The following is a 144,179-nucleotide window of genomic DNA, read 5'->3' as shown; positions in this document are numbered from 1 at the left end:
TTCTTAAGTCTCACTACAAGTTCTGTTTTCCAGGCTGTGGCCTATTTAACTTGTTTCTGAACTCTTTTCAGTATCCAGTCCTTTTATACCAGTACAAGTTATCTCAGTAATGCGGGATACGCACAGACTAGTGCTAAAAGGAGTAATTTTCTGAAGATATTTCTGTATATAGCTGTAACATAGCACTGTACTTTGTAGCGAAAGAGGCTGAAGTACTTAACCTGACAGGCCTCAAATAGCTAGATCACAACTACAATAATCATAAGGCAGTAATCCATTTTCATTGTTCAGATCCGCAAGATCTCATATTTTCACAGTACTGAAAACTCACACTTCTAAATTGTTCAGTTTAACATGCTCCCAAGTACAAGAGAGATGAGCATACTCGAGGCAAGTCCAGCAATAGGCCACAAAGATGAATGGACTGGAATACCCGACTAAGGGACTGGGTGAGCTTATAAACAGCTACTTTTTCTTCCTATAAAAGGTTCCTTAAGAAATAGACTGTGAAACTTCTCACATGCTACAACTGATCAGTATTTCAGCCTCATTCCAGAGAAAGAGGTGCTTGTGATCTTGATATATCCCCTCGGGTACTGCTAGCAAGAAAATTCTTGTGGAGTTACCATCTTTATAGGCTGAAAAGTGACTTTTGTCACTTGGTTTTACTTCTGTTCAAGTAGAAAGCATTCATAGTGGAGAATTCTACTAAATCTTGAAGCGTAATTATTTTAAAAAAATAAAACCCACTTAGTATTTTTACTGCCTTGAAACAAACTAAATTATTTAACATGTTGGAATGACTTCAGCATGGAAGCTGAAGTGTTTTCTGGTGTTGCAGAAAATATGATGCACACAAGGGAGATTTGAGTATTGTCTATGTATCAGAGGGATTTGTGAAGAGACAGATACAGTATTAAGTATTTGAGTCCCTGTAATGCATAACAGTCCATTATTCTGTTTATTCCAAAAATATTTTGGAAGTCTCAAGCTATTAGGAAAGGTGTTACAATTCCAAAGCCTACAAATTCATATTAGTAGTATCTGAAAAAAATCCATCAAGTGCATCATCCGTACTTGCATTTTTGAATTACTTTCTACATAAGCTTATGCTACCCTTTGAAGTAGCTCCCAAATCAAACTATTTGTTCTCCAAATGTGGTAAACTGCCCTCCGTATAAAAACAAATTTAGACACACTTATGAACTTACAAGGAAGTTAGTTTCCTGAGATTGTATCTTTGAATCATCAGTAGAAAACCATTTTTGAAGTTCAGCCTCAAATGAACTGTTGAGCTATTCACCCTGCATACAACACACTTTACACAGCTGTCTGCCACAAACATTTAATTACTGACTATCATGTGGGCACCACTTTTTATCTTTTGAGGAAGATGTTTAGTTATTTGGTTAGAATGAAAAAATCTACTTACCAGTATTTTGGAAGTGTAAGCACAATTAACAGAAATCCCTGTGACAAGGTAACCCATAATCTTCTCTGGAATAGCTTCTGGTTCTGGAATTTTTTTGTAATGTTTTTCATTGATGTAGGCTTGGACCACTGTCATCCTGTTCATGGTCAATGTTCCCGTTTTATCTGAGCAAATAGCTGTTGCATTACCCATTGTTTCACATGCATCCAGGTGTCTCACCAAGTTATTATCCTTCATCATTTTCTACAAAAATAAAAGCAGTTCAGTTATCCTTAACCACCAGTTCATGTTTCAGAAATTTTCATTTAGGGTGTCCAGACTCAGAGAGCAGTTGCAGAACATACTCAGCTTTATCTGGATGGCTGCTGTAAGGATTCCCCCCATTTTGAACAAGGTTCCTAAACATAGGAACTTATTCTTCCACATCTGCATGGCAGACTGATACTAGTCACAGACTTATGAGGAAGTATTTTATGTTGATATTTAGAGATATAATAGAGGTACAGACTGAGCATTACCAATACAATATTAAAATATATTTTCCAAGGTAGGCTCTGTTCATTGGCTTGAGCCTGTTGTTTTTTGCTTATTAGAAGGAACAAGTAAATTATGCCACAGACTTTTAATGCCATATGACATATTTTCAAGGATGCTAGTGTCAAGCTTCACATCACATACAAACTAAGAGCCTAATTTTTCAGCTAAGAGAGTGAGGACTACACAAGTTTCACAGGTCTAGCATTGCTTAAAAATCTTTACTTAACAGGTTTGGGGAGTGTTTTAACCTTTAAGATGCAGAGTAATTTCAAGTAACACAATCACAAAGACACTAGTAGTTAGTACTTTATGTTACTCAGTTTTAGAACACATCCTACACAGTTATTGTCTCTACAATGAGATTTTCTGATCAATAACCAGGCCCAGCTTGCTGAAGCAGTAAGATATGTTAAGGAACAAAGACCATGAGTTAAAAAAACATAGCTAGCTGCTTATTATACAGCTTATTTTCTACAATATTCATCCCTCAAGGAGACTCAATCTGGAAGCTTTTGCAGTAGTTGCTTAACGTGCTGGTGAGGTAAAAGTACGCATTGACAGAAGAATTTGTAAATAACAAACTAACTTATCCAATTCTAGCATGCTAATGCTAGAATGTTAACAGCTAAAAGCATTTATCATTAGTTGGCAACAACAGGCCGTCACTGCTCAGCATTCATGTTAGTACTCATTTGGAGATTAAGAAAAATACTGCGAAAGACTTCTTACGCAGTTCAGTGAAGCAAGAAAAGCAAGTTTCTCCTCAGCCTGTTGGGTGTATCTGATGCAGCATATCTAAAGTGAGATTTCACAGCTGATGACTACACCCACCTATCTCTCAAATCTGCTCCCTATCCACTTACCTTAACAGAATAAGCCAGCGATATAGTGACTGCAAGTGGAAGACCTTCTGGTACTGCTACCACCAAGACTGTAACTCCAATAATGAAGAACTTCACAAAGTACTGAATATAAATTGGTGTACATTCAGCAAGCCAAGGTCGCTTCTGAACCCAGAAGGTATCAATTACAAAATACAACACAAGGATAATGACCGTGATTGCAGACATCAACAAGCCTTTTTAAAAAGAGAACAAACAATTTTTAGAAATTATTTTTAAATATTTGACCGTACAGATTCTGGCTAAGTGCAAATACTCCTGCCTTTGCAGAAGTTACAGTTCAGAGGTAGTTCTCAGAGACATACCAACTTTCAGCGCAAGTATTTCCTCATGAATTTCACTTAAAAGCCTCTAAAATCTTGTTTTTCTTTTCACTTAATTGAAAAGTGTAGATCTAATTATGAATGGGAGAGAGCGGTATGTAAAGTAAATTGACTAAACAGCATAATAATTGAAAGAGTTCAATAGGCCTTCCACAACTATACTGATGACTTAGCAGAGAGAGAGGGTAACTGGGTGACTATTCACACCGTACTTTCTACTGAAGCTGGAATTAAATATGGCAGGTAAACAATGTTCAATGAAATAGAAATAACTGGGAAGACAAATTAGAACTACTGCTAACAAGCTCTGTGGCACATTTAAGATACCACAGCAAAATGGAGAAAAAATGGACCTGGCTGAAATAAAGCAACAGAAATCACAGAAGTGTCAGCTTTTTGTAGACAAATACGTCAGTGTTTGCACCACCCAGAGAAGCAGGACAGAAAAACGCATGCATGAAGTTGATGAGCATTAAGGGTATGTGGGGAGTTAGAATAGGTTAAGAGGTACAAAAAAGGGAAAGAGCTATTTCAAAAACAAAAAAATGTCAAGAATTTATTTGAGAAGAATAATGTATTACACTAACCATTATTGAAGCTTTATTCGGCTTTCAATGAAAAATTATCATTGCTATACAAACTATGAAATGCTAAAGCTAAAAATTTTTAATTGCTCTTTGCTCCATAGCTATCTTATGACATAGATGCTTTAATTTGCTCTTTTTGAGCTGGGGGTTGGACTACAAGACTTCCAGAAGTTCCTTTTAACTTAACTCTTTCAACAACTCAACACAGAATCATAGAATGGCTTGGGTTGGAAGAGACCTTAAAGACCACCCAGTTCCAACCCCCCTGCCATAGGCAGGGATGCCACCCACCAGACCAGGTTGGCCAGGGCCCCATCCACCCTGGCCTTGAACACCTCCAGGGATGGGGCATCCACAGCTTCTCTGGGCAGCTTGTGCTAGTGTCTCACCACCCTTTGAGTGAAAAATTTCCTCCTAACCTCTAATCTAAATCTCCCCTCTTTTAGTTTAAAACCATTCCCCCTTGTTCTGTCATTATCTGACTGAGCAAAAAGTTGCTCTCAACCTTTTCTATAAGCTTCCTTTATGTACTGAAAAGCTGCAATAAAGTCTCTCTGGAGCCTTCTCTTCTCCAGGCTGAACAGCCCCAGCTGTCTCACCCTTTCTTCACAGGAGAGGTGCTCCAGCCCTTTGATCATCTTTGTGGCCATCCTCTGGACCCACTCTAACAAATCAGCATCTTTCTTGCGTTGGGGGCCCCAGACCTGGACGCAGTAATCCCAGAGAGGCCTCACGAGGGCAGAGCAGAGGGGGACAATCACCTCCCTTGACCTGCTGGCCACTCCTCTGGCGATGCAGCCCAGGATGCAGTTGGCCTTCTAGACTGCAAGCACGCACTGCTGGCTCATGTCAAGCTTTTCATCCACCAGAACCCCCAAGTCCTTCTCTGCAGGGCTGCTCTCAATGAGTTCTTCTCCCAGTCTGTACTCACATCCGGGATTGCCCCAACCCAGGTGCAGCACCTTGCTCTTAGACATGTTGAACCTCATTAGGTTCACATGCACCAAAATAAATCCTGAAATAAAGTAACCAAACTTCTACATACTAGATAACAAAGCCTAAAATTCACACTGAGCTTCGTTGTTATTTTAGCTTATCTTTTATAAGCAACAGCTTGTCAAATGTTTGATGAAACAGCTGAAAGAAAAGTAACAAACTAAAGCATAGCAGCAAGTCAATAAAATTTTTTATTACTTAGCAGTGAAGCATGTATTAAGTGGAAATTCCTAAGCCTTTTGAAATACCAGCGATAGTCTAGTCAGCTCTACCACATTTTCCACAGACTTATGTCAACTTATTTTTCTCTAGGTGCATCACTAAAAGCTATGTTTACCTAAAAACATCTTTTATAACAGTTGTCCAATGTTATCAAGTTGGAATGTCTGTCCTAGGAGCTGATACTTTAAAGCCTGAATATATTTAAATAAAGACAAAATTAAAAAGCTCACCAACATTATGCACTCTCAGAAGCCATCTGCACGCTTATGCATGATGGCACACTTATATGCATTGGAATTTTACACTTTACTTCAGCAGCTAGCCTTGACTAGCTTATCTCCTCATGAACTATGCATGTTACTACTTTATTCAGAAGTGTGACATCAGGAAAAAGAGGACAGTGGTAAGGCATACCTGCTTTGCCAATCTGAACAGCTAGCTTTGTAAGTTTGCCTTGGAGAACAGATTTTTCTTTCTTTGGCAAATTTGCTCTCTTCTTGTCTTTCTCATCTCCATCCGCACCATCCTCACTCTTCAGTGGTTGCATTTCCATGGCTGCACCATCCTGGGCTTTAGCTTGAAGTTATAAGCAAATAAAATTTAGCCATTCTGGAGTCCCTGAAATCAATAGTACTTACAAAGCTTGATTACGTATCAGGCCCAGCTGAACATAAGTATTGTGTAGTACCTCTTATCCAGAGATGCCATACTATCCTTGAATATTTAAACAAGATATCTAGATACTAGAGGAGACTTCAGCAATGTTTACTTAAGACTGCCAAGTTCATTTAAGCATTTGTTTTCAGAAGATTCACTTATGCTATGTTTAGCATAATTACTTTGAATATCAGGATGCAATAAGCATTTTCATAGTAAAGTATTTTCTGAGTGTATACAATGAATACATAAGGACTTATGAGAAAGGATCATAGAAACTGCATTTACCTTTGTTACGGTTCTCAACAGCTCCATCTTGTTTTTTACCTGTCAAAGAGGGAAAGTTGTTTTAAATTGGCTGTGCAGAGTCCAACTCGGTGTTAAGGTTTATATAATAGATACATGAATATCTGTTGAGACAAGTGATTGCATTTCAGAAAGTGTAAAACAACCTGGGAGACAGAAGGCTGACATAACTTACCTTTAAAGTCTTAGTTAACTCACAAAAGCAACTCACATCACTGTTTTGGACTTCCCCCATACAAGACTGCTGTAGTATTATCCTACCATAGTCAAATTTGCACAAATTACTGATATAGACATTTATAAACAATAAATAGAAACACAGCAGAAGGCCTTGCCTGGCCAGACAGCTGTCCTATGGAAGCGTACTTAGTTGAAGCAGGTAGTGAGGAAAGATTCTTAAACCTTTTCCGAGAAAGAGATTTGTAACACTAAAGGGATTCTGGTGGCCTCAGTCTTGCTCTGTTCTTTCAGCACTGTCAACTGTACCTGACTACTGTAACGAACTGTAAGATCAGATTCCACTTCCAGAATCAGTGCTTTTGCACAACATTGCAGAAGTTACTCAAATATAAAATATTTGTAAATCCACACCAAAGCTTAATGGAGGCACAGCGCTGGATTACTGGATCTATGCTAACCCTATTTACGCAAGCATGAACATAATCTGTTGGCAACATACCAATATTAAAGCACGAGGAGAATATTTCACGTTCCTGACAAAATATCATTCCTACCTCTGTTCAGAAATGGAGATCAGCAAGAGATCAAGAAGAAGGACATTAGAATAATGAAATAAATTCATGAATGAAATTTATGAATTAAACATTAAATGCAACTAAAACTATGTATCACATGTAGCTTATTATAAGGTCACTACCTTTTCTTTTTTTTGATTGGGTTTTCAGGTAAGAAGGTTTAGATATTATCTTGGCAAAAGACAAACTGACAGCTTTTCTCCTACCTAACGAAAGCTAAAGCTAAGCTATAATTACTACTAGCAATAGCTTGAAAGAACAAAATGGAAGAACATAGAACAAAACACAGATTTTTTCAGTCTCACTGCTATTTCATTTTATCTTCTGCCTTAAGAGTATGTAGACTGAAGTGTATGGGAGCTAGAAAAAATCAGAATAGAACTCAGCTAGAAGAAGATCAAGTTGTCAAGCAGCCTGTCTTTGCATGACATTTAGTACCTCCAATGCACTATTACTGTAGACAGTCTGATTTGATACATATAAAATTTTCCCCCCAAGCATCCTCAGAACAGCTGAGGAGAAAAAAAAAAGTACGTTAATCTTCTCCAGAAGATGTCACTTCAGACTTCTTAAGAAGTCATCGTTATCTGCTAATTTCGTATTTGTTCTTTCCTTGTTCTTGTAGGAGAAAAGAGAACTAAGTTCCACACTTGAGTTACTTCTAACTCCCTGCACATACGTATGCTTTCACTCTGAACCAAGCCATACACAGCCAACTAAAAATAGCCACTTTAATCTCCTTAACGTTCAGAGAAGCTAATTTAGTTTAACCTGAATTTTACCAAGGAGAATCTTATCAGGCACATAACTTAAGGGAAAAAGGAAGTTACTTATCTCAGGAGGCAAGGGAAAAAACAGGTTTTCAGGCCCAAGGATACACCAAAACACTACTTGTCAAAGAGATTTCTGCTTACATACTAGCAGAATATTAAAAAAAGCTATGATCTTCACTGTGTCTCCTGTAGTAGCTAGCACTTTTGCTTGCTTCTTTCTCCTTCCTCTGTCAGAGGAGAGTAAAGGATGGAAACTGCTCTATACCAATCTCCTTCAGTGCTGCAAGTCAGCTTCTACTCTTAAGCTATCCCACTTGAGCTTGAATCTAATGCTGAACTCAAAGCAAGTTTCAAGAAGGGATAGAAATGCCTGCAGGTTAGGCCAACAAGCCAAAAAGCACAATTCAATGTCAACCCCTGCACAGACCACACACATTCCAACAACTGCCACTTGAAGGCCACTGAGATTCCTAAACACATTTCTGCATGGCTTCCCATTACTCTTTTCCTGTTCCATTGGGGAAATAGTACATTTCCCCACCAGGAACCTTCACAGACTCTGTCCCATCCAGTTAATCTCACAAGAATTTCAACAGAAATTCAGTGGTGATCAAGTTCAGTCCTGAACGCGCATGTGAGAGCTAGCATCAAAACATCACAAGCTAACATTTCTAAGCTTTGATTCTTAAGCAGGATAAAGGTTATGGCTTAGATAAGTGACTATAATTCTAGCTGCTCAAACGCTTCAAAATACAAAAGATATCCTGTTTCACACTTCACTGAAAGGCTCTAAAATGCTCTGGGTTACAATGTCCTCACCCTTCCAAATAGGAAGTTTACAGGAAAGCACCATTAGGTTTTTGTCTTGAGTACAGCTTTCAGATATTCAGCTCTGGAAGAAAAGGGCTTGCACAAAAAACTGCCTGCTCACCTTTAGTGGTCATATACGTTTAAGATACCCACAAGCTCAGTGCTATCAATGATACAAACTTTTCCGCTTCGGGTAAGACTTTTTCCATTCAAGAACTCACCAGACAAAACACTGTCAAAATCAGAACTAGATGGTCATTAGGTTGGTTTATTGTTGATACCGTCTTTGCTGTAAAGAAGTATTTGTTATGAGACGCGAGTGTACTTTGAAGTTACCATGTACAAATTATTAAACTGCCTTCTCATGTAAGGGTGGCTAAGAGTTATAAACTTTCCAACCTCCAATTTATCAATGAGATCTGAAATTTAATTAAAAATCCACATGGCAAGAGTTTTTAGTAGTGGTATACATTTCAGGTTACTGGACCTTTCTTCTGCGAAACCTACTGAAAGAATGAGTTTTAAGATTTCTGGCTCCAGATGACTAGAACACTTTTGCATCCAATAATATTTAGAATTTCACCCCTCCTTTTCCAACGAATTAAGATTATTATGCCTACTTTTCTTGTCCTTCTTCTCTTTTTCTTTCTCCTTCTCTTCTTCATCTCCTCCAGCCCCGAGTAAGGTAAAGATGATTCCAGTCTGAGAGTTCACACCTACAGCAGTAACAACCATTCTCCCAGAGCCTTCCATCACATGTGTACCTGGAAGAGGGCATCAGGTTTTCCACTGAAACTTAAACAGTTGTATGCAGACCACAAAGGAAATCCATTCTCAAACTTCACACTTACAGAATCATAAGATTATGCATATAGAGCTCTTAAAACATAATAATATACATGCCAAAACTATCTGGAAAATAAAGCCATAAGCAAACACACAAATTGTTGTTCAGCTTTAGGCAACTGTTACTTCACTTCGACCAAGTTTTGATGAAGTTGTGCTGTTTCTGGATACTTCTAGGAAGCAGCCTAGATATGGTCCAGTTCACTAGATTTTGATCTCGTAATTTAAAACGGCCAGTCCCCATAGAAAACTAACCACTTTCTTCAAGAATTGTCAAATGCTACACACCTGAAAGCAGCATAGGATCCCTGTCCAGAGACTTCTTAACATGATCAGATTCTCCAGTCAGCGAGCTTTCATCAATTTTGAGGTCATTTCCTTGAATGAGTATACCATCAGCTGGCAAAAGATCACCTACAAAAGATGATTAGGCGTGTTGACTTTGGATCCTTCTTTATAAATAAAATAAAACTTCAACTTTAAAAGTATGTTTACCGTATTTCACTTGTGCAATATCTCCAACAATTATGTCAGCTACTGGTATCTGGATGACTTGGCCACCTCTGATGACCGTGAATTTCTGTTCTTGTTCAATACGGCTCTGCAATCCCCGAAATTGTTTCTCTTTACTCCAATCATTGAAAGCTGTTACTAATACCACACAAACTACAGACAGGAGGATTGCTGCTCCTTCAATCCAGCCTGCTTCAGATTCTTCCTCCTCTTCACCAACATTTACTGATCCACATACTGTAGAAAACAAGTTTTAGAGATTTAAGTTTACATAGTTATTTCATTTAAAAATGTTTTCCCAAACAGAAGAAACTACTAGAGACTGCTAAACATTTTCTTTGCTAGCCTTTGTCACAATTTTACATTCATTTTCAGTAATGGTAATACACAAAGAAGCTATACAACCTGAAAGATAAAGCAGCTCAATGAAGTTAAAGCACGTAGAATTTACATCCCTGCTCCCTTGAGCATAAGAGATATTGATACAAAGTTACCTGGTCCATATTATCTTGTTAAATGATTGATGATAAGATGGCCAGATTGGACAACTGGTTATCTACCTTCTGCTTTGTCAACATTTCCTATTTTATCTTTCTCTTAACAAACCACATACAACTGCAAACGTTTGGTTTAACAAAGGCCAGATCCCTTCACTTTCTGTTTCAAACTATAAACATAGCTTTGTTTCTTAAAGTGGAAAGTTACCAGTGTCATATTGTAAATCAAGGAAAAGGTAAGACATGCTGACTCCCCAGAGAAAGCACTGACAACTCAAATTGCTTAAATATTTGAGGCAAAGATACAAGTATAGTTGCACAGAAGCTTGACTAGTCTAAAACAAGACATAGGTCCTGCTGCTTGCACTTCGCCTTTGCCATTGCTTTGGTTAGAATCAGCCCAGATCACAAGCAAGGAAGTCTTGCCTTTTTAAGTCAAGGTAGAATTCTAGCATTGTTGTCTTAATAAGAAACAATCAGCTGTGTTTCCAGACTTATCTCCCATCATATTTACAGTGTAAGCATGCTGGACCATAGGAATCAGTAGTGTAACATAGGTAGATAACTACTTTTTCAAATATTTACTTACATGCTTCATTTCCTCCTGGAGGCTGGTAAAAAGAAAGGCCCAAGGATACTATGGCTGCAATTTCTAATATAATTAGTGTAACATCCTGTAGTGCTTCCCATACTAACTGAAGAAAAGTTTTTGGCTTTTTAGGAGGTATAAAGTTCTTCCCAAAAACTGCTTCTCTCCTTTCTATATCTGCTGGATTTCCACTTAAACCTATTTAATAAGAAGACAAAGTTAGTGACACTCATTTGCATTTCACCTTCATGCTAGAAATGATTGATATTCCCCATTCACGGGGTCAAGTGCCACTCCGTATTTTTGGAAACAATACCAAAGAGACATCTATCAAGTATACTTACATAAGAATCATCCTTAAACCAGACTTGCCATATTTCATAATTCACAGTTTGCCAATATAAATTAAAATTAAGGAATACTGACTTGCACATAACATGGCATGGCAGCAGAGTAACAGTAACAGACATTCTTGTACAAAGCAAACAGGTTTACAAGATGAGATTGTTAGCAGTCACTGCTGTAGAGGCCAAGCAGCACCACGCAGATTTGGGATGGCCGCTGGCTGGGATGCCAGCTCTGGTTCCCCTGGTAGGGGCTGGGTATTCAGAGACAGCATCCTAGGCTCCCACAGTTCTAATTCTAACACAATGCGTCTAATTAATAAAATATTGTGTGATAAATACAGCATCCGTAGTATTTATATTATGTACTATTTAATTATGATATAAAATGCTGTGAAAGTCTGGCAAAGCTCTCTGGGCATGACGAGGAGAGAGGAGCCACCTCACAGTGCTGCCTCCACCCGGGCAGCAGCCTATGGCTGTTCTGAAGCTTCAGTCTCTTGACACCCCTTCTCACACAGAGTTTGTCTTGGGCAATGCGCAAGTGGTCCTTATGGTTTTTCACCTCAGCTTTCTTTCTGCTTTTCTTTCACCTGCCTTCTTTCTAAGGTGGTGTATTTCTTTCTGAATCCTCTTCACTGCCTTAACTCTTGCACCGCCCTTAAGGGACACCAGCGGTTAAGAGTGAGGGGCATTTACTAGAAAACACTTCATGTGTTTCAACAGTTAGAACAGTTAGCTGAGTCCTTAAAAATAAAGGAATACCAAGTCCAAGTATATTCAGTGCAAGGTCATGGACTCAAGGTCTTTCATAAGTACAGCTTTACCTCAACAATTTCCAGCTGCCTAACCCTTCACAACAAGTTTCAATATACACCACTAGCTTCCTTTTGAAGGCAATATGGCCAAATTTCTGCATGTATTCAGAGCAGAACTCTGGATACTTCAACCCTATCATCCCAAGTTTTATTATCATCAGTACCTACATGAAGACAACTACTGAAAAACTGCTTTTAGGAAAACCGTCAACCCAGCTGCTTGGGAATAACAAGGGATTAAAACATGCTAGGTAATCAATGAAACTGGTTTTCATATTAAGTGAAGTATTTAACGTTTCTAACAGAACCATTACATGGTATTTCAAGACACTTTGCAAAGACTACTGAACTGCAAAGCTCAGTTTTAAATGCAAAAACTACTACGTAATCACCTAACTGAAAAGCAGAAATATTACCTGTGGATCATTTCAAAATCAAACAGATTTAAACATGCCCTTGGTTTATACAATAAGTTAGGTTTATTCCAGCACTATTACATTCACCTTGAACTCACAGCTTTGGAGGTTTAACACAGGAACAATTTTACTGGTCATCTGTAACACTATGCTTCTTTAAGTTCAAGCTTTGAGGTGCTTACCTTTTCTCTCAAATTAAGAGCACAGCAAGACCATTTTCAAGATTAAGCTATATGAGGGTATCTGGAGAAACTCTGGACAGTTTGGCCATTCCAAAAGGCTGCACCATATTTCTGTTTTACCAGAGATACTATTTGTCTCTTCTTTTTAGTACGGCAGTGTTTGGAAGATCATTTACATGATGTCAGTGATACCATTTCCCTCCTCCCTTCACAGGAGGCAGAATATCAGAAGTATACAGTAAAAGTCTCTGAGGAATGAAAAGCATTTTCTAACAAAGCTATATAAAGTTAAGTTACTATCAGCATCACTAAACAAAGACTAGTAAATACACCTAGCAAAGATAAATAGCATTTGGATTTTTAGTATTCACCATAAGCAACTGTGAGCAGCTACTGAACCTGCTGTATTTACCACAAGGTTAGTAATTTCATAGTTCACAATCTACAGGCCCAAGGTCTGAACTACTGCACTACATTATTCATTATGTATTTTAACTAGGGTAATTTCTTTTATTTGGGTTTAAATTTGAAAAACATTGGGGAAGGGCCTAGCTGAAGCTTTATATAAAAATTTATTAGAAATCTAGAAGCAGAAACCACGAGAAAATCAAAATGATGTAGACCTATGGAAAAACCGATGGTGGTCCACCTCCCCAGAACACATGGGATTTTGCTATTACAGATGTGTCAAACATTCATTTATTTGCATTTATATGAACTTGTACACATACAAAGGACATAAGTGTTAAATACTAAGCAGTAAAAAAGTGTCTTTTCTAATAATACTGGCAAAGGACAGTTCCTATTTCTCATTTTATGTCAGGTAGGTCTGAAAAGAGATACTGTCTTACATTGTCAAGAACTCCAAAGCAAGAAATTACACAAACTGAACTTGTTCACTGTGTAATATTTCAAAACTACATGTACTTTAGCTGTGAAGCTACTGGCAGTTATGCAAGTCAGCATTTCCTATCATACAGGGACCTTCTGAATGGGAAGAAATGCCATAGGGCCTTGCAGATGTACACTCAAGACTTCAGAGAATTATAACAAGTACAATAAATAGCACAGAACAAAATCAGAATATCCTGAGTTGGAAGGGACCAACAAAGATCATTGAGTCCATCTCCTAAGCAGCCTTCATAGTCCTGCATAGATTTTCTCCATTAGAAATTTCTGTTTCTATATTTACAACTGGAATTTGACAAAAGAAGAGACCTAGTTCTCCTACATTAATTCTACACCAACACCTCCATGAGAAATTCGTTTGCCTTATTAAAAATCTTGTTCTCTAAAAATTCATGTAGTGATTTAGAACAAAAACAGCATCTTTGCAGAAGACACTATTCTATAACTCAATCTTTTCTGAGCTAATTATCAAGTTTGACTATTGAAGCCTTGCTGCGTTTATGAGCTGCTGTCACACATCAAAAAAGGCTTTTATCTTTTATCAAGTTAGCAATTGTACTGTACTGTAATCGGTTAAATACATACAAATGTCAAGATCTTAAAAAGGAAAGGCCTTGGTCACACAGTCCTCAGGTACAGCAAATTCAAATCTGTGGGAAAGGGCATCTAACTATTCTGTTTTTAGTATATTCTCACTCATGATTCCCATGCATTAATCTGACAGTTACTTTATGGGACACGAACAAAGTAAACCCTGCAGTACACTAGGCATGTGGTGCTTAGTTCATCCTGGTCGTCTACAATCACATGCTCCTCTAGCTCACAGTAATAATGGGCCTTAAACCTCACAGACCACTGCAGAACTGGATTCCACCCTCAGTTCAGGTACTCTTTGTGGAGTACTATGGATTTTTTCCACTGAGAAGAGAAATTGCCTTTCAATGCTATTCAGCAGGTCAATGGGGTGCTAGGAGACTGCTGCTCTTCCCCAAGCGATGTTATGCTGCTTGCACACAGCAGCGCTTTGTGCGTGTGCACTAGCTTTAAAACAGCTGAAGCCAAGAAACGAAGTTTGCAATCCTCAGGTTTTAGAGGTTTCTTCTTTAGCCTAGAACTGGTCTACCGGCAGGTCAGGCGTATGAGCTGACTACCTGCTGTTTGGTAAGAGGAAGCCAGCTGACCTTCTGAAATCATTTCGGGAGTCTGAATGTAAGGCGTCTGGCTTCAAAAGCAGATCAAGCCAAAACATGCTACATGCTGATGTACCAAGAGGTACCTTACAGCATTAGTAGGCTGTGCTTGAGCCAAGGAGACAACCATTTCCATAGCATTTCTGAAGAACACAAAGAACAGCTCTCAAGGTACTTCACCGCCACCAACATGAAGCTGGTTAAGAGCTAGGGAAGCACTTAAATGCTGAGACACCAGAATTTGCCAGTATCTTGACTTTGGTACTTGGTATCAACCACAAGCAACAGCAGGACTTCGAACTATCTCAAGCAAATTTAACTTGAACCTATTCTTTCACAAATTAAAGCTCACAGCTTTCGTTTCAACTGGAAGAGATGACTAGATCTTAAGGAAAACTTCTGGAAGGCTCTCAGGAAGGAGACCTGTTACATTTATAGTCACATTCACAGAACGCCACTGAGCCTGAAATGGCAAAAACTTCTCTGAAGATGCTTATTTCTAGAGATTGCATGATCACTTTGCATACCTTCTCCCAATGGTCACTGTATGTCTTAGTGCCTAAAGCTGTATCGACAGTTGTGCATTGCTGCAATTCTCACTTGATCTAAGGTAGACTTGTAAGTTAGATATGGCTATTATGAGTTCACTGCAGCACAGTAACAAAACAGATGACACCAGTTTGAAAACTGCTGCATTAAGGAACGCAAGAAGTGGGTAGCAACACACAATTAACAACATATTAATAAGCCCTTCATTAGATTATTAAAACCTTGTGTTCTACAACAGCATAATCTAAATTGTGAACTACAGGCCACATGAACAATTCACAAAACATTCACACCAAGTTTAAAAAAAACATTGCTATGTTGTATTGCTATTTCATTTCATATCTGGATTCCTACATCAAAGTTCCCTCCTAAGTGCAATTTTGCCACTAGTTCAAAATGGTGCATGCAGTTAGGCAAGCTGAAAACCCTTGCTTATTTATTATCAAGGAAGTATCATCCTGTCTTACAGGAGTAAGAGACAGTATTTCAGTTATTATAATAATAAAATATCTTTATAAACTTTATTTTTTTTTAGAAATAGCTTACTTGACTCAAGTTTTTCATAAGTGGAATTTCCTCAATAGTAGTGTGAAAATTGACTTACCTTCATTTGGTGAAGTTTTCAATTTTGTACAGATGCCCTGTACATCTCCATAGCATTCCTGTATTTTATGCAGTGCATCTGTAGCTCGAAGTTCCATAAGAGAACGGAGCTCTGCAAGAGTAACTCCAAAATCTCCATGATTAGCTTCTTTGACAGCATTTTTTACACCAGTATATGCAACCGAGTTGTTTGCCATATCACCCATGATGCTTGCAGTCTTTAGTGTACACAGTTTCCAGTAAGGAACAAGATTTCAATTTAAAATATTTCCAAAAGGAAAATAAATCCTTTGGGTATGAAGACAGTCAGGACAGCAGACACATCACCCAAGTAAGAGACCCCTTCTGGAGAGATATCGTTGAGGCCGTCCCATGGCGAGCTGTGCTCTCCAAGCCAAATGACAGGTACAATCTGGGGAAAGAATAAACACACATTCAGTTACATAGCACATTGTAAGACAATCCTTCTTTTTGTATTGAGATTACAGAACATTTTTCTGCCCAACAACAAGTTCTTTGTATTTCCTATCATATTTTTAGTCCGTATTCAGCTGGCAAAGTGACAAGGCATAAAATGGATGTTTCCAGTCCCAAAATAACCTTGCATTATTATACTTTAGAACTTCTAAGTAGAGTTGTAGCCTTTAAGTCTTAAATTCTACGTGGTACATCCCTGTGGTTCATCATCAACAGGAAACCTTTATAAACACCTGGAAGTAAGTCAGTTACCAGGAAAATGGAGTTTGGAAAATCCACCATGGGCGCCATACATGGTAAGAATATACTCAAATTACAAATTATTTCCAACATACCAGGAAGCCTCGGAGTTCAAGATGAGCAAGCTTTTTGTGCATTCGCATGAACTCATTTCTGCAGTCCTCAAGGAAAACAGTTTCAACACAAAGCTAATCAGCGCAGGAACTACATTTGTAGTGTAACTAAGTATATTATATCAGACAGACCTAGGTCTTAATACATTTTCATGTCCAAACAGTTTTAGCATCCCACTCCAGCCCATTTCATCAGCCAAAGCCTCCCACAGCATCTGCATTTTATTATTTGCATAGAGCAAAGAATTGCACAATACCATCCTTCTACAGAAGGGGTATAGGAGACTAAGGTCAGCTCTTCCATCTGATTAAGAGAGCACTGTAGCTGAGAAATTAACCCCAACCCACAGGACTCTCAACCTGCACAGGCACTGTTTTTTTGCCCACTCGGCTGATGCTTCTTTCACGTACACATGTATCCACTTAACAGAACGGTGAATGCACAAACTCTTCATGCCTATATAAAGATCTGCTGTGTGCGGAAAAGACAGGAGTCTGATCACATAGGTCAGCTTAATCAACATGGCAGGTTGAGCACAAGTAACCATATATTCACCTGTGAAACATTAAGGCTGCCAGCCTCAAATGAAAAAAATAACCTGGGCACTTCCAGGTCAACAAGACCCCAAGGTGCCATATGTCCCTTTGCCACCCCCATCAGGCCATAAGAAGCATTCAAATCTAGTGGAACTCATCTAGAAACTCTGGTATTGTTGTACTGAATGCTTATCACCTCATGTAGTCATTGCCTAGTAAAGGCAAGCAGTTACCAGACTACGTTGCTTTGCAAAGGCAGAGTCATGCAGGAAAGAAAATAATTCTGACTATTGCCCTGCCAGGTCAGACAACTGTTTGGCTCAACTACTATGTCCATGTCTAGGTGTAAGCACCTGATTACCAGAAATTTAAGGTCAGTGTTGCAGCAAAGTCTCGGTTCTCTGCTCTGGAAACAATAGGCTACATCCGTAGCTGATCTACCACTTTGAGCACCCAGGCACAGCACTGTATTTGCACTGAAGACAGCCATTGATGCTGAAAGATGCAGGAGTGACAGTGTCACTACTACACCTGTTCTTCTAGTCCTATCACTGGAAAATCCTGAGAAAAGACCAGATATGGCTGCTTTCTGGAGAGAGATAAAAAGCATAAAGCAATCAATGTTCATATGCATAAAACTTCCACATCCCATAATACCAACAGGTTAAATAAATTAAAAATTTCAGTTCACACCTTGATAGCTTTCTCCATGTTGCATGCAAAAAAAACCAAAACAAACTACTACAGTAGTTTAAGAGCCCATTTCAATGGTGTTAACCTGCATTCTAGGATGCACTGATTTGATTAACAAGTATTCTACAAATGACTCTAACAAGTTCTACTACAGTACCCTGTAAGTGAAGAAACTCATGTAAGCTCATGTATGAAAGAGTGCTTTTTAAAGCCACACCACGTCTTTAACTAAAGGCCAAAAGATAGATGCTGTTGGCCAACTGGGAGCCTAGGATTTATCAGTTGGCATCTGATCACAAGCTGTGACAGCGTAATAAGAAGCAGATCAGGCAAATGAGTTTGTATAGCTATGGAGTAGATGCAGCAGCTGCTAATTGTGCAAGAATAGACCAAGCAGAATGCCCCACAACTAATTACAATCAAAATTAATTCAAATTTAATTAAAGCTGGCCAGCCTTAAGAAAAGCTCAGCTCAAGCCTCTCACAGTAGTTCTGCACTGTAGGCCCAAATACTCCCAAATCCAAGTACAGATATGAGGTTAGGAAAAGCTACAGCTGTAGTCATTGCTAACTTCCTACTGAAAAACTTTGCAATGGAGTACTGATGAGCCATGCCAAGACTTGTTTTCATGCGTAGTCACCAGAAGAGCAATAATATCGCTTAATCAGTAGCTCATACTATGCTTCATACTCCACTCTATCATTTTTGTTACATCTAGATCCATTTTCACTAAGACATAATAATGTAGTGATTACATACTGCTAACAGGTTACACCTGAGAAGCCCTTTCGGTATTCTGAAGTACCTCAGTGATGTTCTAACATACCAACAGATCTGATCCTTAGGACTCCCACACAGCTTCAAGAACTTACATTAATACTACAAGAACAGCGCAGCTCTGCAAATCAGTTTTAGTAACATTACAGACAACTCTGTATGTCCCTGCTCAGAAGTAGCTCTGGAAAATTCAGAGGAACAGACTCTTCAACTCCAAATCATAAAACCTTTGTAAACATCAGTAACTGTTACACCAAATCTGCACCAGTAGCCCATTTTTACCAGGTATTTCAACAGACAATATAAAAGCACATGAGTACTGAATGGATGTGTATCTTAACCTAGTTTCTTTGCTGATTTCTACTGAAAAAATCTCTCTACAAATGTCTTTAAGAAATATCCTTTATGAGGCTCGATGCCAAGCCTTGCAACATTCAATCGCTTCCTGTTACAGCAAGTTCCAACAGTCCACTGTAACAAGAAAGTGGCAATGCATAATGAAACTGTAAACACTGAAACTCCAGTACCAAAAGAAAGTGTATTTCTTAAGCCACACAGGTCATCTAATAATATTTATCTTTCCCAGTATCAGATTATTTTGTTTTGATCAGTGTTCCAGTTCCAAATTCAATTCTTTCAACAGCCATTTGAGACCTTATTTGAGCAAGAGCTCCAAAGCACTATAGAGTTATAGCTCTGAAGCAATTCACCCTAAACTTTCAGTCTGCTAATATCCCAAATTTTAAAATCAGGTAACAGTTATCAGAACTACCAGTCACTTGCAAGCCATTACTGAAGTTGCAGCTTATTTAAAGTTTAATTCAGCTGAAGGTATGTCACTGTCCAGCTGAAAGCTGTGCACCAGGTGGTAATGAGGGAGAAGTCAGTCTTCCATTCGGCACATCAACCTTGTTTCTTATCACTTGGACTACCAGTAACTGCAGAGGTATTGTCTGTCACACTCAGGTGACTAAAATTCCTGCACTGAAGAGGCACCTGATGGAAAAAGTCGATACCGTTGTAGGCAGGATTCAGATACTCGTGCAAGTATCTCTGAAAAGACTCCAGGGTTCTCCGACTGTAGCAGCTTCGCTGATACGTAATGTCATTGTGGGTGCCTACCAGGAGTACAGCATCCTGAACTCCATACCCAAATCAATCTGATGTTGAATAACATCGGTGTGCTTTGTTACAAGATGAAGACAATAATTCAAAAATCATTGAACCAAAGGTTTGATATTTCCACCAGTGCTGCAGGTTGCATCACCTCGTGAGCCTCTGCAGTCGGATCAGAAAAGGCAAACTCAAAAGCCTGTGTGGGGAGATGTTTACCAAAGCATGATGAGCCCATAGCCTATAACTCTATCCGGTGCCACCAGAACACAATGCGTTGACCAAGCTAGAAGAAGCTGTAATGTTCCGCGCAGTGTTCTAACACCCTAAATAGAAAACATGAAAATAGGAAAAAAAACAAAACAAAACACAACTGCTATCGAGACAGCCCTGAAAGTTGAGCATGTTTCAGAAAGGGTCTCTACAAGTAGTCCTTGACAGGCAGAAGCAATACTAAACCCTGTATTTGGAAGCAAACAATAATCCTTCTTCTACATTTGTTAAAATTAAAACCACCTTGCAGTAATAGTTTGAAGTGGCAACACACAATGAAAATGTGAACAGCAGAAGTCTGATGTAGCAAAATCACCATTGCCAGGACACACAGGACCTAAGACACCAATAAAGACCTACCCAAACCTTTCCAGTTATTTAATTCACATTTAATAATGGCTTCAAGGAGTAACCAATCTGCAGGAAACATTTTAATATGCATTAAGAAAATTAAATCTTAAAAACTCCAGCAAAATCTCAAGAGTCAAAACTTCGACAATTACATATCCTGTGCTACTCTATTTATTTATTCATCTGCTTGAACACTATGCATTCAGACTTTAAGCATTAGCTGGTACTAGCATTTGACCTTCAACAACAGAGTAAAGCTGGTTGCTGTAATATAGGAAAAGGCTTGCAAAGTGATTATCTCAGGAAAGCCTTTGTTTAATCTAATTAGTTCAATGAAGACCAGACAGATCTACATACCAAGAGGCTGCAGTGATAAGAACTGTCCCCATATGTTTCAGTTGTCATACCATTTTAATCTGTTTTTAACGTTTTATAAGAGTGCTTTCAAAACACTGAAAAATATAATATGCCTTCACATACGTTAGGTTGAAATCCAGAGTACTGGGTACGTTCCATAGCCTCAAGCTATTGCATGATTAGGAGGGGAGGAAAAAGTTGTCCATAGTATTATTATACTGGAAAGTAATTGTAATAAATTGACCTGGAGAGCATGCTGAAAGTCTGAGGTCTTCTGCTCTGGAGGGTCAGTTTTCTGTTTTAAAGAGACAGACCCTTCCACCAGCTTGGAATACTACAGGAAATTCATCACCTGCTTCACAGTAAATGCAAGCAACTGCAAATTAAATGAGAGTCTCATAAAGAACAGCAGGCAGTTACAGGTCACAATCCTGCAGGTTAAAACATGCGTAAGCGAACGTGTAGAGGAGTCAAGTCGCTTCGTGGCACGCTGCTGCCGTTCTGGCGTAGGCGTCTCAGAGCCTGGCTTCTGAAGGGGCAGCTGAAGGAAGATGGAAGAGCTAAGCATGAGTGCACAGCCACAGGAGATGCTCAACAACACGGAGTTTTTAAACACATCACCTTCCAGCCCTACGTGTGCCTAGCAGCATTGTTCTGACAAGTTTTGTTTATTACAGCTCCTGTCTTCTAAGCAGTAAATTAATCAAGGGTTCTGAATTTTGCTGAGTTTTCTAAGAGAAATTTTATTTTGTTCTGAAGCTTAATCTCCTGGGAGGCAGATGTACTTAGCTGAAATAAAACTGGCTGCCATTCCAGACTCTGCAGTGGATGTAAACACTGGTATTTACCACTTACCTAAAGGACTGCTGGTGACTACTGTGACCATGATCTCTGTAGCAGCCATTTCATCTAACATAGTTTGATTCGCTTTAAGACCCCAAACTAGTTCTTATTGAAATGACACCTAACAAATTAGGTCTTCAGTAGCCTGACGTAAATTCAGCAGGATAAATTAGCAATTTTCAGGCAAAGGACTCCCACATCATTCCCTCCCTATTTCCAGGGCAGTAAGAGAAAGCTGTAACAGTCATAAAGGTGAGTTATTAGGCAACTAGTAATGGTGGATTTCAATCCCTTTACCATAAACATCGAGCTGCTGAGTTTTCCTTTGTATTAATGGTCATGCACAGCACAAAGAACATGACCTTCTCCTACAAAGCAGCTCACTCTGCAGCCTCTGCAAGGAGCCCAGCAAGCGAGCAGACGTGGTTTTATACCACCAGGCCAAACTGCACTGCCATGCCTCTTCCAAGCCCTGGCACTTCCACAGTCATGAAGCAAGTTGTCCCCAACTACAATGACAGCTGGATTAAGAAACGAGACTGGAAAGTCCTGTGTAGAGTAGTCTTAGCAGATGAGCTGTTTTATCAAAAGCCTAAACTAATCACTAGCTTTCTGAAGGTATTTTGACTTTAACAAGAAAACTAAATAGAAGTAAGAAGAAACTGGTCAAACAAGCAGGCCTTTAGAAAAACATACAGACATTTCCAAGGAACAACAGACTGAGACATACTGGGAAGCCCTAGAGAATAATGTCAATGCCGTCATCAGCCTGTCAAATTACAGAAAGCATCCAGTGTTCCACGTATTTAAAACACTAGGTGTTCCTATTTTCCTACTTCATGTTACGATGCTGAGTCATCCACAAGATGCCAAATACTTCTTTCCACACTGGTAACACTTCATGCCCCTAACACATTCAGAAGAGTTGAGTTTTTAACTACTCAACTGCTTTTTCTGGAAACAAAAATTATTCCAAACACGTCAAGGGGCCTCCTGCAGTCCACCACCCTGACCAACACTCAAAGGGCTTTTTCCCTGTTTGACCCACAGGGCCTGAAGCATCCTTGTCAGTACTGTCTTCTAATGATCTCAGCTCCTTTTTGCTCTGCAGTGACATCAAACAAAAACAAAAATGCTACATTTGACAGGAGTGCTTATAATGCCACGTAATTCCAAGTTAAGACTATAATCCCACGTGAAATAAGTTTTAACCTCTAGATATGACTTTGTCCCATTAGGCATTATTTCTAGTGTGTTCAAGTACCTAAGATGCATTTACTGTGTGCGTCAGCTTCCTCAGATAACTTGAGATGAGCAGAGCTGCCAAAATTTGGACTAAGGCAGCTGATGGCTGAAGGCAGACGTGGGATATCACAGGATTCCCATCTACTGGAGTTTAAAAATGAAATTTAAAAAAAAAATGTTTGCTTGCCTAATGCCCAATCTCATACTTTAGGTCAGATCCATCAGGCCCTGAATAGATGACTGAGGATTTAAAGTCTCTTAATCCTGCATAGTCCAGGCTAAAAATGTTTATTCAGGATAATTGTGCTGTCATCTAAGTTCTATTAACAGGTCTGTCACGTTAATAACTTAATATATAGCCCTAAAAGTCGGGGGGGAGGGATAGTGGGGGGCCAGTAAAGTCATTCACTGACATATATACACATTAATAGCCTCAAGAACAACTTACTATACTTTTCTGGGTTTACCCAAACAGCACTGGCAAAAATTACAGCACAAGAAGCAGAACTTTTTCTATAAAAGAGAAGGTAACATATGACATCGTGCTAATTAAAATTATGCGTCATTAGATTACAACAGAGCTTGCTCGCATTCCCAAACTACAAGACGCATTCCAGTCACAAAACCTGTCAGGCATGTGTTAAATGAGGCATATCCTGAGCCCATGACACTGCTATACGCAGCCAAGTTTCAAGTAAAAGGAAAGTGAGACGGAAACTGTGCCAAACTTCATCCAACAGAGCTGGAACTGCAGTCCTGGATTTTAGTGACTTGTTGTATTTAAAGGTTAGCGCATGTCTGTAGGAAACGCATCCAGCTGGTCCATTCTGACAATAATCATGACTCAGAGCAAAACAGGCCGTGAATTCCTCGTAAGTTATTCCCGCAGGTATATTACTTTTCTTGAGCGATTTTTATTTATTTTAACCCCCCACTCCGAGTCTCTGTTTTTTGCTGCCTAAACCTACTTCCAATACATTCTCAGCTAAACACACAATTCTGACGTTACCTCTATTTTTACTTCCATCTTCTATTTCCCACAACACTATACATGCATAACACTATGATAGCTTTACTCCGTTTGAGCAATGATTTTCTTCCCTTCTCATAAGACAGTAAGCAGCAAAGGTGAAAATTTCTCTGCTCTGAAGCTGAAGTCATCTTGGAGGAGTTCCTAACACCAGAAATTATCATTCCTCATTTCAGAGCACGATGCCCCCATTTATATTAAAACACGGGCAAGTTAAATTGTATGTAGCATTTCAGCCAGAACAAGACGTTTCTCCTTTCACCTTGATATGCACACCCCTTTTCTTCTTCTAGAAGAATATTAAATACACTTAAGCAGAGCTATGGTTTTTTGATTGTAACCATGATTCCTGGTAACAAAGAGGGGCCAAAAGCCCTGAGCTACCCACCTGATTCCTTCTATGTTCAGGAAACCTAGAGTGAAATTTTAGATTAGTCCTAGGAGTACTGGGAAATATTTATGCCTAATGAGATTAAACCTAATTACTCCCATAAAGTCACTCTGTGTATGACTGACTCCTTTCAATTAGGGCAGTACAATTAATTTGGAAAAGTCTGAAGACTTTTTTGCTACCTTGGACTAGCTTACTGCTATGCAAAAACAGTAGAAATAAATATTCTTCTATATGATAATTGAACTGTAAGAACAATATAGAAATGGCCAGATTTATGCAGCAAATGGCCATTCATAATCCTCAAAACCATCATTCTCCCACACCCCTCTTAAGTGATGGTTTGGAACTAAAAATATAAAAGTACAACCAAAACAAAAAGCCCAGCTCTGGTGACCTATCTCAATGAGCAGACACTAATGCCAAGTGGAATATTTGTTTTGTTCTCTTGCAGCCCACATTTAAGAAGATTTCCTGTTGTCCTGTAACATGCCAGTTCAAGAGCTTTCATCTCGAGATTTTTCAAAAGCCTTTTGGAAATACAAGAACAGTTCATCCTTACCCTTACTCTTAAAGCTTGCTTCTTGAAAAACGCTAGCTTCCCCTGTATGCCATATTAATCCCTGCCTGCCAGAAATACACCAGACAAACTGGCTGAAGAGTTGTGAGAAAACCCCTTTCAAAAGCTATTACATTTGCCATCTCCTATTGCCAAGGAGACAAAGTTTGTTAATTCAAGGGTAGACCAGTTATGATTTTTATGTAGCTCTTCCTGAATTACTGCACAAGTTTGCTGCTCCTGATGGAGGTGGGTCCTCCCCCTCCCCCTTTTTTTTCCTCCAACATTTGAATGTGAGAATCCACTTTATGGCTTTGCAGAAGCAACATTGTGGAATCTTTTGCAAACTTCATTATGGTTATACTGAGCATCCCTTTAGCTATTTGGATAAATTTTGAGAGCTTAGCTCATTAAACCATTCTAGCAGGCTTTCCCCTTCTGGTACAGTTTAAGAAGTAGCTTCAATAAGTTAAGTCTCATTGCATTACCTGGTATGTTTTACCATTTAGTGACATTGCATACTGCTTTATCCTTAGGGCACTTCTCCAGTTTCAGAACCGCTCTTTTCTCACGACTGTACTTTTTGGTCTTTCTAGAGCCTGACAGCTATTTAAAGGCTAAATTCTCATGCTGCCTGCACTATCCTGCTCTTTCAGCTACTTTTAAACAACTCTCTCATTTATGCAGGGTTGGCTTCACCACCACTACCCCAGCCCCTCCATGCAATGAAGTGTTACTGCAATATAGCTATTGGTATGTGTCCACAGAACGATGATGAATGAAATGCTTTGTGGTCTCTAAGAGTTATGTGACAATTACTGGTCCATCGTTAAATATAACGACAGAAATTATTTCGGCAGAGTTTATTTCTTCAACGTGGGCAGGGGGTATGTAAGCACTGTTGGTGAATAAGATGCACAAAGCTGCAATTCACGAGGTCTAACAAGCCAAGTAGCAAGCTTGTCACCATCCTCAGATGACCAAAGGTACAGCTGTGCTACAACACCGAGGGTAAGGCTTACACCCACAGAGACAGCTCTCCTTCTTTGGCACTAAAAGCTCTACCAACTTTCACCTTCTGCCATTATTATTTCTGCTATCCTTATCCTTTCGCACAGGGAAAACCTACATTAACTGGCAACACTATTAATGAGTAATAAACTACGCAAAATCCTGCTGCCACATTAACACAAGGCTTAGCACAGTAACTTCTTGTGTGCCTTTTTTTCCTCTTTCACTGTGCCTCAGCCTTGTTTTGGTCCTGCACTAAATCCATCTGCCAGGGGACACCCAGCGCTTCAAGCAGTTTTGACACCTCTTCCTTTACCACTCTTGACTTCTCTCCACTCTAGTGCCACCGCTTCCATGATCTTTAAGATTTACTTATTTTTTATTTTTATTTTTTCCAGCAACAGGATCATCTCCTCTGGATCCAAAGAGGGAAAAAAAAGAGATCCAAAAAAAGCACCATGCATGTTCCCAAGCCTCCATCATCACACTAACTTACTGTAGGCATATATTACAGTCCTTTTCAGTCTAAATTTGGGATACTTGCAGCCTGCAGAAAGCAGCTATCCAAAAAGCATTTTTTCCACAGCAACAAAACAAAGCCAAAAATATTTAAAGTTTCTACTACTAGCCAAACAAGTTACCGCAACAGATTCCTCAGAAGTTTTTCCGGCAGACGATTTATTTGTAGAAGTCATAAAGGCCACGTAGATATGCTAACCTTAAGGGATGGACATACGAATCAGCTACTACTGGGAGCAGCTCCTTCATAGAATTATTATGTTGCTGCCACCTTTAAGATAACATTTATCTCCATTAAAGAAAGGTTGGTTTTCCCTCTGCTATTTGAGACAAAGTGACATGCCACTAAACAAATCATGTCATACATCACTTTGCTACCAAGGCCAGACACTGCGTGAAGTTCATATCTACTGTCAAACAGCAGCTCATATAGATTAGTAAATAAGAGCAGGCGTTCAGATGAGGAAGTGAACTGGTGCCTGCTTAGCTCCAGTACAATGCTTACAATGCTTCAAGCAGGGAAAGGCCATACCTTGAAACTCTTCTGGACAACCAGCGGGGCCTCTTCAGTGCTGAGGACTGGACATTTGCTTCCCTCACTCCCATCTCAACTGAAGCTTAAAGCCATTGCAAAGAGGGCGGAGAGGCAGCACTCTCAGTGCCTACAGCATAGCTGCCATCGATGCCCACACCGAAGCACCAGTCTCACGCTAAGACAGCTCTGAACCTGCAGCAGTAATTCCTAGGTGGTAGTTCAATACGGGTAGTTATAGCTCTCACCAAACGAGGACATCTGAATCGGGAGCCTAGCATGATTAGCTCAGCTGCAGCTTACCCTAAGGGCCAAGAGCCTACTCATCTATAAAGGCTACAGATCATCACTGACTCAGCTGCGTCAGACCTGTTCTGTTCCTTCTACATACAGCTACTTCCCACGAGAGTTTAGTTTGCAGTGGTGCACAGTAATGTTCTTCAACGTTTGCAGTCAGATTATTTCCAGCAATAGCATAAGAGTATATCTGAAGAAAGGGAATTGGGAAGGACAGTATCAGTCCTCCAAGTGATTTACTTCTAGCAACCTGCAAAAGTTTACATGTTAGACTAACTCCAGCTGGCCACTGCTGAAGGCACAAATGCTTCCAAGAACCACATCCGTATGCCCAGCTCACAGATTCCAGTGAACTTCCTTGGAAAGCCACCGCAATTCGCAGCCTGACTGCAGCACACCTCAGCTCACCATGAGTTTCCTACCCCCATACAATAAGCTGCGGCACACAGACCAGCTCTGAAAAGCCAGAAGCTAAATTACATTTTTATCTAACCCTTGCAGCTCATAAGCTTCCCTTACTTCAGCACACAGGTGTGGAGAAGCTGAGCACCTCCTCCAGCCTGCAGTGAGACCCAGGGAAATGACTTTCCCCACAGAGGGAAATGATTGAGGAGGGCATCAAAGTATCACAAAACAAGAATGATACAGCACCACAACACAGCAGTTGTAACATGAGTTGCCATAAACTCCTGCCCTTAGGGACTTGGTACTTCCAGAGTTAATTTTGGAAGATACATGTTAAGTGTCCCCACTGCCACCGGTGCTCCACTACGTTTCCCAACCAGCCTCCTGTGTTCCTGCCTTCCTCCCAGGACACCACTGGCTTCTCAGCACCTTCAAGAGCCTCTAACTTGAAGGACAGAGGGCAGTGTCTCCATTTGCAATGGAGAAAATAGGTTGCTAGGAAGCAGTCATGCTAAGACCGTTTTTCAAAAAAAATAAATTACTTCAGTCCATTAAGAGCAACTTTTATTTATTTTTATTTTTTTTTTGGAAATAGAGTTAAAGAAAGCACAAGAATTGGCCATGTCTGAAAACCTAATTAGGAATCATTCTAGAAGTGTTTCCAAAAAACAACCTGAGGTAGACAAGATTTTGAAAAAGAACTGTGCAAGTATGAAGTCTGCTAGACTTAACAGGACATGTCAAATTGAAGTTCACTGTAGGCAGGCGAGCAAACACTGCTCAGAAAGAACTGAAACTTCTTACTGAGGAGCCCCACATGTTACCAACCATGTGCCTCATTTTGAAGTTATACTATGACTTAGCTCATTTAAGTTATGTGCACATTCAGGTCTACACTGTGTCGAGCAGGTTTGAAACCTAACTTCTACCATGGTATTTATATGTTTAGTTTAATTCCTAGCTTCACTCTACTTCCAATATTTTAAAATACTGCTGTTTCCTTCTTTTCTGAAGCAAAGGAGTACTTAAAAACAGGCCTCTGTTTATACCAACAGGATCATGAATATCCTTCGTGTTTAGCATTCACAGCTTTAGCAGCACAACCTATAAACAATGCTTCCAGCTCACCTTCGGAACGAACCTGTTTACACTGAATGCTTAAGTGCACTTCTGTACCTTGCACCTGTAGACTCATACCAGCAGCAAACATGCAGGTCTTTCTCTAGCCTATCTAATAGCAAACCATTCTCAGTGTGCTACAGAGCTACTCCTGCTACAGGAGGCAGTTTTGCATGTGTATCCATTCCTACTGGAATCCTTCCCTCTCAGCAAAGCAGCATGAAATTATTTGGTGGTTTGGGGTTTTTTAATGGTGTTTTTTTGTTTGTTTGGTTTTTTTGTTTGTTTGTTTTTTTTGAGGGGGGGAGCAAGGGTGGAAAAATATCTTATTTTACTGCTGTTTGTACATGGTTCAGAGCAGTTATCCAAGTAAAGGAATTGGGCAATGTTCTCAAACACTATACAGCCAGAGAACAGACTCAAACTAAATGCAAAGGAACAATTTTAGACAGATACACAGCTGTCTGTCAAGACCAGAACCTAGTTTGATGCATGGTGCCTCATACATGCGATTAACACAGCCTAGCTTTTGAGACAGCTTTCTTCCTTAGAACTCAAAGAAGCAGGTGCTTACTAAAACACTACCTTTTTGTTGAGCAACTATAATTAAAATAAGACATTAGCTGTCAAAAAAAAAAACATTTTTCACTGAGCAACTATTTTCAATTATTTCATTTCCTCACAGTAAAATTGCTGAAAAAAATCATAAAGCCAGCTATTTTAAGATAATTTATTATTTTAAGCCATTTTGAGAAGTCTCAGATTCCTCCAAGTCAAAACCATGCTAGGCTTTCCTAGAAAAATGAAGCATTTCCTTGTGCATTGAGACTTCTCAGCTGCTCTTGCTTGACAAGACTTGGGTTCAAGGCAAGGCATTCAGTTAAACTTTATGGCCTGTATTATGCAGGTCAGCAAGTTGTGGTTTACTTGCTAACATGAGCGTTATTAAAACGCATCTTTGTATAATAAACCAAAGGTGACTCAGCATGACCATGAAACTCTAAATTCTGATCATAAGTGGTAGATATCCAAGTCACAGGGCAAAACTCTAGGACCTAAACCCACAATAGCATGCCCAAAGGGAAAAACTGGAAGAGCAGGATATTATATGGTAGGGTGAACAGTCACTACAAGAAGACTTGCTCTAACTGTGTGAAAGCCAAAGCAATTGCCTGCTGTCACAGAGCCAAGCAGTCCCTTTCAAGTATAACAGTGCCTAAAGGTAACTGCAGACAGCCCCAGGTATACCAAAAGAGATGTCTAACTGGAAGAGCCAGAAAGTTTGACTGCAATGAATTCTTAAATCAGGTTTGCACAGTAGTCTCACAGCTCTGAAGCATTTGACAGTCATGAATTACACTACCAAACGCCTGGACAAAAGACTCTGTACTTTCCAGGAAATGTACCTTGCGGGCATGAAAATCCAGAATACATCCTCAGACTCAGCAACAAGAAGCCAGACTCTCCACATTATAAGGCTCAGGGGTTCTTGTTCAGAGATATCCTGAACAAATGCTAAAATCTTGCTTCTTATGCCATTTGTCCAGCTTCAGAACAGTTACTGATTAGTATAGTAGGGAAGTTTATTCCCTCAGTCCTCCAAAACTGTCACACCATCCCCAAATTCCAGAAAGTAAAAACAACCAGAACAATCATGTGATAGTCATAACATCAGAAAAACAAGAAAACAGAATAGATTGGACTGGCACATGAAGATGTCCATGACTTTCAAGAGCAACTGCTTTCACTGTGTTCATGATATATACACTGAGACCTTGTTCAAGGTCTTGAACTCCTTTCTTTCACCCTGGCTGAGTATCTGGTATCTCATGGGAACAAATAAATAGTCTGAGGATAAACAAACAAACATACAGAGCACTGTACTTCATGGAAGGATATAAGTTGCTCCCTCCCCCATGTGAGGCTTCCAGATATTTATGTACACATAGTGTACAACAATTGTGAAAAATAAAAATAGGGATCAAATATATGTCTAGGTGTATAAGTATTTAGTATCTTGGTTTGGATAGCCCCATCCAATCAATGACACACAAAAACAGACCATACTACAATTACAAAGGTATATACAACACCAGTGTTTACCATTATAGCAGGAGATAGCATCTGAGACACCTGATTAGCTTTCAGTAACTATTTGTTGACCCATTTTTCAGGAAAACCCCTCTTCCATTCAGTAAGCTGTTCATAAGTCAGCATTTCGCATACGGTTATTTGAGAGGTACTACTCAGCTATTTGGTCTGAGTAAAGTTATTTTTGCAGAGCCAGCAGAGGGAGTACAGACATCATTTTACTAATCAGCTGTAGAAGAGATACCTTGTGAGTAAGCACTAAGAGAACTGAGCCAGCAAACATAATGCAGTTAGTTTAAAGCAAGACAAGAACTTCCTCTGGCTTTCACAGACCCACATGTCAATGGCCAGCAGAGCTGGTGTTTTGTTTTCAATCCCCAACTAACACTGATGTCTCAAAGACTCGCATCTGACAGTGTCAGGAGCAACTCTAACAGTAATGACCAGTACCCTAAGTCTGATACCTTAATGTCAAAATACGTACCTACAGTTTCAGTTGGTCAACAGTATAGATTCTGCCGTTTCTCATTTATGGAAGGGGTAAACCCTGCTGGTTTCATATCTTAAAGAGCAGCACACTTGGATCTCAGAGAGCAGAGAAACTCAGACTTCAAGATGACTCGCTAGCAGAGCGGCCAGAAGGCAGGGCACCACTAGGGCTGGAACGCAACAAGAGGCTCAGCCTTCCTGCTGGAGTTCCCAAAGGCACGCACCTAGCTGCAGATCTGGTTTTCCACATCCTCTGAAGAAAGAGCTCTGCTGCTCTATTTAGCATTTCCATTGATCAGCCTGCTGTGGAGTTGGCAATTATGACTGAATGGTGTTGACACAGCAGCTGCTGTGGAAATGGCTTGAAAGAGGAACAGACTTTAAGAAGACATTGATAGCTTTTTGCCATCTCAGGAGCTCTAGGCCAATCTTAAGCATTCATCGTATTTCACTGGGTGGTTATTTCTAACCTTCACTATTTATAAGTTAGTAATATGAAAAGCTCACATGAATGTGATGAATTGTTTAGTCTCAAAAGTTTATTATAAAAAAAAAGCAGCAAAACACTCTCCGCCCCCAAAGAAAGTAAATTTCAGTCTTTTTAAACTTAACATCAAGTTTAAGAAGCTTTGACAGCTTCAATCATTAGACTTTAATCACTACCTTACCCAAGAAGAAGAATGCCCCTAGAGAAATGGAATTGAGCGTTCACTTGTTTCAGGTTTTAAAAATAGAAAAAACATCCTTTAGTAAATTAGATGGCTGCTTCTGTTCCCCATTTCCTACAGATAAGAAGTGTCCACTTCTCAGCTTCATTTTTCCTTTATAGGTTTGTTAAATGAGTAAGTCAGAGTGGGCCAAATGGGTTCTTCTCTTAAGGTTAAGAACTTAAGGTTAAATATCGTACAGCTGACTCCAGTTCCTCTCCTGCATGGGTGAGGACCACATCATAGTTTTGCTTTCAAAATTCAGGGCTCAAGCACCACTTCCTTTTTGCTCTCTCTATCCCACTCCCAGGATTGTGGTCAGGATGCACAGCACACTTTATGTAGCAGCACAAAAATCGCTGCCTCTTCTGTCACAAGCAAGGTGATGTCCAAGGACCAAGACGTGTCCCAACCACCCTGATTATCCTCTCATTCCCCAAATCACTGCCTTCTCTTGTGAAAGTGGAGAGTTTTGGCAGATGCAGAACAAGTTTGATTAGGAAGCTGATCAATACAGGAGAAATGTAGGTTTCAGGCAGACTGGATCTATAACCAGGCTCACTACACTGATAAGTTCATACTAGTGCCAGTTAAAAACAGGAGAGAGCTATGCAGAACCTGTTTAAGTCAAGCAAACGTGAAACTATACTCTCAGAAAAGCTGTTTTTCGAAAGACATTACTGAATTTATATGACTATGAAGTCAGACAGCTGGTATAAGCAACGTTAATGCCACAAATTCACATTCACATAGCAATTTATTTGTTTAACATAATACCACAACTGTAGTTCAACTTGCAACTGGTGTCTCATTAAGCTCCGAAGTAATATCATCTTTAATAATATTTAGTATCTTAAAAAAGAGACACAAATTAGAAAAGGGAAGACTTGAAGGGACTGAAGACTGACAGCTGAGTGTACTTCACCTCAAGCTTCTGTATTACTCCTAAAATCCTACTAGTAGCACATCTTGGTGTTTATAATACCCTTTACATTTGCATGACTCAGACTGGCCTTCTAATCAGTAACATACAACGTGATCCATTTATGAAATATATGGGGTGCAAAAAAAACTCTGAAAAAAGCTTAAAACATTGGTATGTATGGAGTACTTTTCTTCTTGGATAAGTATCTACAGCAAATTCCAGAGAATTGTACATTTTAAAATCACAGCAGCTATATTTAAGTATCTGTAGAGGTTTACTGTTATCTCAGTTTTTAACTTGAAATGCTTAACACCTTACATTTAGTATACTGCTGAACAATTACTGATTCCAGTATTAATCACTCTCTTAAATTTGGTACTTAATTAGTAATAGACAGCATGTAGCAGATGAAAATTTTAGTTTTTAGAAGACAACTCTTAAGTTTTGCCCTTTGCCATCCTACTTTCCTTTCACCAAAGGGAGAGATGCACTGAAGTCTGTTATTTGAATTACACGTGTTAAAAGTTTATGTTCTTACCACCATGTGTGAGATCCACCTGAACAAACGGTAACAATTCTATCTGAAGTATGAACCCCAGGCTGCTTTTTTTTTTTTCCTTTTAAATAGGAAATGGATAAATTAGAGCTGAATTTAATCTTTCAGCAGAAGCTATCTAGGACACAATCTAAAATAGTCACATGAATCTCATCTTGGAAGTGCTTATGTCTGCTCAGCAGCAAAAGAGGCCTGGAGTGACTGGTTTCAGTTGTTGAGGTGGTTATGTAAGGGGCAAGGATTGTGCTACCAATGTTAATGGCAGCCAGCTCGCTGAATTAGCATATCGAGCAGATACATTACCATGTAAAAGCAAGCACATGTGAGAGTAAGGATGTGGTTTCACAGTTAGTTTAGGAATATCTGAATGCAGGCTGCTGCCAGAAGGTATAGCCCTGTGCCCTGGCGTGTGCTGGCTCTAATGCTCACCTGACCACAAGGTCAGGGAACAGACCTAGATGAGAATTAGTGACAAGAAGACAGAAGCAATGCATGCGGCTCCTTCTGAAGGTCAACATGCTGGTGGGGGCTGCCCCCTCCTAGAAGGGCAGCACAAACCTCAACAGCACAAGACAACCATGGAAGCTCTTCTCTTCACCCACATGCTCACCCTGGCCAAAAAAAAAAAATAAAAAATAAGAGACTGCACTTTCTCTATAACACCCCACTGAAGATCAGTGGTAATCCAGGGTCCCCCCCCAATCCTTCTCTTTTCCAGAAGGAGCAGAGCCACCTTTCTCAGCCTCTCCTCACATACCACCACACAGACCCCTAAGTGGATTGCTGACCCTCTCCTGGCCTCTTGTTTGTCAGAGTCGTGCAAAACATGACACCATTTTGGATGCTGCCTGCAAGCACACTGAGGGCAATCACCTCTTTTCTGCGCCCACAGACCACGCTCTGGCTAACACAGCCCAAGGCAGGTTAGCCCTCACCAGCACACAAGCACTCTGCCAACTCAAACCCACTTGTCTGGCAAGATCAAAGAATGCTTTGGACTGGGACCTTAAAGGCCATTTAATTACGACCCCCCTGCCATGGGCAGGGACACCTCCCACCAGACCAGGCTGCCCAAAGCCCCATCCAGCCTAGCCTTGAACACCTCCAGGGATGGGGCATCCACTACTTCTCTGGGCAACCTGTTCCAGTGCCTCACCACCCTATGAGTGAAGAATTTCCTCCTTATAACTAATCTCAATTTCCCTTCTTTTAGTTTAAAACCATTACCCTTTGTCCTATCACTACGCTCACTGTGAACAGGCCCTCCCCAGCTTTCTTGTAGGCCCCCTTTAGGTATGGGATAGGATCGTGCCCAAGATGCCCGACACCTTTCCCACAGACCTCCTCCCTAACCAGAGGGCCCTTGACCTGAACTGCCACATGGAGCAGCTGCACCCAAGGTGCAGGGCATCATGCGTGTCTTTACTGAGCTTCTCAAGGCAGAGACGTGTTACACCACCAGGACAGTCTACTCCTTCGGATCTGCACCGCTCCACTGAAGCAAGGCAGGCACTTGACATGGGCATGGCCCAGGACAGCTCCAACTTTGTCTACTTTCACCCAGGGGGATCTGGATTACCCAACAGCCCTGCTGCTACTTCAGCCCAGTACTGGACACACATCACCATTTCCAGCTATGCTGAACCACTGCAGGGAAGAAAAAAGTCTTACAGTAGTGTTTTTATTTTGTCAGCTCAATCGCGTTCAGGAGGCACCTTCGGCAATACCTATCAGAAGCTCAAAACAGGCCTATTTTATGACCAAATTACACTGTATTTACTTTGGGCAGTTCAAAGCATTTTGACCGAGATTAATAATATAGCTTTATTCTCCATATTCATTTCTTTAGTTTTATATTCAGCAATCGGATGAGAATATAAAACTTCAGGTCCATACAAATTCAGCAATTCAGTTTTTGGATTGATCAGTCCACCTATTAAAATGCTACTGCACTATCTCTACAGAAAACATAAACTAATACCCTCCACCTATTGTATTGTTCCATCTGGTGAACTGATTTCCTGAGCTTTGAAGTAGCTAAAGTTCACACTGTAGCTTTAGGATGTCAAACTTCACATAGTCAGGACAATCCAGACAACCTTTTCTGAGCAATTTTTGGAAGGTGGTTCTCGAAGCTGCTGTCCAGAATCGGTAGTGCCATTACTGGATAATGGAAAGAAATCCACACAAACTGCTCACTCACAAGCAGATGACATCCATGCCACAGCTTTATACACTGTTATTTCATACTCAGATAGCTTTATGCGCTATTCAAATGGCTATGCACTATTTCAAAAGGCTCCTGTACACTGGTGTGTGCTTTGAGAAGCCATCTCCATTTTATGGGCAGCTCCACTACAAATGCTTCCACTAACAGAAACCAGACATAAAGAAAAAAAAAAGCAATAGATCATGCTTCTCTCAAATTTTAGATAATTGAGAGTTTTACTATGAACTTCACTTTAGATGTATAGATTCAGTTCAGAAACGAGCCCCTATATCTGCAGTCACCATAGCGAGATGCACCTGCTATCAAAACACACTGCTGAAACAGGACTTCATGAAGACGTTGAGGCATTTCACTATGCAAAGCAAGCTCATTGCAGGATGTGAAGAAGCTGTCACAACTACATGGATTTCAGAGCTGAAGTAGCTGAACACAAGCTGAAGTGATCTGAGTTGTTAATAAAGCAGAAGAAAGACAACTGGAATTAGTGTGTTACCAGTGGTGGAAAGCCTTCCCTACCCTCTCCAGCTGTCAGTCTCCAGCTTCCCAAATACACATATATGTATATATTTGAAAGCTGTTTGGCACAGACACTGCTAGTCAGATTAAATTATTTTATGTTTCACACAAACTCACCAGGGTGAGGTTGCTAGATACTACACTGATTTAAGTATTGATTTGCATTATCATCCATAGACTTCAAAGTTTTGTACCAGCTTCACTGCCATGTGAAGGACAAAATTGGCAGACCCAAGCAATGTGAAACAATTTAAGCACAAAGTGACTCAACAGTAATACCAATAGCACCTATAAGGAAGTGAAAAAACTCCTGCTCAACGTGCATATTAAGCTTCTGCTTTAGACTCTACTGTATCTAAATAGCCAGGAGAGATTCGAAAATACCACCCTTTCTCAGATAACTTAAGGGCTAACCATACCTGCCATGTTTTCTACCCATTTCTTGCTTCTATCCCCTCCATCTTATCTAAGCAAAGCTTCAGAAAGCAAGCCTGGGTGCACAGTATGACAAGCAGTTCCTCATTTCCTCTACAGCATCAGAAACCACCGAGGCATATAGCAAATGGGTTGCAATATTCTTTAATATTTTACCTAGGGCAATGATCTTTATGGATAGATCCAAAGAATCTTTTTCTGGAAAGCCATTAGTTCATGGCTGGCACTCCAACTACTTTCCAACCTGCTATTGGAACAGTAACTTCAGGCTCTTTTATGTGAAAAGGTTACACTACTTTCTAGCAAGCAGTTTCACCTGACAGCTACACAAGGAAGAACATTCGCACAGCAGCTATCCAAATACTCACACTGCTTCCCTCCTGTGAGCCGTGCCTCTCACCTCATGCCATGGGGAGCCTGTTTTGTGCACTAGGATTGTCCAGCACACGAACTACTGGTGCAGTGAGCCAAAGGGTCAGTGTAGCACAAACAGCACAAATGAGAAGTATAGAGCAGCTCAGAACGGGATAGAAACGAAGGCAGCCACACGACCACCTCAGCCACCCCACCAAACTTTCTACTCGTGGTGACAGGCTAAAGAGGAGAGAACAGAAATGGTTGTCTCACTGTCCTCACAGTCTCTGATTATGATGATCAACACAGCAGCTGGAAAAGGCCATGATACAAGGATGCTGTAGCTCCAGAATAATAAAAGATAAAATAAAAGTAACCAATCATCTTAACAGAAATGATTAGCAAGTATTTTGTTTAGGACTTGACAGACTCATTTCTTGGAAAACTTACCACGTAAGTGTTCTCTAAACTTCTGAAGAGTCACAGTGGCCATCCTCCTAACATTTTATTATATTCTACAGGGTTTCCTGAAAAGGTTTGCAGTAGCCACAAGACTTCTTAACTGCTAGTTGCTAAGCTCTTTACACCAATTAAGAGCAGAGCACTCTGGCTATTCCTTTCAATGGTAGAAAAATTCCATTGTGCACAGCTGATGTCTCTGATCTTCTACCTTTCACCAGAAGGAGGTATCAGTTGTTTTCAATTTGTTTCAAAGCCAGATACATATTGTGATTGGCTTTGCAGATGAAATTTATTTTATCATGCACGGTTGCTTTTCTTTTTGGTGGTGGTGAGTTTTGGTTGTGGGTGTTTTTTGTGGGTGTGTTTTTTGGTTTTACATGTTGTTGTTTTTTTTTTTTAATTTTTTTATTTTTTTGAGAAATCTTATCGTGCAATACCCAAGAAGTCTTGATTTCATTAGAAATGCAGTTGCTCAGGAAGCCATAGTAGAAACCACAAGCAACACATTCTCATGTTTGCATACACACAACAGCAATCTTGAAAAAGCCATGCAGACAAGATAGTCAGTTATCAAATAATATGTTAAAAAGGCTGTGTGACCTTTTTATAAGGCACATCTATAACTCCAGGGTAAAGGGCATTCAGTCTTTTTTAACTGGTACATGTACTTTTTTAAAGATGATCAAGATCACCTCGGACTCCGAACCTTAAAATAAATACCAAAATTTCAGTTTAAAGACATGAGAGTCAGGAAGAGAACACGCTACTGTGAATCCTATGTTAAATCCCAGGAAGTTGGATGGCTGCTTAAAGTAACCGTAGCCTGCGTGTATTTATTTTTATGTACAGTGCCTATCACCATATTGATAAACACTCTGATGGCAGGGGTAAGAATAGGAGTTGGCATGTTAGTACCTCAGTACCTCTGTTACAACCAATAAAAGAGTGGCTCAATCACCCTGTCTGCCTCAAGAAGGGGGTTGCCACTACCAACTAATTCAGAGCATGGTGCATCTCAGGCCTCTTCTTCATAGTCCAGACACTGTACACCAAGTGGTCAGAACCTAATAGTGTTGTATTCCCTACTGCCACCTTATCTTTCTGTGAATATAAGGGCACAAGTAAGGGTAGCAGATTACAAGCGATAGGCTCTGCAGAAGTGCGTTTTGAGAACATGATGTTTCCTGTGCTCATTGGGAACGAAGGCAGCATCCAGCTTGTAAGCAATATTGAAAGACTGAGACATGCAGACCACTGAAGTTAACTGTAAGTGAAAGGTTATGCAAGAACTTACTTGGGTTTCTTTTCCACACCAGAACCAAAAAAAAAAAAAAAAGAAAAGAAAATGCCATCAATAAACCAACATTACCCCCTTGTGCTGAGAAGACACCAATCATGCTTTTAATGGCGAAACGACCCAGACTTTGTGACCGGCAGCAAAGCTCATCAACCCTGTCATCCTCAAAATTTATCTACATGCTCCTTAACTGCACACTGCAGTTGGCAACAGCACTAACAGAAGGGTGTATCTTCTTCCCTCAATCCATTCTCCCCCATGCATCCCCAAGACAGGGCAGATGTTATTTGTCTTGTAACATGTGCTTGCATCTTATCTATAATTGGAGAAAGAGAATTTGGATTTATTTTTAGAGCCATTTCTGGCTTTTTTTTTTTTCCTAAAAACACCTCCTACATTTTCTTTACATTTCTTCTCCCACCAGACCTTCGAAATACCAACCAAGAAAGCCTCATGCCTACTTTGCAATTCACCAAAATTAAACTAATAACACCTCCCGCTGTCATCTGTCATTTAGAATAAGATTTATAAGTGACAGCAGAAATCACTTTCATAATGTTTACTGGAATATGAATAGCTTGAACAGGCAGATCCCTCAAATTTACTGTTCATGTCAAACGAAACCTATCATGAAAACTAGAAACTCATTTCTATAATCTGCATTTGAAAGCTTGATAGTTTAGAAATAAAATAGGAACTGGACGTTTCCATGTACTTGTGTTGAATCTACATTCAGTCTGGAAAGGTACAACAGTGGGTCTGTCTAATTTTCTGCCTGTTGATTTCATTGTACATGGTAGCTCCCAGAAATTCCTCCCATCTAGCATCCTTCTACACTAATTATTGTTATTGCTTCTATCTTCTGGATGCACGTGCCCCCTTTCAGAGACGCTGGGCACATTTCTGCTCTTTACAGCTAGATACGAACATTTGGTGGGGGTTTCATCAACTCAGATCCTTATTTTTTATCGCTCTGCCGTGTGATCAATGAACACGATCTTATCCACTATTTGAAGCCAAAGTTAGGGAAAAAGCAACATTAGTAACAAAATTAGTAATTTAATAGTACAGAAATCCAAACCTGAAGACCAGCTGTTTTCAGTTAGATTAGTAACTAATCATTAGCGCATGTGAGAAATACTCTTTCTGTACATAAATCATCATAGGTTCACTTCTTTTTTTTTAAACAGGCAACAGTATTACTTTTGTCTGCTGTGCTCCTTGTTCTTCAATCTGTTAACTTCTTAATGAGAAACAAAAATGGTACCTTCAAGAAAAACAGGTTGAATACAAAAAATAAACCTACTTGAGACTGCTGCCAGCACTACAGCAAGCTAGGAAGAAGAGCTAATCTTAGCTTTTTAGACAATACTGCAATACCTAGATTTTATCTAATTTTTAATTAAGATACTCCACAAAAAGAAAAAAAAAAAAAAAAAGATCACTATCTCCTGAACAGCAGCTTTTAACAAGTTTGGGTTTCTTCCTTATTATTCATTTTAGAAAAAGTTAGGAATGCTTAAGAGCATAAATTTAAGAACATGATTACAATTTTATCGATCCTTTTGGAGGAAAGTAAGCATGTGTTTCTGTACCAAAATAATCTGCTATAGATTGAAGTAGTCTTCCTTATTTCTCAAAAATAGAATTTACATTGGTGTGCCCTGGGCTAATCACGGCTGCTCATTAATCTGCATTAGATAAAATTTTGCTAACTGAGAGTTGACTTTGAGCACAGTATGCATCCTTGCTGCACTGGCATTATTTTCCCTTAAAAAATGGAAGAGAATGTATATTAAAATAAACAGTTCAAACACTGAAAGACATCACTGAGGTCACATTTCAGTGGTAAAGAATGCTCGGTGCCATTAATATTTAGTCTACCTTAATGGAAGAAATTTGAGTTAGAAGATACTTTAGGTTATCTTGTCCACCCTTATGTCAAAGGAGACTTGCTTGCTACAGCATGTTATTGATTGCTCTGCCAAGTCCATTTTGGACTCGTCAGTTAATATTGAGTTCCCAGCTCTAAAATCTTAAACATTGGCAAAGTCAAGTCTTCCAAAGCATCATTTTTTGATATTGCTTCAGCAGATACATTTCTTTTCCTCCTTACTATCTTTATTTTATGACTGTTTCCATTTTATCATATTCTTCTCTGAACAATCTCAAGCGGTTTAAAAAAAAAAAGAAGTAATTACTAGATCTTTATGACTGTGAGCTGCAAGACATTTACAAGCCTGTCCGCGCTTCCTGTTAAGCTTCCACAACACAGTTTAAAGGGTCACAACTCCAACAGCTGACAGAGGTTCTGTACTGCGGTCCATGAAAGAGTCACTTTCTAAATGAGATTCCAGCATTAGGCAGCAGAGCATTTTAATTGGTAGAATCAGTCACAGATTATTAGTTGACTTCATACATTGAAAGTGGGGATTCTTTGCTTATACCATTATCTGTATGCAATGCAAGTCTGTAAGGAACCAAGACCTGTAGTTGAACCCATGCTGAAGTGACAGTCGTCTGGTCTGCGCCTGAAATTCCCAAACACAACGCCTGCTTAATATGCAGTACTGAGTCACTGCGTGTATGCAGAGCACGGCCACACTGACAGAAAAATTACTTTTGCCTTGTATCGTTTTAATTTCCCACATCACAAGCAGCATTCTCTTTTGAAGAACCTGAACAAGTAACGTTGCAATTCAGCACCAAGATAGCAATACTGACCGAAAAAACCTGCAAGCGCCTGTGTGTAACACAGGACCCTTGTTTTCTCCAAATAACCCAACCTGGGTGGGTTACCATAACGAACAGAAAGAACTGCAATACACGGAACAACCCAACAACGCTCTTCCATAACAGAAATTTTACATTTAAGTGTATGAGCTTTTTTTTTTCTCCCTGACTGAATTCAGTGACCACTTTTTCCACTGACACGAAGAGAGTTTCCATTCATTATGCCATAAGTATTAAAGCTCTAGTACGTTGGAAGCTATTCCTGCCAACAGAGTCAATAGTTTAAAGATACACAAGTTTACTTCTGCTGGAATTCACTATTTGTGGTGTTTGGAACAAATCCTCGAAAAGCTCAAACAAACAGGGAAAAATAAAAATCCCATCCGCTATGGCCAGCACTACCACCTTCTCATACATTCTATGATGAGCCAAAGGTTGGCGAGTTACCTAGGCGAGCCCTTTTTAACCACCTAAAAATGCCATTCCGACCCGAGCTCATTGGGATCCAGGAGCATTTAGGGGATGCGGCAGCTTTGGGCTCGCTGCGCCGCACTGCTCCCGCAGCAGGTAAGTGCGGACCGCAGATTGCTGGCGATACCCGACACGTCTCCCGGCTCCCCCCGGCTCGGGACCCCGAAGGGGGACGGGCTGGGGGCCGTGCCCTGGATGCCCACCCGGCCCCTCGCCCCCGACCGGGCGCCGCCGCTGCCAACGCACCCCCACGGCCGCGGCGCGGGGGGGGTCGCCGCCGGCTACACCCCGAGGAGGGGAGCCGGCCGCCCGCACGGACAGACCACTGCCGGTGGGGTCCCCGTGCCGGGGGTGCCGAAACAACACCGAAATACTCTCGGTGTCGAGCATCCTCCTCTTCCCCGCGGAGAAAAATTCACGAAGTGAAGCGGAGCGGGCGCGTTTAGACTCCCGATCCACAGCGCCCCGGCGGCTCCGCCAGCCGCATCCCGGCCCTGGTCGCCGGATGCCGGGCCCGCGGTGCCCAGCAGCGCGGGGGGGGGGGGGGGGGGGGAGGGTGATGCCGGTGCGGCTGCATCGGGGCCGCGCAGCACACGGTGACCGGGGGGCGGCCCCGGGGGGCAGCGCTGCCGCCGCGCCGCAGCCCCGCATCCGCTGCCCTCAAGGTCACGGCGCGCCCCGGCTGGAGGTGCGCGCTCCGGTTACCGGCTGCGGCGGGAGGTTCGCAGGGACGGCGGCTCGCAGGCAAGGAGGCTCGGAGGCGGCCCGCAGCCCCCCGCGGCGGAGCGGCCCCGCCGAGCGCCTGCACCTGCCGCCGCCGCCGCCGCGCCTGTGCGGAGCGGAGCGGGGCGGGTGGGAAGGAGCGGAGCGGGGCGGAGGCGCGGCGCCCCCCGCCGCCACCGCGCTTACCTCGGCGCCGCGGGGCCGCCCCCGCCGGCCGGGACGAGGCGAGGCGCCCGTGAACCTGCTGCTGCTGCTGCCGGCGGTGCCGCCGCTGCTGCCGGTGCCACCGCCGCCGCCCGCCGAGCGCACAAGGTCCCCGCGCTCCCCGCCCTGCCCGCGGCCGCCCCCGCCCTGCGGCCGCGGGGGGAGGGGAAGGGGGCGGGGGGAGCCCGGAGCGGGGACCGAGCCGCGGCGGGGAGAGGGCGCTGGGGGAGGCGGGGGCGGAGGAAGGGGAAGGGGAAGGAAGGGGAGGGGGGGCGCGCACCGCCCGCCCCGCCCCCGTCGCCTCCTCACCGGCAGGAGCCGCGGGTCGCCTCTCGCCGGCCGCTCTCCTCTCTCTCTCTCTCTCTCTCTCTCTCTCTCTCTCTCCCTCTCCCCGGCCGCCCGCCTCCTGCCGCACGCCCCGGGCAGCGCCTCGGAGAGCCTCAGCCCCGCGCCGCGACCGTTACGGGAGCCGGGCGCCGCCGGGCGGGGCGGGGCGATGCGGTGCGGTGCTGTGCTGTGCTGTGCGGTGCGACCGCCCCCCTCCCTCCCCCCCCTCCCCGCGCTCACCCGGCGCTGCCACCGCCCCCGCCCCGCCCCGCCCCGCGGCCGCCGGTGCCCGCCGCCGGTCACGTGACGCACGGGGGGGGGGCCGCGGCGCGACGCCTTCAACGGGGGGGGGGAAGGAGGAGGAGGAGGAGGAGGAGGCGGGGCGAAGTGCGGTGGCCACGCCCCCGCCGCGCCGCTACTGGCTGGCGGCGGGGTGACGCGCTTGTTTCCATGACGTCGCGGGGCGGGGCCGCGGCGTTCGATGGAGGCCGGCGGGCTCCGCGGGACGGTGACTTTGCCACCGGCGGCTCCCGCGGGGCGGGGAGGGGCGGGGCGGGGCCGGGCCGGGGGGCCGCGCGCGCCTGCGTGTGCGCGCCTGGCCGCGTGTGCGCGCCTGCCGGCCGCGCGCGGCGGGCCTGGGGGCGGCCCCGGCCTGGGAGGGCCGTTGGGGGGGGCGGTGATCGCGCGAGGCGCCGTAGCGGCCCCCTGCTCGCCGCCGTGCCTGGCCGGGGGGGCACGGGGCAGGACTGGGGGGGAAACGGGAGAAAAAAACCAAGCGTGATTGCTTCAGTGGAGCACCCGCACCTCACGACCACCTCCACATGTCAGGCAGCTGTAGTCCCGTCCCCTCTGACACAGCATCGCCGCTGGGCGCCTCACCGGGCTGAGTGCTGCCAGGCCCCGCGGCCGGCCGTGAATACCCCCGGCTCCCCACACGTCGTGCTGCCGGGGCAGCGAGTCAGAGGGACCCGCCTCACCCAGCGTTCCTTTCTGCAGCCCCCGGGTGCCGCAGAGCCGAGGGAGTTAAGGCGGCAGGTGAAGTCAGTGCTGAGCAGCCCGCAGCACCGGCAGATAAATCAATAGCCCTAACGGCGTTGTTACCGTGCCTCGTTCTCCCCCTCTTCCCTACCTGAGTCCCTGCCACATCTCCCTCCTTGCTCAAGTGAGGCAGTCAGAGAGACCGTGAGCAGTAATTGGCTCCTGCCCATTTGGGATGTTGCTAAAAATACCACCTTACCTCCACATATCTAGAGGTCGATTGAAAAAATCAAAATACCGAGGTGAGCAACACTGCAGGCTGCTCTGCTGAGACTCGTTCTTGTGCTTCTTCCCAGGAGGAGACCAGGGCTCTGTGAGCACACGCGAGCCAGATCCTCGTGCATTCTGCCCGTAGTTCAGCACCCTCCTCGGCACGGATCGCTGGCGCTCGGCAAGGCTTCCCCCGGTGCTTGGGGCTGCATTTCTCCATACAGCTTGACAAGAGGTGTTGTGCACAGATCTATCATATCTGCCAGCTCTCGGGCAGACAAAATTAGCTTTGGTACAGCTAAGAAGGAGATGATGTGCTTAACGCATTGCAGTTTGGGTACATGTCTGTACCTGCTTCGTTTTCTCTTCAGGGAAGCTAAGTAGCCTATGCTTCAGTTCTTCACCTACCAGATGGGAATAACTCCCCGTGGTTGTCTTTGAGGGAAGGAAGCAATGGTCAGAGGGATATATATCAACATTCATTTTTTTGTGATACTGTTGTAGTAGAATGCTCCGAGTGGACATATTTTTCATGGCACAAAGTAATTATTTAATGTTCCTCGTGTTCTGATGTACAAGGACAATATAAAAACATAAACACATTGGTTGAAAGTAAGAAGAAATTTCTTCTGGCTCTGCAGAATCTTCTCCCTCGGAATTTCAAAATGTTTTTAAATTTGATCCTCAAGCTACAGTATTCTTCATGATTTTTTGTAAGTAAGTAGGCACTCATCTTATTTCTAAAGGTTAAGGCATGTAATTGAGAAACAGAAAACATTTCAGGTAATTTAGGTCACCAATCATATAAAGCAAGCAAAACCAAGATGCACAAAGGAATATTTCTGGAAATATTTCATTTAACTTTTGAGGAAATATTTCCATTTCAGGAAAATTCAGCGTGGTTTACTGGGAATTTGGAAAGGCCAGACTTGACAAATCAATGACAATAGCTCAACTCATTCTGTGACCAACCCTCCAACGATATCATACATTTTTACAGAGGCAGAAAATGTGTCATGGAGAATTTAAATGGGTTGCCTGAATCTGATCTACTTATTATTAGAGTTTTAACACAAAGAACATGAACTGGTGTATTTGGATCGTTGCAATACTTGGTCAAATATGAGTATGGCAGACAAGGTCTGAGTGACCATCTTGCTGTTTTTTACGAACTAGGGGCCTTTGGGCAAAATCGCATAATGGGCTTGACCCAGAACGAGAAGATAGAGAACATATGGACTTTGTGCATGGATCTAAACTCAATTTGGTTTTGAAACCACTTTCCTGACCACCCTGCTAGAGCTGATCCTGTTCAAGCTGCGTCAATGCAGGAATGAGTGGAAGTCATTCACTTGGGTCTGCAGGTCTGGCTGCTCTCTGTGCCAGCTGGTGGCTGGCAGACGTCTGTCTGTCTGTCAGTCTGTCTGTGCACTGTCTTGCTGCACGGCTGCTCCTCACAAACTGCCCCTGAGGCTGTGCTGCATCCTCCCAGCATCCCGCCTCAGAGCAGCCCCAGCAGCCTTTTGCCCAAAAGATGAGGCAACGATCACGTTAGCAAACAATTGCCCTTTCTTTCATCTTTTTGGTGGCACCATAGCCAAATTGCTCTACCATCAGCCCGTACAGCCTAGCAATGACCTTGTGAAACAAAAGCAAAGCACACAATTCATCCTGAAATCACCATTACCCCTCACTTAGGAAAGAGGCCTATCTGCTGACATTTGCGTGCTTATCAGCTCACAGTTCTTTCTCTTGACTATTCAGGAACTATGCATCATGGGTTTCCTGCTGCAAAAACATATAACTCAAAATACTGGAAGCTTTGTGCTCTGTTCCATTTCCCTCACAACATTTCAGATATTTTTCTTTTAGTTTTAAGTGGGTGATCAGGAGGGCGAAATATAAAGCAAGTAAACAAAGGAATGTGAGAAGGAAGAGCTATTGCGCAAATCTCTTCTTCATGTATCTGATATCTGAAATATATCAGAAAGTATAAACTGAACTTTATACATCAACTGTTTCTTCTTTACGTGTTCTTTCCAGGTGCTGCCACAACACAGCAGCATTATGGCCCCAGACCAGAGAGTGAAGAAAGACATCTTGAGAACAAAGGTGCAACATCTACATGCAAAGAATCAAAATAACAAAGTATAAAATCCTGAGATCTGGCCCATTAAAGGACTTGGATCAGGCATTAGAGAGAAGAAAAAAGAGAGCAGAGCAGGATAACCGTGCTTTACACTACTATAAAGAGCAGAAAAGAACAAGTTTGGGACAATTTTCATGATAAAACATTAAAAAAAAAAAAAGAGGCATGGATATGATGAGACAGTGTGACCATGGCTGCCTCTTAGAAAGTGATAAATATCTGCTGAATGAATGTGTTCTGCAAATTATCTGCTAGCAGAGCGCAAAAATACATACAGTGACCACCCAGCCACCTCTACTCCCAGGACGTTTCCTATATAGCGCTTCCCCAATTTGGAGTGTTCCTCCTTGCTTTCTCCCCAGTGGCAAAACACTTCTCACTTCGTGCTTGAATTCCTAAAGAATGGCAAAAGTCCTGAGTAAGGTGTATCTTGGAAGCATTTTGGTCCAATTGACTAGGAAGATTGGTTAAAAATTACACTGCTGTAACCCATCTCCCTGGAGCTATTAGCCATCACCTACTTCTGTGCCTGTCCTTGGTATGGTGATGGATTTGTCAGGCAGCTCTCCTGTCATCCCATGACACAAAATGTGGGAATATCCATTGCTATTAACAAGGTACTAAAGTGCTCTTGGGGCGTTCATGGTATGTACAATGCCACACTGAAACAAAAAGCATTAGTTCCTTTGATTTTTCCTATTGTGGATGCTTTAAGATGTGTTGCTTTATAAGCCATGGTCTTATCTTTAAGAGCTTATGGTCAGCTGATGTTAGTTTGTGAGGCTCCATTGAGTTCACTGATGTTGTGGGCCCATTCCAATTCACGCTGACTGGGTATCTGTTTCATAAATTGTAATGTTGTGATATGCTGCTCTGTGATCAAATGACAAGTATTTTGTTTATTTTTCCCTTCCCTCTCCCCCCAAAGATAAGAAGCAACACTGGTAACCAAACTCTCTCTGAGGCTAACATCAACATCACTGACCAGTCTGAGTCACGCTCCTGACTCATAGAAATTAGTTTTAGGAAGAGTAAATATAGCCCCTCCTCTCTCTCATCAGTGCTGGGTAATTGTCTTGAGTAGAACAATAAATTGTCTCTTAGTAATGCTTCTTCAAAGTCCTTTGGATAAGAAAATAGGTAATTCAGTTAAGCCTTGGGTTCCTTCAGCAAACATTAGCATTTCTGCCCCTTGGCGATTGTTCAAGATGGTTTTGAAACATTTAAGAGTCATTAGAGCTAATAGCTCCCATTCTGAATTTCCTTCAAGGTAGAGTATCAGAAAAAATGCACCACCTTATTCCCACTACCTTAATCAAGATTTAATCATTCAAGTGATAAACAATGACCGGAACATATTTGAATAAATTATTTATTTTCTTTGTTGACCAGATACAGCTCTAAATCATCTTGGCTGTTTTTAAGATGCCAACAAAAACATACCACCAGCCTAAAATGACATTTAAAAAAAATATTAATAATGACCTATCTTACGCATATAGTTTAAAACTTTGGAAACAAGCCTTGTGAGCCTTATTCGGAAATAATTGTTTCCAGACTATGAATTGCAGATCTAAAGATTATCTGTATCAAGATCTAAATTTGGATATTTGTGCAGAAGTGTTGATATGAGATATATAGTATTAAACCCTTAATATTAATCATGCTACGTAGTAGTGTAAATTATAGTAAAATCATTACATAAGATGCTTATATTACTGCATAAAACCAGTACGCTTAGAGAATTAGATGATGGGCAATAACAATAGGAAAGTCTTGACTGGGGCATTGTCTCTATTGTCAGGTAGTTCTACAGCTATGAAGGCAAAGGTGAGAAGAAACAAACTTTTGCAAATAATTTAGTGTTCCTTATTAGCTCATGAAACAGAGGAAAATTAAATGAGTTCTTGTGATATCAGCTATATTTCTGTTATGTCTTAGTAGAACAAAAATCGATAGCATTTTCCTCTGTCTAACTTCCCTTTTGTCAATTAGATAACATGGAAGCCTTGTGTTGAACCACCAGAGTTTAAATACATCATCTTACAGACACATCTAGTAATAGGACCGCTGTAGGTTATTTTCAGTCTGTGACATGTTATGCAGCAGTAAAGGCAATTTGGTTTAGGACAGAAGTGGATTAAAAGATACAAAAATGTTTTGTACATGGTAGCAGTCCAAACACTGACAGATTTATTATCTTCATTTCTGACTGGATTCAGTAAAAGTTGCACACACTTACTAATTGCTAAAGCTGATGCACCTAGGTTACTAAAAATACCTTGGATAACTGAAAGGGATTTAAAAATTAATCCCATAAAAGTCTTATTTATCTTTTGTGTTTATTTCAGCTTGATGTTAAACACAACCAAGTCCCTTTCACTGTGTGGTCAGCTGTCAGTGCTTTTCACATTCAAGGCCTCAAGTCCTAGCAGAGGTTTTGGATTGCGAGGCAACTGAGAGCAGTTCACTGGGGTACCTGTGGCTGATCGGTGGGACTACATTTAGTAGTAAATGTATGACATGTCCTTGACAGCATATGTAACGGTCTTTCCTATTCTAGCCCATTTGTGCATGTTTTGGCTCTATACATTGAATTTGATGTTATTTACTTACTCTTATGAATCAGTCTCTGCAGGAATGCTTGCTCTACAGGTAGCTGCAGAAACACTTGTAATGGAACTGGGGCATGGGAGATTTAAATCAAGCTCAGCTAAAGTCACCTCTCTCCATCATCTGCTCTGGATACAGAGTAGTAGAGGGGAAGCTTTTGTTTTATAATGGAGGTGATCCATGTATTTATACTTGTCTGCTGAATGTGGGGCAAAATGCAAAGGTGAACCAATCATGGACTCAATCACATACGGCAGTTTCAGAAACAGATGAGGTAGGTATTTGGGATTTTCTAGAGATCTTTCTGTAGGACATTCCCGGCCCTGTTCCATGAACCACACTCTTCCACCTCCTTCGATCCCTTACATAACTTCCTCTTCTTTTTTTTTTTCCTCTTCCTCTTCCTTTGCCTCTTTTCCTGTCATGTACTCCATCCTTCCCTTTTTTTTTCCGTTTAAAGTATTTTTTTTTCCAAGTTACACCTTTCTCACAGTTCCTGCCAAACAAAACAAAACAAAACAAAACAAAAAAGAACAAAACCCAAGAAATCACAGAGACCTTATACATCAGATGATTAATTTGCGACATTTAGGCCAGTGTTATGTGGTATTTCTTCCCTTGTCAGTTGGGTGGGAATCGCATGTCCTCACATAGACATCTAAAAGGGACACATCTAGATTTGTACTAGTAACCGCAGATTCCTTTATAGTCAACAGTGAGAAGCTGCAACCTCCAGAAAGCACTATGTGCCAGTCTAAGTTTAACATTTATTTTTCTTTTAATTCTTTTAATTTTCTTTTAATTCTTTTATTTTTCTATTGATTTATTTTAATTAATTAATTAATATTTAATTAAAACAGAAGTGAATAGTTGAAATTTTAGTATCTAACTCACAGAAGGTTAACAATGGTTAAGTGAGCTGAACCTCTCTTTCAGGCTGCATGGTTTTATGGATCCTCCTAATCTACCAGCCATTACTTTTAAGTGGTCCATGAACTGGACAACATATGCAGAAAAGACAAAAGCAGAAAACAAACAAACAAACAAATAAAAAAAACAGCATTAGGAGGGCCAACTTTATAAAATAATCGATTGCCAGTGATTTTTAATTAATGCAGCTTTTGCTAGCAACTTTTAATAAAGCACTGAAACTTGAATAGAGGTGAATAGTCCTTATGAGGTAAATGACATGATCTTGAGTAATGACATGAAGTATGTCTTGACATGAGCGTAGTATGTTTGATTCTTGTGGAGCTATTTGTGAGGAAAAGGATGTTCACACGTGGAAGGCTTGCAGGACACAGCTGCTGGCTTCAGTTCCATTGAGCTGGGAGGCGGTGGTTCTGACTGATTTGGTTTAGACTGAACTCCCATGAGATTGTATACTTTGTAGTTGGACCAGCCAGACATGGGAAGAAAATGAATGTGGGTCCCATATTGGACATAGTGTACAGAGTTTGTTAAGGATAAGATTTGTGGTGTGATGTGGAAATGCCAGCACTACCACAGCCTGTTTTAAAAATGGCTCTGGGACTTCAGTGACAGTGAGACATCATCTCTGATCCTTCTAATCACTGTATGTTTGTCTGCCTCCCAACTCTATGTGGTTTTATTGAAGTCTGTGGTGCTCTGCCAAAGCGCAGTGAAATATTAGCACACAGAAAAGTGTCAAGAATCCCCTTCAAAAATAGATTATTTTTTTTAAGAAATAAATGCAAAAATAAACACTTAAAGAGAACTTGCTTTAAAAGGAAATTATGATCTAAAAATATATCCAGCTAATGCTCCAAACCACTATTACATTTAGGAAAAATAATAAAACTTTAAAAATGATAAACCAACAGTGAAGTGTCTGTAAATTTTGTTGGCATTAGAAAATCCATCTTGTTACCTAACACTTACGTGTTACTTTCCTCATTAATGCTCCTGGCCCCATACATATCACCATCCAATTTAATTGTTGCTAAGAAGACAAGTAAAAATGCATTTCATAAAAAATTTAGCAGGGGTCTATATGATGACATTATATGAGAACCATGTAAAACTTTGTTCTTTAAAAAACAAACAAACAAAAAAAACAACTCAAGTGGAAAATAATGGACATAAAACATAAAAACATGAGAAATAAAAACATAAAAAGTTAATTAAGGCCTCTAAAAAAAAAGAAAAAAAAACTAAAAAACAGGTATTGTTATACAGAGAAGGTGTTTTGTTTTATTTTTTGACCCGGTCTTTTCCTCTTCTCTAAATTAGATAAAAAGCTACATGAAACATTAAGTTGGCAGACAAGTAAAGCTAAGATAAAGTACCTCTCTTAAGCCCATAATGCCAGAAAATTCAGAAAGGGAGCTGCAACATTACTCTTATCCCATACTGCAGCACTTTTGGTGTGTGGGGGTTTTCTTTGTTGACATAATACTGAGATAGGAAAGAACACAGATCATTTTTAGCTTTTTCTCAAAATTTTTTTGCTTTGTGGTTGAGGGGTAGGTGTTTTTAATAGCGTACTACAACAGTCCTATTTCCTCCTTCAGTGTGTTCCACCAATTCTTATATTTGTTTTTATGCTTGAGACTATACAAAAGTAAGTAAAATAATGTGAGAGGGAACAGTGAATATAATATAAATATCCTACCTATAATAGATGAGGATTTTTAATTTATTTTGCAAGTTCCAAATAGAAACGTGTATGTAGATTATGTTAAACTTGTGCATGCCTTTGCAGGTTTAGGACACAAATTGCCTAAAGGAACTCGTGAAAAGGAAATATATTGCTTGCATTGTATGAGGGAGTTTCTGTATCTCAGTATAGTCATTGTTTTCCATTTGCAATATTAAAAAGCATTTGCCAGAACTCCAGCCTGTTCCCTTGAAAATTTAAACATGTGCACTTATTTTCCATTGTTATAAGACTAAGGAATGTTTTTTTCTCAATATATTTCAACTTTATTGCACTCCTGAAATACATCAAAGAAATATCTGATCTGAAGCTTCATAATGTGTGTCATTTTCAGCAGGGTTACAAGAATCAGCAAGTATTTTTACAATAGAAATCACTGCGCAGGTCCAAATTATTTTGTTGTTCAGCCTTCCCAGATTTTACCTGTGGCAACCATGAGGAAAGGACAAAGTACTGTGCTTATTGTTTACCTCTTTCAAGAGGTGATAGGAGGGAGGAAGAAAGAAAGGAAAAAAGTCAGAAAGGTCCTGGTTCCCCACATCCCTCCCACAGAGTATATGTTGGTTTATTATAGTAGACATTTTTTAATTGCTCAGAGTAAGGAGAAATCAGAGAAGGAATTGATCTCAAACATGAGCCTCTGTAGGTATTTTTTCATGGGCTGGTGCAACTTACCCTTCTCCTGTTTTTCGGGGATGTCTTTAGGTGTACTGTACTGGTCTACAGGAATCAAGAACTATTTGGGCACAAAACCACAAATAATTAATCATATAAGATGCTGTCACCTGTATTCCCACTACCTGTGTTTTGAACCATCAGTGAAATAAGAGGTGCAACAAACCTAATTTTATCTAAATTATGATTTTTTAAATTATTTTTTAAGTGTTTAGGCCAGATCTTGCATTTTTATACCATAATCTACATAAACATCAGTGACATGGTCTGTTTCCGCTTGGCTTTAGCCAAGGAGGTTTTGTTTTTTTTTTTGAAACGTGACTCAGGAGGTTTCTCTGTTTCTTACTGTTTCTTATACAATACTTCTTCCTTCCTGATAATGTCTATTTATTCTCTATTTTTGGATTGCTTTTCCACTGTTATCTCTAGATTATGAGCAAATGTTCATAATCCTGCAGCTGATGGCTGCAGGATCTGTTTAATTAATACAGCCATTTTAGAACAGTTAAGATATTAAGATCCTATATACTATTTTTATTTATTTATTTATTTATTTAAATACAGGATACATAATTTATAGCAGTTGGTATTTCCATTATATTCTTCTCCTATGGTATGATACATGCAATGCATTAATTGTTATTTATCTGATTGAAAAGACAAATTAAGTTTGGAATATAATCAGGTTTGCCTGAGAAAGGACAAGTTTCATGTTTTTAAAATCAAGTGCAAGGAGTTAAAGGTGGTATTTGTGTAAATCGTGGAAGACATATTGAAGGTTCATGAGAATACAGATGAGTTAAAATAACATTCACCGACACTGATAAGACAATATGTTAACTTTTTATTGTGGCTAAAAAGGGGACGGTCTTCTAACGGGCTGTCAATGCAACAACTTTTAGAAAATGTAATTCACTGAGTGCTGGGTAGTACTGGCTTAGTAGGTGTATAATAAAGCACTATTCATCCAGAATAAAGATTAAGAGTCAAGCTTCTAATAGTCTACAGAAAACAGCTGAGGTAAATATAACTGCATTTTATTCTTGTCTTATCTGATATTTGCTTTCCTTCATAGTTAATATTTATCCCAACAATGTGTTTAATATTGCTTTGAGAAATAGATGAAATAGTGAAAGAAAATGTATATCAACAATGTATAAGATCAATTTGTTGTCTAAAATTTATAATTCTGATTTCCTTAATAAAGTTTACAATCATTGTTTTTAAAGATAAATCTAGTCTACAAAGAAATATTTATTATACTTTAGTACACTCCAAGTTTCATACATTGTTCATTCATTAAATCTTATTTTACGAGATAATAACAGGGATATATATTTTATGAATATAGTTTAATATAATTGCTACTTCCTATTTAATGATACTAATACCTTGCAATTAAACAATATGTTTTACCCATACAAAATGTTTCTATGATATCTTATATCCTTTTATTTTTGTCCACTAAATTGCTGCCAATTCTTAGGTGAAACTATTTGCTTTTTCATCGCAATCTTTTGTCCTCTTATTCAATGCACATATATGTGTTCTCTTGAACTCTGGATGTTTGATGTCAGGCTTGTAGCTTTCAAAGCATTTGATTTCTTGGGTGATTCTGTTGGAAAGGACGAACACATAAGAAGAAATTGTGTTGCCTCTGAAGACTTGAATGGGAAATTGTCTTTCATAGCCATTAGAAACCTGTGAGATTATGCCTCTGCAGGATAACTATAAAAGAGATCTGCCAGATTGTTTGTGCTATTAGGAAATTGGTGATAGGGAAAAATAAGAATTAAGAAAGCATAAAGCCCAAAATCTTTGAAATGTGAATCCAGTATCTATTTGAGGCATATAATAGGAACAAACCATAGCCTTATCTACACTGAAAACTTCCTCTGCTGAAGGTCAGAAGGAAAGCTGCCTGTATGTCTATTTCACCATACCAACTGTTTTTTTTATAAATTTTGTCATTCTTTCACTTGTCCCTATTCACATTCATTGTTTTTAGCAGCTGACAAGCAGTAACCAACACATGTGACAGCACAGTTTACCTGCTCCAGCTTGGAATCCTGGCTAATGACTAAGCCAGGTTCTAAACTAAGTTTTTCTGCCTTTTGTTCATTTTTTTACATCAAATACTGAATATTACATCCAGATTTTGGTAATGCAAGGCAGTACTTCAGCCAAATGGCCCCTATGAGTAAGGCAGAAACATTTTTTATTTTCTAGGGCAATTAATTAGACAACCACACTGTCACTCCCACACTTAAATTAATCTCCATATGTTCAGTTATCATAGGAAAAAATAAATTAAAGAAGAAGCTGAAGGAAAAGCTCATAACCACATCTTTGCAATATTTTTTCAGACACCTAAATTTCTGTCAGCATATTGGGAATTCATAGCCTCATTATTACATGCTTAACTAATCAGCACACATTATAATTTCCTCGCAAATAATGTCCTTGTTGCTTTTCATCATATATTTAAAATAGAGAAAAGAAAAGAAAAAAAAAAGTCTTGTTCAAAAGACTTCAGTATTTATATTGAATGTAGTTTATGGCACTTACTATTTACTGGTGAAATACTACTACCAGTTTAAACAGCCCTTCTCAAATAATTTGTTTTATGATACACTGTCTTGGATTAATTTCATTTCCTTGCTAATTAAAAAAAAAAAAATACCTTCTCAGTCATTTTTCTGAACTGCCTAAGTTCTTGTATGACTTATTGGGAACCCTTTTAGATTACTTTTCTTAAGTTAAGTGTCTTGTCTGATGAGTGGTCCCAGGTTGAAAAAATAGCAACTTGCAGACAGAGAAATGTGGAAATATATCTTTTCATAGCTGATGTATCTCTGGCCTGATACAGTTGTTTTCTGTTTAACATTCCAGTGCTTTAAGGCATTACAAATGTTCCCAGCCACCAGCTTCAGCCTTTGCCCCAGCATCTCAGTTGCAGGAGGTGCAGGCTGACGATGGACCTGGACATGCGAAGACTCCAATGCCCCAGCAGCAGTCCCCTCTTTTAGCCTGGTGAATGCCGGTTTTTTGGATGCTTACCACACAGTTCAGGCTGTGATAAGGATTATTATTTTTTTTTTTTCTCCTGACTTTTGGAAGGAGTATGACAAACGAATCCTTAACTTCTGTTTGCTGTGACTCTGTGCTGAGGCTGTTGAATCACACTAGTACCATTCTCTGCTCTACAGCACTTCAAGGCATAGCAGGTACGTGAAACCCATAGACTTAGGACGTTGTTAACCTGCGTGATTTTACAAGCTCAGTAAACAAAAACAGATAAAGGAGGAAAGGGTGCAAGCCTTTATGTAAAGGACTGCTTGATATACCCTATCTGTCTGTGCCCTCCCTGTCTTTAAGGCTTCACTTTTAATTTCTGCATTTTATTGAATCTCAGGATCTCATTGCTTACTTTGTTCAGAGCTTTCTTTCAGCCACTGCCCATGTGCCCTGCTCACTTTTTTTTTTTTTTTTTTTCCTGAGGTGGAAAGATGGAGTTTAATCAGATGTGTACAGAAGTAGAAAGCCTTTTTCCCTCCCTTTCTTCTCCTTCTCTACCTGCTTTTCTCCCTTCTGCCCATCCTCCTACACTTCCTACTTTCTTTTGCTTCTTCTGTCCTTCTCTGTCCATGGAACCACTGGGGAACTCAGTGAGATTCCTGAATTCATTGTAACTACATAACTAGAAATTATAAGAAATGTCCTTCAGTGTAAGGGCAAATAAAACAGGAGTTTAGTGAGAAAATTTCCATGGAAACAATAGTTTAGTGACAATGAAAAATATTTCTCACCACATTGTGCTAAAAATAACTTCACACATAATTTTACAAAATTGAACATTTTTTTATTGATAGCATGGGAGGCAAAACCATTGTATTTTTCATCTGGAGGATTATATGGTTCATTCTGAGTTTTGCATCCCTAATTCTTGAATAGGATACCTCTGTATTTGCAAACATGCTTTTTTAAACTATTCTGAAATTATATACTCTTATTGATATAGATACAGGGATTACAAAGCGAAGTAAGATATCTTGTGTGCTTGGTTTTTAGCCACTTCCCAAATTTTTCTATGTTGTTGCTATTTCACAGCCATACTAGCATCAATTCTCTGGGAAAAGAGCAAGCAGCTCTTGGATGTGCACATTCTTTACTTTTGCAGGAAAAGGGTGTCTTCTCCTACCTTTCCTACAACTTTGCAAGAAAGGTTGATTGGCAGTTTTCCTACAAGGTACAATAGAACAGCTAAATTGGATAAGCAGTGCTCCTTTGTGAGGACTGTCACTGCACCATATATGCTGCTTCCTCTATCCGCAGGCTTATGAAATTCCCTTTGGGATCCCCGTTTTATGTTAGTGTCTCCAATAGTCATATATGTCCTTGGGTTTTTGTTTGCTTGTTTTTGTGTGCATATCTGTGTGCATTGTTTTTGTTTGTTTGTTCATTTTTTTTCCCTGCCTTTGTTTTTCAAGTGCAAATATGTGAGCTCATATTTGTGATGATTTTGATATTTAGGTTTATGTAGTTGATTGATATTGTTGCTGTTAGAAGGTATATAATAAATACAAATCAGCTGCAGACTACAACTTCATTTTTGTGTGTAATGGTTGTATAGTCATAAATTGTTTTCCCATGGTGTTCTACTGTTTTTGTGAACTAAAATTTCAGTGGAATTATCTGGATAGGTTTGTTTGTTTAGCTGACTGCAATATCATAGTCAATATCATAGTCATAGAAGTAGGAGTTAGCTGATATGAAATGAAGTAGAACTGTACAGATTACTTGGTCAACAGATTTGTCCAGCAAGGTTTTGTGGTCATCTGATGGAGATTGTCTGACAGACGGACTGAAAGGTTTGGAACAGAAGGAGCTAAAGTAAATATGTACAATTTTTCATTTTTGACAGCTTAGTTAAGGGGAAATTGTCTACATGAGCTGCTTGAAGGAAGAGGAAATATTCCTATCTTCTTGCTGACTGCTGGACCCTCAGGGCTTTCAAGATGAATAGGCTTAGGAGTCCTGTATTTAGATCTGCTGCTTATAAAGCAACCTCTGGCTATCTCTGTTTCCTCCTTTGAGTAAATGAAACTGTATGCTTGAAAAGGTCATGCAGAAGTGCAGTTGCTCATACTTATTGTGTATTTCTTTCTGAGAAAGGGTATGTCTAAATTATGGTGGCGGATGGAACTGGTTCCTACATACACACAGCTGGACCGTAGGTTTGACTCTTAGGACAAATGTTAGATAGTTGGTCTATATTCTATCAGTAATTTGAGTAACGCTCGAACTGAAAAGTAGCACTTGGGTTCTGTCCAGATGATGGAGGTCTCAATGTGGAAGTTGGCAATGGCATCTCCTCATGATTACCTGACAGTGTGCAAGGCTGAGCGCTTTATTATTGGTTATGATGGTGAAAAATAATGGTTATGTTCTTGGTCTGTCTTCTCTGGCAAGGACATGTTCCTGTAAGTCTGCTTGTGAATCATTCCCAAGAAGAAATATATCAGCAGGTTAAGTGCCTTAAGAAATGTCTTACAAAACTTTAAGAAAATTGTCAGAATTCAAACATGCAAACACTTAAACATGAAAAATACCCATAGAGGTTTGGGGCCAATATGCCCATACTGCATAGCCTCCTCCAGTCACAGGAGGGTAAAGCAAATCTAATGCTCCTTTGAACATGAAATTCAGTAAAAAATCAATTGATATGTAAAATGGGACATACAATAACAAAATAACAACAGCTTTGTCACATTGTAAAAAAAAATCTAATGATAACTGTATGTTTCTTCAATGTTATATCCATCTGTGTAATACAACTTACTTTCAGATCAATGCTGGTTCAAGTTAAATATCTGTAACATACATACTTAATAGTGGGAAAGAAAAAGCCTAAAGCCTGGATCCAGAAGAAGAAAGTTGAGGAAGAACTCCCAAATGAAGGTTTGCCTGAGAGAACATATTGGAGGGGGAGGACATGCTCCTTATTTACAACTTTGAGGCAGAATGAACACAATAGCTGAGATCATTGAATAGGACAAGTATAGAAGTGCAAAGAAAATGAAACTTGACTTAAATGGATTTTCTAGGTTAGGTAAGGACAGCGTGAAGCTTTGTTTGCTGTTCTTCACAGGGTTTGGTGGCTGACAATATATGGGGCCAGGACCCATCCACCTCAACTGTGGAAAATGCCTCTGTTACAGGCCTATTCTTGCAGAGCATATTGGACTTAAAACTAGTCCTAATATTCAGGTCTTGTTATATGAACATGTTTTAATTAGGCATCTATGTCTTGATTATGTGACTGCATCACTCAAATTTTTTTTTGCTTAGGAGTTTTGTGACATTTTTCTTTCTCCAGCTGTGGCCAGCTGGAGAAAACCCACCCCAAACTCTGTGTTGCTGGAATAACCCCCTTTAACTATCAACCTGATGGTGAAATCTCTCACCTGGAAGATGGAACACATGAATCTGTTTTCCTTCTGTAGGGGTTTTCAACCAGCAACTTCCTGGTAAAAGTCTGGGGATAATCAATAGGATATTCTGGGTTGAATGAACTCTTGCAGTCTCTTCTGATGAAAAAAAGAAAAAAAAAAAAAAAAAAAGGTCATTTTGTGGAAGCATAGTGTTCACCTAGGTGAGAAAACATCCAAGATGCCATCAGCTTCAGTGAATACTTGAACATTCATTGTGACTCTTCTCTCAGGAGGTCGTCTTCTGCTTGGTCTATGTCAATTCTTTAACTCATCAGTTCTTCTCACAAAGAACATGAGATTTTCCTTGTTCCTTATTTCCCAGAAGTGGAACTGGCTTTCTTCTGTTCTTGTAAATAAGAGAGGATTTTTTTATTATTTATTTATTTATTTATAAGTATTCTACTATGTACTATTTGGGATGGGTTGGTTGTTTCAGTGCTGTTTATAAAAATAGGTTCTCAGTTGCTTAATTCAAAAGCAAAATGAAACTGAGAGACGATGCACTCTGATATAAAGGAAAGATCTGTTAACTCTTCTCCAGTTTGGTAGCAGATGTTTCTCGTGTGAGACAGGTCAAACATTTCTAGAGATCTAAGTCTCATCTGCACAGGATAATGCTGCAAACCTGTCCCACTACTGCTAACAGTTGGTTTGCTGGTCAGGTGCCATTCATTTAGAACCTTGAGGTAAACAAAGCAAGCAGCATCTTAAACATTGTTGTCTATGCAGGCCTAATCAACGCTGCTTAAAACATTAGAGGCCTTCTGTGCTGTGTTTATGCTATGGCTCCAAACTTTACTGATAGTAGGGGAGATGAGTCAGTCAAGATTTTAGGTATTGCCAGTGGTATACAGCCTTATATATATTTAAGACCGCTGCCAGAGTGCAGTGTGTCCACTCTGCTTCTCCTAGACTGGAGAAAAAAAAACTTCAAGGTGTATTTCATTGTACCTTACATGACATAAAAATGTATTTGAACATAGAATGATAAGGACAGAAAGCTTGATGAAGGCCGTTGGCTATTTTGGTGACACATTGACTGTCTATTTTGCTATGTTTGCTTTGTTTTTGTCTTGCCTTTACTGAATATTTCATATTTTTAAATACCTATGTATCTGTTGATGTTATTTTAAGTTTTAGTTTCCTGTAAATTATTTCCATGCATTTCTAACTATATTCTGCCATAGAATTATCAGAGTGTAGACATGACTAGACTTCATTTTTGCTTGTTGAGTGATATTCTTGGGGAAACTCCCAGTTCATTTCAACTGGCATTTCTCTTCAAGTTTCAGTATAACATTCCTAAAAATGGAGATTCAGTCTACAGAGAAATTATTTGTCACTGACCTTTTCTATTGCTATTCTGCCAAGTTCAAAGTACAGTAGACTTGTCTTTTTTCTTCCTTGTTTTTTTTTTTTTTTTTTTTAAATAATTTTCTTCAAGTTGTATTTGTTGCTAACTTCCCACCACCATATATGGTGTCATCGTTTCACTTATTCTATGTATTTTTGTCTTCTGACTAGATTTCGTGGAGTGATTGAAAACAGAAAAGTTCTAAGCATGCTTTGTGGGATCCTAAAGTAGTATTTAATTTCTGGCAACATATTGTAGGTATTTTCTCAGCTGTGTTGTAAAAATACTTAATATGGATAGGAGGAAGGAAGAAGAGAAAGAGGCAAATCTTGCTCTCCCTTACATGGTTGTAGAAGACAGACAAGGGTGTGGAGAGAACAAAAACCATCCCTTTTCCAGCTTGTGTGAAGGCTTTGGTAAGACCACAGGGTAGCTGTCAGTTTGCCCATCCTGGAACAGACTTACTGGAAAACAATGGAAAAGAAGTGGGGAAAAAAAGGTTGCTAGTAGGTCTGGATGAATGAATGGTGCACCTGTCAAAATTTGCACTGATTCACTTCCCTTCTTACCTTATTGCCATGATGGTGTAACCCAGGAAGTTACTGTGAGGAGTGCAGAATTCTTCCACAACAAACCCTCACAGCACCACAGAAGGCTGAAGCTAGAATAACTGTTTTGCTCTTCCGTGCTTTGCAAAATAAATAAATAGATAAATAAAATGAAACCCTGTTCAGCTATGGACAACATAAAACATGAAAAGAGTTCATGAAACGGAAAGCATGAACAAAAACTGAGTAACTTAGTAAAGGTGCAGTGAGGTAGTGGGTTTTAAATAAGAGCTTGAAAGCAAAGAAAGATGCTTGGCTGACAATGAGTGGGAAGATTCCAGACATAGGAAATGACATTAAAGAATGCAAAAGTTGAAAGAGGCAGAAAGAGTCAGAAAAAGGCAGAAAAAAAGAAAGAAGGAAGGAAGGAAGGAAGGAAGGAAGGAAGGAAGGAAGGAAGGAAGGAAGGAAGGAAGGAAGGAAAAGAAAACTCAGAGTGTAGAGACACAAAGGGTCACTTCAATTTTCTAGTTCTATTTGACCTTTTTTTGTCTCCATCTCTTCAGTTATCTAACTTATTAGAGGATTTCTCTTCTCTTTTGGAACTATGTAGCAAACATTAATTTTTTCATATATGTGTTTAAATTCAGTAGTCAGTGCCAATTTTATTCCTTTTTTTTCCCCTATTATGATAGTGGAAGAGAACTTAAAAACACTTTTTTTCCATGTGTTCATGAAGCCAAAATGAACAAGATTGAGATCTGAGACTTGCTACTCAGCACCTGAATAGCAACTCCCTTTTAGCTGGAAAAAAATACATTGATCTGAGACTTGGCTTGGCAGGTTTTACATTTTCATTAAATATTGATACTTAAACATCATCTTTGTTTACACTGCATGCTGCTTCCTCTAGGTTTTAAACAAGGTGGGATTTTTGCACATAGTGTTGAAGTCAGGAGTTCATAACAGCTTTAATACTTATTGATGTGTGATAAGAGTATATCTGTGTGTATGTGAACAATACACATATATTCAGATATTGTGAATGATGCTTAAAAGCCGTGGGTTTTGTGATATCAGATTTCTGACTCCAGTGATCTCAGTGAATGTTTTCAATTAAATCAGTTATAGTCTGATAAATAATCTGTGTAAGTATCATGTTAGGTCTGGTCAATGGACTAAGGTGTTAATAGTAAACATTAAGGATATCAACATTTGAAGCTCATTTAATCTGCCTTCTCATTCTGAATGTTTGCATTGAATTTGTTCTCTGGTGAAACATACTCTGGTGATTTAAATGAGAAAAATACTTGTGTGTGTAGTTCTTTAGGTCGATTTTCCTGTTTTCAGTAAATCAGTACCTTTTAATTTGTCTCAGGGTTTAGGAAGAGGCAGAAGGAACAACTTAAAGCTGCCTAGAGCTGAAATTTTGAAATACTGTGAACCTGAGCAAGACCTGCTTGCACGTTCACGTTCCCAAATCAGGGTCAGATCCTTCCTTGTGGTCATTACAACAGAGTGAGCGACACAAGGCTGCTGCTGGCTACTGCTGCCGCTTGGCTGGAAGCTCAGGGCTTGCACAATGGCACAACTGCCGGTCGGCTGGGTGGCTTGGAGCACTCCGGCAAGCAGGTCTTGCTGGAGGACAGCGGAAAGGGGAGGGGCTGCCTCCCTCTTACTTCCCCATCTCTTCTAATGAAATCACAAGAGAGAGAATTAAATCAGCACTTTTTCACTTCTCAGTGATATCGGTACCCTGCGAGTTCATGGGAATGGAAACTTCATGACACCCGCCAAGTCAGCGATTCAGCGGGCGGTGGACGCAGCGCAGACATAAAGCCTACGCTTTGCTCATCAGCCGAGGTTGAAGTGGTCCCAGCTGCCACGCGGAGGAGGGAGGGTGGGGGGTGGCACCAGACACATCTACTATGAAGGCAATGCCAGATGATACCAAAAAAGTATGATAGACACCATAGGGTGGCTCTGTCTTGCACCTTCCAGTAGCCACCTGCTCAGAACTCTTCTTGCTTCCACTCCTTGCCTAGCGTGATTTTGGCTCACTAAGCACCACCTGTAGCACTGGAGGGAGACACCTATTCTACATTATGGCCATATCGCATATAACCACCTCTTATCTATGAACGGTCCTGGCAGATATCATCTGCTTGCTAAAAGGAAGCTGTTTGAATCTGATTCAGTCTCATGTTACTGAGAATTATATAACCATAGCCTCTCTGCCATCCTCCTTTTCAGATGGCACTCAGATTGCTGAGGTGCTGGTCTGGCATCTGTGTGCTTCTGGGCTGGATTTGCAGCAGCACCCTTGCGCTGTTATTGGTGACCCTCAAAACAGATGTAAAATAAACTAGGAAAAAGGGGTTAGAAACAAAAGTGTGTCCAGGATAGAGAGATCTGAGCTAGAAATAGGCATTAAGCAAGCCCGATGAACTATTAGAATATTTTACCAAAGGAGATTGATTTTCTCTTTCATAGAGATACTAGAGTTCAGACAGAAGTTAGAGGCTTCAGGCAGAAACTAGCTGGATTGAAAACAATGGCCTAGATTATCACTGGAAATATATTTGTTTTGCAGGCAGAATCCATGCAATAATCTCCTTATAACTAGCTGCAAAGAATAGATAGGCATCAGAATAATTTAAAGAAAATAAACCTAAGTACAGATGCAAACTGGAAAAACAGCCCTGAAGTCAGTGGAGCTATTCTGATGTAAGTTGGCATCGGTTAGCAGTGAATCAGAAGCAAATCGTATATACTGTTTCCAAAGAAAAGAAGGCATATGGAATATTAGTGTATCAAACAAAGAGTAAAGGTGAGTTACTATCTCCAGCTCATTTTGTTTATCATGGTAATGACTGGCTATGGAGTGAGGCAATTATTTCATAATTTTCCATGAACGAGTTTTTCCATTGTGCCTTTTATGCCCATACATAAAAATCGAGGGTGTAACAAGGAGCTGTAAAACAGACTCTGCAGTGGCCCAGGGTTGCCAGGTTCAGCTGCCAGGTGGATGGGCGAGCCTCCCACTGTGCAAGGCTGAGCCTCGCCTGCACTGCCCTCACTCCTGGAGGCATACGGGGATGCCAAGCTGCCAGCGGGTTCCTCCAGCCTCTGAATCAAAGCACGTACTTTGGGATCCATCACCAGGGCCCCAGTCAGTTAATCAGTGCTAGGAGAAGCCCAGCGTTTGAAAGCCAATAGTGTCAGTAAACAGACCTGAGAAAATGAAGGGAAAGGAAGAGGTCAGGCTGAGTGAAGCCTTGGTTTTTTGTGCCAGGAAAAACGGGCAATAAATGAATTAACCTTCACAAGAGACACAGAAAACCGGGCATCCAGACAAAGAGGGAATTGATTGTTGGGTCAGTCTTTCCACTGGACTAAATAACTGATGCAGTTAATGCCCTGCAGAACACTACCATTATTTCCACTTGGTGTGTGTGTTTGAGGGGGAAAATGGAAAGACAGGATGAGACCTGAACTATCATACACTGAGCCAGCTATCTATTTTGTCCAACATCCTTTTGTGCCTACTTTGCTTGTTTGTTAGTCTTTCAGCACTTGGTTCATTAATTATGTCTTTTTGTTTATTTGTTTAACACTTCTGGGAGATATCTTGTGCCTGTTTCTTAAAATGAGCAGTTTCATGGTGAGCTAACCCTCTCTGACTGTCTGTAACATGCAGACTCAGCAGCTCAGCTTTTCTTCCTTTCATGCTTTCCTGAAATGTCTGACAGCAGCACTCGTACCTCTGCAATGACAGGGTAAGAATACTCCTGAAAATAGTGTTTCAGTATTGAAGAAGTTCTAGTTTCTCTTCAGCTGATTGGGGGAAAAAAAAAAAAAAAGAAAGACTCCCCCCCCACACACACACACACACCTTCCCCCCAGTATTAATGGTGAGTTAAAACATTTTTCTGTGTGTGCAGGTGAATTGTACCACCCTGACTGCAGTAAGGTATGGAAATTAATGTAGCAGCCCAACTGCTACTTTTCAGCAATAGGAAACTGGCTGATTAAACTGGATTTACACTGTCTCATATTGCCAAATTAAATAATGATAGGTTTGGTGAAAACAAATAAATCAGAGAATCTTTCAAATGCTGTAGCCAGCACACATTATTCCATGTTAGTCCTGGGGATCTAATATCTTATTAATTGCTTTTACACCGTAATTACACTGTAAGCCATGTATTGTGATGGCAAGGGGAATTCTGATTACTGTGTGCATTTCTGAAGAGATCATATCATTTTGTTGAGACATCAGAGGAAAGAGTGGTCAGAAAGAAGTGCTGGAGTCAAAAGAATGTGAAAACTATATTTATAGCAGTTACATTTCAATGGCATAAACTCTTTCTAATTGATCTGTACTGGGGGGAGCATTACTCTCTTCTCTGGCATGATTTACTTGTCATCTTAAAAGCTATGAAGAAAGCAATGAGACTAGATCTAATATAGATTAGTGAGTTTGAGTGGCCTCTTAAAGTCCAATATGCCTTTGTCTACAACAGTATACAATAAGTCATATTTAACCTAGGACAGTTTCTTGATTTTAATGAGATCTGTGATGTCTAACATCAGCCACAAATTCCACGAGTTATGGCCTTCACCAGGGCAGAATGGAGGAGGGGAGAGGAAACTGAGTTTCTATGTGGGAGGAACACTGTGAAAACAAGGCTGCATTGCATCCTGATAAGAAAAAAAAAATCAAGATACAGAGAACGCAGGAGTTTTAACAGCTTCTTTACTCTTGAGCTCTGGTGCTGGAGAAAATAGAGAAAACACACACTGACGGAGAATTCATTTTGCAGATGTGTGAACTCTTTTCTATAAAATGCTGTTTGATCAGTTTTGGCCACACCTTTCCTGTCTTCTAAAAAAAGCTAAAAATATAAATGAAGACTTGTGGTTAGAAACTGACAGCACTTACTTTGTTGTGTTGGTTACAGGCTGCAAGTATATAATATCTGTTAGGGCATATGGATTTATGTTATTATCAACTCAAATGTTTTGTGAGGTTGTTTCTATGTACAGCACCAGAAACTGTTGTATAGATCAACAGAGACATAAACAACCAATGTTTTAATGAATAACTGCTGATTTTGGTCAAAAAGGAGATTAAACTACTGGAATAATAACAAGTAGAGTTCTACATGCTGAAAGTGAGAATAACATTTACATCTTACTGTACTTTTATTGGAGAATTAATAGGATTTGGCCCTGCATTTTTAAGCTTTACAATTGCTTTACAATTGCAATCACAGAATGTAAACTGTATAGAATTGTCCCTGAATACTGTTAGTATCTGGGAGCTTATTTACCAGGAAGAGTCACTACATCTTTAGAGCATACTTGTACTTTTAGGCAGTAAGTATAATACAGCTGCTTACAAGCATTTCTCTACCTGAAAATAAAGACAACACCTTTAAATAACGGGGACAAGGAGCAATATAAGAAATAGAAATGTATCTTGAAATTTCTCTCTTAAAATGTAGTGTAGACTTAGATCTCTATACTAAGGCATGCATTCTTTAAAGCAGAATGAAATAAAATAAGTAATATAAGAGTATACCTGGATGACGTGGATGAGGTCCTCAAACTATGAGCAACCTAAGTTTTCTGGCACAAGTGCCTCACCATCTGTTTAGTGGTTAAGGCTGTATCTTGTAAGGAGGAATTTCAGCTCCCTCCATGGTGTATTACAGGAGTAAAAAGTAATGTAAAATTCAGAAAGTTTCCTGGAAACAGATGATATAACAATTCTTCAAACAATGTGCTGGTGATTTAGAAACAAATGGGGCAGGAGCTGGAATGGAAATGAGGAAACAGGACAAAATGTCACAGGCTGTTGTGGAAATCCTAATAGTATTCACAGATTGTTCTTATGCTCATTGAAGTCACTAACAACTTTGTTGGTTGTTCCCAGAAGGCTGAATAGCAGTGGTTTGGGTGTGTATGTACTGGGCTCGTCTCACAGAACTGTATTTCTACACTGGCTTTGATTTATGGGGGTTTGGCCTGGACAAAACCTCACTAGATCCTCAATATTTGCTTGCTAGCAGAGAAAACCCGATTGTCACGGCATCTTCAAGTGTACAGCTACTAGAGCAGGGATGAAGGCATCTAGTCAACCTGTCCGTGGGGAGAGTAATAATATGGCACTCTGCTAGAACTATCCTCTCATTCTTAATGGGGACCAGCACAGTAAACAGAGGATAGGACCTCTCTCTGACAGCCTAAAAAGCATATTTAAAAGCATATTTTTGCAACAGGGCCTTAACCGTGCAACTTTGCATAACACTCATTGACTGAAATAGAAATAGGTTGAATATAGAGGAGTTGTCATTTGAAAAAAAAAAAAAAAAAAGGCTTCTCGCAGAAATCTGCACTGCTTCTAGAGCTCTTGGAAAATAGTACAAGCAGCCCAATGAAAAAAATAACATCTTAAAATTATGTTAATTTTACAAAGTATCAATATGCTGTTAAAATGAGCTGTAAAAGATGGGCTAATGACAAAAAAGATATATTAGATGGCAGAATTAAAGCCAGGTGCTTGCTACATTAAGAACAATTGATATTTCATCATCATCTATACATTTATCAACATTTTGACTGAGATGGCATATAATTTGCTCCTGAAAGTATTCTGCAGTCCTTGAGTCTTCTGAAGCCATTAAAACCAATTAGCAACAAAAGTCTAGAGATCAAAGATAGGCTGCCAAATAGCTGGGCATAGACTTTCAAATCCATAGGTATAGTAATACCAGATAAAAATCTTAATGTGTCCCTGCAGTTGTATTCCATGGCAAGCATCAGGTCTGGCAATGATTACATTGTAATTGCAGGGCTTTTTTTGTTTGTTTGTTTGGCTTATTTGCTTGTTTGTTTGTTTTTCCGAATAAAATCTATGCCTTTAATACACATTACACATTACAGTTCAGTAAAAGTATATTTTTTATTAAAAAAAAAAAAAGTGGAAAGAGTTTTTTGTTTTTGTTTTAAGACAATTCAGATATTCCTGATACTCCTCACATAAAATGGACATGGTTAAGAGAAGTCTGTCTACTGAATCTCACTCTGGTACATGGCATGGTTAAAAGTCTGTCTACTGAATCTCACTCTGGTATATATAAGCACGCAGGCTTCATGTCTATAGAATGTACAGTACTAAAGACAAGAAACACATTTTGTAGACAGGATTTATCTGAAAGAGAGGTTGCAGACTGCATAATGCTAGTAAAGTAAGCTTGCACTGTTTATGTCCACACCATATGGCCTATGTATAAACAGTAGTTCAATACTTGTCTTGTTCTTAGCCAGCATTCTCTTCTCTGATTCTCATGCTGATTTCCTCGTTTATTTTTTTCTGTTAACATCATTAATATTGTCGGTGCTAGACAGGTGTGAGCACTAGAGTTTCATATAAAGCTATAATTCCCATTTCTGATTTTCTTCTTTCTTTTTCTAGTGATCGGCATTTTGAGCTATTAAGAAATGTCGACTACTCTTAAATACGCAAACAAAAATTCCTCAGCCCACTTAATAGCTGATTTCATTGGAACTGTGCCAAAAGGGAATCTGACCACTCCTGCTTAAAGTACAAGTCCAGAGGAACAAAGAAATGTTGTGATAGGTTATCACTTGGCTGGGTTAACAGCGAGTGATGGGATGTTAAGTGGTCAACAGGAAAGGTCAACAAAACCATTCTCTGATTGACACTGCAACTACAGGGGGTAGATGGACACTGGTTTCACCAAATCATGTTTGCTTTCATCGCTTCCAGCTTGGTTGATAATATCTGTTGCTAGCCAATGGAATAATAAAATCCTATTACTGATGAAATTACCTTCTTCCTTACCCATGCCTAAGAACAGTTGATTTTATTTACTAACTCCATCCTGTTTCATATCAGCTAGTTAAGAGATGCAGCCAGAAACGCTTTCCTATTACATGTGTGTCCCTAGCTTTACATGAACCTGGACTGTCTCTGCTCATGCTGGTAAGAGCAGGAATATTGCAAGTACCAGAAAGGTGGAAAACTGTGCCTTAAACCTTATGCATGCATACTTATTTTCATAGTTACATATATATTTTGGCATATATAAGAAGACATATCAGGCTGACAGATTAAAATGTATGCAGCAACTTCAATCCGTTGAGGGCTGAACATGAGGTAACAGTGTGCCCTGGCTGCAAGGAGGACCAGCAGCATCCCGGGTTGTGCTAACAGAAGCATGGGCAGTAGATCAATAGACTGATTATCCCCCTTCACTTGAGACTCATGAGACCACGTCTAGATATTGCATCCAGTTTGGGGCCTCCCAGTACAAGAAAAACATCAGTGAATTAAGCAAGAACAGCAGAGCAATGCCAAGTTATTTGGGGCTGGTACACTTGTCTTGTGAGAGGAGACTGAGAGACTGAGTCTGCTTCAGCCTGGGAAAAAGAAGGTTTCAGGGGGACCTAATAGCTGCCCTCCACCCTCATGCTGCCCAGTACCTATAAGGGATGAAGAAGGGTAGACAAGAAACCGTGGGGACAAACTGAAACAAGAGGGGCTCCTACCTGATAAATACTTTCTCCATATACCGTACCATAAGGACAGTCAAGCAGTGGCTGGCCAGAGAAGTTGTAGTTTCCATGCTTAGAGCTTTCCAAGACCCAGGTGGATAAGGCTCTGAGCAATCTGGTCTGATCTTAAAGCTGTCTCTGGTTTAAGAGAGAAATTGGACTAAAGACTTCCTGAGGTCCTTTCCAACTTGAATTGTTCTGTGATTTTGTGATTCTATGACTCTCTGTGGATGAACACACTTACTGTCTTGAGCTTTAAATTCAGGCCTATTTAAGCAAAAGAAAAATGGGAGACTCTTCTGCTATTATTTGTGCTATAGCTGTGATTATGAAGCTAAAAAAAAAGTGCATTTCAATTAAAGTTAATTTTGGAAAATCTCATCCTTACAAACCAGATCCCATTTTCTTAAGGATTTCTTGAGAGTTCAGCAGATGTGATATTGAGCAAATGCACATTTACTGCATGTGCATAAAAGACTTTGTATCAGAACAGACTAATTGCATAAGTATGCACAGAGAACTTTCATGAATATTATATGTGATGTGTTAAATTTCCTGGTATTTACTAGTAGTTGGGAAACGTAAAATTAGAGAGGCAAAGACTGGTGTGGTTGTTTTACCTTGCTAGGCAGCTGAACTCCACCACAACCACTCTCTCACTCCCCTTCCTCAGAAGAGGAGGGGAAGAAGAAAGAAAAAAACAATTCACAGGTTAGATAAGGATAATTTAATTAAAGGATAAATAATTATTGAGGTAAAATTATTATTAAGGGAAAATTAAATAATTTAACTAAAGTGAAAAGAAAAAGAGGAGGGGGGTACCAAGCAAAAGCTGTGTGGAAGCACAGACAGAGAGGAAAGAAATTACTCCCTTCTTCCCACCAAGAAGTGATGCTTGACCACATCTCTGATCTCACAGGTCTGAAGCAGGACCTCAATACACATAGCTGTTGTTTGGGAGGACAGAGGTTTTCATACTAAGAACCCAGCCCTCCCTGCTCCTTCGCTTTTAATACCTTTTATTGTTGAGTGTGACACCACATGGTATGGGATATCCCTTTGGCTGGTTTAGGTATGTGTCCCCTCTCAACCTCTTGCCCACCCCCAGGCTGCTGACTTTTGGCAGGGTTGGAGGGAGTCCTGATGCTGTGCCATCACTGCTCAGCAGTAGACAAAACACTTGTATGATACTTATGCTGTTCTAGCTACAAGTGCAGAGCGCAGCACTGTATGGATTGCAGCAGGGAAAGTTAACTCCGTCTCAGCCAGACCCAGTACAACTGGTAATGTCTAGGTCAGCTTTGCCTTGTCTATTTTTCTCCCTGAGGAATGAAAATGTGGTCACAAGCTGTATTTTGCCTCACTCCAGGCAAAATGATGTTCAAGACTTGTATCTTCATTATTTCATAAGCACCTCATGTTTCTTATATTTTAAAATAGAACTGTGTCAATAATCAATATCATAATATAAATAAAAATAACTTAACAGAAGGAAAACAGCAAAGTTACTGTTCTCTTTACCAAACATTAACTTTTTATTTATTTATTTATTTATTTGCATTTCACTGGAGCTGGTCTGGAACTCCCTGTTCATAGCAGAAGAATTATACCAATCTGGACGTGTAATTTTGGAATAAAATAAGGTGTCTTGAAGAGTGATATTCTGGAATCAATGAATGCACAGAAGATATTCAACTTTGCTTAATTTTCATTTGCTCATGACCTTCTTCATGGCTCCCAGACTCCAAAACTTTCTAAGAGTCCTTCTGATTTACTTGTGTTACCACTTCGATCACAGATCGCTCTGTCAACTGAGAAATGTAAGGCATATAAGCATGTGGAATGCCCTAATTTTCTTAGGAAAAAAACAACAACCAAACCAAAAACTAATCTTACTCATTTGTACCTTTTTTATTTTTTCTCTTGGAGGAAATTTCTCTCTGATCAAGCATCTATATTTATGTGGTAGTTGCACTACTGAGAAAAGTAAGAGTAACATTAAGAGTAATGTAAAGAGTAAGCACTCAAGGTTGCACAATGAACTCATGGCAGAGTGAGATAGTTCAGACCTCTTGGCCCCAAAGTCTGTTTTCAGTTTAGCTGTGAAGACTCTGGACTCACAGGCTGTGAATTCTCTGTTACTATACTATAAAAAAAAATCTTTAACTAAATCTGTTGTTTTCATAGAAAAGGTTTCAATTCCATTATTTTATAAAGTCAAAATGCATAGATTGAATCTGCAATAGAAATTTCCTTGCTGATCAAACCATATTCGTTTTTAGAACTTGTGCTAATCATTCGTAGGTTTTCATTTGTTATAGCCCTATCACCAAAACATTGCTTTTAAATTACTCTAGTTCTGGATGAGAATCATATCTATTTATGCTTAGTATTACAATATTATGTGCACTTGAAGGAGAAATGGTGCCTCATTCTATATAGAAACACATAGAAATGATTGTTTTGCCTATAAAGAGTTTTCATGATTAACTAGATGTCTATTTATCATAGACACACATGATATCTAGAGTTGAATTTAGGGTTTTTAATCCATTCCTTAGATGTGGATTTATATTAGAGTACTTTGGGTTCATACATGCTAACTTCTGGTTTCAAAAGTCATTGAAAAAAAACCTTTTCACCTCTCACCCTCTTAAAGCTATATCTAAAAGAATTTACCCATTGTGGCATGGAGTCGTTTAATTCCTCTTTCAGCTGTCCACATGTTAGGGGTTGATAACCTGACAAGTTTTCTGCATTTCTGTCCATCATACTTTCATCAAGGAAACAGAAGATAGTATGCATGTTGACCATTTCTTTTCCACCTGTAATATGGAGATCCTCTTCCTCCCAAACGGTTGGCCTGCTGAGATTAAGTAAACCCTAGTTTGTAGTTGAGTTTCTACTTCTCATTACTGCTGATCTATAACACCTCCGATTTTGTTGTCCTGTGAATTGCCACATTGTCATGGAATGGGTTTTCTTCTATTTGCCTCATGAAGTATCTGCTCCTATTCTTTTAAAACCAATCATTAAAGCACAGCTCAGAATAATCTAATTATCTTGTCAAGAGTCACTTGTTGAGCTCTGTGCTACTCTACTGATGTGACTACTGGCATCTAAGCAAGGTAGTAGGTAAATGCTTACTTAATATGTTTTTACAGTGCAGTAGAGTTTCTCTACTGATATATGTCATGTCATTCAATATTCAAAACACCAAATGTGATCTTTTCTTTCCCAGCTTGAAGAATGACTGCTACCCAAACCAAATAGAAATGTAACAAAATTGCATTTGTTACAACATTTTGTGGCTTCTTCCTTAAAAATGAATAAAGTCATTATGGAGAACTATGCAGAAGATTTTCACCATGTCCTTTTAAATGTGCATTCAGTGCAACCTAAGTTCATGGTTACAATTGCATGTACAAACTGATTGATTAGATTAACCACTTATGCAGATGAGTGTTTGGACAAAATAACACTTACAATTTAGAAGCTTTTTTTATGTATATGCACTTTTTCACCACAGGATACCTTTTGTTGTCATGATTTTGTTGCTTTTGATTCTTTTGTTCAAAGTAAAGATAATTTCTAGTAGAAACATATTGTGTTTAAGAACACTGAAAGTAGCAGAAATGATTAGAATGACTGGAGATGACTTTGATCTCCTTGGGGAGCCTTTGCTTGAGTGGAAAAGTATACATCGAAGATGAACTCCCAATGTGACAGAGTAGATAAAAGCACTGATACAGGTCTTAACTGTAGAAATAAAGCTTATGAGCATGAAGGCTCTATCATCTCTGTGTTTGTGAAGGCAACCTCTACTGGAATAATGTGTCTATTTCATGTGTTAAGAGTTCAATAAAAGTACTGAAAACTGAGAATGGGTGAAAGGATTAGAAGAAAGAGAAATATGGTAATAAAACAGTCTTCAGTCTAGCAGATGCATTGTCTACATTTAAAGTAGAACAAATTCAATCTTGAATTTTTTATTTTATTTTATTTTATTTTATTTATTTTTTTTTTTTTTTCAGTAAAGGTAATTAGATATGAGAATCATTTATCAAGGTGGATTCTTCATCAGAAATGTTTAAATATTCTATAGATTTTTAAAATATTTTTCATTTTTGAAACAACATACTGTAATTCAAGTAGGAATCATTTGGGGAAAGTCCAGTAGCCTACTGGTGATCAGAGATATCAGTCATTACAGTTAGCTGACTGATGTGTCATTTCTATTCTGCATACCTTCTAACTATACAAAGGAGATATGTGGGGACAGAGAGGGATTTTAATCCTATTCCTAGCTCTATCTCAGCTCACAGGAGTAATGAAATGGAAGACTAAGTGAGAAGAGACATCAGAAGCTAATTAGTGTTACTGTAAAAGCAAAGACAATTGTAAATATTTCATCATGGGTCTGAGTGACATTGGATGTGTTTTCTTAGAAGTGTCATTCTTGAAAATGAATGACTGGGATATTCAACTTTTCTTAGAACAACAAGAACAATAAATCTTCCTAGCCTTCTTCTTTCAAAAAGAAATTTGAAAACAAGCCATGGTTTCACCCTGAAGGCTCAGAAAGAGAGGGAAAGAAGAATGCAAATATATAATTAAAAAATAATACAGCATGATTTTTGGAGAGAGAACTGATTCATAAATTTCGTGTGTGAGGCTGTCAACAACACCCTTAAGAAATACATTGACCCAGGTACTCCAGGCATTACTATCTGTGCTTCACTTTTGGAGAATATGGAAAACAGCAGAGGTGACACAGCTCAGATCGCATGAGGAGGACATTTCTGTGGCTCAACACATAGTGTTTAGTCCTGAAATCACTTAAGATTTCTGATTTCTTTTTAGTGCCTGGGGAAGGGCATTAAATTGCCAATAATAATAATAATAACAACAATAATAATAATAAACCATTTTGAGGCTACAAGTAGCTGATAATAGCGGGAGGAAAATGATGAATGCTAATAGAAGAATGAGATTCCTTCAGTTTATGCACTCCTTATTTCCTTCCACTACATCCTGTCCTTAATACTGATGATTTTAACTAGGACTTGCAACGTTCATTAAGTTTGACTAGGTCCACAATTGTTCATTGTCTGTTTGCTTCTTGTGCTTCAACTTAGGCTCATAAATTAAAGCAAGAGCTTGCATAAAGGGCTCATAAATTAAAGCAAGGGCTTCATAACAATATTTAGTAATTTTACAACAAGTCAGTTGTTAGGAAAGTGGGCTTTTCATAAAGTCCAATGAAGTCCTTTCATCTCCTCAGATGAGTGGGATTTCTAGAGACCTAAATGGTCTATGCACACTTAATTAACAATCAGAGGAATTAATGATGAGATCCAAACTACAAGTACTTTATTTGGTCCTTTGCTATTGCTGCTAGAGAAAATACTCATCATAAACCATTGAGGTGGCAATACACTGAATTTTGATGCTGCATGATTCTTAATAATAATCTCGGTTGATATTATTTTTTTTTCTTTTTCTTTATTACCTTTGAATATTAAAATTTAAATTTGAAGTTAAAAAAATAAAATTTATTTATTTATTGTAGGAAGAAATGCAAATTTAATTTGATTCTACTTTGTTAAGCTGTTAATTTTGTAAGCTGTTAATTTCTGAATATATTTCTGAATGTTTTGGAGTTGTTTATGTGTGCTTTTTGGAGTATTTTTTTTTTTTTCAGGATTGTCTTTTTGTTGTGGATAAACTCTACTTTGGTATATTCAGTTAGTTGCTCAAAGCTAAGAAAGTCTGAGTAATTAAAAAAATTATTTTGTACAACTATTTATATAATTCTATTATAAAATAATCATTATTTATTAACTGCAAACCAGTTTATACTCCAACAGGAAATGTGTGATCTCTAAAAAGAAGACTGGTTGGCAGATAGATGATAGCCTGGGACCTGTAAATATGTAATATAAATATGAGTTAGCCTACGTGATTCAATGAAATTCTTTGAAAGACAGAGTACAATATCCTTAAAATATATTATATCACAAAGTACCTCCTTAGTCAGTCAAGCTTGTGAAACAGCTGGCAGAAGAGAAGCAGTGGACCTACACAGAGCGGTGATTATATGACATTCCAGTTTGCTCCAAGGTCAGGTCCCTGGCCTCATGTCCAATCACACCAAACTCTGCAAGCAGTGCAAGGCAACTAGGAATCTGCTCTTAGTACAATCAAATCTCTGTTATTAGAGATTTATAATTCATTCCCTTTACATCCAAGCAATGTTAAATTAGGAATAGACAGCTTCTACAGCACTTGTTCCCATGATTCTGCCTAAGGAAACTATTTTAATTGGAGAGTTGGATTATGAAGAAACCTGATACACAGCCTTATGGACTCTTCTGATTCTAGACAGGCAGAGGTGTCTTTCTGGGTCTGTTGCCTCTGAGAGCCTATGGAGCCTTGGGCAAACACTTATTTCGGATATGTTAATCCCCAAATGGTCTGAGACTGAGGGAGACCAAAAAGGATATTTAGAGGTCATTCCTGTGTAAGCCAAAAATCTGAGTTGTGGCCCTTGGGAATGTCCAAACATGGACATTTCTTCTCAGTGAAGCAGTGAAGGCAAGGTGCCAGGGGAGAGCTCTGGAGAAGTCAGTGTGCCTTTTGTAATACAAGGAGTGTTAAAAAGTGTCTATTCTGCTGGTGTCTGGCTTTCCCTGGAAAAGATGCCATTAATACTTCTACTTCTTATTGCTGGTTCTCCTACTCTTTCAAGTTTGCAGCCACAGTTGATGATCATGCTCTGACTCTTCCTTGTTAGTAGCAGCTGCAGACCTGACTTTCTACAACTTGAATAACAATTTTACTGTGCCTGACTCTATTATAATGGACAACTTATTCTTTCACCTGTATCTAAAATTTATGTTGGTTGTTGTGCCATTGAAGATCCAGACTGGGGTGTTCTAAGCATTTCTAGGCCATTTAAGAAACCAGTCAACAACCTCCCCCCGCCCCCCCCCCCCAGTATGCTTTACTTCTTGCTATTGCTTTTCCAGCCTTTTACTGGTGAAGTTCATAATTTTTTGAAGTTCATAAAAAGCAGAAATTGAATGCTGTTGATACTAACTGACCTTAACCCTCTAATGTTGCTTCACACCTCCATTTCTATGCCTGTCTCCACATAATTTAAATTAAAGGTCTGTGCTGATTATTGGTGTCCAACAAAGATCACCTCTTCCTCTATTCACATTGTAAAGGTTAGACTAATAACTTCATAGCAGAGAGAGAATTTAGGTAGCTGTGTGGGAAGAACTGGTTCAGAGTTACTTTGTCTGGAGAGAAAAACGTTTCCTCATATCCTATTCTGCATAAAATACATGTTTTAAGATGTTCCCTGAGGCAGGACCTCACTTCATCATACATATTGTTCCTAGGAATAAATGATTGACCCATTAATTGTGATTATGCTGACTGCATGAAACATATAAAAGGACTATGAGAGATGCCCTTGTTTAATGTTGTATGTAAATATAAATGTATGTTGTATGTAAGTAACATATATAAATGTACTTTGTATGTAAATATAAAAATGGCATAAGGGCAGCTTTTTAATCTAGAATACACTTGAATTTCTATCCAGAAAATTCAGAGTTTGGTTTTGAAATGTGTATTTCTATCCTGTACAGGTTAGAAAAGATTGGTGAGTTTTGAGAGAGAAAGAGAGAGGGAGGGAGGGAAAGAGGGATGGAGAGAAGGAGAGAGAGAAGATCTTCACTTCACTTTATGAAAAACTAACATCTGTAAAATATCTCAGTGTGGATATCAAGCTATTCCAAAGCATCAATTTCTGCTCAATTAGAATAAGTGTCCAGAAAATTATTGCAAATAAGACTGTGTAACAATCTTGTTCATGTTGTGCATGTATCATTTCTTGATAAAGTAACACTAAACATTTGTAAAGTATGTTATTTACATTCTGATTTTTAGTTTATTTATTTTTGTTAAAAATATTAATTCTCATCTGCAAACTGAATTATAATTGCTTTTTTTCCTTGTATCTTTTTTAGAAAGTAAGTCAGCATTCACAAAGAAGTAAAGCCATATCTCAACTGAAATATTTGTAAAACCCTTGAGTGGATTAATTATCCCACCACATTCAACCCAGTTGACTGAGGTGAAGTAAATGGAAAATTACGCTTTTACATCTGGAATGTTTAAAGAAGCAGAAATTTAAACTCTTGGGTTTATTTGTGTTTGACCCATGCTTAGAACTTGCCACTGTAATTGAACATGTAATAGCCATGGAGTGTGCTAACTGACTTCTGTGCATTGGTGTTATAATAAGCACTGCTCTGCTCTGTGGCCAAATTCTCTTTGTCAATAGAATATTTAAAAGCTTTGACTGAAAAACTGTAATAACTTTAATGTTGGAAAAAATTTAGTAAGATGCTGGTAATAGACAGCTTCATATTTCCTGGCAAGTAAGTAAAGCAGGTTGAAATATTTTTACATGAACAATTTTCCTCTTGGAAAATGTGGTTTTGCTGAAATAAGAACCGCCTGTGAGAAAATGTCAATTTTAATGTGTACTTTTTACTTTTCAGTTGGGGTAATCAAAACAAAGCCCCCTTCATTTCAAGGTGACAGTTTGAAATAAAGATACTTTTCAGTTCCAAATAATTATTTGAATTAAAAAAGAAAGCAAGCAAGGAAAAAAAAAAAAAAGGCAAGCAAGAAAGAACTCAAATTACCCAGGAACTCTTGTTCCAATCACAGGTGTGGTGATTTTTCACTGTGACAATTTTATTTTGACACTTCCCATTGTTATTTGTCCTACTTTTTTTGATACTCCAATTTTTCATCCTGCTTTGAAGTAGAAATTAATTTTGCATGGAACAAAATTTTGCTTCCCAACTAGATCTACAAGAAACCAATCAGTGAATAGTTTCAATAGGAATAAGGGAGTAATATTTTATAAATCTATGTATATCTAAAACAGATTCACGTCTAATATCTCAAGCTGTTTTCAAACAGCTCATAAGAAAATGATACCATTATCAGACGTAGAGCTCCTCAGAGTACCTTTATAAACAACATAAGACGTGAATCTGTTTTAGATTTTCCTTTGGGTTGCATAAACAAGAATTTCAGCAACCATCTTTTCTGAATCACTTTAGAAACCTTCCTCAGGTTTGTCACTAAAGTTCATGAAAACAGGGGACATTTTTTTCCGAGCGAAAAGGATGTAAAGACCTTACCAACACTTTACTTTTCCCAAAGGACATCATCCTGTATGACCAATGCCTTTTGGCCCAATTGCTTTTTCTTATTCCATGAAATTATATGCATGTTACCATGTGTAGTCAAGGATCTAACAATCTGAAAAATCGTACCTGAAGTATCATCTCCCCATTGATTTCCACTCATCTGAGTAAGTGCCTTCTTTGGTTCACTACCCAACCACTCTCTTTGCTGTCTTCTATTAACAACGATATATTCAACAAATATGATATAAACCATGCTTGAAGAACACCACAGATGATCAGTGAAATTATTATTATAACTACAGATTATCAAGAGTTCTGTAAGAAATAAAGTGTTCTCTGAACATAGCTTTATTTAGTCTGTATTTAGTCTGTTTGCTCCTATCTAGGCTTCAATACCCACCTTACAAAAATACGAGATTATTCTTTACTTGAGCTTTTATGTTCTGAGACTCCAGATCTGCTGAAGAACACATGTCTAAAAATTATTATTTTTCTCACATAGGTTGGAAAGATTAGCTAGAAAAATGTGGGAATTACATTAATTATGTTATTGATTATGATTTTGACTGCAACAGATTGGCACCATTCCAAGGAAATAACATCTATCAAATATCTTTTCCAACACAGAAGTCATGCTAGGAACAGTATCAGTTAGCCTGGAATATACCCAGTGATGTGGAGTATTGGATGTTACTGAAGAAGACAATAAATTTGTCTTTGTTTCTGGAGGCCATACAGTTAAAAAGAAGTATAGCACTATAAAGAGCTTGTTCCAGAACAAGAATTTTCATTGCAGAAGATATGTATTTTTCTCACTCTATCCTGATTCATTCTGAGGGGAGACTTTACAGTATCATCTAAAAAGATTGCTATTAGGCATAAATAACAAGGAACTGCTTCCTTAATCATATCATAAAAGTCAACAGTTTGATTAGCCAACATGTGTTTAACAGAATGAATCAGAGAGTAAGGCAGTTACTTGCAGATAGAAATGCTCTTAAGAAAGGACTGAGAACAGCTTGTGGGACTTAAATTAAATGTCTTACACACACATACATGCTTATGCTTCTTAGATATATCTCAAGATTCAGGATGTAATCAATGGAAAACAGTCAGTTTTTCCTAAGTGTTATTCGATGGAAGTAGATAAACCCAGCTGGGCGAGGAAAGGAAAGTAAACATGTGGATATCAGTGCATAACTGGAAAACAATTAGTATTGCTGTCTCTCAATAATAGCATTTGTATCTCCACAGAGGTATAATGCTCTGCTGAGTTTGCGGATGTTTGTTTCAGTCCCATCACAATTAATGGCGGTCTTGTGTTTAAATTTGCTGTCTCAGACTGGGACAGCCAGAAGACTGCTTGAGAACAGATCTCTGAGGAGCACAGGAAATGAGACATACAACACACTTCTTTCTGAGACCTTACTAATGAACCATATATCTGCTATGACTTTGTGAGGATTTTATGATACTGCTGGCCAACAGAAAGTGTTCTGCCTCTTATACCATTGGAATTCTTCGATGTGCCCTAATACACCATCACCAGTGCTTGAAGAGGGAAGGAAACAGAAATTAGGCTTTTACTTGACTTGGGTGCTCTCTTCCATGGTTTCCAAGAAGAGTCAAAGTTCAAGGGGGAGAAGTTTTCTAATTTTCGTTTTCTATAAATCTTAAAGAAACAATCCATGTGAAGTAAACCTCATCTATCAAACAGGAGCTCTAAATCCAGTAGTACAAAGCTGACATTTGTTTTGCTGTCGCATGGATGGCAATAGTCAACAAGCAGTTAAACCCATTTGAGAAGAAAAAACATAGTTCTCTGCCATAATGCAGTAGGCTATTATCCAATTAAAAATGGTCTGATAAAAACACTTTTTAACATTTGTTACATTTTTTGCCTGTTTGTGATGCAGCCAAAGAATTTCTATCATTTTTTTTCTGAATGCAACTAAGATGTAACTAACTGTTGCCATACCAATAACTAGGAAGAAAAAGAACCACCTCCACATGGACTACCCACACAGATCTGATGGACACAGTTTGTGAAATGCCTTGGGAATAAAATGGTGTGGTGACTGATGGTATGCACACGGCTGCTGCAGTAGGATTTGGCCTTAGGCTTACATGGTGTGTGTGTGTGTAATGTGCATATGGTGTAAACTGTTAATCACTGAGACACTGTATCTGTTCATGTTCCAAATTGCATCTCCCATTTAAGTTGCTGGCTATTTTTTTTTCTCAGTATGTCAAACCGTACCTGTGTCAGAGAAGCTGTGGGCCTGAGTCTGGCTATAGCTCTCTAATATAACAGCACAACTCATATAATCCTCACACCAGATAAGTAAATGAGATTTTTCTTATTTCCTTTGCACTAACTTGAAGACACATTTGCCTATATATCATCTTTCATTCTTTGATGTCTGTGTGTCAGTGATGCTTGTTTACTGATTCTAGATGTTGAGACACATATACATGGTGAAGTAGGCTATGCAATATTGCTGTAACTTAAACATATTTTCATTTTTATATGATCACTAAATTTCCCTTTAAAGCCACACTTCTTTCTACGTCCCTTTCATTCTTATCTTCTTGGCAGTTACACTGTGAGCATCTTGGAATAGTATTCAACTAGTTCTGGATGACTGCAGTGGGCTTAACACATCATGAAAACTAATACATATATATATTTTAAAAAAGGATAAGAGTCTGAAGAAGTTTCTGAGCTACTCATTTCCAATTTATGTTATACAACAGTAAATAAAACAAATAAATATCTACATTTCATGAAAAACATTTAGTAGGAAAGAGAGAACAAAATATATAGTTTCCTAAATCTTTAGACTCTCAAAGATATTGAATTTGCTATTCAATTATTGTTGTCTTGTAATGCCAATTTTGTGATAAGACTTACTGTCATGAATAATTATAGACATTGAACCCCCATAACTGAAAAATAAAAATAGGCCAGTTCAAATCAAAACAAATTTTGCCTGAGAAGAGTGAAATTTTGCGTGAGGAGAGAAATTCTGATTTCTGCAGAATTAAAAAAAATAAAAAATAAAAAATCTTATGCTGCTTCATTTTCATATCAGTCCAAGAAAAAAAATTGCTTAATCTGAAATAAAATGACATTTAGTTGTGGGCTATTTAAGGCTTTTAACATTTCTTTCCTTATTTTAATCTAATGTGATTTTTCTTTTTATTTTGAAAGTCTAGAGATTAAAGATTTTAGACTTACCAGAATGAAAATTTTAAAAATGTTTAGACATTCAAAAAATTCCGTTTATTTTTTCAGCCAACATTTTTCATCAGATCTTACCCATATTTGTAGACAGCTTTTGCCATGTCTTTTTTCCTCACTTAAAAAAAAAAAAAAAGTAAATTCATCAAAAACATGTATCCCCAATGAAGCCATGCTTTTATATACACTTCGGTGTCTGCAACATTTCATAAACCATGTTCCAAAATAAGCAACCATTTTAAATTCATATATAATGCGCTCTTTATTGAATTCAAATCTCTATCACCCACAAATTTATCTTCCTCCTTAAGAGTATAGGGATTTTTTGCAGTTCATAACAGGAATATTTTCACTTATGTTTGCTAATGAAATTGTCTTCTAAGATAGTTGATAAGAAAATCTTGAATGTTTAGGATGGATCTGTCTGTTTACATTCTTATCTTTCATCTCCTCATTTCCTACTTGCTCTGTTTCCTTCTGTGAGAATGCAAACAAATTTGCTGCTCAAATAGCTTTAGGCTGGGACAGGTTCTTGTCCATCTTTGCAAGTTGCACACCATCTCTTATATTTTTCCAGTGTCTTCTTTATCATTTCATGAAAAGGGATAGAACTGGTATCTGATTAAAGATTTACATGTGTATGTGTAAAAAATGTAGGATATGGCATATGGCAGTACAAGAAATTCCTAGATTCCAAGTCCAGAAGGGATGTTCTAGTATGACTAATATCACAGACATCATAGGATTTACCCACTTAGATCCACAGTGGCTCCAGCAACTTGTGGTGAAGAAAACTGCACAGGGCATCTTATGTCTGATTTGATAAAACTTCCTCTAAAACATCCATTCAAATGAGTCAGATGTTTCCATGGCAAATCTATCAGACTAGGGCATTTTTTTCTGAGGTCATGAACTTTGAAGGATTTTTTCCTTGTGGCTGCCCTTCTGGGAAATAAAAGCAGTATTTAGCTAAGAATACAGCTCTACTCTAGGACAGACATACCACTTTGACTGATTTCAGTGGAGCTTCCAAAGAGGTACCTGAGGATTAAATGAGTCCTCCAATAATTTCTTGTGAGGAATTTTAGATTAACTTTAACCTTAACTTTAACCTGTGCTGCTGTATTTTTTTAATTTTTTTTTCCAGAAAGTAACCTCAACTGTAATCCTAAGTTGCAGTTGAAAGTCCCAGAGCAGAACCCTTGATAGTAGCAGATAAAGCAGCAGAAAGGCATCAGTTTCTTTTGTTACTTGATATAGTGGTCACAGATACATGCATAGCAACTCTCTGCTGAGGTTAAGGGGAAAATAATTTTAAATGTAGCTTCTCTGTCTCCTAACTGTTATGCTTGCATAAAGGGTGGCTATGGTTTTCCTTAGATGATGAAATTTCAGCTCAGCTGGAGCTAGCATTTTGCATCTCTGCAAGGCCTTCTAAGTTATGCAGACATGGACACTAGGGACCTGGAGCTAAGGAAACCTCATCCCACGTTATACTGGAATGAATCAGGATCACTGAATGCACTACCTCTTCTATTTTCTGCAACACAGATGGCTACATAATATGTGTGTCTGTTCTCCTAATGGTGTGCACAATTGTGTTGGTTGGTCTACAGTCTAATCTTAAACAAACTTTGCACAGTTAATAAAAAATATCTTTTCAGTTATGATAACAGGACATTATTGCCAACACATAAGTATTTCCCTTCAAAAAAGTGAACTTCATAATGGGTTCAGGGTTTTGCAAATGATCCCTCAAGTTCCAGTCTTGGTGTTGTTTAATGTACTTTAATACTCCTTCATACTGACTTTCTGTTTACTTAATAGAAAGCTATTTAGCTTTTAGAACTTTACAGGTTTTGGCACACTGAAAGAAACCAACCAGCTTTATTAAATTCATGACTGAAGGAAATCACTGTAAGCCTAATAAGATTTATGTGTTTCCATTCAATGTCATCAGGGAGTCAGATTAAATCAGGGCTGAAGGTCTCAGCTGCATTCAAACTCTTGATCAAGCTACTAATGCTCCAGTTTGAAAAGTATGACAAGATGATTAGATGATTTAAATAGCCCTGTGTTTTTGAGATGGCTGATATCACTAAAGCAATTATTTTTGCAGTTGAATTTTAGATTTCTTATAGTCATATTAATAAAATGTGGTTTGTCAAGTTTTTCAGTAAGGTGGTTTAATAAAAAGAATAATTTATTTTGTTTCTTTTGCTTAACACAGTTACCTGTTATACAAGTTGTCTATTAACTAAAAGCATAATACCTGGTACTTATATAAAGCTATCCTCAAAGCATATGACTCTGTCCCACATGATACCCTTGTTTCTAAATTGGAGAGACATGGATTTGGTGGATGGACTGCTCAGTGGGTAAGGAATTGGCTGGATGATAGCACTCAAAGTGTTGAAGTCAACGGCTCAATGTCCAGGTGGAGATCAATAATGTGTGGTGGTCCTCAGGGATCAGTGCTGTTTAACATCTTTGTTGGTTACATGGACAGTGAGATTGAGTGCAGCCTCAGCAAGTTTGCCGATGACACCAAGCTGTGTGGTGTGGTCGACACGCTGGAGGGAAGGGATGTCATCCAGACAGGCCTAGACAGGCTTGAGAGGTGGGCCTGTGCGAACCTCATGAGGCTCAACAAGGCCAAGTGCAAGGTCTTACATCAGGGTCAGGACAGTCCCAAGCACAAATACAGGCTGGGGGGTGAATGGATTGAGAGCAGCCCTGAGGAGAAGGACCTGGGGGTCTTGGTTGACAAGAAGCTCAACATGAGCCAGCAATGTGCACTGGCAGACCAGAAAGCCAGCTGTGTCCTGGGCTGCATCAAAAGAAACATGGTCAACAGGTTGAGGGAGGTGATTCTCCCCATCTACTCTGCTCTCATGAAACTCCACCTGGAGTATTGTGTTCAGCCCTGGGGCCCCGATCCCAAGAAGTACACGGACCTGTTAGAACGAGTCCAGAGGAGGGCCACAAAGATGATCAGGGGCATGGAGCACCTCTCCTATAAAGAGAAACTAAGGGAGCTGGTGTTGTTCAGCCTGGAGAAGAGAAGGCTTAGGGGAGACCTTACAGCGGTATTCCAGTACCTAAAGGGGGCCTATGGGAAAACTGGGGAGGGAGTCTTTGTCAGGGAGTGTAGTGATAGGACAAGGAGGAATGATTTGAAACTAAAAGGGGGTAGATTTAGATTAGAAAATAAGAAATTCTTTACTAAGAGGGTGGTGAAGCATTGGAGCAGGTTGCCCAGAGAAGCTTTGGATGCCCTGTCCTTGGAAGTGTTCAAGGCCAGGCTGGATGGGGTTTTGGGCAACCTGATCTAGTGGGAGGTTGGATGACATCCCAGGATTTCCACATCTGTCCTGATCTAGAGCAGCCTGGTATTCATTAGCTTTATGTCTTGTCCTGTAAGTGAATCTAAAATAGATCTAAAAAGCAGGAGTCATTTGTCATAGAATGATTAAGGTTGGAAAAGACCTCCAAGACCTTCTGGCCCAACCATACCCCTACCACCAATATTACCCACTAAACCATGTCTCTGAGTACCACTTCCAACCTTTCATTAAACATCCCCAGGGATGGTGACTCCACCTGGGCAACCCATTCCAATGCCTAACCACTCTTTCTGAGAAGAAATTTCTCCCAATTTCCGACCTGAACGTCTCCTGGTGCAACTTGAGGCCATTCTTTCTTGTCCTATCACTAGTTATCTGTAAGAAGAGGCCAACTCTCAGCTCCCCACACCTTCCTTTGAGGTAGTTGTAGAGAGCAATGAGGCCTACCCTGAGCCTCCTTTTCTCCAGACTAAACAACCCCAGCTCCCTCAGCCGATCCTCTTAGGACTTGTATTCCAAGCCCTTCACCAGCTTTGTAGCCCTTCTCTGGACACACTCCAGGGCCTTGATGTCTTTCTTGTACTGAGGGGACCAAACCTGAACACAGTACTTGAGGTGCGGCCTCACCAGAGCAGAAAACAGGAGAACGATCGCCTCCCTGGTCCTGCTGGCTACACTATTGTGTGCCATCAATCAGCACCCCCAGATCCTTTTCCTCTTCACAGCTTTTCAGCCACTCTGCCCCAAGCCTGTAGTGTTGCATGGGGTTGTTGTGGACAAAGTGCAGGACCTGGCACTTAGCCATGTTGAACCTCATCCCATTGGCCTCTGCCCATCGATCCAAACTGTCCAGGTTCCTCTGCAGGGCCTTCCTACCTTCTGGCAGAGCGACACTTCCCCCCAGCTTGGTGTCATCTGCAAACTTACTGAGGGTGCACTCAATTCACTCATCCAAATCATCAATAAAGATATTAAAGAGGATGGGCCCCAACACCAACCTTTGGGGAACACCACTGGTGACCGGTCGCCAGCTGGATTTCACTCCATTCACCACCACTCTCTGGGTGCAGCCGTCCAGACAGTTTTTAACCCAGCAAAGGGTGTACCTGTCCAAGCCATGGGCTGCCAGTTTCTCCAGGAGAATACTATGGGAAACCTTGTCAAAGACTTTGCTGAAGTCTAGGTAGACTACGTCAACAGCCTTTCCCTCATTCATCAGTCTGGGGTCACCTGGTCATAGAAGGAGATGAAGTTGGTCAGGCAGGACTTGCCTTTCATGAACCCATGCTGGCTGGGCCTTGTTGTCTTGCGCATGCTGTGTGGTTGCACTCAAGGTGATCTGTTCCGTAACCTTCCCTGGCATCGAGGTCAGGCTGACAGGTCTGTAGTTCCCCAGGTCTTTCTTACAACCCTTCTTATAGATGGGTGTCACATTAGCAAGTCTCCAGTCATCCGGGATCTCTCTGGATGACCACGACTGATGATAGATGATGGAAAGCAGCCCAGCAATCACATCCACCAGCTCCCTCAGCACCCTCGGGTGGATCCCATCTGGCCTCATGGACTTGTGACAGTCCAGGTGGAGCAGCAGGTCTCTAACTGTTTCCACCTGAACTGTGGGGGTTTCTTCTGCTCCCCATCCCAGACTTCCAGTTCAGGAGGTTTAGTGCCCTGAGGATAACTGGTCTGACTATTAAAAACAAACATAAAGAATGCATTGAGAATCTGAGCCTTTTCCTTATCCTCAGTAGTCATTTTCCCCACCACATCCAGTAATAGATGGAAAGGATTTTAAAGGATTTAACTTGCACTTAGTGTTTGGAATAATTATTTTATACTATTTGAAGATAAAGTTGGTAAACTTTCATGAAGGAAGTTCCAAAGGCTGCCCATGAAGCTCTATGAACTGACTCCTCCATGTCTCATTCCAATGGGAAGCTACTTCCCAACTTATCCTTCCACTCTGCCAGGCTATACGGATGTGGCTGGTAGGGAATATCACAGATTGACTTTTCACTGGGGTAGATAAAGTACATGGGAGAGACTTAAAACTACTAGATTAGGAGACATCATTGTTGATAATGCCATGGAATTGTCTGAACTGTAATCACACCGCACCCTGATAGCCTGGAAGATAAGTATTTTCCCTTTGCTCTTAGCAAAGTGATAGTTGAGAACTCTGTTTATAATATTTCAGGTCACTGAAAGCTCTTTTCCCCGTAATGAACACTTAAAAAAATAATGATGTGCAGATGGACAAACTAATTCTTCAACATCTGTCACTCGGGGCTGGGTAGTCAAGGATCCTCTAATGAAGCAAAATGTTGTGGTCTGTTATAAACCATCAGTCTCATTCTCTGCTCGTACTTGCTAATTAGGTGTGGCTGTATAATGCTATCCATTTATTGTACTTTGAGAACGTTACTATATAGTGATAAAAGATTTCCATTGTTTACCCCAATTAGATAAAAGCAATGGCAGTCCTTAATAAAAGTGTCCTGTCCAGTTTCAAACTCTGTGGGAGCACAGGTTGATTTGATTAATGTGGGCTGTAAAAATTCCAAATAATGCAATGATTTAAGCAAGAAAAGACAAACACTTTGCATGCTGGATGCAGTTGAGTGAGTACTGACTGATGAATTGCAGCATCCTAGCAATAATTTCTATATGATTCAGGAGTTTTAATTGCAAAAGTGTCCTAAAATATGCAAAAATGCCCTTTAGGAATGCAAGCTTACAGGAATGATTTATTCTAAATGTAGGGAGCAAATTTATATAATATATATAAAAATATATATATAATATATATATATATGTATGTATATAAACATGCACACATATATACAAATAGCAAATACTCATCATAGTTGAAAAAGTGGCAATGATAATGGTACTTGTGTTCAAAGAAAACTCTTTCCTTTTTGTGATTAAATCAATAGGGGAATATTTTGCAAAGCTGTTGAATGAACTGATAGAGCTTTCCAACATTGCTGTAGGAAATGACCACAAAACATAATGCTTACGCACCTATTTTGTTACAGGCTGTGAAATGTCATGTTTTCTAGTTAATGACGAAAGCTTCGTATGGGAACAATACTTCTCCATACATGAATTTTCTATTAACACAAATGCCTTCGCTCAAGCAGCACTCTTGGCTAAGGCCCTGCAGTGACTGGCCAAGCTCACAGAAGTGAGATAAGACAACTTCTGAGTGGCAGATGTCAGCAGCGTAGGCAGCTGTGTGATGTGTGACTGACATGGAAGGAGCAGGCTGGCTGCCAAGACCTCTAAGCAGTGATCTGCTTGAGGTATGTGTGAAACACTGAATGTTTTCAGTTACAGGTCTGCTCTGACCTGCTTTGTGCACACATATGGAATGTGTCTGCAAGTACCAGAGATAAAGCTGGAGCAATATGAGACTGAGAAGCACATGTGCATCCGTAGCACTGAGCCCCCTTGGATAACTTGAATGGACTCCAAAGTGAGAGGAACTCATGTCTGCTGTGATAAAAGTGCCAAATGATTAAGGACTAGACTGATAATTGACAGCACAAAGGTATAAGGTGGGTTCTGACTTACTCATAGTTAGACCTCTCTTCTCCATAAGCATGACAACTCAATGATTGTCATGAATAAAGAGGAATTAGAGGCTGTCAGTGGCAGTCCTCAGTTTATTTCTCTTCAGATTCACACACACAGAGTCTCAGTGGTCAAGAGTTTTCCAAATGCTAACTGTTAACGTACAGAGAGAGAGGAAACTGCTGTGGCTTAATAAACACAGTGACACAGATTTTAATGCTGCCAGGCCTGAGCTCATCTCTGGGACTTGCAAAAAGTAGTGAGTGGTATACATACTTCCAAGGTGTGAAGAAGAAGAGATGCTGTGTGATCCCCTGTCATAGAATCACAGGGACCTTAAAATAGGATCCCCCTTGAAAGGGACCTTAAAGACCATCTAACTCCATCCCCCCTGCCATAGGCAAGGACACTATGCACTAGATCAGGTTGCTCAGGGCCTCATCTAACCCGGTCTTGAACACCTCCAGAGATGGGGTTCTCAGGGATCACTATTCTGCCTTCTGACTCCTTGAGTGTTTGAGTTTTTAAACTTTAATGTCTCTACATGTTGCTTTTGAGTGTGTAGTACCAACAGTAATGGGTGAAGTGTCTTTTTTAATAAGTTACCGTGTTTGTCTATGCAATATAATATCTGTATGAGACCACTCTGCATGTTTTTTTTTTTCTGCTGTGGAAGAACAAAGATCATTATTTGCTGGAACATGTTGGGCTACTGTTAGTGTAATACATATATTAATAGTCTTATCTCCACATCCAGACAACTTTATTCTTCCTTGTTTTTACCGTAACGTAGAGATAAGACACCTTTATACCTGCACCATAAAAAATAAAATAATAATAATAATAAAAAAAGAACAGAATCTTTGCCTAACATTGTTCACCTCCTTCCAGAGGCATTGTTGCATGGTCCATGTTGAGCAACCTCTGCAGATTAGCATGGAGATGCTTTTAAAAGCTGCACTCATACTGTAATAAAAGTGGCTCGCTGCTTTTGGGGGTTCACCATCTAATGTTTCTGAAAACATTTCATTTTTTCTGACAACGACAATTTTTCTGTGCAATCTGCAAGTTATTATACCTCACCTTTTGGAATAAGCATGCGGGTGGGGAGATGCTGCAACTCTTTTCTGTGCTAAAAGAAGGGTGAGAGGTAAGTGGAAGAAGAGAATTGCTATTGTTTCTATAATGTGTGGAAAAAAAAAAAAAGAGACATATGCTCTGAAAAAAGTTGAAATCTCATTAATTTGAACTAGCATGACAATGAGGACATTGTAACCCCATCACCTACATTTTTCATACAGAGTCAATAGAACATCAAAGATAGAAAAAATCCTGTATCTCTTTGCTTAATCATGCCCTCCTGCAGCTCTGAATGCAAACCAGAACTGTTAACATCCAAAGCAATTCTTTCCTGTCAAATGCCGTCGGAATGAGTTCTTGCAGAGAAGCTTCCTTATTCTACAGAAAGGGGAGTGTTACTGGCTACTTGGAGACAAAGCTGCAGCTGCTTAGTGACTGTAAATCAGTCCCATCTTGTTAATGTCAGTATTAATGTCAGTAAAGATATGCTAATTTATGCTTGCTGAAGTACTCAAACCTGCAAACGGGCACCTGGTTAAATACCTACGTTTAACCTGCTGAAATTGCTCAGAAGCAATTAAATCAGCAACTGCTCCATTAGGTGGGAAAGGAGCAGTGTTACCCACTTGCACTCCTTGCAGGACCTCAGGCACTGGGGTTTTGGGGGGTGCCTTCACAACCTCCCCTCCCACTAAAGCCTCTGATGGAAATATGAAGGCAGGGGACCATAGATACGACAACATGCTCTAGGAGTAGCTGAAGAAGGAAATTAAATGCTTGCTGAGACCTCATCCTGCTGATTGGTGACATGATCTATACTTCCCTTCTATTGTCTTCCCAGTCCTTACCTCACTTTTACCTTCTTGACATGCTATATCCCCTTTGTTTCTTTCCTTCAGCATTTCCATTTATTTTCTTTTATTATTACTCCGGATGGAAGGAAGCAAGGAAGGAAGGAAGGCAGGCAGGCAGGAAGGCAGGAAAGAAAAACATGATGTTTGCTGACTGTGCTTGCATAATATACGCTTTTCCTCTCTTTTGTATTTTCTGCTTGGACTGTAAACTCTGAGCACTCCATTTAGCTAGACACTATACAAATAACGGGGACCCAATCTTATTTTGTCCTCAGGCATTATCACAATAAGAAAAACATTTAAATTTAGTGCACTGTCATAAAGATGTGCCTTTTCGTAATGAGAGATAGTCTTTGGTAGTTCCTACTGATAAGAACAAAGCAAAGGAACACCAGAATACTTACTATAAATAATATTTCAGCAAAATCCTGCTATTTCATTGCCTCCTGCAAGCTGCCAACCAATTCTCTTCCTTATAAAGTGTACTTGTTTAACAAAAGCTTAAATATTATAATGAAATGGAGTGAAAAGAATTATTCCAATGCCGTAAGTTATGACCTTAATGGACTGATGATCCAAGTGATAAACTAATATTGAATAATCAGGTTAAAGTTTAAAAAGACGTATGACATTAAGAAACATTTAAAACAAAACAAAACAATTCTGAAAATTTAGAAAGTAACTTTTCTTTAAATGGGCGGAGAAATGTCAGAGAATATTTTGATTGTTTGATGGCCAAGTTTCCTGTCTATGTCAGCAGTTACAGTCTTGTTCTCTCCATTGTGAATTGTCTGTGGAAAGTTTTAGACTGGACAGGACCAAGAAAACATTTGGAAATGCTATTGTAGTCATTCAGATGGAAAGAGAATATGAGCATCAATGATTTTTACAACATGCAACAACCGAAATCAATGTGACTGCAATCTTCCTTTCTTAAATGGAGATATGAGACGTCTCACCTAACTGTAAACAACCACATCGTAGACAACTCTGAACAAATCATGTTACTCATTTTATAGTCAAGGGAAGGAAGTGTCCTATTTTACTTATTTCCTCTCAGATGAGATAAATTGCACTCTGCAAGTGCCTGTTTCTCCCTCTTGACTCTAAAGATCATCTAGACTGAAAGCTCAGTTTAGGATGTTTACAGTATAGATATCTACATTTTGGCAACCGAGTCCTTTTCTTGGTGTTGGTTCTGTAAACGTGTTAAGAAAATGCACCTTCAGAAAGGCTTCACTGAGCACATGCCCATCCATGGCTCCTACCGCACATCCCAGGCTTGGTCATGGCTTCTGAGTTTGAGGCAAATTTGAAAAATGCTGTGAATAGGAAGGACAATCAGACTGGGGTGTTCAGCAGAGGAAGGAGCAAGGCAAGGATGGAAAATCTAGAGAATTGGGCTTATTGCTTTTGCCACCTCACTCCTCTTGGCTATCCTTGCCACACCACAGGCTCTGACACCTCTTTTGGCTGCCACAGGCAGTATGACTTTCAGGCCTCTGGCACAGTGAAGTGACGCGTGGAGCCTGTGGCCTTTCTGCTTCCTTTGCTGATCACTTCTTCTGGTCACTCTTATGTGAGCTGGCTTTGGCTCAAAGACTTCAGGTGTTCTCAGGGATAAGTCCTCTTTCCTTGGTCATCTGTCCAGCTGCAAGTTTTAGTTGCCAGTTATTTGAAAAGCTGTCATAAGTATTCACCAGTACAAGATAGTGCAGGCAAGTGTCTTCCTCTTTCAGTAATGAAGGGGACAAAATACTGTGAAGGAATTTGCTTCCCTTTGGAAACTAAAATCTATTTACAGGTCTTCCTGCTGTTTAAATAATTAATATCAGAGTGGTGGGTCATGGCTCAGGGGGTTATAGGAACAGCGAATTCTGGCTACTACTTGCTCCTTGAGAAAAGTAAATCTTTCATGTTTTTTCTCTTTTTTATTAAAAAAAAAAAGTGTCTGAATCTTGTATAATGATGACCATTTGGAATTTTATCCTTTTTTTGAAGTAGCAGTAGACCACTCAAACACAACACGGGAGAGGAAGTACTACTAATTTGTGTGTGTGTGTAACAGAAAACATCTATGTTAATTTCTGTGAGAGTAAAATTGGTCAAATTCACTGAATCATCTCAGCAAAAGATTAGATGAAAAGGGCCAAAATATTTTTTTTTCAATATGTAAAGACATCTAATTTTTAGTCTGCAGGTTTTGTGTGTGTGTGTTTATTTTTTTAAGATTCGCAAAACATAAAATGAAAAAAAAAAGTTTGGTTTCTGAACCAATCTTTTTCAACAAACCTAAATGGCTATTATTCATAAAATTGTACTTAGAAAAAATAGAGACAGATGAAACTCTTTTTTTTTTTTTTTTTTTTTTTTTTTTTTCCCTGAGCTCCTTGGAGACCAGTGAAGCCACTATTAGCTTACTTTGATACTGAGCTGAAGTAAGGCTCTGCCTACCCACATACTATAGCTGTATTTAACTAAACATATTTCTATTACTCTACGTTGGATACAATCAATTAGTTTGCACCTATGGTTTTCTGTGGCATACCATTATATCACGTCAGCCTTTTGTTTGACATCAAACCGATGTAATGTGATACATGAGGAGTTTTATCAGAGCTGTTTTAATTAAGCAAGATATTTTATTCACTTTGTGAATATTTGCTTTGGATTGCCTGTAGAAGACCACGAAGTACAAGCACCTAAATGCTTCCAGTGAAACATCAAATGGGGTATCCTGCACTCTGCTGATTAATTACATAATATTTAGATCATTTAGCTAATCTGTTGAATGCATATTACATAGTTAATGAAAGATTTCAATGCTCCAGGCAGACTTTAAGAAATGAATCATCATGTGCAGTACACAGTCTTTATTACTCACTGCAGTAATGCAGCATCCAAAGGTACCAAGCTTGAGCTGGGAGAGGTGCAAAAGGCATTGTTACCCTGCAAAAAATTGGCTTGCTGTCTATTTTCTTCCTACTTGAGGAGTCACACAAGGCAGATACTCTGGCTTCTTTGTGGGGCAGAGACTGGTCTCAGAGGTACTGTTGAGAAAAGTGTCTTTTCATCTCATCCATTTTTCTCTGGAGAGCGCTGCAGACTTTAGGAACCAAGGTGTCCCCCTTGCACTGCTGTTCCTGGTAAAACTTTAAGGAGGCAAAAAGAATTATAATTCTTGCCCAAGCAGAAAAAAACTTCTGGAATGTGCTAGATTTTTTTTTCCCTTCTTCCCATATGCAGCACTGTACAATGATTAGTTAACAAAGGTTGAAAAGTCATCGTTATCATCACCACCTTATTGTCATGGGTTGGGTAGTACATTCCATTTTTTTTTTCCCAGCCAATTAGCAGCAATTAAAGGTATCAGTTAACTTCTAAAATGACTGAGGATTTTTCCATAATTCTGAGGGCCAAAGGTTTATTGAGTTTCTCTGGGATCATTGGAGAGAAAGAATTGCTCTTTTATTTACTTGTTTGTTTCTAAGGAAAAGATATGGAAACGTGAAGTGGAAGCTTCACTGGACTCCAGCTCCATGTTGTTCCATGATCCCGCTCACTAAGTCTGAGCTGGAAGTCAGGTTTGTAGTAAAACTTGTTGTGAGGGCTCAACAGACAAAAAGGTTAAAAACAAATTAGAAATGGTAGGGTAGAAAGGCATATGGGCTGACAAGTCAAAAATGAGATCTATTTAGTTACAGACTGATTTAGTTGATCGGGCAACTCCTTGCTCACTGATTGGCCACACAAAGGAATGACACAAATGGCATGATGCAGATCGCAAATAAATGCAAATGATAGAATCTTTCTCCTGGGATGCAGCCAGGAGACTCCAGAGACACATGCCTCTCAGCATCTCTTTCACTGCTCTGCACTGTTATCAAAGCCGAGGAGCACTGGTGGTCATCCTGCCCTTGGCTCCCTTGGTGGGAGGAACTGCGAGTGCTCTCCCGATCTGACTCAGCCAAAGTCAGCTGGGATAGCTAAGATCCATCTACTCCTGTTTTTTTTTTTTTTTTTTTTTTTTTTTTAACTCACTCTGGCTGAAGTAGATTAAGGACCATTTGCACTATCCCTCTGTCTGCAAACCCTCCAGCAGAGGTGGGAACAAACAGCTGAAGTAGAAGTGATAATGTCTTATCTGCTCCAACCTCTTCCAAAGTGAATATCTGTTCAAAGCCTATGGGGTATGTAGCAAAAAAGCAGCATACATCTCCTCCTCTTCCTGTATGTGGTCAGGACCCGAGTTTCGTATCTCATCTGAAAGATAACACATCCAGGAGCATCCTGGGAGAGCAATTTAGTACTGAGTCAGAGGGAAGAGAATGAGTCACTGCAGCTCTTAGATTTTTCTTGGAAGTTTCTCACTAAAGCATTGACCCAGCCTGACACTATTTAGTAGATGACATCAGAGAGACTAGAGTTTATGTTAAATTCAACATGGATAAAGGCTAGGATCCCAGGAAACCGGTTTCAAAAGAGTGGTTAATTCTTTGTGGGGCTGTTAAAAAGTACTTAATTGAGGTATTTTCATCATGCATTTATGGTAAAAGAAAAGCAACCCTCTCCCCCCAAAAAATCAGAAGACTCTCTAACCAGAAATCTTGAGCTGTTAAGTAGTAGATACAGCATGTGTTACATTACAGACTGTTCCTTCCCTTATCGATGGTACACAAAGTGAACTCATTATAATTGGATTGTATTTGGCTAGAAAAAGCTCCAGTCCTTTTTCTTTCTTTCTCTCTTAATTTGTTTTTTCTTTCTCTCTCCCTCTTCCACTCTTTCACTCTTGCTCTTTCTTTTGCTCTTTCTATTTCTTTCTCTCTTTCATCATTGAAGGAAAGCTACCTGATTTTTGCAGTGAAGTTGCCTGCAATCCTGTGAAGGATCCCCTCATCAACAGAAAGGCATCAATGGCAGTGCCAGGTTGTCCTCCTGGAGTAGTGCTCTGATGATTATCAGTGAATTGGCAATGATTAGTGACTCACTGTTGCTCAGTCTTAATCCAGCCCTGCTTGTACTGCCTTGTGGGAAGCAAATCGGAGCACATGCACAGGAAGAAGCCTCAGAGTTATTTTGCTGGCAGCCTTCCAGAAACCTCCTTTGCACTGTAACTGCCTGTCTGCTACCCACTAAGTTTGCCATCCGGCTGAAGATTTTCTTCTTTTCTGCTGCTGCAGACTTGAAGCCACATGACACAGACAACCGTACATGTGCAAAAGCTGTGTTTGCTGTGTCTTGCCCTCAGTGTGCTACTCCATGATTGTTCAAAATGCAGACCTGGCTAGAATGTAGTATGGTTCCAATCTGGCCCATGTGCCTTGGATCACGCAAGTTCAATACAGCAGGACCAGAATACCTGTGGACCAGAATTTCCCCCACCAGCTATCACTCTCACATGGGACTGAGAACAGGCGACTGTAGAAGGACAGGCCAGGAAGTTGAGGGGAGTTAGCTGCAGAAGCAGGACTTTTAAGAACCTGAGCTGGTGAAGCTGGAAATAAACTAGCCAGTGGAGGTGTCAGAAAGTCAATGTGGCTGTCTCAGCTCTCTCAAAATGCTATAGATTCTGTTCCTTTGTTACTAACCCTTCTGCCTCTGTTGCGCCAATATATTTCCTGCACAGAACTGGCTAGAGACCATACAGTTGACTTGTCTGTTTCGTATAATCCCAGGAATACATAAGCAGCAGTGGAAAAATTCATTTTTTTTTCTTTAAAAAACAACAACAACAAAACATGACTGTTTCATGGCCAGTTCCAGACCTCAGTAAAAGCTAAGCTTCCCATACAATCATGTGCACACAATGTTTAAGCACAAGGATTAAGCACATGAAATTCAAGATAAAATGAATCCCAATATATTTTCAATGAACTGTTCTTTAGGAGCTGTAAGGAAACACTAGGTACCTATACAAATGACAGTCTTTTTAGTTTAGCCAACATATTTAGAGCAATAATTCTCAGAATCTAAACTAAAGGCAAAGACATGCTTAGCAGCTATATGCTCAACAGCACTATTCCTGGAAAGGAAGAAGGTTTCTGATACCTGGAAGAATTTATAAAATAAGGCAATTATGTTCTACAATCACTTAGTAAGAGGAGTAGGTCTGTTAGGGTCTCTAGTCTTTGACTTTGTTTTTCATGCTAAACATATTTTGTCACATTTGTTCTCATTGCTTTGAGCTGTTTCTGGCATACTGTATAAGTTCTGCTTACTGCAGCTATACATCTTGAAAAAACATGAAGTTGTTTATATGCAATGTTTTGATGGATGGAATGAAAGCTGGCATTTCAAGGCACATTTTGAATGTTTGCATCCAGAGTTCTTGGCACACTGGTGCATCCTGAAAAAAAAAAAAAAAAAGGAAAAAAGAAAAAAAGTTCTGCTTCAATAACATGAAAACCTCAGTTGTATTTAATGGGTGGCTCCAGATGAGGTGGCATCCACACAGCCACCTGCCTGCCAGGCACTCTGTCCAAGTGTCCAGGTGTGTACTAGATAGGGTAGAGTGTCCTCTTTGAATTGCAAGACACCTTTCTATGCCTGAGAAACAAATTTGTTATTCTAAGGATGAAGGAATACCTCTCAGAAGACTTTTGGACACATCTCTACTGTCTTTAGGTTTTGACTGTCTTGGTTTCCCAGAGTTAAAAGGGCTCCCCTGGCCCTCTGTCCTTTCTCTTACTGAAATCCTTGTCCACATATCCTTTAGGCAAAAGACAACTGGGATATGCTTTTTTATGCATACTAATTTTTCAAGCTTTTGTACTTCTGTTTCAGGAGAGAAAAGGACCATGAATTTTCTGTCATATGAGGGAGATAACATAGGAATGGGTTGTGTGATTTGCAGTACACATGGTCTTTTTGGTCTATGTGACATTGCATGTGACTCCAAGGACTATTCCTTGTGCACGGGCACGTTTCTGGTTAACATATTTTATACTTCTGCTCTGTGAAACCAGCAGCTGGTCAGCAAGCCACAGACCAAGCTGATCAGCAGTGGCACAGTGTGTCAGAGTGGAATGGAGACCTTGGCTTTGTGCTGCATAACTGGGACACAGCAGATTTCATCATCAGGCAGGAGTCGGCTGCCAGTGTGGCACGTTGTGTGAGGTGTGATGGGTCTGCAGAAGGCTAACACTGCTTACCATTGGTATCTGCTCAATGGTTCTTCATTAGCAGCTGCAGTGACTGAGAAACCTCCGGTTTCTGCTTTTGACATCACTTGCAGGTCACTGTTTCCTAGCACCAGTCTGCGCCAACAAACAAAGTCCCAAGGACGTGCTGTGTCTGTGCTCCTCACGTTTGTTAGGGCAGGCTGTCCTACTGCAATTGAAATCAAGGGCCAAAACGCCCATTGAAGTTAATGAGAACATGGGTGAGCCCACTTCCCATATGGTGCCTGTTAAACACGTGCTTAAGAAACATCTGATATATTTTTATTGTCATCATGTGTTTGGTATAAAGATTAAGACTTGCTAAAGCTTGTGAGTTCTGAGACTGTAGGCAGCAAGAAATTCCCAAGTTTTGTATAAATATCCAGCTTTATTCTTTTGTGAGAGAACCACATGCCAGCATGAGGACTCATATGATTCTGGGTGCAAGTTAGAAAAGCCATCTGCTTTAAGGTACACTTAATGCGCTCTGTGGCAAACTCTGTGGCTCCTGTCAGTGAAACATTTGTTTACATAAACCTACAACATCGGGTCACTTTAAGTTTCTGATGCATAATTGAGATATTTAGGATAATTAAGACTGACCTTTACCATTTTTGCATTTCTGTGTTTTTTTGTGCAACTTTTTGATATCTGGTCTCTTAGTCAATGTGAAGCTGAACTATAATGCTATCACCTTTGTAGTAAAAGCATTATAATAATAATGCTGCTATAACAACAACAACAAAATCATTCGAATGATATTTGATCCTGATAGATATTCTCCACAGATTAATGTCTCGTTAGGTGGTTCATTTCAATTTAAATAGGTCCCTGAACTTTAGGTAGATGACCAAAATTTTAATATGACATTACAGTGGACAAGATTTATCTGTTATGAAACAAGCTTACTGTTTTATGTCACCTTGACTTTGAGCAAATGTATCATATTATAACTGAAATTGTTCAGAGTACAATGGAGCATAAAAGAAAAATGATTCTGAACAAGGTACAGGCACAAGTTGACTTTCATGCTTCCTAAGGACAGAGACTAAAGGAAAGTGTGAACCATTGCTGTTGTAGGTTTGCTTTTACTCCACAGAGTTGTTTGGGGAGCCCTCCAAGACTTAGTGGAGTGGACTGGACATAAATTGCAGATGGCATAGCAAAGATGCAAAAAAAAACAACCCAAAAGATACCATCCCACAACTTCTTTCTATTGTGGTTAATTCTTGACAGTGTCATCATAAGACAGGCCATTTTTTATCTTCTTTTGTTAGCAGTAACAGGACTTTTTTTTCTTTTTCTTTTTTTCATAATTGCTATACTTCCTATATCAATGATATTTTGCATATCAGTTTGTGAGTAATAAAAAGCTGATAGGGAACAGGAATAGAACTACACAGCAGCTATGTTGTTTATAGGAAACCAAAGTGAATTTAATATAATTTATTCTACTCAGGGTAAAAATCAATATCTATTTTGAATAGATAAGAAGGTCTCTTGAGCGGACAAAAATCTTCATTTACTTCTACTGCACCCACAGTGATTTCCCACTCTGCTGCCTGAAGCTTATTCTTCGCAGTTAATAATAAACATCATTGACTAAATGATGACTGCAGTTCCTCTGCTGGAATCACAAACGTTCACTTATGTTTTAGCCAGCGCTGTTCTCCCCTCAGTGCATTCATTCACAGCACACTCTGCATTACTAGAGGCTCTGTTTGTTCAAGGGCTTCAGCCACAGTCAAACTCACTTAAAGTAGAACTGTTAACATTTTCCAAATAGTTGTGAAACACCTAATAAACCTGTATGTTCTCCCTGCGCTTCAGTTAGTCACTGCCTATTTACCATAGGGAAAAAAAAGAAGGACTTCGACCTCTAGAATAGAATTTCAGGGGCGATCTCATCCAGAACGTCTGAAAAATGTGTCACCTCAAGCCACTAACCAATTTAACCTTTACTGTGTTTCATACTTAACAGAGAAAACAATTTCCTCTAACTGTATCCTAAGGGTACTGAGGAGATACTGATATCACTTACACTGTATTCTGGCAGATAAGGTTTCAATTTCATCTTTGGCATTCAAAGAGTCGAGTCTAATGATACTATATAAAAGTGGTGATCTCTTCTGCATTGTTTTCCAAAATGCTAATTTGGTAATGCAAAAGGTGAGTGGTGATAAGCTTCTAAAAATGGTTAATTTATCTGCTGTAAGTTTAAAAAACTTTGGCTTGGCTTCCTAATAAATAGGTGACTGAGTTAACTCCTGGAGAGTTAACCAAAATAGTTGTTTGTAATCTGAGAAAGTCTGAAGGTTGTTTGAAAGACTTGTACATTATATTTTTTGAAATGGATTCGAACAAGCTCATAATGTGCTGTAAGTTTGTCCTCCAAATAATATAAAATACCTGTAAATCCTGAAATACCATTTGAAGTGTTTCTCCAGGATATGATTACAAAGCATCCTTCATCCATTTTAAAAGTTAATGTTAATCAAGGCTTAGCTATGAGTGAGAGAAAAACGCATCTGAATAATTAAGCTAGATAGCTTGTGTCCTGCTTCCATACGACCAAAAATATGCCTCCTCCTGGATTATTTTCTACTTTCTTGTAATCTAAGAAATGGTTTACTACACAGGCAATACAGTTTCCATGGTAAATACAATACCAAAAAAAAAATCCTTTCAGTTACAAATTTATTTATCTTCCTGGCATTGCTAGTCACATACCAGCCATGTAACATAATATAATGACATTCTTAGCTGTAGACCTGGAGTTGCTGGAGGAGGCCATGCAATGGTTGTGTAATGCCTTGCATGCAGTCCTATGAGGCTGTGCCTACTTGTATTGAGTCTGCGCACCCGAAATACTGTACATTATGTTTCTGCTTCAAGTAACTAATTAATGAAGGCTGAAATAATTAATGATGAATGTAACAGAAGTACAGTGTGGGTACCGAGGTTAACAAGTTTATCTCATTCCTTACCATCCATTATCTGTGCATCTCTGATATTAATTGAGTAAACTGTGAAAACATGAATTGAATAAGTATAACTTAACACCTATGAGTCCCGCAATATTCCAATTACACTTTTGCCAATGTGAAAGGTGTGCAGTAAATCATCAATCAGACTACTGAAGTGAGAGTGTAGCAGGTAACACTGGAAGATTCATTCCCCAGGGACAATGGTATTGTTACAACTCCCTATTATTAAGCAGCAATACTATTGGAAGGACAGTAAAATAATTATGTTGTTTTATTTCAGCCTGGCTGCTGATGTCATTCCTGTCAAAACAAATGTGAAAAAAATCCACTTGGGATGCAGACTTCAGCATGACTTCAGCTCATGCTTAAGTCACGACGAAAGGTGCCCAGGATATCTTCAAAAATACTTAACAACTCAGTGAACAAGGTTCAGAACCTGCAGGAATCATTCTCATCTCCTCTTCTAACAAAAATTAAAGAAAAACAAATCTTTCTTGTTATTAAAAACAAATATCCTAAGAGCATCTGGACTTTCCAAATGTTTAGCATGTGGATGACTCACTAACTTTATGCTAAGATACCATGTTGTTATTTCAAAACCAAAATATCAGCTTTGACATTTTTATATGTCGCACAGAGATCCGTAGTCTTTCTCATTATTATATAGCATTTCAGTTTTTAAAAGTCTAAAAAGCATTAAGCACGATGCTGATTTTGAATTAAGGAAGGTCTTGTACAAAAAAGATATTTTCTCTGACAAACTCTGTCTGTTTGTCAAAAAGAATTGTACTTAAAAATACATTTGTCTTTACTTTTCTTGTTTGGACAGGCTCTCATATTAGCTGAATTGTACTTGTAGAATTTGGAATAGGAGGAAAAAAGTTATCCTTTTTTTTTTTTTTCTCCAGCTAGCTCAGGACTTAGAACTGACCAATTAAGATGGTCTTTCCAGGAATTCTCTGTTTACTGGATCTTACTAGAAGACTATTGAAAGTGTAGCTTTTCTACCACTTCTTGTGAAGAGGCTTTGACTGCTCAGGAACATCGTTTTTAATGGGTGTGGGAGGGAAGAGATGTATGTACTTTTATCTTTTATGTAATTGCAGATTTCCTTGCTAATATTTTTTTTTACCAATGTAAGTGATTTAAAGGAGCAGATTGTTTTTTATTATTTATTTATGTATTTATTTATTTAATAATTTTGTGGGGAGGGTGGTGGTGCTTGTATAGAACTTGAAGTATAAAAAAACATTCTTAAAGAATTTGCAACTGTAAAACTTCATTTTGGCTTTTTTCATGCACGATGAATATACACTTAAATCCTCGTTGTGGTCATGCAAGTTGTTAGAATAAAATAGACCATGATTCTTAGCTTGAGTGGCCAATACTAAGAAAGAGAAAGTAATCTAAGCCAAGGAAGGAAAAGTGTGTTCCCATGTCACATCTATTATGTTGATAAACAAATCAAGAATAAACTTGCTATTTTTGTTCCAGTGATACATGGAGTTTCAGATTGTACTGGGTCTGGCTGAGACGGAGTTAACTTTCCCTGCTGTAACCCATAGAGTGCTGTGCTCTGCACTTGTAGCTAGAACAGCATTGGTATCACACCAGTGTTTTGTCTACTGCTTAGCAGTGATGGCACAGCATCAGGACTCCCTCCAACCCTGCCAAAAGTCAGCAGGCTGGGGGTGGGCAAGAGGTTGAGAGGGGACACAAACCTAAACCAGCCAAAGGGATATCCCATACCATGTGGTGTCACACTCAACAATAAAAGGTGGAAAAAGGGATGGAGAGGGGAGGGGTCCCAAACAACGGCTACGCATATTGAGGTCCTTCTTCAGGGATGTGGTCAAGCATCACTCCTTGGTGGGAAGAAGGGAGTAATTTCTTTCCTTTCTCTCTGTGCTTCCACAAGGCCTTTTTTTTTCTTTTTTTTTTTTTTCTTTTCTTCTTCTTTTTCTTTTCTTTCTTCTTCTGTTATTTTATTTTATTTAAATTAAATTATTTAATTTTCCCTTAAAAATAATTTTAACAATAATTACTTTTCCATTAATTAAATTACTTATCTCAACCCATTATTTTTTTTTTTCCTTTCTTCTTCCCCTCCACTTCTGAGGAGGGGGATTAAGAGAGCAGTTGTGGTGGAGTTTAACTGCCTAGCAAGGTAAAACCACCACACAGATGATGATGATGATGATGATGACGATGATGATGATGATGATGATGATTATTAATAGCAATAATAATAGTCCCTAAAGATTTCCAGACCTTCCAGCACAGGGTGGTCTTTTGGTTGGTGTGATAGAAAGAGCAGGACTGAAGTATCTTCTGTAACAGCATCTGAGAATCATTCAGTTAACTCACCATAGACTGATATCTAGACGATCTCAGAATCAAGAAAAAAACAGGTATATAAAACTTCCTTCTCTCCAAATTTTAGTGCTAAAGTTGTGTTAGAAAATATGTATGTACATACCAAGTCCAGAGAGAATGACTTTCAGTGTATAGAGACCTATATCATGAATACAGGAATTAAGGCCTCAGTGTATATGCTATGTGAAATCAGACCCTCCGGACTTGTGATATACTGCTTTTCATGATAAATTGGAGTCTTTTTTTAACCATGTATGTTTATTAATTTCCCTTGGTTCTCCCAACAGAAGGAAGACTACTTTTTACTGTAGCTGTATTTATATCTAGCACAGGTATAAAATGGTTTCTGTTTTATTAAAAGACATGATTAGAGCAGTATGACCCAAGAGTACAGAATCTGTCAAGCAGCTGCTAAATTAAATTTCTCGTCCCATTCCCTAAAGTCCTTGCTCTTACACACCTGAACATACTTGTCCACTGGCCTGAAAAAATCAGACATAGATAGGAGGAGAGACCAGCATCCTCTCAAAAGGCTGCACCAGTCTCTGATTGTGTCCTTTCAAAGCAAGCTAGAACTTTTAGCTACACTTTAATGCAATGCATGGGCTGGATATGTCAATATAATCATAGTGACTTCATAATCCCCCTATATGCATCCATTGCTATTTTCTTTGGATCTGTATATAAGATAATTGAATAGTCTCTCTCCTGGGGAACAATCTTCATTTCCCGAGGCCTAAAAATCCCTTTGCCTTCCTTACTCTTATTCCTGTTACCCATTGCAGTCTATTAGGTATACAGTTCCTTCTCAGTAGCTAATGAGACTTAAATAAACATACTGAGAGACGAACACGGCCTCTACAGTTTAATAAATGATGCTGATTCTGGTCTCAATTACACTGGTGTAAATCTGGAACAACACCACTGCTTACAGTTGAATTGCTCTAGATTTATATCAGAGCTGTATTTAGACCATAGATTTTAGTTTTTTAACCTGCTGGGACTTTATTACTGTGATTAAAGCCATTTTAAAAACCAACATATAAAGATAACAGATGAAGTTGTGTTCCTATTTTTTGCCATATCTCTGCATACTGCAACTCTAGCTCTATTTATCCATTTTAAAACCGTACTTTTCCAATAGTTAAGGAACTGATAACATTCTACTGATAACTGATAAGATAACATTGCATATTATAATTAGAAGACCAATATTTCTTTTCTTACAGAAAGCCCTTTAACTCTGCCCTTGAATTTTTGTACTTTTGTCTGCAAATAACGTGCAGTCCAAGTTTTTAAACATACTTTGCTGTCTTGTTCTTAATTAAAATGAAGTGATTTGAAAGATGGAAGAAACACAATGCATCTTAAACTAGTCAGAGGAATAAAGCACCATTTTGTTCTATAAAGCAAGTAGTGCCAGAGATAGCATGATCACATTGCCAATGTTATAATGAACAGGTTGTTCAGAATCTGCCAAAAATCAAAGGTGAGTCAATGGAAAAAAAGACATTAAGAGGAGAGACACAGACAGTCAGCTCTCAGACAACACAAACCTTTGAGTCAAGCAGCTTTCTGCCATGTTTTTCCTTTTAGGTCAAAATAATAGTAAACAACAATATTCTTTTTACAGAAACTGAGTAGCCTTCCTATTTCCTAGTTCAGATAGACAATGAGTAAAAATAAATATACACAGTTTAGAGAAGAATATCTATGTGCTTTAATTCTGATGTGGAGGTGTTAAATACGCATTAAGCGTCATGATATTAACCTTGGTTGAAGCTGATTCAGCTCAGTAATTTTTCTAGAAAGTGCTAGAATTTGTTGAAAAAGTGAAATCTGAAGGACATCGAGGTGCTCGAGTGAGTCCAGAGAAGGGCAACAAGGCTGGTGAGGGGTCTGGAGAACAAGTCTTACGAGGAGCTGCTGAGGGAGCTGGGGTTGTTCAGCCTCGAGAAGGGGAGGCTCACGGGCGACCTTATCACACTCTACAGGTACCTTAAAGGAGCCTGTAGTGAGGTGGGGATTGGTCTATTCTCCCACGTGCCTGGTGACAGGACAAGGGGGAATGGGCTAAAGTTGTGCCAGGGGAGGTTTAGGTTGGATATTAGGAAGAACTTCTTTACCGAAAGGGTTGTTAGGCATTGGAATGGGCTGCCCAGGGAAGTGGTTGAGTCACCATCCCTGGAGGTCTTTAAGAGACGTTTAGATGTAGAGCTTAGTGATATGGTTTAGTGGAGGACTTGTTAGTGTTAGGTAAGAGGTTGGACTAGATGATCTTGGAGGTCTCTTCCAACCTAGACGATTCTGTGATTCTATGTTGAAATGTTATGAGGAAGCATAACTCTCTGGTATGAGTCTTGAGAACATAAAAATGAAGTTATTCTAAGTTGATGTTGGATAAAAGTAATTGCCATTCTTGATGAAGGGATGATCTTCAGTAGTGCTGAGGACAGGAATCCATACATATTGTAATAGTTACCCGCATCTTCCTGTTATAATAAGAAGAAATGTGTGTGGGAAGGGGGAGGGGGAAGAAGATTAAAAAACCTGTGCAACAGAAGCCATTTAAAAGACAAGATTTGCCAACTATCGTTACCATAGTTACCTTGCATTATAATTATAGAAGAAAGATCTGTGATAGTTTAATTTAACCATGTGTGGGACGTATCAGTGATTGGATGATGACCCGTGTTCTATGAAATAAAGAAAAGATGTGGCCTCTCTTAGCACATCAGACTCATGGAAATGAATTAACAGGCTCATTAAAAAAGTCAACCTATCAGTGTAATAATGATGAATTATGTTTATTTCAAGACATCTGGTCACATTTCCTAGAAAACTATGGCTGATTTATTTTTTTTTAATTTAAATTTTTATTTTTTAAGAAGAGAAAAAAATAACTGAATGTTTTAGTGTTAATTTTCAAACCCATTGTCATGTCATGTATTATAAAATTGTTGATGCAAACTCCTGCCAAAGAATTAAAGCACACTGAAAAATCTAGACTAACTTTAAGGATTGAATACTCATCTGTTTGTTAAAGTTATATATGCAGGCCTCCATGGATCTTCGTTCTTCCTGTTTGTGAACTGATCTTTCCCAAGACATGCATGATCATCTTCCTACAGCTCATCACTTTGGATACTTCTTCAACACATTCATCTTGGGAAAAAAAAAGCGGGGTGGGGTGGGTTGAAGAGATTTCAGAATAATCTTCACAGACTAAGAAAGCACACATTCTCCATCTGATTTTCCTTGCAATTCATACTGGCTCACACCTGGTGTGGGACTTGAACGACACACAAGTTCCAGGATATTGCAACTAAATCCTTCATTGGATTCTCATGCTGATACAAACCATGGACTACTTGTAGATCATTTGCTTTGCCATTGTTCTACTGTTTCTCCTGGGGACACCTATACAGAGGACTATACAAGGTGAAGATACATGCTAACTCATCTGCTTAGTAAGTGCTCATAGAAATCTAGAAATCCAATGATGTGAATGTCTTGAACTTCCCCTTGTGTGCCTAGAGAAGAATTTGTAGTATCAAGTCTATAATCCTTGCTAACCAGTTAGTTTCCTAGTTCACCTTTTTGTCCTTTTGGAAACTTCCTCCTACCTTTCATTATGAAGAGCCTACAGTCGAGTAAATTTTACAAGTGTACTTATATGAGAGGGGGACTGTTTTGTGGTCTGATTGCTATTGAGTCACAGCTGCACAGACGCTATAAGATACTGTGCACATATTTACATTGTGGTCAAACAACAGATCTTACTATAAGATGGCTAATTTGGGACCTGCTAGCATCGTAGTCATGGGAGTTTGAGCTAGTTGCCTTCAAGTTTATTTGTTTCTTGGACAGATTTTACAGCCTCCTTTAAGCTTTTGGTGGCCCCTTCTACCATTGAGATTAGGACATGAAATAAAGTTTAAAATTATGCTAGGTGTGTCTGCAAGGGTTGGAACACATCCCTTTTTAAACATAAAACACTCTGTGCTGTGTTGTGACTCATGCTTAACTTTCTGTCAGCTGGACATTTTTCTATGGCAACACCATTACATTTTTATTAGATCTTGTTTCCCATAGCTTTTTCCTGAGAAAAATCAACCTGGATGTTCTCCAGTTTTTCTACCCAGACTACCCATTTTTCTATCACCCAAATCATGGCATACCTGTGAAGCATGGAAACTCTATAGTTTTGTTTATTACAAAAAGAAGAGTCACTTTGTTTACATGAGGTGACTCAGAAATCTTGGCTTTCTGCTATTTAGGCCACTTCTGCTTCTTGCTTGTTTGGTTTTTAGAGTCTCATCATGGCTGCAGAGGATGGGTCATCACATCAATAGTTTTGCCCCCTCCCTATTCTTCTGAGTTTCTGTTTCATTCCCCTATAATTCTAGACTGGTTTCCAAATTTCATTTAGTTCTACATGAAAGATGCCTTGAAATATAATTAAAAAAATCCCTATACTGAAATAGCTTTCTTTTCAATTCACTAAATTTTTACGTGTTTCCTCTCAAGTCAGAGAAAAAGCCTTAGTCCTTTTGACATGTGTTACTTGTTTTCTTCTCTACCACTGACCCAGAGATATCAATTGTTCACATAGTCCTACTTGTGAGACAGATTTTTAGTTAGTGTAAACTGGAGTAACTCCCTTGATTTTGCTAAACTATGCCAGCCTACACATACTGATAATCTGACCTGTAACCAATTTGTTCTCTACTGAATATTCAATTTTCCTACACCTAGTATGAAGGATGAAAGTGGGAAGGAAATAATAAAATAGTATTTTTTTTTTTTTCTCTGTAAAACTATTCTTATTCTACTCACATACTGACATGTCAAAGAAGCCAGTAAATCTTAAGTGTATGTTTCAGGTCAGCATTTTCATCTTTTTTCTTCCTGGTGAAGGGATTAATTATAAATGTGCAATACTTCGTGGGAGCAAAAAAATATATTGATAGATTTTTTTTTTTCCTTTTTCTCCATAACATGATTAAAACAATTCAGAGAAGCAAACCATAACAACCTCACTATATTTTCTGAATCTTATCCTGTCTTTACAGAGTGGCATTTATTGCCTGGGGAGAAGATTAACTAAGGAGTGGAACGACCCAAATTTTCCATATTTGTTGCATGACCATGGAGTATGCAGAATCTTTAAAGCCATCTGATACTTTTTCTGGACTTTTCTGTGAAGCCTAACATCATGAATATGTGAAAAAGATCTGTTAGTTAATTTTCAGTGGGGGACACTAGTGCCGCACATGCATGAATGACTGAATTTAAGCCTGTTAAGCCATTTCTTCAGGTATCAGCCTTGACTGGATATAGAGGGTGGGGGAACATTTCTCATTCTGATTACACTCCATTTTACAGTACAGAAATGTTAAGTATCACAGATTCTTCCGTGTTAAGAAAACAGTGTAAGGCTGTTAAGATATAACTATGAATTGTCTTCATTTTGAAGCAGATTTTTCTTTTTGCTTCCACAGCAGTAATGCCTTAATGAAAATGAATAAACAGTTCTGGCTGTAAAGCCAGATGCTAAATTGTTTCACAAGCAAATTGTTTGCTTATGCAAGTGAGATAATAGGCCCTTAAACTCATTCTGCACATATACACAGTGCCTAGTATTAACATACTAACATAGGCTAAACTCTGTGGTTGCAACTATTTGGACATGTGGAGGTATATGCACAAAGAATCTTGCTGATTTAGTTGTGGTCTAAAAGCTCACATTGAAGACATCAGCCTCACAGAGCTTTCTGATTTTAAGAATAAAAATTTAATTTTTTATATGAATCTTTTCAAAACGCATATTCAGGATTTAATACAGCAATGCTGAAATGGGTAAGAAAAGCTTCTTACCTCAGTAGTTCATTGCTTCACTCTATGGGAATTATTATTAAACAAGTTTTTGCAAGATCTGAAACTTTTCTATGGGGAAGGTAACAGGGTCCAATTCCTGAAGAAACAAATGTTCTTTGAAGTGAGCCAATGTCAAACATTGAACACCTGGAATCTTTTTTTTTTTTTTCTTCCCACTTCTATGTCTTCTGTTTCACTCCTACATCTGCAGATTTGAATATTCAAGCACAAGCTGAGAGTAGGAGTACATTATTTTGGGCTACTGGTATTTAGTTTGAAACTGTCAATCAGTCTACAGTGAGTGTACAGTGAAGAACAAATACTGCCAAAATCTGAAAAAAACACTCATTACTTTTGATATGAAACAAATTTATACTGAATAATATTAAATTAAATGTTAATAGTTCGCAAATTGTATATTAAATGTTGGTGCATGTTGACTTCCTCACAGGGCTCTGAAGTAGTGAAAGCAGAAGTGCCCACATGGTGCTTAAGTAAAAATGGCTTCCCATGAATTCATTTTTCTTACATTTTTCTCCACGTCAGTAACAATTTTTCTTCACTGAATTAAAAGAATGAAATTTTCTTTTGTCTTCTATCTATCCTTCACACAAGTGGATTTAGACTTAATACTACAAAGCTGCACAACATAGTACCTCTACTAATGTAGGGCAGGAACATTTGAACGTTCTCAGTCAACTGAATAAACTGAAGCTTCAGAAACTGCTGAAAGAAAACAGGACAAATTTGCCCATATCCAGTTGTCTATGTAAATGTGGTCTCCGGAAGAAAGGAAAATAATATGAAAAAATGTATAGGATACCTGGAAATAAATTAGATTTTCCAAAGCAATGGTGATATTTATACAAAAAACTTCAGAATTAAAAATTGAGGTGCAATGTCATTGTCAAATTAATGAGTATTAGATAGAACATTATCTTATCGATTTTTTTCCAACTAAAGATGGTTTTCACAGAAACACAGAATCGTCTAGGTTGGAAGAGACCTCCAAGATCATCTAGTCCAACCTCTTACCTAACACTAACAAGTCCTCCACTAAACCATATCACTAAGCTCTACATCTAAACGTCTCTTAAAGACCTCCAGGGATGGTGACTCAACCACTTCCCTGGGCAGCCCATTCCAATGCCTAACAACCCTTTCGGTAAAGAAGTTCTTCCTAATATCCAACCTAAACCTCCCCTGGCACAACTTTAGCCCATTCCCCCCTGTCCTGTCACCAGGCACGTGGGAGAATAGACCAATCCCCACCTCACTACAGGCTCCTTTAAGGTACCTGTAGAGTGTGATAAGGTCGCCCCTGAGCCTCCCCTTCTCGAGGCTGAACAACCCCAGCTCCCTCAGCCGCTCCTCGTAAGACTTGTTCTCCAGACCCCTCACCAGCCTTGTTGCCCTTCTCTGGACTCACTCGAGCACCTCGAGCACCTCAAGGTCCCTGTTTTTCAGAATAAAGATTGAAAGTCACAACGAGTTCAGCTCAGCTGTTGTCTGAAGGTTGGTCTGAGGAGCATCTATCTGGTGCCATGTTGATGTAGTGGCCATCTGGCTGTTTTTGTGCCACTGTGGTGGTATAGCTGGTAATAAAACAAGCTGAACTGCTGAGAAATGAGTGGAAAGCTTTTATGCTGGAAAATACTAATTTATAAATATCTATATAAAAAAGCAAACAAACCATAAAATGAATTTCATTTGAGAAAAAGAGGTTTGCTAAAAGCACAACTCGTATGCAGTGTGTGAAATTTCTATTCAGAAAAAAAGACAGAGTCACAGAGTCAATATAGACCTTATTGGGATCACAGAGTACTATAGCGCCTTGTTTGCCTGGCTACTGTTCTGAGAAACCCTGTGTCTTGAAAAAACACAGTACAATGCAGATTTCTTGGCACATTTTTCAGAACCAGTTTTTACTTTATATTTTTCTTGTAAACTTTGAGAAAACATCTTTTTTTTTTTTTATTTTTTTTCCCAATCCTTGATTGTGTGGATGTTCAATAATTTTCTACTAAGTATTTCTTAAGATTATGATTCAAGCAACTTCAACAAGCAATTAACATCTATTGCCTTGGTACATTTGTTAGTAATACGTGAAACAGAACACCCTTTTGCATGTGTTTGAATGTGCAGTATATATTTTTTTCTTTCAAAAGTAAGGTTAATCTTGACTTTTATCTAAGATTAAAGCCTTAACTTGTTTTAAATACATATATATATATATATAAATATATAAAGTGTTAATGCCTAATGACCCCTAAAGTACTTTGTTCAGAAAATACAATTTGCTGTAATTTACTGAATTACTTCTTGCAGTGTTAGTAAAGAAAATCATTCCATGGTAATCAGTAGGACTCAGACAATGCTGTAACATCAATCTGAAAAGTTCAAGCAGGTCTTATAAGAGCAAAGTTAATAATGCACACTCTGGTATACACCATTCCTGTTACGGAAGATAATATTGCTAATTACGCAGTGAACTCTGTCAGAAGCAACCACGCAGAAAACCTAACAAAAGCCCCTTGCAGAACAAAAGTAATTGCTAACAAAGAAGGTAGAGCAGAACTATCAATATAGGTGTAACCAAGAGGTGGTCTATGGATTTCTGTGGCACAGTGTGAAGCTGTGGAAATTCTGCTTTCAGAGGTTGTTTCATGAAGGTTATTTTCTTGTACAGAACCTTTTCTTGTTCAATTACTACTGGGCATGTGCCCAAGACAAGATTGTATCTAGGCAAGTTGATCTTGTAGAACTATGTCTGTGAATATGGTATTTTCATAAGAATAATTGCACATACAATCTACTGAGATTCATGCTGTTGTTCTAACACCTTTAACCAAAACAGCTGAACAGAACAATAGCTAAATACTTATTTAAAGTTTTATTTTAACTTATTTGTAGGATTTCAATTTTTACACTTCACAGTATAATTTTAAATGGTGCCAGTGAACCTACACATGGGCTTGATATTAAGGTTGACACAGAGTTTCTACTCATGTAAGGGCCACTTCTGAAAGTAGTCATCAAACTTTCACTGAACGTCTACTGGGGCATCCAAAATGAACAAATACAATTTGATCTTTCAGAACTGCTTAGTATCTGAATCTTCTGTTGGCCTTACTTCAACATCCCTGATATGTGCTGACATCATGAGGTACTTTTGGCTCCAAGCTACCATCAACTAAATTATGCATCAGCACAATCATACTAAATCAACAGTACTCTGTTGATACAAATACAGGATCACCTTAAATACAGAACAGAAGCACTTCATTTTCTACTTACAGTTTATTTTGCAAATTTTTTGACCTTTGCCTTCTGCAGTGTCTGGAGAGTATAAGCTGCTCTGTTGATTGTGATACCATTTTGAGCATTGCACTGCTGCTTAGTGCTGAGTCATGCAAAAGAAGCAAATTGATGCAATCTTTTTCAGACCTGTCTCTTGACAGCCATATACTTCAGGAGGAGGTGCAGGTTGTTCACATTTTTTAAGAAGTCAGAGAATTTAGCTTTCTTTATTTTGAAGGAAAAGGTCATTCCCATTTCCGCTTGCATTTTAAAATGACTTTCTCACTAGCATTACAGTATTTCGCTGCTAGGCTTTGATCTAGAACGGTGGTAAAGGCAAGAAGCTTTAGTACTATTTCTGGGAAATACAACGAATATTGTCGCATCTTAAGAAACCCTAACAACATGGCTTCAATATCACTGATGCTGAAGATAGGGAAAGTACCAGTGACCAAATAGTGCCCTTCCATATTTCCAAATATTATATTTTATAAAGCAATTGGATTTGCCTGTATGTATGGGAAGCAGAATTTTCCCCTGACTTAAAAATAATGTGTAAAAAGTCTGAAAACACAGGACTTATAGAAAATATTTTTTTCTTTGCCTGATGGCTCTGATAGAGGCCAGGAAAGCAGTGACTATTTGCTGTCACAATTTGGTAGTCTGTGTGAAATGAGAGAGTGAGTGCTGCCAGTTACATTTTCTGACTAATCCAATGCCTGTTCAGCTATGGCAGTTGAGAATCCGTCTGAATAATGAAATATTTCCCATGCTTGAAATCAAGCAGGTGGTTTAGTACCTTGATGAGTCAGGTGTCATAACAGAAAACACTATAACTTACTGCTTGTTGGCATGTCTGTAAGTAGGCTCAGCCAAGAGGCCAAGAAAGGAACAGACTTCTCAGCCCAGGAAGCTTGTTGGCAGCATAATATGGGAGCTTACCCTGTCACTGCCTAGGTTGTGCTGGGAGATTAATGGTTATTTTATTCTGACTACATTCAAGTAGCAGACTATGCTACAGCCTCTTGAAGAATGGCTAAAAGTCTGTGTGTGCCTCTCTGTATAAATGCACAAATATATATAGTATGCGTATACATATACATATAAATGTGCACAACACATATATAAAGCTACATGTGAATGACTCAGCTACTGCTGAGATTCATATGTCAAACAAACAAACAAACACATAATTTCATTGGCCTTTCTCTGCAACTTACTGCTATCACACTTCAATTAACTTCTTCACTCAACTAAAATGAAGAAAGAATTAATAAAAATTAGAAAGAATAAATAAAAAGTAATGAATAAAAACCTTGTGTCATAGCAGATGTTTTTCGAGATTTTTTTGTCATTATGAAGTTTCTGCATGATAGGGTTGTATGTGAAGAACATCTGAAGAATCTTTCAATTACTATGCTTAAAAGAAATTGGAAAATATTGTTTTTCTGGTTAACAAGGACTGAGTTTTCAATGTCTGCTTTGTTTATGTATCCCAAAGTATGCACATAGATATATAGTAGTTTAAAGTCCTTTCCCAAGGTCTTCAAATCCAGTGTATTCCTCCTTTTTAAGCAGAGGCTTAACTCACAGTTCAGATAAAGAGTGTCAATATTCGTACTCTCTAGGAGAAATCATTTATCTTGATTTGGTGGCTGAGCCAGCTGTTGTGCACATGAGCAAAGGCACGGGCTCTTCACAACACGTCTGAAAGTTGTGTCTTAGCCAGTGCTTCAGGGCTTTCAGCAGATACTGGCCCAGCTACAGTATATATCCAATATCCTTCAACCAATCTAGAGCGTCAGAATTATCCTCCTGTGATTTTCTCCAGTCTTGCTGCATTTGAGGACTCCTGTGTTAGGTTTCCATGTGAGAGAGCAGCCCTCACCCTGCTGGCAGCATGACTGCTTTCTGGCACCCCACCACCTGTCACTGGCTGGGCGGCTGCCAAGGGCTGCTAACCAAAGCTTGGAGAGGTATACTCAAAAACTAGGGCTTCAAAGTCATAAGTATGACTTGGCAGTAAGAGTTGTCTCAGAAAATTCCACTGCTTAGGGAGAGGCAACAACTGGACTGTGATGGGGAAGTCGCCAGCTGTCCCCTCCTCCTTCGGGATCCCTTTCCATCAGCAGAAGCCCAAAATCTGTGGCCTTTAGTAGCATGGGAAACAACACTCAGCTTTCTTCAGCAGCACTGGGAAAGGACTCTGTTAGCTTTCTTCAGGATGAGTTACTGTACATCAGGTTCTGTGCTTCTCTGACCTATGTTTGCTGTTGTGCCCTCAGGTCAGCCAACGCAGCAGAGCTGTTTGCACAGCTTCGAGTAATTTTTGTCTTGCTTACCACCAGGATAAGGACAAGCCCTGTGCATTTGGAGGTTGAGCAACAAAGAGATTAAACAATTAATAAAATCAGTGGTAAGTGTCTGGTCACAGTATAATCATGTTTTCAGATGTGCATGTTTTAGCCTTCCATTTGTCCTGTTCAGTGTCTGTGAGAGCAATATATGCTAGTCAGCAAGGTGAGGTTTTAAGACTAAAGTAAAATTGTACTTTCATGAGCCTTGGCAAGAAAGGCAATCACTTTTCCTTGGTCTTTGTCTAATAGTCATAGAGATTGCAAGTTCATAAGTGCAGTGAATTGTCTTAATGTGTTTGATATACACTTAAATTGTAATAACAAATCAAGTGTCATTGTACATTCATTTCATGTGTTTTATATTAAAAACAAACAAACAAAACAACAAAACTTGGTCGCTATACTGAATAGACTGAAAAATGTCTCGTATGGCAAGATAATACTTTCAAATGTGGTTAGTATGTTGGGTGTTCAGCCGAGATAGTCAGACAAAGCCTAGTTCTCTGCAAGCATGAACCTTTCAAGCCTCTTTTCTGAAGACTGGACAGCTTTGAGATGCTCCATGTTCAGCAGCAGAAGTCTAGATGGCTCAAGTTATCAGCTATTTTTTTATTTTTTTAAGATGAGGCAAAGTGACAACCTGCTTTTCAAAGCAGAACATGGTTTTTACTTTCAAAGATTCATAAAATAACCCTGGATCCCCAGATCTCCCTCTCACTTCTGTTGTGCTTAGGATCACTGAATGGCTAAACATATGCCCTGAGTGTAACCATGGAAAGCAGTGAGTTTCTTTCAAGTTGTCAAGAATTTGAATCATTTGAACTACTTTACCTTCAGCTCTGTGCTTCTACCTCCTCAATTGACCTTTGATGTTATTTTACATTATTTAAAAGCCATCTAAATTTAATTTCACAAAGCTACAACAAATAAGACTGTAAGCAAAGAGAAACTCATATTTGTACTATTACACTAATAGGCTTAATAACAATAATCCACCAACATCTGCAATCATAAAATAAAAACTTCATTATCATTTCAATACAGTTAATACAAATCCTCAGGTTCGCCAGTACACCAGCTGTGTCCTGGTGCTCAACAACACAAAACAGCAATTCACACAAAATTACCAGTCTTTGTTACTGACTCTTTTCCTTGGCTCCAGTCCCAAAATATTCCTGCTGTTCAGGTCTTTTGTTTCCTCTCACTGGAAGTCTTTCATTTCCTCAGAGAATACAAAAGATCATCCCCAAGGATGCCTTCAGTAGTAGCCTTCTCACCTCCAACATCGTGCCTCCAGCCTTTTATTCCTCACAGTTAAGAGCCCTCGAGGCTTGGTTAATAGTCTCTACTGATTTGGACCATGTGCTTCTTTCTCTGGTGCTGCTGGCATTGCTTGAGACATGCCCACAGTGATCTCCAGCACCTTTAACTGACTTGGAAGCTTAGAGTATTAGAAAAAATGATCATATAACAATAATATTTACTGACGTCTTTCCTTAAGGGTTGTAAAATGCTCAAAAATAAACCAACATTTAATGCTTCCCTTTAAATTAGGGTGGTACTTTCAGTGTTGGATATTCTATTAAGCTAGAGACTTGAGGCCTTAACCAGGAATAAGACCTGACTGTGTTGGGCGCTGTATAAGCTTTTTTGGTCGGAAATATCCTTTGCCAGAAGGAGTTTGAAAATCAAAGGCAGAACAGAGGCAGGAGACTAAGAAGGAGAGAGAGGTTCAGGACAAAATGGCTCCTGGATTTGAGCCAGTAATTCAGAAATAGCCCCATTGCACTGGACCTACTGGTTCAATAATTGACAGCAGCTTTCCAGCACACAATTCATTAGAGAGGTGACAATGATCAGAAAGATCATGGTGCTGAGATATCACCCATGTCCCTTACAGGCAGCTTCTCATCTTTGCCAAGTAGCCAGCCATAAAAAGGACAGTTTATGTTTCAGACTCCTGGGCTGCCCTTGCATTTCTTCTCTGTCTCACTCAGCTGGCCATCTTGCCATTCCTGCTGTGGTTACAGAAGAGCTTGTGTGTTTGCTGACTGAGATAATGGATATCTTCCCAGCAGTTCTTGTGGGAGGGAAGGGAGGGGAAAGGATGTAAAAAGTTTGCCTGTCAGTTGACTGCATCTGTTATTCCCCAAAGCCTACTGAGAGTACAAAAAGAGGAATGAACATCTCAGATAATGCCCTATTATGTAGCAGACCACAGATCTTGCAAGCTGCCATTAAGATGAGATTCAGGACTGGTAGGCAACAGAACAGTCTAAAATAATTATCCATTATGAGAAGGTTGGCACCTTTCCTGAAAGCATTCTGCACTGTACCTTGGTAGAAAGAGAATACAAGCTGTCTTAGCCCAGTGTGCTACCTGCACACTCTTTTTATATTAGGAAGCTCCAGTGTTTGAATGGCCCCTGGTATTCTGGCAAATAAAAAAGCATCCAAATGAATGGATGGCATGTGTCTTTTAAGAACACAGCTTTCCCAGGTGACAGGATACATACCTCTTTACATAGATCATTCAGCCACTTGCAAGTAGAGACACTCAGAACACTCCAGTGGTCCAATGGTGGAGCATGAGCATCTGTAAACAGTTTGCTCACTGGGCAAGTGAAAAGATTTGAGATGTAAAAAATTTAGAGGTGTTTTGACCTCACTGGAAAGTAAACATCATCATGTTTTGGTATTGTTTTTAAAGTTAACATCAGAATTGTGTTTGGACAAAAAATGTGTCTTTAAAATGGGCAAAACACTTGACTCTTGAACTTGTGAACTTGTGAAGTGAGGGGAGCCAAGTGCTGTACTGCAGTCAGCTCCTGCTTTTCTAGACAAATCACTTCCTCAATGCTATATCTCTTTCTGTCATTCCCTATCTTGTTTATTTGTATTGTGGACTACTTTCAGCAGATGTTGCCTAATAAGAGTCTGTGCAATGCTGAAAATTTTCAGACTGTACTCCATGTTCATTTTCTTAGATTCATAGAATCATTAAAGTTGGAAGAGACCTTCAAGATCATCTGGTCCTGTTTTCAGATCTTAAGAGACTTATATGGAATAGGTTAAAGGCAGACTCTGTACAATGTTTTAGTGCCATGGAACAAAGTTGGATATGTCTACCTGGAAAGGGCACTGCAGTCCAAATACTGTTGACACTCTGAAAAATCTAGAAACTTGTGAATTCAGTTTTTTAAGATCGAGCTTTGCAACTACTGGGACATTTTTTGTTGATGTATATAGAGAACTTTTCATTCTAGCTTAAAGTTCACATTTTCAAACTTGTGATCGTTTACCACAATGCCCAATATTATAAAACTTTTATTCTAGGATTTACTGTCAAAATTTGTATTCGAAAAATAAAGTCCAGGAGAAGACCAACCCCAAAACAGGTCTGTATTTATTATGTGACAAATATGGTATTTTTCATTTTGTATAGATCCCTAACTAAAACTTGTCTGAGTAAGCTAATTTTATTTCAGTAACAATGACTTTAAGAAATGAAAGAAAAAATTTCTTTCATTTTGGTTTGAGTTTCTTTCATTTTGAGTCAGAGCAAATCATTTGGTGAACAGCTTTATGACTATTCCATTCTGCTACAGTTGTTATGTCTAAAGGTCAATCTCTTTACCCCCTAATACAGATTTTTTTTTGTTTGCTTTGCTGATTCAGTCTTTCCTTCCTGAGTCAGATGTAACAATCTCCCTTTGACCTTCTCTGTAGGTGTTGTAGACTAAATTTGGCACAAGATATTAAGAGGGAATGCGCAGGCTTTCAACTTTAACTATGGATAAAGTAGGAGTAAGAGAAAAACAGTCCAGCATCAGCATAGGAACATGAAAACATCCCACAGGAGTGAGATCCTTTCTTGAGCTCTTTGGGAATAAAGACTCTTAGGAATACAGTACATCTACTAACTCATTACTTAGGCAGAGATTAGCTCTTTGAAGTACCATATCTTTGAGAATCTCTATATAGACTACAGAGAGAGTTGGTGGATGACATTTCTGATGTCAGCCTCTCATGTTGACTTTCAACAAGCTTGATATTCCCCCCCCCCCCTTTTTCTTCCCCCCACAATTTCTTCTGTATAATAGCAATAAGACAGTAAGAAGAGTGTTTCCAGTCAATACTGCATTTCTCACACAGTGGAAATAACTTGGCCATCATTTGTGTCCTCAGAGTTCTTCTCTTAAAGACCAAAATGATTCCTTAGATTATGGACAGTCACTGTCCCATCACTTCATCAAATCATATAATCTAGTGGAATGAAATAATTTTCTGACAAACAGTGCCCATGTTCCAGATAATGACTTCCAAAAATGAACCTAAACCTGCAGTTCAAGTAGGGTGGGTTAAGCAGTGTAACCCTACCAGAAATAAATATTCTTTTTTTTTTTTTTTTTTTTTTTTTTGTGTGTGTGTGTGTGGTTTCATTATGAGAAATATGTTTTTAAAGTATTAGTTTAGGGCTCAGGACATTGAAATCCAACAAAAGACTTCCATGTCCTGCAAAGCAATGCTGAGGTGCACACAGTGCACAGCTTTGAGTGTGGTAGCAGTTAGGCTTCCTATGTAGTGACTTGCTAGACATGGGATACCAAATTGCCTTCATATTCATTCACATTCAAATGTTCATTTATATTCAAATCTTCAAGCACAAAGATTTAGGTGCCATTTAGCTGCCAGAGTGCACTTTGGACCTTTGATGCCTGAGTCAGGGTGGCAGGTAAAAGCCTCCATTCATTCAGTGAGTGCCCAGTGGCTAGCATCCTCTCCAGCTTTAGATTTTGAAGGACGTATGACTGTGTGGTTATTTAACTCTTAGAGAAGGTTCATTTTTTAACAGTAAACCTTATTGTAAATTTTCTGGAAGACACTTTTATGTATCTCTTAACATTTCTTCATATCTTTAGGTGAAATATCTGGATGAATGTTGTAAGGTATTTTAAATTATTGTGGCTCTACTGTGATTTTTACACTGACCTATGTATATTGGGAACATGGATATGTGTACAAGTCCCTTCCCTTTGCTACAGGAAGGCATGCCTTTTCTTTGAGGTCATGGGTTCTACAAGATGAGGGAAAAGCTTGCAACACATCTGTCATAGCTCACTATGTGCTTGCCAGAGCCTTCTGCCAGTGTGAGACCATCTCAGTATGATACTATCAGATAATCTGTGGTTATTTTCAACTTGTTTCTTAACTACTTCATGGGGCTACTGCAGGTTGTGCTGTTTGCAAATACATTTCAGAGGAGATGGTAAATTTGTATGATCACTGTAGCAGAACAGCCCCAAATGTTTTACACAGTGTTTCCCTGATGCTACAACCTGCATTCCTCTGAACACTACTGGAGCCTCCTTCCATCACCCCTCACAGTGTCCTCCCCATTCTTCTTCTACCTGATGGCCAAAGATGTAGGGAAGGTAAACAGAGAAAGTTTATCTCATGTCTGGTTTCAACAATGTATTGTTTATCTACTTCTCATAGAAGTCAACATTGATCTTCAGATACACGGGCAGATCACACTTCTGTAGTCCATATCAGCCTCAGCACAACTAGAAATACACCTCCATATTTCTGTAAGTGACCTGTCTCTCAACCCATCTATGGAAGAGGACGTCTTTGTCTCTGGAGCATTCTTGTAAGTAAAACCTGATGATACTGAGTTCCTGAGTTAAATAAATGCAAAAGTGGTGGCTACTGAATAGGAAATATATATATATATATCCAGGAATTTGATCCAAAAGAACCACTGTATGTGGGAATCACCCACTTCTGATCAGTAACACTCACACACTCACACTTTGCTGTTTTGCGTATGCCATAAGGATAGTCTAGAAAGGATATTCTTTACAAGCAATGTAGTGTTTGAAAAAATTTTTGCTAATATCAATATTTGAAGAACATGACTTATACCTCCAGCTCATTCAACATTCCTTATTTTAAAATTGTCCTACATGAAAGAACTAGTGGATCTTTATGCTCAAGCATTTGCACACAGTTATCTGACTTTAAAAAGATGAACATAATTCATTATTACTTTATTTCACTAGTTATGCACAACCTCTGAGCATACTTTTTGTCTATATATTCAAGTCTAGCTGACTTAGAGATGTTGCTTTAGTTTTTAATGGGATTATAGGGTTATCTATTCTATTTACTGTCCCAACAAATATAGGTGAGTACATACACAAAATAATAATAATAATAAAAAATAATAATAATAAAAGATTCTCCATGGCTGAATAAAGGATTTTTCAAACTCTGGGCCTGTAAATTGTGAAAACTGATACCATGTGAAGAGGAAGGCCTTTTTTAAAGAGAGCTTGGGAAAACTTGCACATTTGAACTGCCAAAAGTAGCTGCATGCTCTATAGTCGTTAGTTCATTAGTTCCTGTTCCAGTCCTAGGTGGGCTACAATGTTTTCTGAATAGTGTTCTGTAAAAATAGCTTACTTTTTTTTTTTTTTTTTTCCTGAAATCCTGCAGGAATATCAAGATTTTCCACAACATTTCCGTGGCTGAACTGTACATCAATGTTTCTGACAAAAAACAAATGTTAAGCTGACAGTCCATTGGTATTTGTGTTAGAACTGGTCTGTGTTCCATTGGACAAGGCATTGCTAGACATTGAAAAAAGACAGAAACCACTTTCAAATTTGCTTGCCTGTGATGTGATTATTCCCATTCTAAGTAACATTTAGCAGGTACTTTGTGTGCATGAGAATAGTAGAAAATAGAAATAAAGAGATTACATTAGACATTCCATGGAACAAAGACTAATTTTTTAGTCTATTTTTGCTACCTTTAAGGAGTCCTTGTTCATGATTGTGATTTGTGGTCAACAGGAAGTTTATTAGTAAAAAGTAAATATTATTTTGCATCTTGGTGTTAAATCTTGTTCAGTCAGGAAGGACTTGAAAGGTACAAGAAAGATTCAGCTTCCGTCTTGGCTTTTCTCCAAGTGAGGGTCCAAAGTCTGGTATTTTCTTTAGTCTCCTCCCATTATAAAAGTTCTGCCCACCAGCAGGAGTAAAAAACACATTACTATACTCAGTAACTAGGCACAGTGAGCAAATGCAGGTCAATTTTTTTTTTTGTCAATATTTGTGGTAGCTGGTTGTAACAAACCTCATCACCTACAGAGCTTATGTAATGAATTAATTAAAGGAGAGAATAATATTCTCAAGAAGTATTCCCAACCAATAAATAAATAAATAAAAATCTGACTTCATCAAATTAATGTCTCAGCTCTATTATGTAGTTTTCACAACACAGTATCTAAAAATTTGGGTTGCATGCCCTCGGTCTTTCTAGCCACAACATTGAGATTTATGACAGCATAGATTTCCCATTGGAACAGATGGCATACTGCAGCAGAATTTATTAGAGATGCATTTCCCAGGCTCTTTTCTGTACTTTTGCTACTTCCGCTCCTTTTCCTAATGTGACAGGACATCATATGGCTCTGACACTGAAATTAGCAGGAAGACGTGTGGTTCCTCGCAGATCTGGTCTGAATAAATAATCACTCAGATTACTGACCTGTTAAGGCTCCTAGTTGGCAACAACACAGCAAAGCCTGTGATTTCTCCCACTTTGTGGTGCTCCACCATTCCCTGAATTCTAAGCTGCTACATGTCTTACGTGTTGGACATCAGAGAAGATAATCAGTTGTGGTTTAAGAATATTTTCATTCTAGGTCTTCCATGGAAGTATCTTAGAGTAAGAAGACAGATAGGTATCAAATAACATATGTGACTAGACAAAATATGGCCAAGTTAAGAATGCTTAGTTTTCCAGGAAGTGTTTAAATTTCAGTTTTTCCATAAATGAGGTTTGTAACAGATGGGTAGAATGTAGGTCAGATGCAGCAGGCATCATAGTAAGCACTTGATTTATGGTTTCTCAGATCATTTCTGCATCTCTTGTCACACAATAAAAGAAGGTTTGAATCAGTTCAGGCTGAGCATTACTGATATGACAAGGGTTAGTGATAGAGCAAACCTGTAATGCAAAGGCCAGGATTCTGGCATTAACATGTGCCTTGGACCAAATTCATGTTGGATACGCATCTGCTGAAGCAGTAGAGTTGCAGGCAGGCAGAATTTGCACCCTCTTAGTAAGTCCTGTGATATATATGATACCCAAGGGCATATGAAACTTTTTCAATGCCAGGGCATCAAAGAAAGGGTCAACCAAGGACACAGTGGCAGCCTTGACTTTGAATTTCCTAGCTGTTTTTGACTAGTGCAATACTTAAGGTTTTCATGTCTGCCTTCATATTTTGAAAAAAAGCTGCTTGGGAAACAATCCTCCCTCCTCCAAAACAATAAGTACTTCCCAGTTCTTTCCTTTTAATAACTCGCAGCCTCTTTGGCAAACATATAATGTGTAGAGTTGAAACGATCTGTCTTTACACATGGTATCCTTCAGAGCTGTGAGGTCCCACTATGTAAATGCAACTTAGCTCCCAGGCATGAGGTATGTAACTGCTCCTTTGGAGCTGCAAGAGCCTTTCTCCTGCTAATGTGTCTGCTGTGCAGACTACTGGCTCTTCTCTCGTGACGTGTGCAGAGCTCAATCTGTGCTGCTCAGTCCCTGCAACTGATTATTATATTGTTGGGCAGAGAGCTAACAGAGATCACTGCTGTGAATTTGATTTGGCTTCATAAGGTTAAAAAAAAAAAAGTGTAAAGATTCAAAATCATCTGTCATATTACTCTTGTTTCTTGAACACCATTTAAACGTTTTCCTGACATCTGGCATCTTTTCCTAAATTAGACACCAAATTGCTTGTTCTACATTACTCTGTGTGTTACTAAGACTTTAATCCACAGTGGAAAGGTGAGTCAAGCCCAGGAATTATTTTCCTCATAGATTTCCAAGTTTGCTTATTTCTGAGCTGGAGACTAAATATTTTGAGTATTGTCATTAGTTGTTTATATTAGATTTCTTTATGTATTAAGTATATTATTAGATGTATAGACATATATTAGATATATTGTTTCTTTAAATATTCTACCTTTTGGAACCAGCCAGAAAAGCACTTATATATGTGTTTAATTTAATGGAATTACTATTCTGCTTAAAGATATATGCAAGTACTTCACTTTCTGATATCCCTGGATAGAGCTGTAAATACGAAATTATAGCTACGGAAACAGAAAGATGTGTTGATTTCAAAATCTCTGTCATAGAATACTTTACAGTTTGTATGGAAAATAATTCTTGAACTAGATTCCTCTCTATGGGTAAAAATTGGTTAGGAAATGTCATCGTTTCCTTGATATATCTCTGCTGCTGTTAAGTGAGAGTCAAACCTGTATCTTCCTCTGCAAGTGTTCCATTAAGAAAGTTCCAGTGGAGAACCCCTGGCTGGGACCTAAGGACAACATCCACTAGAACTGGAATCATTGGTAATCTTTCCTGGCATGAAATAGCTTTCGGATAGGATCCAACAGGAAAATAAATTTTAGGTCACTGTGGAACAGAGTATCTTTGTGGCTATCCTGTTTATTTAAAGGGAATATGCAAAGTCCTCTTTCCCCTTACACATTAGAAATTTGTTAGAAACATCTTCATTGGTGACATTTCCAAGCTCTTCTGTCGGAATACTCATCCCACAAAGGTCTTTTAAGGCCTTTCTGAAGAATAGCTCCCAGAACTTGTTTTGGCTTTGTTTCTGATTCTTCCTTGCACTCTTCTTTCTTTGTTTCCCTTCTGAGTTATTTTGCTGGTTCTTCTATAATCTGTAATCAGAATCAGAGAAATTCTGTCATGCACACATGGGCTGGATATAGTCATATAAGCCTTTGGTGTGGACACTGCTCTGGCTTCACTGAAAAATACAAAAAGTTGTTTATAACCTACTTATCACTACCCTGAAGGAAGTGCAGCTCTTGCAACTTCTGTTATCTTCAGAGAGATTTAATGTGATCCATCGTCCATTATTTTATGTTGTCATCCTTCTAGACTGCATAATTTCAGAGAATTATGCTTTGCCTCCCTTCAGCTCTAGGCAGTTAGTGATCTCAGAAAATAGAGATGTATGAGTGAGCTGCTCTTGACTGAAAGGGTCATGCAAAAGGTAACACACTTGTCTCCACTGCAACTCCAGACTGCAGGTTCATTTGACACAATAAGTAGAATGGGATCTGTACTGATCAAATATCAAAATATCTTTGATAGAAAATTCATAGAATCATAGAATCATAGAATATCCTGAGTTGGAAGGGACTCATAAGGATCATCAAGTCCAACTCCTGGCACCGCACAGGTCTGCCCGAAAGTTTAGACCATGTGACTAAGTGCACAGTCCAATCGCTTCTTAAATTCAGACAGGCTTGGTGCAGTGACTACTTCACTGGGGAGCCTGTTCCAGTGTGCGACCACCCTCTCGGTGAAGAACCTCTTCCTGATGTCCAGCCTAAACTTCCCCTGCCTCAGCTTCACACTGTTCCCACGGGTCCTGTCACTGGTGATAACACAGAATAGGTCATCTGCCTCTCCACTCCCTCTCGCGAGGAAGTTGTAGACTGCGATGAGGTCCCCCCTCAGCCTCCTCTTCTCAAGGCTGAACAGGCCCAGTGACCTCAGCCGCTCCTCATACGTCTTCCCCTCTAGGCCCTTCACCATCTTTGTCGCCCTCCTCTGGACACTCTCCAACAGTTTAATGTCCTTTTTGTACTGTGGTGCCCAGAACTGCACACAGTACTCAAGGTGAGGCTGCACCAGTGCAGAGTAGAGCGGGACAATCACTTCCCTCGACCGACTAGCAATGCCGTGCTTGATGCACCCCAGGATACGGTTGGCCCTCCTGGATAAATTGCCTGTATAGAATGAATTTGTCACAGAAGAGTTTACCCCAGTTTTATGAGAATTGGAAAAAGAATATTGTGACTCATGATTGTATTTGAGCCCTTAACAATGGGCTGTTTCATTTGGTTGAATATAACACAAAAACTGTGAAATAAGTGTACCTTCATGTTTAATGACTCATCTCTCATGGATGGAGAGCAACTACCATTGTAGCTTTCTCCAATTTCAGAGGAGTTGTCATAAATTAAACCCTTCTCCTTTTTACATTCTGATCCTTGTACTCACAGCAAAACTGTTTGTGCCTCCTTATTTGATGTTGATTTGAAACCATGCATAATAATGTATTATCAAAGCCTCTCAACTGTGTTTGGCAGGGACGTTTTGCAGAGTAGTGTTTTGACATACCATGGCACAAAAATTGTGCTCTGGCTTCTAATTAGAGTTGACATGAATTCGATAAGGGGCAGAGGCAGGGCTGGGACCACAGTTATCAGAGAGGTGCCTCTGGGCATGTACCTCACTCCCAGCATGAGCAGTTCCAGTATATCCAAACCACCATGGAGAGCAGAGAGCTACCTGTGATACAGCTTCACAGTCACATGACATTTTGTATGTTTCCACCAAAAACAAACAAACAAAAAACCAAAAAGCCCTCAAAGCTTAAAACCCCCCTCAAGCGCAGAATGGAAATTATAGCCTGACAAAGATGACATTTCTCAGGATTGGCTATCTCCAAACTAGCGCCTGTTGGTCACAATTGTTGAGTCATTAATTTCTTTTCTGGGTAATCAATTAGTGCTCTATTTCCTGGGAAGAAAATTTCCCTTTGGACAACAGTGAGAGAGGTTGGGTAAATGATAGCAGGTTTGCAGATGTTGGACAGCTGCCTAATCCTTAGAAAAGTTTCTGGCAAGATGTGTTTTACATAGGAACCCTTGCATGTCCATAAACATCCATACATGTATTCATTCACATACACATAGAAGCGTCAGACACAATCAAGGCCTCACTGTTCCCTGTGCTGCAAAGATGGACATCAAGCTTAGAACTAATAAACTCCACAGCTAATGCCACCTCAGAAGTGGTAGAGCTGTATAAATCAATTAAATTTGATTTATACAGAGAAAAACTCTGCCTTTATTGGAGTGCAGCTTGAATATAGATCATAAGCAAAATTTTATCACAATGAATATCTAAATATATCTAATTGGAGCTAAGATAGAGAAGGAGAGAAATAAACAGGCAGACTTTCTTTTACTTTATTATTTGTTGTACATTTTATCCACCCCAACTCTTACAAGTGAAAACTAAAAGATGTTCGTAAACCAAGAATTTTTCACAGCACATTTTATTTCTGTTGTTAGAGTGCTGCTCACTTCAATTCAGACTACTGAACATTTATAACTCAAGTCAATTGGTTAAACAAATTCCACCCTTTGTAATCTTTCTTAAACTCTGAAAGATTTACTAAATTCTAATGTCCTTCGTTCTCATGTGACTAGCATAGTCAGAAGAAAATATGAAAACTGCAGCTGGAAAGATAAGACAGATTAAGAGAACCATTACCTCATAACAACACTAAGAAGAGATCACAAGTGTTGAATTCAGTTTGGATGTTACTCAGAGTGGTGGGAAGAGCCTGTGAAATCTCCTGTTGGTGGACAAATCTCTTCTCCTAATGCAGCTGCAGCACTTAGGTAGCCAAAACACAACAGTATGCATTTCTTTTTCACTTAAACATGAATAATGGTGAATAAACTTTCCCTGAAACTCTTTTTACCACAAAGCATAACTTTTCATATTCAAAACTACTGCTCCACGGTCATCCAAAGTCTTCAGGCATGTGAACATTTTCTATAAGGACTTGGGTCTGAAGAGTAAGTATGATTCCTGGATATGGCCCATAGGATGGACAGGAAGGGGAGCCTGCCCTAAGTGTTATATGGCCAAAGGTAGGTGATGCTGTGCAATTGCTGGTGGTGCTCTTTATCCAGCAACATGCTCCTTGGGGTGTCAGCAAATCCTCGGGCTCCAGCTGCAAAACTGGCCATGTGATTTAATGCTTTGAGATATCAGCCCAGGGTTTTACTTAAGAAGTAAACAAGTGGCCATACTCTAATAGGGGTTTCTCCAGGTGAGCAATGAAGTGTTTTTGCTTTTGCAAGCTCCCACATGTCAGCTGCAGAGGGAAGGTGTCTTGACTGGAGGAGAGCTGAAGAGGGGAAGAATAACAAACATTTCTATGCTCCTCTGAGCCTGGAGCTGCTGGCAGAGGAAGCAGAGCAATGTTGTCTCTGTTCTCATTGGAATCTCTAGTTAATACTCTCCAGGGGGCAATTACTCAGGCTGGAGCTTTATGAAGCAGTAACATCTCCCAGGGGTCAATCCCTCGAGCTAGGTGAGAAGAATAAGAAAATGAAGGTAACACTGGCTCTGTTTGCCAGTATATCTTTCTGTGTTGGTTGTTTTTGCCTGTTCCTGGAAATGCAAAGGGGCCAGGAAAGGTTGTGGACCTGTCTGTACATGCTTTTTTCAGCTTTTCTTTAAAGTTCATCTGAAGTTAGAAAGAAGAATTATCTGAGAATTGATTTTTGCTTCTGTTGAGCTCTGCAATGTGTCATATTCGATCTTCAGAGAAACTACTTATTCACTCACGGAGGATTGAGCTATTTTTCATACTCTCCTTAGCAGTTTAACTGCACCCAGTGGGTCATGCCTCCAAACACACAAATCACATGCTCAGCTGAGCACTAGTGGCTTTTGTGACTTGGGTGCTGCTGTAAACAGCTTTTTCTTCTTCTTCTTCTACTGTATATATTCTGAACTAAGCACTTTTTACCCACAAAGAAAGAAGAAAGTATTTTACTTTCTCAAATTCTCTCTCTCTCTCTCTCTTTTTAAATTAATATATACATTTCTGTGGATAACTATTGATTAGGCCTTTTTTTTTTTTTTTTCCTTTTTTTCTCTCCAGTCAGATAGAAAGCTCCCATTGATGTGATTGCTCATGGTAGGTAATACTGATAGTTATAGGGTAATAAATGAGAACCATAATGGTTCTGTTGATCAGTGGTTCACATTTCTTGAAGCTGAACTAAGTATCTACAATTGATGACTAATTTTTACAAAATGAATTATAGTCAGTAAAATTTTCTCCTTATTCTGAAGAGGAGAGGTAATTCCTGAGCAGTAATGCAACACAACAAAGTGGTGATTATCCAGTATTTTGTGATTATCACAGTACTCATCTGCTGCTGCTCTATTGTCAGCCAACACAGGACCCACTTCATATGCTGCCTTATAGCCATCAGGAAGGAGCAAAGTAGACCCCAGCTAGGACACATTGTCAGCATGTATTCCTGCTGATGGACAATATAATTCACCTATCTGTAGGAATTTATACCTATAAACCCTACTGTATCAGCTGCCTGCAGGGGTATATCTTTGCTCTGGCAGATTTCTTCCCTACAGTCAGGTTCTGTAGCAATGCAGGAGACCACATAGATAACCTAGACCTATTATTGCACAAAACTATCTCATATTAGACTTATAGCCAGGAGCTGTTGAAACAAGAAGGGCTTATATTTGTTTCCTTCAAGTGCTGATGTGAATAATACACCGACACTCATGGGACTATTTGCACAAAGTAATTAGGAAGGGTGTGAGCATACTTGACTGAGTTGTGTTTCACAACTCAGATGTGTGCTCAAGACTGTTTGCCCCTGCCACTTGCCACCGGTGTGTAGTCAAGCTGAACACAATGGCTTGGTCACAGGAATAGGCTGGTGGCTGTGGCCATAGATGTTCTCCTTTTCGTGTCTTTGTTCTCCACATACCATTTGTCTGTCTTGCCTATTCAGACTTTAAGCAATTTTGGGGAAGGGTCCATTTCCAGCAATATGCCACCTGACACATTGCGCTAGGTCATCACCAGCTCGTACCTGCCCTGAGCCAGAATCAGGATAGTCATATCAACACAGAGTTTACCCATGAAAACTGTTGTCAAGGCTAATTAAGGAAATAGCATATTGAGAAAGCTAGATTGTCTGCAGGTTCCTTGTGTTGTGTTGTGCCACATTGCTACAGCCTATTTAGTTGAACAACATTTGGACTACAGGGACGTTGATGTTGATTGGGACTTCTATATACTACTATGATATAAACTAGAAAAATTATCACATGGTGTCCAAATTATTTATGACAGGGATAAGGAATAAGGTGAACAGCAGTAAGTGTTCAGCAGTGCTCTTGGTGCCAAATATGAATCCTCCATGGCCCAATAGGGTTTGAGTATGAGGGAGTAAATTAACAGATATTAAAGAAAAAGTTAAAGCAAGTGCAGCACATATATTACTGTAAACCTGTAGTATAATAAATTGGAAACTGGGGGAGAGGGGAGGGAGAGAGAGGGAAAAAGAGTGAGAGAAAGTAGACGGGAAAGATGGAGAAAAACCCAATATTTTCCCCACTTGTAATATATATGTAATTGTAAGTCAGTGTAAAATTCAGAGCTCAGTGCATCTTTGAAGGTATAGAAAGGGGCTAAATTTTCAAAAGCTGCCTTTCTTGTTAGATTTGGAGAAAGGGAGAGACAAATGATTCATAAGTGAGAACTACTTTTTATAAGACTTTTTTTTGACATCTAGAAGGTAAAGAACTCAAAAAAAAATCCATCTCAATGCAGCTGTTTCATGAACTGCAAACTCTATGAAAGTAGATTTAAAATAGTTTCAGGTTATGGCTTATAAAACAAGGCCAGGATAGCTGTTGAGCCCGTCTTACGTAATAGAAAAATTACTTGATTTATACTGAGTCCCTTTAGCTTTGTTTATATCTGGACTTGGGGCAAAAACTTCCGTAGTGAGGTATTCCTATTTTCATTTCTGTAACTTACACCACTTTGTTTTGTAATTTTTATTTTTGGTAATCTCTTCTGTAAACAGAACATCCTGCAGAGACCTACAGTAGTGAGTCCAAAGCAAACAGGACATCAAAAAGCATTATATTTGAAAACACTTGCTGGTGTATGATTAAGATTATGACAGGACTACAGTCTGTAACATTATATAAGGCTATTCTATACAAACACTTGAAATGAAGAATTTCTCAGACAGTTTCTGTTATCTTTGAGGGAGTTTATGTTTGGGTTTCTTAGCACCTTATGAGGAACTTCAATAACCTTGCCTTGAGAAATCCCTCCCTTTCCTTTGTATGCAGCAGAAATGGATGTGTAACCAGGCCATGAGGACATCTTTGCACAGGGTTTTGCACTCAGCCAAGATACAATAGACCTTGAAAGCAGCTGGGATTTGAGGTAGCCCCAGCTGTAGGCAGCAGCCCAGCACACAGGCCCATGGGGGCAGTGAGGCCACTCAGACCTAGCTTTCCCTGGCTAGCAACTTATTGAGGGCTTACTCCAGCCATGTGAGAGGCTCAAAGTGTGTGTCAGGGCGTAGCTCAGTCTGGTAGAGCAGAAATATGTGAGATTTGGCCCCCGTAGAAGGTAGTTTCCAGTCTAATGCATTTCAGTGATTTCAGTGTTTATCTTGCAGCTTGTCCTGCAATGAGAGGCAATGTTTCGTGATGTGGGGACTTACTGTTTTGTAACTAACATTTGCAAAAAAAAATATTGCTTTGATGTGGATGTCATTCAGTTTAGGCAGCATCCAAGTTTTAACCAGGCCTCAGTCTTCTTATTTGCTCTTATGCTGCAGGAGTGTGTCCCAGGTTATTTTGATGACTTTGCTTACTCCTTCCTGCATAATTAACTTAATGTGAACCTAAAAATCAGTGCAGCTAACTCTCCCTGGAAAACCCTGTGTTGAATATGACTTAGTTCTTCCCAGCTCCTTTTTATCCCTCAACCTTCTTGCAGTGGAGAGAAATGGCAGCGCAGGAGCTGCTGAAAGAGCATTCCCATAGCCATAACGCTGCTATATCAAGACAAGTGACAAGGTAGCTTTTAAAAATCTCCTGACACTGCTGAAACAGAATGTTTGCTCTAAAAACTTGTCTAACCATATTAGTCAAAAGGAGCTACCCAACGAAGAACAAATTCTAGTCTCTGTGAAGGCAGCAGAAATTTGGCATTACTTTCTATTGACTGCAGCACAGTTACAAAAGATTTCCACTTGCAAAGTTAAGATCAGTTTGGGGCCTATATGACAAAGCATATTTAAATGACGTCTTCCCCCAGGTATGGCTCAAGAATGTATATGGTTTTTAGTCAGGAAGAATAAATATCTGGGGACATTTGAAACTTTTTTTTAGACCCTGGTGAGATAAAGTCAGCACTTGTGAATTAAAAACAGTCCCAGAGACAGTCCTTTGGACATTGCTTTCAGGAAGATTGATTCCTATCATCTTATCAACCGAGGTATATGCTCGGGGAGTGCGCTGGGAGCAGGCAGGCCATATCCACTGCTGTGGCACAGAAATGAACGGCAGATTATCTGCTTGGGTACAGAAGGTCAGCAGTTGTGCTGCGATCTCGGAATACACAGAGGACAAATTCCTTTCTGTTACAAGGTACAACCCTCCCTCCCCACACCCCCCACCAAAAAAAAAAAAAAAAAAAAAGCAATTGGTTTTAATGGAGTGATTCTGGATTTACACTATTACAGCTGAGACCAGAATTTGGTTCATTGTGTGTAGATATATCTATGAATAACCCTCTTAACCTGTTGGAAAGCTAATGATGGAAAATGTTCCCTATAAAAGTATATATATTACAGCTGTGTAAATATATTAAAAAACCCCAAACTGTCAGCAAGCTTGCTGGCAGATGTATGAATGTTTCAACAAGTTCTCTGTACTCCACATAGCTTCATTTTTATTCTCTACATAGACACTTGTTCATACACACATGCGCACACACACATGTATAGACTTAATAGTGTTTAAAGAGTACAAGACTCTTAAGAGAGCTAATTTTGATCAGTTAGCTCCCCCAAACAAACAGAATCCCATTGCAGAACAAATGTTATGGGATGTGCTGCATATGAAACACATTTTATAAGCCTTACCTGGTTGCCAGCTATAAAATTCAGCAGGTAATCTGTGCAATAACTGTAAGAAGTAAGAAACAGAGACCTCTTTCTCTTCTTACACATCGTCCAGGGGAGAACAAGAGATGCCCTAATGACAGCACTGGAGTCTCCCCAAAAATTCCTCAGCAAGAGCATCTGAGCTTCTTGTATTACAGTTGCCATAAGTTGTCTTTATTATAGGCCAGGCCAGTGGCAAATTTTTGAGGAGCAAGGAAGAAACAAGGAGTAGGTGTCTTGAAGTCCCACTGCCCCTTGAAATTACTTATGGAGAGATGTAAATTACAAACTCAGGGCTAAATCTAGAGACACAATCCATCCTTCATTTTTATAACTTTGTTTAATCAACAGAGTGACTCCTGACCCAAACTTGTACGTCCACTACTTCAGTGGAAAAAGAGGGGGCCGAGGGAGGATTTGACACACACTTCTGGTATTTTTAAAAGCTAATAAACTGGTTAAATCTCTATAACTGAGTAGTTGTAGTGAATAGTTAGTATTTTTGGCAAGACTGTTAAGACATATTTACAGCATGAAATTGGAAAATAAGTTTGTTATAAATAAACTATTCCCAGTGACAGATTAAGAAAATATTGGGTATGTACAAAATGACAGCATTAAACAATGAAAGTATTTCCTGAGGAGCTGAGCCTTAGCAAAAGCCACAGACAAAATATTTTTAGTGGCATTCCAACACTCTGTGTTTCAGAGCCATTTATAACAGAGCTCATTATGAGATATTCCTTTCTGCTACAGGGCACAGCTGGATATACCAAAAAATAACCCTCAGAAAAAGAAAAAAAAAAAAGAAAAAAAAAAGATTTAAGAAATATTTACCCATGTGAAAGAGTCACAATACCTGGCTTTATTTCATACAGCTAATTTCTGCTCTTCAGTCCACCACATTAGTTCAAGAGAAGAATTTGCCCTTATATCTTCATACTCTCAAGCCCTCTCTTCTACCGAGGACTTCTATAAATCCTTGGTCATTCCTGTCTTCAGGAGTATAGAAATTCCAGCAAAAGGTTTCAACCTGTATGTGCAAGCTGTAGTTTTCTGCTCCCTTACCACCCTCCTACAAGACAATGTATATGAACCATCCATCCTAGTGTATACGCACAATGCATCTTGGCTTCAGCCATCGTGCTGGGCAGCTTTCAAGTGAATCAATCTGCTAAAAGCTCAGGTATACTGTCTTGTCTGTTTAGAACACCTAAACCAAGCCACTAAACAAATATCTGTAGTATACCTCTTCAGGCCTAAGATGGGCTGGGGAGGTGGAAGGTGAAAGGAAGAGAGTAAGTGTAAAAAGGCAGAGCATTTGAGAGCAGTGTCTGGAACGCATTCAGGGAACTAAGAGAGAAATGCTCAGAAGAGGCACTTTACAGGCTTTGTAAAGGGTAAAGTAGGCATTGTCTGTGAAGGGGGCCTGGGGGTCCTGGCCAGCTGTGTTAATGTGAATTGACACCAACAAGGGCATTTTGGCTATTTCTCTCTGGGAGTGTATCCAGCTTAATCCTGTGGTGGCCTCCCTTGTCCCTCTGCTCATCACTCAAAACAGAGTTCACACCAAGCACTTTTGCCTGTACATATCAGTTTTGCCTCCTGTAGGACTTATGTCTGCTCCCATGGGATTTTTATCTTGTTTGTCCCAGCCAGCGCAGATGGCATAGCCTATTGCTGGTCCCAGAAATATCCTCAAGGGAGAAGAAGTAGGTTGGGAAAGGGAAGAGAGGTGCCCTCTTTTTGCTCAGGAAAAAGCTCTATGGAGAGTATGGAGAGGTTTTCATCCAGTTTTCCTTTTTTTCCTCTCCTTTCCTGTGCAAATGGTGTAGATTGGGGGGAAGGTGGGGGGGGGGTGGGGGGGGTGGTAGGCTCCTGCTCCTGCAGCTGCCTTGTTGGTTATGCTCACCCAGAGAGCAGACACGAAGAGAGCTGCCAGCTGGCTTTCCGAGCTACATGTACTGTATAAATATGTACACTCTTCATATGGTTGCCTTTCTTTCAGAGAATATAAGTTCTTGGGTCTCTGACTGCAACCTAGCACACATCAAGTGCCACTTTGTCCTCTGCCCTTTTCTGCCCTTTGTATGCCCCCAATGTGCTGACTCTAAATATATAGCCAACACCAGTTGTAATACAGATGCATACAAACCCATGCCACTGTATGATAACAGCCCCGCCCTAGAACCATGCCACTGTATTACAAGGTGTAGCTATCTAGCTATCTAATAAGAAGTATGGGTATTCCCGTTTTTTTTTTTTCTTTCGTTTCTCTCTCTCTTTTTTTTTTTGTGTTTTGTTTTTTCCCTCTCTCTCCCTTTTTTTTTTTTTTTTATTTTTAATATTTATCAATTTATCAAAGGAATGTTGTCCATAACATCAACATATATATTTGAGATCTTGTACTTCTCCTATAAAAGTCCATAGAGATAGACTGAAGAGCTTTGGAAGGAGCTGAATCTCATTCCAGATGTTTAATAAATAAATAAAAGTCAGTTGGTTCAATCAGTGTGATCCAGGTTTTTCATGAAAAATGTTGGATCCTTTCTGGACAATGCGGAAGTGACAATGGTGTGTATTGATTCTAGGAAGGCACAAGTGTATTCAGACCTCCAGCCCCTCCTTCTAAGAGACAACAAATGTGATAGCACATCTTCTGAGCTCCTAGAAGGATTTAACAGGCCAGTTCACCTGTGATCCTCCTGCTGTTTTGAAAGGTATATGCTTCATGGTGAAAAACGAGTTTTAGAGTCCAAGTTCTCTTATTCAAAGCAAAGTCTCCTATAACTGAGGGGGGATTTTTGGCATTTCTACTGACCCGATTTTGTTTTCCTGTCTGCAGTGCCTGATGTTATCAAAGGCTACACCATACACAAAGTTATTGCATTGGCCAGAATTTCCTTAAGAGACTGTTCCAATGACTTGAAAATTTAACCAGGGAATCAGGTGATTCCTTACAGACATTCATTAAATATATATGCGCTTTAAAACTGATCTCAGGAGGACCCGTAACTTACTCTAGCCAGATACATTTGCTATTTGTTGCATATTTTTTCTATGAATCACATCATATTTTGGCGTTAAGAATCTGATAGTAATGAGGCATGGTTTACATTAGATAGCAGAGGCCAAATTCTATTTGTACATAGTGTAAAAGTAGAATATTTCCTTTGAAACTTACTTCCCTGGTACAAAATCTCACTCCCATTGAATAGAAAACAAGACTGTCAATTTAAATGGGGTTAACTTACTCCACTGAGTGGTATAAATGAGACTAACAACAGAAGACTAATGGTTGAGGCCATAAGCGATGTAGAAACAAAAATAAAGATCAGTAGAAAGAGTACTACATTAAGCGTTAGTTAGGATCCTACATGTTTTCATGAATCTGTATTTACTGTGGGTATGCATGAGAAAAAAACTTTTTACTGTGAAGGTGGTTGAACTGAAAGAGGTTGTCCAGAGAAGCTGTGGGGTCTCCATTCTTGGAGATATTCAGAACTTGACTGGTCACAGTCCCGAGCAATCTGATGTAGATGAGCCTGTCTGAGAAGTGGCATTGGATGATCTCCAGCAGTCCCTGTCAATCTCAGCTAGTCTGTGATTCAGCAATTCTGTATCTTCAGGGTCCAAAGAAAAGTTTAACAAAAGATAAAATAAACCATTTCCCCAAAATCTGTGCTTTAAAACACAAGCTTTCTCCAGGAACAACTAAAAGCTTTTTTTTTTTTTTTTTTTTTAAACACGACGTAGCAAAATTGCTGAAGGCAAAAAACAAAAAGACACAACATGAGAAGAAGTGAGTGCTGGAGAATAGGTCTATGCCTAGGAAGTGTTATTTCTTGTAAGTTGTAAGCACAGTCAATAATCATACACAGAAATGGATAGTCACCAGTGTTGTACTGCCCTTTGGAAATCCACTGTTGCAAAAGTAGTTATGGTGACTGGCATGTTCAGAACAACTAGATAATAGACAATTATAGTCAAATTCCTTCAATTTTCCCTGTAATTAGAGTAATTACATCTCCAACATGCCTATATCCCAAGCTATGAGCATGTTAGAAAAAGTAATTTGTTTTCAAGAAAATCTTATTAAGCTGCATCATCTGTATTAATATTTCCCTGTTAAAAACTTCGTTATTTCCAATAAATGAAGTCCAATGTATTGTGCTTTTTGTATTGCAAAATTCATCTGTATTTCCCCTAAGGATAAAAGGTCTGAAGCAGCTGTAATGAAGAAAGGTCTAACAGTATAAATCACTTGAATTTCTCGTCAGTTTGATTCTAAGCAACAGCTGCTATAGTCTACTTCATAGCACGTTATGTTTGCAAAACAATGCAAGTTGGGCTGTGTTTCATTGATTATCCTTTTTATCTGCTGAGTTTTAATTCAATGTAGTGCTTCATTTTGATGTCCTCTCTTTTATAAATAACAATTGATTCTTATTCTGAGATTTCTGTGGATATTCTCTAAGTTTGAAGTATGATAAGAGGTTGACTTCAACTGAATTAAGAGATATTTTCTTCTCAAAACATACATATTCAACTAAATTCTTTCCTGCTGTGTTCCTTGTACAATTCACTTCAGGGAACAGCATAATATGTGTTACAAATTACCTTCCCTTGTGCACCTGTAGTTACAGCGCAAACCCGAATGGAATTTCCCAGGAAATATATGTACCTAGTAGTCAACTAAGTCAGAGTAGCTACTTTTGCACAAGCATCCTTTATATTTTTCATCTACAATGAAAGTATAAACAATGTCTCCTAAAAGTAGTTCGTTCGTTCGTTCGTTCGTTCCTTCCTTCCTCCCTTCCCCTCCCCCCTCCCTCCCTCCCCTTCCCTTCCCCTCCCTTCCCCCTTCCCCCTTTCCCTCTTTCTTCCTTTCTCTTTCTTCCTTTCTTCTTTTTTTTTTTTTTTTTCCCCTCTGTTCACTTTATTATTTTTTTTATATTCAGAAACCTGATCAAAAAAGAGATCCACAGTTTGGCTTTACTATTACTGTATAGCTAGGCTTACTGCTCTTTCTATTTCCACAGTATTCTTTTAATTTCCTGCTTTTCCCCCAGCCTGCTTTAAACGGTGTATATTTCAGCTAAGCCTGAGGTAGAGGTTTGTAACTACATGAGAAGTTTTGCACATTCTGATTCATTTTTTTCTGTTTCTTATGAACATTCGTAAGTTCATGCATCTTTGCTTCTCAATAAATTGTAGGTGTTTGTTTCTTTGAAGAACAGAGAATTCCTGCTTTAAAAGCAAATATATACGTAACAATTTATAGGTGACAAAAGTTATTCCAATTTCATAGTGAAGTTACTGTAGCTGGTACTACTACATGCATGAAAAGTTCTCAACCTTGTTTATAACATTTTGAAATGCCTAAAAGTAATGTGGTTGCCAATATGTGATCAGGGAACACTGACAGAAGCTCTGGCGGGTCTTGCTGAAGTAGTTAAATAAGCACTTCTTTCAACAAGGTATGCCCCTGTAGCAGACCTGGCAGAACAGAGCATTTTACTGCACCTCAGCTGTTCCATTTTACAGTCCTGGACATGAGCTTAACTTAGCAATAGAAGTTGTTTCACAGTAAGATGCCAGATTATGAAGTAGAGCAGCTGAGGTGCAGCAGGTTTTGCTGTATCTGGAACAGGAGCAAGAATTTCTGGCAAAGGGTCAGTAACAAACAGCTGGGATGGGGGGAGAAGAGGCAGCGAGGTCTTAGACACCACAGCTGTTTGCTTAGTGAATGTGAGTCAGAGTCATGAGAGAAGCCTATAGTCAGAAATAGTTGAATAGTTCATAAGCCACCTGTAGTCTGAAGTACATTTCACAGGGAATATTTGTTGGACAGCTGTAAATGATTGCTAAAACTACCCATAACTGCTCTTGGATCATTTGCACAGAGGAAAGAAAGCTATATCTGTAGTATAAAATATTATTTATAGAGCTCGAGGCCTTGTTCCTTGACTTTGAAGGTAAAACATTTTGAACAGAAATGACTTATTGTGTGTGTCCTTGTAACCAGCATGTCCATATCACTTTGCAAAATTCATACGAAGCTCTTCTGCAAGTGGCACTGGGGTATCTACCCCTTAAAGCACTGGCATAACTTTTTAGGAAATACCACAACAGATAGTCAATAGATATTGAGGAAAAAAATGCTATGACACTATCAAAAATGTCTCTCGGAGTCAGGATACTTCTTCTGGTTTTTAATGCAGTTCTTCTATCATTTCTTGATTCTCCTCTACAGAGAAACGCTCACATCTATTTATTTATTGATTGACATTCATATCTATAAAACATGTGCCCACTGCCCAATCATCTGGGTGGATTCACACTCATAAAAAGCCTAATAAATAATTCACAGTGTATTACCAACAACTGTTAGAGAAAATAGGATCTCCAAGCTAATTAGTATCTGTGAGCACAAAAGCCCTGTAGTAACTTCAGGTCTAACCAATTTCCCTGCTACATCTGCTAAGATAACAAGCCCCATGGATTTTATTAGGAAGAAGCACAGGTAAGCAGATAAGCTTTGCACTGTACCCTAAAGGCCAGCAGGACTAGCAGTACAGCTGAGAAACAAGTTCTAGAGCTGAGAGTTCTTCACAGCAAATATTTCTTTGTCTATTACTGAAACTGGAACTGACAACAGAAACGCTCCAGGTGAACTCAATGGCTTACAAGATAAAGACCATATAGGACTTTGTAGTTTATGCCAATATGTTCAATATTATCACTCCACAAACAAAACTTTATAGGGTACTTTCATAAAAAATGCACTTGGAACTGAGAGTAAAATGTCCACGTAGTTCATTTATGAAGCAATAAAAGTAAATTAGTCATGGAGCAATAGAATAAGGTAAAATCAAATCAGATTTGCTTATTTGAACACTTTACTACCTAGAAAATAAAAGATAATAATTTGGAAAAAAAGTTTTATGTCTTGACAACAAAACCTTTAGGCAGTCAGATACATTATCTTGCATTTAATGTGAGGGCAAGCAAGTTGAAAGCTGTATAGAAACCTGCAGAACTCATTGACTTATACAGTAAGGATGTGGCAGATGAGTAAAATATATAGACTTCTGCTGACGTAGGTTGGATGCTTATGACCTCGTGGCACATGCCCTCAAGGGTTTAGCTCAAGAAGCTGAATCTGGTCAGAGATTTGAAGGGTTGCTCAGTGGGTTGCATTCCACAAGTTCTGGGGTTCCCTCCGTAGTTCAAACCTGTTGTGTGCAATACAGTTTTGGCAGCTGCTTTGCTCATTGATCTCATTAGGAAGGGGAGCTCTTCTTTGTGCAGTAGTGATACTTTTCCAGACTCCCTTTACTGACTCTCTGCACTTTTCCCCACATAGATGATTATTGTCTAATAGGAAAGTGACATTGTTGTGTAGGGATGAGCTGGCCAGCTTTATCTCTCCAGAGATGTTGGGCATTCTTGTCCTTAGGTCTAAATTAAGGAAATTGTGTCAGAGAAAAAAAAAATCGAAAGGTCTGAGGGGAGTTTAGAAGAGACTGCTCTGTCTTGGGAATAAGTGTGGAGAAACAAGTATGGAGAATTTGGAGAGAATAAAACAGAAGGCAACAGGTGGAAAAATGAAATATATCTACGTAAGCCCAAGAACAGTAAGAATGCACAACTAATCAGAAATCACATAAAATTCAAGTTCACGTACTTGTTCTATATTTCATTCAATAAAGTCTCAGAACTCCTGCTGCCCAATGGCCTGTAAATTCCAAAATGTTGGAAAATCCAAGAATCTTCCTCTCCAGTGACATAAACCTTCTTATTCCATCTACTATGGTAAAGACAAATTCTATTACTTGTCTTCGCACATATCTACTGAATAAAATCAACCATGCAAGTTGATTTCCCACTGTGAAGATGGGACCAAGCTAAGGAGAGACTACTGAGACAGTTTCAGTGGTGAAATATAAGTTCTTGTTTCCCAGCTCTGTTACTCTGTTAGGTTTTCATCTCACCCAGCAATTGTGTTTTGAACAATATTGCATAGCTTGTAGTTATGTATGCATTTATACAGGAGTGCAGGACCATTGCTTAAAAATGGCAGAGCAAATTTATTCTGAGCATGGTCAGAGAACTCTTTGTATCCAAGCTTATGTCTTCATAAACAGGGTGACATGAGGTTATTTATTGTCTGGTTCCTAGAAATAAAGCTCATTGTTTTGAAATCATACCTTCAGAAGCAAAGATTTTGACCGCAAAGATTTTGACCACAAAGTTTCTGTTGACCTGTGATTTGCTGATTACCAAATTGATGATATCAGAACTCTGTCTTTGGTACAGAGATTTCTATTTTCTTTGCTTCTTTTTACAGACAAGTTATTCTTACACAAATATTAATAGCAGGTTATTGGAGATATGTTTCCTAGTGTTGTGAATAGCACTGGTGTCTTTCTTTTTGTTTCTTTGCACTGGAATTTAACTTGGCACTGGTGACATATGAAGTACAGAGCAGAGTCTGTCACCTGTGTTACAGCCATCTGCCCTACCTGCAAATTCAGCAGGGAAGAAGCACAGAGAAAGAAGAGAGGGTCTTTTCCTCCTGCTGGCTTGCTTCTTCAATATTTCAGGCCAGGGAAGGTCCCACTGTGGGCCCTGGTGAAGGGGGTTTCAAAGCCAGAAGACCTGCCCAGACTAGATGGGCTCCCAGGAGGGCACTGCTGCCATCCCCTCATGAGGTCTCAGTGACCCCCTCGTGCTTGCCAGCATGCTCCTAAAACAGATACAGCTGCCTGAGACTTCACAGAGCAAACTCTCCAGAGCTGCCAACACAGCTTTAGACTCTAGCCCAGTGGTTTCCATGTTGGTGAATAAGAAATTATATGCTGACGTGCACAATTTAAAAATATACCCCTCTTAACCTCTCTTCTCTTTATTTCTTTCTGCACAGATTGTAACTCCACAGACAGCATATTTAGGGGGTTATGTAGCATATTTCTGCTACCACAGAAACGATCACCAAATCTTTGTTGCACAATGCAGTTTTGATCTTCCATAAAACCTCCTGCTCTTTGTGCTGCAGAATGTGGCACAGACATCCACTAAGATCAGAGACTTTTCAAATCCTGTCCCAGAGTTTTCCCAAAAGACAGATAAATTGAGCTACCAAAAGCGTGACAGTCAGAAAACTTACCTTTATGTCAGAAAATTGACATGCACTGTGTATCTTCCAGTAACGTGTTTGTACAAAGCATTGAATGTCTGCTACAATGTGTTATGCAAGACCATCCCTGCGGCCAAACAGAATATTACAGTATTTGAGAGTGTCAAACCATCTATGTTTTTAGAATGGCAGGGACAAGTTAAAAATATATTTAAGATCTTTGATCTTTGAAGAGCCATTTCCAAAGCTCTAGGGAACTGCCCCCCAGCACCCTCCTGTACCCCCAAGAAAACAAACCCACCCTTGTAAAATATATAGATACATACTTTTTACCAGCCTTCTGGGATAGACCTGTGCATCTCTTGAATTTGCTGTACTCAGGCATTTTCTCACCAAAGATGAGTGATCTTAACTAATTTCACCCTATATAAAGTTCTGTGTAGTACCAAAAAGTGGGCAGGTGGGCTCCCTGTCAAAAGAAGGGAGGCAGTAATTCTGGTTTGCTATTTGTCTTATTCTAAACTATGTGTCTTAGCTATTGTGGTGGAATACTGCTCTGGAAGTGCCTCTCTTTACTGAATATAGAGGTAAAAAAAAAAAGATAAGAAAAGATATGACCTTCTGCTCTTTGACAGGTGAGATCAGTCCTAATAAATGTGATCCCTGTATTATACACTTAGAGCAACCCCAATATAATTTCTAATATAGCATCTCTGTTTCACTGGGCCAGGTCTAATAGATTTGTAAGTTAGTGCAAAGGCATTAGTCATGAAAGGTTACTGGCAACTGGAAGTGAGCAGTTGGAAAGAATTATTATTTTATTTTAACAGTATTGTTTAAGGTTAACAGGAAATTGATTGGGACAGGAGGCAAGAAGTGTACACTCCTACCACAGGAAATGGTTAAAGGTAGCGCCACTAGGATGTCATATCATGGCTAGGGCCATGTATATGAAAAATGCAACCTTGAGTTCACAAAACTTAACAAAACCTCCCTTGGGTCTTTCCTAGTCCCTGTTTAGGATTCTAAGTCTATAGTTGTGAATCTTGCCATTTTCTGCAGGCCATAGAATAGAATATCCCAAGTTGGAAGGGACCCACAAAGATCACTGAGTCCAGGGATCACTGAGGTCTACAAGCAGACTTCAAATGACTTTTGTGTAAGCATTGTGGTCCATGAATTCATCCACCTGTATAAACGTGGAGGGATACATTCATATGAACACAGTGCATTGAATGCATCAAGTACTTCACAGAGGAAGGAGAGCAAACTTCAATTTATTTACCTGGGAGTTAACAAAACATTGTAACTGAGAATTTATTATAACACAGAGTGTGAAAATGGGTAAAAATCTGATTCTGAAAATCACCGAGTGCCTGAAAGGACAGGAGGAAATGATGGAATCTGTGGGAAACATGAAATGTTGTTCAAAAGCTGCACTTTAAAAGTGTCAGTCACCATGGCATTGCCCATGGGACTAAATACATACAACAATTACAGTCACTCCCATTGGATCTGATTTTCCTCCTTTGGCTTCTAAGACTAAGCAGAATGGTGAAATTTTCTGCAAACACTAGGTTTTTAGTGGGACAGGAGTTTTCCTTTTTTTTCAGACACATTATGATATATCCACCAGTGGTTATCACTTTAATAACCTGTCAATAAATAAAGAGAAGGTGTAGTATTTAGACCTTGGCATTTCTTTAATCAGCTTTTTTTTGCTATTGGAAGTTCAGTCAAATGTTAACAACTATGAACCACTGAAGTGTTAACAAGAAAATATTGAGAAAAGCTTTTCAGCTCCAGGACCAAGTCCCTGACATCTTTCTTTTGTGACAAGTCTGATTCAAAGCTTGTAAACAGCCTACACATTTGTAAAATTAGGTAACGAGTTGGATGTAAAACAAAAACAAAAACAAGCAAACAAACAAACAAAAAAAAACAAAAAAAATCATGAATGTTTTATATTTTTTTACCATTTTTTTTTTTTTTTCCCTGCAGATTGTCATATAGTGTAGTTACAGAGCTAGCAGGACACAGTGTAGGCACCTGAGCAAACTCATATTGCTACAAACCAGTGTTGTGCAATCCTGAATACAGTTGAAGGCAAAAGCAGCAGATCTAGTGTACCACAGCAATGACTGTGACACAGCTGCTTCTGTGTTACAGAGATTGAGTTGTTGGGTGAAGTGATAAGTGATAATGTGGCTACCACCTCTCCTGTCTTATATTTTGCAGAATTT

The 144,179-nt window shown here is 39.3% G+C and overlaps 1 protein-coding gene and 2 long non-coding RNA genes across 10 annotated transcripts in view; 2 read left to right on the top strand and 1 right to left on the bottom strand.

The window, feature by feature from the left end:
* ATP2B1 (ATPase plasma membrane Ca2+ transporting 1) overlaps positions 1 to 44,531 on the bottom strand; it is a 63,635-nt gene extending 19,104 nt beyond the window's left edge. For 2 of the 8 annotated variants that reach the window (XM_040557773.1, XM_040557804.1), the window contains exons 1-10: positions 43,142 to 43,312; positions 15,758 to 16,168; positions 10,746 to 10,943; positions 9,642 to 9,896; positions 9,435 to 9,560; positions 8,921 to 9,064; positions 5,945 to 5,983; positions 5,414 to 5,575; positions 2,833 to 3,047; positions 1,433 to 1,675 (exon numbers count right to left, since the gene is read on the bottom strand). In XM_040557773.1, coding sequence (XP_040413707.1) covers positions 1,433 to 1,675; positions 2,833 to 3,047; positions 5,414 to 5,575; positions 5,945 to 5,983; positions 8,921 to 9,064; positions 9,435 to 9,560; positions 9,642 to 9,896; positions 10,746 to 10,943; positions 15,758 to 15,962 — 1,587 coding nt within the window. In that variant the 5' untranslated portion in view covers positions 15,963 to 16,168; positions 43,142 to 43,312. Of the gene's footprint in view, positions 1 to 1,432; positions 1,676 to 2,832; positions 3,048 to 5,413; positions 5,576 to 5,944; positions 5,984 to 8,917; positions 9,065 to 9,434; positions 9,561 to 9,641; positions 9,897 to 10,745; positions 10,944 to 15,757; positions 16,169 to 42,610; positions 42,735 to 42,814; positions 42,977 to 43,141; positions 43,313 to 44,396 lie in introns of those variants that run through there. The other 6 variants (XM_040557780.1, XM_040557823.1, XM_040557790.1 and 3 more) reach the window with 5 other exon arrangements.
* Positions 44,532 to 44,950: 419 nt separating this feature from the next.
* LOC121070560 lies at positions 44,951 to 50,194 on the top strand. The gene is made up of 3 exons (XR_005820133.1): positions 44,951 to 45,124; positions 46,451 to 47,201; positions 50,106 to 50,194. It is a non-coding gene; the product is annotated as an uncharacterized LOC121070560 (long non-coding RNA).
* A 5,243-nt stretch (positions 50,195 to 55,437) lies between these two features.
* On the top strand, positions 55,438 to 121,526 carry LOC121070503. Its single transcript, XR_005820122.1, has 3 exons — positions 55,438 to 55,751; positions 120,415 to 120,568; positions 121,417 to 121,526. It is a non-coding gene; the product is annotated as an uncharacterized LOC121070503 (long non-coding RNA).
* The last annotated feature ends 22,653 nt before the right edge of the window (positions 121,527 to 144,179 follow it).

The sequence above is a fragment of the Cygnus olor genome, chromosome 1, assembly GCF_009769625.2.
Source record: "Cygnus olor isolate bCygOlo1 chromosome 1, bCygOlo1.pri.v2, whole genome shotgun sequence".
NCBI classification, from domain to species: Eukaryota; Metazoa; Chordata; class Aves; order Anseriformes; family Anatidae; genus Cygnus; species Cygnus olor.
Note: the sequence above shows the minus strand (reverse complement) of the source record. Positions and strands in the feature narration are given on the sequence as shown.